General features: G+C 33.9%; 9 protein-coding genes across 10 annotated transcripts; 4 read left to right on the top strand and 5 right to left on the bottom strand.

Annotated features, from left to right (window-relative positions):
• Positions 1 to 12725: 12725 nt before the first annotated feature.
• LOC145958048 (F-box/kelch-repeat protein At3g23880-like) lies at positions 12726 to 13838 on the top strand. Its single transcript, XM_083074502.1, has one exon. The coding sequence runs from the start codon at positions 12726 to 12728 to the stop codon at positions 13836 to 13838; it is 1113 nt and encodes a 370-aa protein (XP_082930628.1).
• Positions 13839 to 15291: 1453 nt separating this feature from the next.
• Positions 15292 to 16419, top strand: LOC145958047 (F-box/kelch-repeat protein At3g06240-like). Its single transcript, XM_083074501.1, has one exon. It carries the CDS (start codon positions 15292 to 15294, stop codon positions 16417 to 16419), a length of 1128 nt encoding a protein of 375 aa, XP_082930627.1.
• A 31589-nt stretch (positions 16420 to 48008) lies between these two features.
• Positions 48009 to 48890, bottom strand: LOC145958046 (F-box/kelch-repeat protein At3g23880-like). The gene has a single exon (XM_083074500.1). It carries the CDS (start codon positions 48888 to 48890, stop codon positions 48009 to 48011), a length of 882 nt encoding a protein of 293 aa, XP_082930626.1.
• A 509-nt stretch (positions 48891 to 49399) lies between these two features.
• Positions 49400 to 58665, bottom strand: LOC145958340 (protein FAR1-RELATED SEQUENCE 5-like). Its single transcript, XM_083075309.1, has 2 exons — positions 53196 to 58665; positions 49400 to 53100 (listed from the first exon to the last, which is right to left on the bottom strand). The coding sequence occupies exon 1, from the start codon at positions 55969 to 55971 to the stop codon at positions 53617 to 53619; it is 2355 nt and encodes a 784-aa protein (XP_082931435.1). The 5' UTR covers positions 55972 to 58665; the 3' UTR covers positions 49400 to 53100; positions 53196 to 53616.
• A 116-nt stretch (positions 58666 to 58781) lies between these two features.
• LOC109788176 (protein RER1A) lies at positions 58782 to 61396 on the top strand. Of its 2 annotated transcripts, none has more exons than XM_020346843.3 (4): positions 58782 to 59267; positions 60552 to 60732; positions 60867 to 60897; positions 61011 to 61396. In XM_020346843.3, the coding sequence occupies exons 1-4, from the start codon at positions 58927 to 58929 to the stop codon at positions 61022 to 61024; spliced, it is 567 nt and encodes a 188-aa protein (XP_020202432.1). In that variant the 5' UTR covers positions 58782 to 58926; the 3' UTR covers positions 61025 to 61396. The 2 variants fall into 2 exon arrangements, with proteins under 2 accessions (XP_020202432.1, XP_020202431.1); XM_020346842.3 differs by having other exon boundaries at positions 60867 to 60929.
• Positions 61397 to 63246: 1850 nt separating this feature from the next.
• LOC109788177 (cysteine proteinase1) lies at positions 63247 to 66381 on the bottom strand. Its single transcript, XM_020346844.3, has 4 exons — positions 65772 to 66381; positions 64161 to 64396; positions 63908 to 64048; positions 63247 to 63735 (listed from the first exon to the last, which is right to left on the bottom strand). Exons 1-4 carry the CDS (start codon positions 66202 to 66204, stop codon positions 63457 to 63459), a joined length of 1089 nt encoding a protein of 362 aa, XP_020202433.1. The 5' UTR covers positions 66205 to 66381; the 3' UTR covers positions 63247 to 63456.
• Positions 66382 to 83098: 16717 nt separating this feature from the next.
• LOC109788174 (FMN-linked oxidoreductases superfamily protein) lies at positions 83099 to 85993 on the top strand. The gene is made up of 3 exons (XM_020346840.3): positions 83099 to 83628; positions 83699 to 83805; positions 84973 to 85993. Exons 1-3 carry the CDS (start codon positions 83275 to 83277, stop codon positions 85673 to 85675), a joined length of 1164 nt encoding a protein of 387 aa, XP_020202429.1. The 5' UTR covers positions 83099 to 83274; the 3' UTR covers positions 85676 to 85993.
• A 145-nt stretch (positions 85994 to 86138) lies between these two features.
• Positions 86139 to 90933, bottom strand: LOC109788175 (2-oxoglutarate (2OG) and Fe(II)-dependent oxygenase superfamily protein). Its single transcript, XM_020346841.3, has 12 exons — positions 90744 to 90933; positions 90362 to 90477; positions 89518 to 89636; positions 89344 to 89407; positions 88894 to 88961; positions 88482 to 88540; positions 88227 to 88392; positions 88087 to 88106; positions 87965 to 88011; positions 86659 to 86739; positions 86494 to 86583; positions 86139 to 86406 (listed from the first exon to the last, which is right to left on the bottom strand). Exons 1-12 carry the CDS (start codon positions 90775 to 90777, stop codon positions 86281 to 86283), a joined length of 990 nt encoding a protein of 329 aa, XP_020202430.1. The 5' UTR covers positions 90778 to 90933; the 3' UTR covers positions 86139 to 86280.
• A 26660-nt stretch (positions 90934 to 117593) lies between these two features.
• On the bottom strand, positions 117594 to 118917 carry LOC109788181 (protein IRX15-LIKE). The gene has a single exon (XM_020346850.3). It carries the CDS (start codon positions 118779 to 118781, stop codon positions 117831 to 117833), a length of 951 nt encoding a protein of 316 aa, XP_020202439.2. The 5' UTR covers positions 118782 to 118917; the 3' UTR covers positions 117594 to 117830.
• Positions 118918 to 144179: the final 25262 nt, after the last annotated feature.

Raw genomic sequence — 144179 nt, 5'->3', positions numbered from 1 at the left:
ATTATAATGTAGTATAACATTATTTGTGTACTTTATTTAATAGGATGTTGTTGTCCCACCAAGGGCTATGCTTAACCATTCTAGAAATCTAACTCCGATAAAAAAGCTACAGAGATTGGTTACAGATATGGAAGATGACAGTCGACCCAAATTGGTCCCTTGGGCTCCTGAAGTGTTTGGCTTCTGTAGTAATGTCCCCTTGTATATAAGCCAGAGCGACATATCAGAGATTACAAACGGGCACTGCATGCTGAACATATCAATTTTGCAATTGTGGTTATTGTAAGTATTTGAATTAATTTTAATTATTTTTTGTTTCTTTTTTCTAACTTAATTTCTAACCTTGTAGATTTATCCATAAATTGAGTGTGGATAAAGGGAATGATCACATTTATGGATTTTTGGAACCCGAATTAATCCGAAAAATTGGGAACAAGACAAAAGAAATTCAAGCTTACATCCAAAATTGGATGTGTGACTCAAATAAAAAAGTTTACTTAGTTCCTTACTTTTCTAAGTAAGTCTATTTGTATATAATTGATTATAAATTTTTAAAAAATGTATTGTCTATTACTGATAGTTTCTCAATGCAGTGCTCATTGGCAACTTTTGATTATTTGTCCTATGGACAATATATCAGTATGCATTTTTTCGATGCACAAACCTCCTGCTGTAGACTTTAAACAATTATTAGATAAGTAAGTTGTTTTAAAAAAAACTACTTTATTTTATTTATCATTACATTTTATTTTAAAATATAATAATGATGTCCTTTTATCATTATGGCTATGGAAGGATACCACATACTTAAAGGTTCAAAGTTGAAGAAAAAAATGTTTTGGGTCTCTCTTAAAGTAAGTTTTTTATTTTAGTAATGATATTTTTTCTAAGGTATTTTCTTTTGAATTACCATTACTACTAAAATTGGTTTTTATATTCTTTTTGTAGTCTCATAAGCAAAAAGGAAACTATGAGTGTGGATACTATGTAATGAAGGCAATGCATACTATTGTTGAATCACAAATAGTATCTGGGTGGACTGAAGTACGTTTTAGAATTTTGAAAATTTTTATTTTAAGTTTGCATTTTATCATGTTTTAAGAGTTACTTCAATTGTTCTAAATTTTCTTAATAGATATTTATAAATCGATTACCATTGTCACTAGAAGATATAAACACCATTAGGGCAATGGGCTACATTTTTCATTGAAGCATTGGTTAGCTACGAGTTATGTTTATAGTTTTACTCATTTTGTAGTTTAGGATGCATAATAATTTGTAAGTTACTTTGATTACATATATGGTTGACATTTACCAACTCTTGTCATTTGTATGTAATTTGGTCCATTAAAAACATATGAATTGTCTGGTATTTTATTAATTTGCAGGTTTTGTTCAGGGATCCTCCTAAAACAAGTCAAATATTTAAAAAAAAAATTAACCACTTTTAACATCGGTCATGCCATAACCGATGTTAAAAGTTAGACTTTTAACATCGGTCATGCATGACCGATTTTAAAAGTTAGACTTTTAACATCGGTCAATGAACGATTTTAAAAGTCTCACTTTTTAAAATCGGCTCTTTTAAAATTGGTCAAAGAACCGATTTTAAAAGTAAAAAATGACCGATTTTAAAAGTATTTTTTCCACTAATGATACTAAGGAGTTCCCATGATGAATCTGACTATACTTCAATCGAGAAAAATGAAACTTAAACTTGATCTCATCACCTAGCATGTATTGATGATTATGATCAATCAAAGTGAAATTTCAATGGAAAATAAAACTGTCAATGTACCTTTCCAATTTTTGTATCCACCACAGTTGAAATTTGCAGGCGTGGGAGAGCTACAGCCCGGAGATAATCACATTCCTGTTAAGATAAAATAATTATATTCAGCAGATGATTTTTTTTAAAAAATACTGTTAATTACCTAGGTGTAGTATTTGATTATTGATCCACTTTCATTGGATAAGAAGATCTTATATGTTGCTAACAAGCATATCACACTTTACAGCAGACAACCTAGCACCTCACATGTAAATTATTGAAGACTTTTGGATACAGCCTCTACTTCTCAATATAAATTATTCTAAACTCAATCCAAAAATTACTTTTATATTTAGAAGATGAGCCATTATTTGAAGATGAAGGACCTCATATTGGTCAAGGTAAAACAGAATACAATAAAATAAAAAAAGGAGTTGTTATTAATGCCCTATGAAATGTCAATTGTCAATGAAATTGTAGTGCATCAAAGCATAATGGATCACCATAATTTAATCTAGTTAATAGCAAGTGACAATATAGCTAAACTCTGATGTGTAAGTATTATATTGAATGGTCAACAATGTTGTCACATAAATGGGCTAACATATATTCAATAATCAATAGGAATTAGGAAGGAAGAATTTCCATAACAAGTTTAGTAAAACAGCTAATTCTATGACATTTCAAATTTTCTAGCTAATGGAAGAAGTATAAATAAATGTAGATTCAGATCCACAAACAGAAGAAACTTTGTAAAAAAAATTGTCATGGATCTCATAACAAACTATGTTCATATTAAATTATGCAAATATCTCTAATTATTTTATGTTTCATAGTTCTTTATGTATAATATCACATCTCACAGAATCAGAAAACTTGATCAATCAGTTAGAAAATAACTCCAAAACATGGTACGACATTAATAACAAGGTAAAACTTGGAAGAAAGTCTCAAATACAAATTCAGTATTGTTTAACAATAGAAAATGAAATGGCTGCCCTATGGATCAACTATGTTTACACATTGGTGTAAATACTATCCCATCAAAGCAATCAACACAAATGTTCAAAGGAAAACGGTTCATGAACTTTTCAAATGTTTTTAGATAACATTTTATGAAAAAGATATCATTCATGGTAGTGAAGGAAAGCAACACAAGCAAAAAGAATCAACAACAACAAGAAGCTTACGATCCTTGCAAGTCTTTTGGCCAAAAGTGCAGTCAATTGGTCAAGAAGCAGCGTGCCAAATTCTACATTTTAAAAACTGGTTTTAAAACTTATTTTTAACCCAAAATATGATTGTATGCATAGTTAATCTTTAATATCATTGCTACTAAATAATAACTTAACTATGCCAAATAATAACTTAATTATGCTAAAATATCATAAAGGATTCCAAAACTATAATAAAATTATCTGCTTGTAAGCTTGGTAGGGACTAATTTTGCCAAAGCACTCAACTTTTTCACTAGCCTATTCAGATGCAAAAGTGGCATCCAAATACCAAATATAAGAATTCCATATAATAATTATTAATCAATTATCCTACTTCCTCTAACTTTAACAAATTAAAATCAGTGGCTTAATTGAAAATTCATTGTAAAATTATAGAGTTGAGCAACTTATATAGCTCCATAAAATCAGCTTATATACCTCTGTCTTATAGCTTGTATCAGTTGTTGGAATCTTTCTTGTTGTTATCCAATCTGTTGCAACAAACACAACAACGGTAAACAAAAAATTAAACAATAAAGTTCAAAGGCATCAAAATTCAACCAATTGCCACTAGGAAAAATAATAACATCACAACATATATAAGGTTTCAACAATCCGGTTCAGCAAAAATGCTTACCTTAATGCTTATCTTAATTCCTCGGGACTTGGCAATCAATGTTATTCCTAATATCAAACCACGCACCACCTGTAGTTTACGGAGGAAAGAATATGAGAATAAATGAACTCAAGACGTGATAGATGAATATTAGGGCTTACGCGATTAGGGGGAAAAATGAACACAACATTAGGGCTTTTCAATGAGCAGGTTGAGAGATTAGGGGAAAAATGAATGCAACATTCAGAGCACAACGTTCAGAGCTTCCGTCGTCAAGGGCTTCCGGTGACACTTCACGAGGGCTGTCGTTGAGGGCTGTCGGTGGGAGAGTGAAAGGCGCACACATGAACTAAGAAAGAACACAAGGGCTACCGATGGTAGGGCTGTGGGTAGGAGAGAACAAAGCAGCAGGGTTGTGGGTGACAAAGTGAAGGGCGCGCATGTTGAGAGAGAACCCGCGCAGGCTGGATAAATTTGGGTTTCATATCTAAGTCGGTTTTAGAGAAAAAAACGTCATAAATCACAAGGGTTATCCAATTCTACTACGTTTATAATGTGAACCGTCGTAGATTACGTTACCTTTATTTACAAAATTGCCCCCGGGTCTTATTCTACATTGTTTTTTAGAAAACCGACTTAGATTGAGCGACTTAGATAGATCAGTTTGTAGTAGTGGTATGTCCATGACCTTTCACATATCCTTGAATTGGACAATATTAAGATGAAGGATAACCTTACTTATAAAACAATTTCTTTGAGGATTGAAGATAGGTGAGTGAAATAGCCAAGAGAAAAATATATCCCTTTAGTTAAGATAATTTGGGAAGGGAACATAAAAGAAAGTTTCATTTGGAAGCTAAAAGGTCAAATGCGTGAATCGTATCCAAATCACTTTACTTCAAATAATTTTGGGGATGATTTTTTTTTAAAAAAAATAGGGAAGAGGGAATTGTAACATCCCATTTTTATTGAAAATTATTAATAAAAATTTTCTAATTAATTAAATAATTGAGGAATAAAATATTCTGAATGATTTAATAAGATAGTAATTATTAATTATCCTTATAAAATTCAAATTAGTGAAGATAATTAAGTTAGACTTTTTTGATGGGCTACACGTGAAAGTGAGGATAAGGTTCCTTTTAAATACATTAGTAATATTAGGTTTTCCTCACTTTTAACCAGGTTGTACATTGTGATTTGAAAAGGGAGGCGAATCAAAGGCAGCGAGAGAGAATCTTGAAGATTAGAACCTTAAAGCTAGTGTCAATCAAGGTAAGGGAAGAGTGAGAATCTCGCTCTAGAGTGCAGGACAACTGTTGTGTAGCAGGATTGACCCAAATCTCTAAGTTGTTTGTATGCATGAAGGTGAGGGATTAAACCTGAACCTAAAGTGAATTTGCCATGAAAAAGTGATGTTTTAAATGACATCTACATGTGGTGGTGTATTGGTTCTATGAATTATACATGATTATTAATTTATGAGCGCATGTGGATTCTCTAGAGAACCCTAAGATGTACCTAAATCATTGAGTAGGAGGTTATTTGAAATATTTATAATTCTATGTTTAAAAGTGAGAATTAATTAGACCTTAGAAGCCTTTGTAATTGATTAATTCGTGCGAGTTATGGAAAATTACATTGAGAGAAGTCGTAAATTATGCAGGTTTCTGAGTGTACTCGCTTAAAGCAAGGACTTACTCTTTCCAAGCAAGTGCTGCAACAAAGTCTGGAGTGTTTTCAAATGTTATACTCTTTACCTTTGTTTGAAGTTATTCAAGTACAATATTTATTTTTATAAATATTATATTTATTTAGTTGTGCATGTAGAGTAGATGATCTCACAAAAAGGCTCCTAGCTCTCACCATTCCATTTGAGGGACAAGGTAGAAGAAGTGATCATACTCATGATGGTGCTAACGAGATTTTGAGAAAAACCAAACTTTCTAAAGGTCAACTCAAGGAAGTCCCATTTGATGTTATCATAGGCCTTCTCAAAATCAATTTTGAAGGCTAGATAATCAGACCGCCCTCTCTTCTTGTGCATTCGCTGTACAATATCTTGGGCTATAAGTGCATTATCCTTCATTCCACGACTAAGGATAAAAATTCTTTGAAGAGGCCCAATGATACTATCCAAAAGTGGCTTGATGGGTTGACCAAAACTTTGGAGATAATTTTTAGTGCCACGTTGCATAGGTTGATTGGCCCGAAATCTTGTAAGGTCATTAGAGACTCTACTTTGAGAATAAGGATAATAAGAGTATCTATGAGATTGGGGGCAAATATACCTTGTATATATAGCATTGGTCACCAACTCCCACACATCTTGGCCTATAGTTCCTAGTAAGTCCTAAAAAATATGGCTTGAAAATCATTCGGCCTTGGAGCCTTGTAAAGGTTCATTGAAAAATTTGCATGCTACACCTCCTCAAACGTAACGTTCCTCAAGAGAGAATTCTAATTTTTCTCATCAATCTATGGAATATGTCGAATAACCAAGCTAGAAGGGGAACAATTGTTAGAACGTTTAGAGGTTTTAAAGAAAAAGTGAGCTACTCCTTTAAGGATGTCCTCATCTTCCATCTAAGAGAAGTCTTGAGATCTTATTGTGATGCCTTTTTTATAATAATTTAGATGTGAAAAAACCTTGTATTTATTTCCAAGCTTTACCCAATTCTTGTGTGACTTTTGGTACCATAAAACTTTTTCTTGATGTAAAACTTAGTTGTAAAGACATTGAAAATGCTTCTCCAAGCTAATGAGAGGTAAAAAGCAGTAGATATCGAGTTCTTGATGAGCCCCCTTTCATGCAAACCTCTTAGTGATGTTTTCTTTTAAAGATATTATCAAAGACTTGATTATTATAAACAATAGATTCCTCTTTCATTCTATTCAACTTCATAAGAGAACTCCCATGCATAACAACCCAAGTATTACTAACCAAGGAGCCACAAACCCCATGATGGATTTAGGCAACTTGGAAATGAAAGTTCTTGTCTAATTTTCAAATAGCTTAATAGTGTTTGGATGGAGAATTTAAATGGAGTAATTCATTTATTTGAAGAATTTCAAATTCTTTGAGGTGAAATACCTTGTTTGGATGAGGAATTTATAAGGAATTTGAAATTCAAGCATTTGTGAAATTCCTTGAAATAGTAGAATTTCAAATTCTCCCAAAAGAGAAAGAATTTGAAATTCCTCATATTTTTTTCTTCTTATTTCACTTATATATTTTATCTTATCTCTTATCTCTTCATGTTTTTAATTATTGAATATTCAAAAATATTTTTAAAATTATTAAATATTATCTAATATTAATTTTTAAAATTATTAAATATTTAAAAATTAGCAAATATTTGTTTTTATAAAATTTAATTTAAAAATCTCAACATATAAATATATTTTTAAAATCAATTTTATCATGATAGAATCAAATTATCATATCCAACCTAACAATTTAAAATTTGAGAAATTTGAATTGACTTATCCAAACAAAATATTTTAAGAATGATAGAATTTGAAATCAAAATAATTCAAATACCAAGAATTTAAAATTTCTTGAATTTGTAAAATTCCTCATCCAAACTAAGGGAGTGTAATCGAAATGATGTGTTGGAAGCAACTCAACTAGCGCGTGAGGAAAGAAGCCTTCCAAAGTGGATTAGTCATGCATCGATCAAGACATTTACGGGCATGCATGCTTCTTTTACATTTTTCCTCCAAGTGAATAGGCCCCCAACAGTTTGGGCTATTGCTCCGGTGCCCTTTTATTTGAAGGGGTTTTGGTGCCCCTTGTTTGTAAACCAATGACACATTGACATGTGGCTTTAATGAGGTGAGTCACTTTCTGAGCTGGAAAGGTAGGACTTCAAAGTTGAACAATGAGTAAAGGGCAATAAGGTAATATCATCGAAGGATATTAACGTAAAATTCCATTCTCCGCTGAAGGGTTTTTGTAGTGCGAATTTTACTGCCCCTTTATTGAACCCTAAAAGTCCCGATTGCCGTCGAGGTTAAATTCTCCGTCTCCGCTTAGGGCTGTGCATTGTCGTTTTCCGACGACCTCGTTTCGACTGTGTATTTTGAAAGCGAACTTATAGGCGTTGTGGTTTAGGGTTTCCGTTGTTCTTGTCCGGCGAAGGAGGCCTGTTTGAGAGCTCAGCCGTAAAGCCTCATCATGTCGGACGAAAGAATTTTACGACGACGCATTTGACCGGATTGGTTATCTGTCGGTGTCGGTGGTAAATGTAAGTGTTATGTTAGAGTTACGTTTTCCGTTGTGGTGTTGGCGGAAACAATATTGTTCATATGGTTGGGTTTGTTTTTTGGGTAATTTGAAAATGTCATTTAGGATTTAGTAATTTTTTGTGTTTCATTTTTGACATGGCATACGGATGTTAAATTTGAATGATGAATCAGGTTTAATTTAAGTAATTTATTGTGTGAATATTGATTTTACTGTTTAATGAAATGAATAGATGAGTAATGTTTGTGAAAGCATAAAGTTGGAGTTGTCGGAGGAGTTGATTGGCAATATGTTGTTTGAAAGGCGTTTTTGAAATCTAAAATTCCCCTTCTTGGCTGAGGTTATCGTAGTGTGGTTTTTCAGGTGAGTTTTTGAACCGTTAAATTGTCATTTTCCGGCGAGGTGGTTCCGAATTCATTTATGATTCGGTTTTGTTAAAGTTAAAAATGTGTTTGTGGTAGGATGTGGTATGTGTTGGAAAAGTGAGTTTTGTTTGTAATCGGTGGTATTTTGTAACAAAGCAAGTGACGAGAGTTGTGTGTTATGTGTGTAGTGTGGATTTTGGTAAGTTGTTGTTTTGCGGTTTTTGTTTGTTTTAGAAGGATTGAAGTTCAATAATGGTTTTGAATTTTTTATAAGGAAATATTAACATTGATTGATTGTGAATGAAAAAAAAAATATATTTTGAACCATATTAGAAGATATGTTGTGTAATTGTGGTAGAACGTGTTGGTAGAATAAGGTTTACATTATTGTGTTACAGAATTAAGTATTGTAATAATGTTATATTACATTGAAAAAATATTATTGTTGAGTACTGCAGAAGAAATTTTTATTTAGTGTTTTTTGATTATATATCAACGTTGTTAGATTTGTTAGTGGCATATTATTTGTTAAACGAGGCATAATGATGTGGAATAATGTGGATTGAGAGGCTAAAGTAATTTGTTTTGTTTGTAATGGTTGAAGGATGGAGGTACTGTGCGTGTGTTTGTGTGTGTTTGGTTTGAATTTGTTATGTTTAATATATTACGTGGTGTAGTCGCAGTGGATGAAATATAGAATAACAGTAACAGTCATGTTTTATTAAGATATTTGAGTTGCTAAGGTTGCAGAAAATAATAAAATTTTTGGATTGAAAAGCATATTGGTATGTCGATTGAAATAACGTTGATAAATTGATTGTGAATGATGTAAAATAACGTTAGATTGTTAAATAAGTGATGAAAAATAATAGTTACAATTTATTGTAGTGTGAGGGTTAGCAGTTAGTACACAAAATATGAAAACACGACAAAAAGCATAATAAACATGTGTTTTTATAATTTCATTCGTTAAAGAGTAATCCAATTTCGGTGCGTTAAAGAGTAATCCAATTTCGGTGTTTGACTACAGCGTTAATGAGTAATAAATGGTTACGAGTTAAGGTTATAAGATGAATAAGAATATGAATAGTAAAGTTGAATTGGAAGGTTAAATTGTATGTTTAGGAAAATGGTTTGCAATACCAAAGACTTTAGGCATTTTGGTTTCCTTAATATGCGGTTTACAATTGCAATTGAAAGACAATTAGTATAAATGTAACTTAAAACTCTAATAATGATATAAGTGATGTTTATAAGACAATATAAATGATAGTTAAATAGGCGTCAATATTGAACTTCAATAGTCATATTGATATATGTTTAGTTGATGAGATAATATTATAACCTGTTTGGTTTTACGTTTGAAAACTTGAACGTCATTTTGAAAAGCAACTATTAATTGCTTTCAGTGCGTTATAACGTGAAAATATTAGAAAACATGGATCACAAAAGTATTATCAAACACACACTTAATGTAAGTTTTTGAGACAAGTTAAATAAATAAATAACATAACCTTAATTGTTTATCTTTTGAACTTGAATAACTAAATTATCATCTGGGGTGAGAAGCTTCTGTAAAATCAACTTGTCTCCCGGTAGAAACCCTTGTTGTTTGAAGAACCTTGAGCATGTTGATGTTAAGTAGTACTCAAATGTAGATGCCATTTTCCTCTGTCTCTTTAGAATATGACAATTTTGATGGATATTGGTACAGTGAATCTTTAACAAACAACTTGTATAATTGTTAATTTCCCATGCCCGAACAAAAGTAAGAGGGATGTACTGAAATAATGTCAATGAAGAAAACATAAGTTATATTTTGTATCATTGTCTGTTTAATTAATTATAAATAATAATATAAGAAATTTAAATAAAAGTATTACTATTTGTTGGTTTCCCTTGGCTGCACTTGTTGTGAATTTGAAGGTCCATTCTTGTTCATGTGTTGGGAAATTTTGAATTGGTTCCAATGAGGCATCGTTGTCCAATCTGTATAACAGAATATTTTTACAAGTATAAGAAAAAAGAAATAAAATGGGAAAAATTGATAACATATATAATAGTGCAGGAATATGAAGATAACCTTTGTGGTTCTTGCTGTTCATTAACTCTGTTTGGTATATAAGGAATTTCATCCAATCTGTATAACAGAATATTTTTACAAGTATAAGAAATAAGAAATAAAATGGGAATAATTGATAACATATACAATAGTGCAGGAATATGAAGATAACCTTTGTGGTTCTTGCTGTTCATTAACTCTGTTTGGTATATAAGGAATTTCATCCAATCTGTATAGTAGAATATTTTTACAAGTATAAGAAATAAGAAATAAAATGGGAATAATTGATAACATATATAATAGTGCAGGAATATGAAGATAACCTTTGTGGTTCTTGCTGTTCATTAACTCTGTTTGGTATATAAGGAATTTCATCGTCCATGGATGTGAAGATTCTAATGGCGAACCATTGTCTCCCTTTGTATTTGAACAGAATAGAATGCAAGTTTTGTAGTCCATAAAAATCATTCATTTTTCGGAATCCGGTTGTGAATATTCCAACCTGTCCTTTTCTAGTAATGTTGATGGGAAAACAGTTTCCACCCGGATCTGTGATGTAGTATTTGTTATACTTCAGGGTTTCCTTCCAGTGATGGTAAAAACGTCTGGGAATAATCAGTTGTCCCTAAATACCAAAAACAATTGTTAACATGCAAACATAATATAAGTAATTTTGTAAAGTTGAAACGTTTTATGGTTTAGGGTTTAGGGTTTATGGTTTACCTTTTTTGGCCAAAGTTCTGCTTTAAACTCAGAAATGTCGCATTCCTGGTTGAAGAGAAATATTTGTTGTCTTGTTTGTGCTGTGATAAAGAAAGAGATGAGTCATGGTTGAACGACATACAATAATGTTAACATAAAAGAATTTAGTAGAAGGAGAAAGTTGGAGGTACTATTACCGACGACAGCAACAGTGGAAGCCATGGTCAGAAGAGGATGGAGGAAGATTATAGTGGTGCAACAATGTCAATGAAAGGAATGGAGTATTGAAGAAAATGAGACATAGGTATGGGAACGAACAGGTTGCGTATGGAGTTGTATTTGTACGATAGATTGGGATTTGTGAAAACCTTAGGGAAGTTCAACGGTGTCATTGACTCATTATTGTTTTATTTGTTTATGTTATAAATTGAAATTTCTGGTTAAATTCAAATTAACATGATTGTTTTTTTTATATTTTATAATAATTGTAAATATGAAGGAAAATTGAAATTTACAAGATGATAATAAGTAGTAATAATTAGTATGTTTAGGGATAAAATATTAAGTGCTAATCAGTAATTATTAATTAGTAATTAGCATAGTTTTCAAAATCACAATGGTCATTAAATTGGTTAAAGTACTAAATCAGTACCGGTAAGTTCGTAGTTGAATGGATGACTGAATTTTTAATTTGTCATTAAAAAATATTGATATAAAATATATTTTTAGTAATTAGTAATTAGTGATTAGTAATTAGTAATTAGTAATTAGTGATTAGTAATTAATAATTAGTGATTAGTAATTAGAAATTAGTAATTAGTGATTAGTAATTAGAAATTAGTAATTAGTAATTAGTGATTAGTGATTAGTAATTAGTAATTAGTAATTTAGTACTAAATATAAAATTAAGAAATATTAATAAAATAAATATTAAAAAGGGAAATGCTACTGTACCCATGAAAATTGAAGGGTTTTGGTACCTACAACTATGTGAACAAATAAATTTTAAAAATAAATTCTAAACAACATAAATTTTAAATTAAAAATTGTATAAGATGAATGAATAAAAAGATGAATTTAAAAAAAAGTGTTAAAAGATGAATTTTCATAACAAAATTTGTTTATGTGACAGAATTAAAAAATTAAAAACAAAAAGTTATAATAATACTAAAAAAATATTAAAATAATAAATAATAAATAATACAACTGAAAATTTTAATTTATATTATAAAATCAAAAAATTAACACAAAAAAAAACTAAAACATATTAACAAAATATTAATATTAAACTATTTAATTATAATACATACTACATTAATATAAAAGTTAAAAAATTATAAAAAAAATATAAAAATAAAAAAAAATAAAAAAATAAATGATTAAAAATATGAAATAAAAATAAAAACAAAAACAAGTAATTTATAATAAATAACTTTAAAAAGAAAAAAAAAAATAAAAAGACGACTGTTCCGGTACCCTTACATTCACAGTGGGTACAAGAGGTACAACTCCCCAGAAACCAAATGGCCCACAAAGCAAACGGCCCACAAACGAAACGGCGCGACTGATAGGTGATGGGAACCGTTGCAGCATACGAAATAAGTAGTCATGTACAAGTCAAGTCCCCATTGATGACTGTTAGTATCCAATGAGTTTATATATATATGTAGAAACCGAAAGCCATAAAATCAGAACATTTGTAGCATCAGGATACAACAATATACATACATATTTGAGAGTGAGATGGACTTATCTTCATTGCCATGTGAGTTAATATTGGAAATTATTGTTCGTTTGCCTGCCAAGTGTATTGCAAAATATAGATGCGTTTGTAAGAGTTGGCAGAGGTTATTGTCTGATCGGAACTTTTTGGAAGCAAATTATGCAGCAGTCGGTGCAGTAAGGAAGCCTTTATTCATTAATGAAATACTTCAACAGATATGTTTGGTTGATATCAGCAAACATCTAAATGATACTGGCATCGTGCGAACATTCAGAACAGATTTGCTTTGTCAGGAATTCAGATCCCATATCAAACCTGTTGGTGCATGCAAGGGTGTGGTGTTGGTTGAAGTTCTTTTTGGAGGTGAGTATAAGTTTTATGCTTGGAATCCCACAACAGGTTATTTGAGGAAATACAACAAGAGGCCACCGATTCAGTCAACTCCATTTGTGGATGAATATATTGTTAAGTTTTATGGTTTGGGGTATGCTCCAAATATAGGGCAGTATATTTACATTCAGATATCTAAAAACAAATATGATGGGATTGGCATAGTGGAAGGATATTCTTTGACAAATGATGAGTGGTTTACTATTCATACGAACATGGAATTATCATATACGGATACTGATGATACCATCAGGAATGGGTCCTTCGGTTTGTATTTTGGTGAACGTCTGCACTGGCTTGTGTTGTCCTATAATATTAACTCATATCAAGTTTTAGCATACAAATTGTGTGATGGTCAATTTGAGACTGTTGGCCTACCTGGTGATGTTGATTTGTCAAGAGTTGAACTATGTTCGTTAGTTATACTTGATGAATCTCTAACATTTTGTGGGATTTTTGAGAATGCTGAAATACCGTTTTATGTTGTAAAAATATGGGCAATGAAGCAATATGGTGGTCAACGGAGTTGGAGTCATAATGTAACATTGCATATGTGTGATTGGGCTTCGGGATACATCTTACCAGTATGTTCTACAGATTACGGTATTGTTTACATAAACAACACCAGTGGAATGATACTTAGGTGGAACAACATTTATCGGGTTGTTGAGCATCAGATGATTGAAGTTATAGAGATTTATCACCGCATGGCTATTTATGAGGAAAGCCTTCTTTGGGTTTAAGTTGTTTTTATCATTAATTATGTATAATGTGTTTGTATCAGTAATTATGTATAAGATGTTTGTATTAGTTTTTATTTTTAGGGTATTTGTATTAAGGATTATGTATAGGTTGTTACTTATATTTGTAATTTTATAGTAACTTTTGGATTTAGTATTGTTTTGTGATTTTTATAGAAAAAATGTTATTTATATTGTTATTCTCTAATGTTTTGTGATTATTATAGAAAAAATATGGATTTAGGTGTATCATGGCCGAAATTAGACTTCAATTCAACCTGAAATACAATTTGTGGTCTGTACTTTATGGTATGCTTTGCCGCCTCACCTACTGTGTCTTTGTTGTCGTCTACTCCATTTCCAAACAAGTGAAATTTGACGCATCATTTTCATCCTTATAATTAATGTTATACATTCGAGGCTGGTCTAAACACATGACACGTGGCTCGTGAAGCACATATTACTTTCTGTATTGTACACAGCACAGTAAAGCAACGTTGGAAAAAAATGACATTGATGAAAAATTAGCATAAGACGAGCAGTACAAAAAACAAAAGCATGCATGTCTAAAATTTAAAAATACTCATTCGATAAACAAAAAATATAAATTCAAACACAGACAATTGTTTGACATTTAGTGTAACAATGGATAAAGATCTGTCATAACATGTATGAATGGAGGCTTAAAAATTGTCATACAACTTGACTTAGTAACAAAAAAACAGGTAAAAAGGTTGTGTGGAGTGGTGAATGAAATTACAGTAATGGTTACCTTGTTTGTGGGAAGTAAGTAATCGGAAAATAAATACAAAAAAATCAAAAAACTTGACGAGTTGGACTAATATAGTATATATATTTACATTAAAGTATTTTAATTGATATTTAACTTTTTTGAAAAAAAGAGTTGGTTTTTTTACAAATTAAATGATTTACGAATGTTAAATTAAAATGTTTTGGCAATATATTATTTAAGAAAATGAGTTAATTCGAAGCGCGGCGTCTCGTGGTTATTGAAACCAAAAGACGGACAAACCAAAAGACGGAGAGGCACTAGTTAGAAACGAAAAGACGGAGACAGTTACAATGAGAAGTTATTCGATTTAAAAGTAATAGTAAAAATTACTTTTAAAAGATTTAAAATTTACAAAGACATAAATAAATGTAAGTATATTTGGAGGACATCCTTTGAATTGAATTCATATCAAGTTTAGTCAATAGAAAATTTAAATTTATTTTTCTTTCATATTATGTTTAATCAATTTTTTAAATGTCCATATTTAAAATATGTTTGTTTCTTATTTTGATTTTTATTTTGTAAGTTATAGATTTAAAATTTTAAAATTTTAAATATATATATAAGCAACCAGTGTTGGTGTTTTCCATTTTTGTTTCAGATTTGATGCTCGGCAGACGAAACCCCTGCTTCTGTTAGCCTTATCTATTCAAAATTCCCAGCATGGACCTTTCATCTTTCCCTTTTGACTTGGTTCTGGAAATCATTGTCCGGTTACCCTCCAAGTCAGTTGCTAAATTTAGATGTGTTAGTCGGCAGTGGTGTAGGCTTTTGTCTGATCCTATGTTCTTGCAAGCAAACTACATTTCTGGCGGTGTAATCAGGAAACCCATTTTCATAAATTCGCTTTATCGATTTCACAATTTGGGTGTATGTTCGATGGACATCACGAAACGTTTTGATGATATCGGCATTCAGCGGCGTATAAGGACAGACATGGTTGGAGAAGGTCTCATTTACGACCTGCAAGTATATGGAGTATGCAGGGGTCTGCTACTGGTGAAAGGGTTATTTCAAGGTAATATTTCTACCTATGTTTGGAACCCCACAACTGGAAATTTCCTCGGGGTTAACGAGAGGGCACTGACTGATTCAAGCCCAGTAGTAGACGGATATATTCGTAAGTTCTATGGTTTAGGGTTTGTTCCTATTGTAAAAGAGTATTTTTACATGGAGGTATATGATAACATATATGATGGCACAGGTATCATTGAGCGTTACTGTTTCATAAATGCTGAGTGGTCCAGCATTCATACGAATATATTGTGTAGGTATGTTGATCCTGATTTTACTGTATCAAATGGGTGGTTGGGTTTGTATTTTGGTGAAGCTTTATATTGGGTTGTTTTGTCTTATATTAGTCACTCGTTTGTTATTTTAGCATACCAATGTAGTAGTGGTGAAGCTGAAGAGATTGTTCTCCCCAGCGATTGTGATTTGGAAAGTATTGAAGTTTGTTCATTGGTTATACTACATGAACTTATGAGCTTTTGTGCAATATTTGACAATGTTGAAAGATCATCCTATTATGTTGTCAAAATATGGACAATGAAGGAAAATGGTGGTCTAGGTTACTGGAGTCAGTACGTAACATTGCACACGTCGCACTACGGTTCCGGATACATGTTACCGGTGTGTTCTACAGATTTTGGTGATGTTTACGTAAACAACACCAATGGAATGATGATTAGGAAGAATAACATTGATCGGATTCTTGAGCATAAGAATTTTGAAATTATTGAAGTTCCGCACTACATGTATATTTATGAAGAAACCCTTATGTGGTTATAGTTTCCTTATAATACATAGGTTATGTTTAAGGATGCATTAAGTTATGTTGTAATGTTTTAATTAATGGGTGTATTACTTTGTTTTGTATATTATTAAACATTAGTTGTCATTTGTTATGAGTTGAAGGTTTTGTATTGTAGTTATACCTTATAATTGCAGTCATTCAATGGCATAAATTAACCAACACTTTTGAACAAATGTATAGTTAAAGAATGAATGGTAAGTGGTAACAATGAAAAGCAACATACACAATTTCAATAATAAGTTATATGAAGATATGTAACACAATTTACAGAAAAATTAATTAAGACGGAATAAGTAAAATTATCAAATAAGTAATTAATACGTGGTATAAAATTAACCATTTATAAATATTGAAATGCGCATTGAAGGATACTTATGATGAAAATATTAACTATTTATATAAATTTAATAATTGAGAAAAAAAATTTATACGACTGAAATTACGTACATGCGTCCCATCAAAAATTGAAACATTTCAGAGGGTTTAAGTAATAAGTACCTATTCCGTAGTAGATCCACTGCCATGCGATTTTGTTGTAATCATAATAGTTGATAAGTGACACGCTCGACGCTCGAGGTTCATTGGTGATCATGACGCCTGCCAAACACTTAGCAAATACTACCTTACTTCTGTTACAACCATATGTATTGTTATAATATTAAATTAAAAAAATTTATATGCAAAAAAGTTTATGTTGGAAAATATTCATGATAGTATGTTTTTGATAATAATTTGTGATGAATGTTGTATTTATAAAATTGTTAATAATTTATATGATAATGTAAGAACAATTATAAAACCTTTAATTAGTATATACAATTCATATTACCTATTAGGGTTTGATGTTCAGGTGATAAGTAATGTGTAAAATATAAATGAACCGGGTGCCATGTCAAAGTTAACAAAGTTCAGTCCAAAAAGCAAAGGGTTAACATTGAAACACACATACACAAAATAAAAAAATAAAAAAAAAAAGATTAATAAAGTTAACACCAACAGTCCTTGTTACAAAGAGGAAATGGTGAATTCATGATGGACGACCTGAAATGTTAAAAAAATGTTAGATATTAGGGTCGCTTTTGAAATTGGTTGACATGAATAATTTATAAATCATATTGAATTGAAAATGGTTTGAAAAGAGGATTAGTAAAAGCTTACCGTAGGAATTCATAATTTGTGGTCAACGTACAGGTAAATCTTGTTTTCTCCAACAACTTTATCAAAGAACAGATAGTCACCTGTACCCAACTCCTCCTTCTTTACAAATTGATACCAACCAGGACCGAAAAAAATTTGATTTTTGTAACACAACAATGTCCACTTCATTTTTGTACCACTTGGAAGTACAACAATTTCAACAGTTTTAGGTCGATATTTGGCTCCAACAAACTCTTCCTTACGAATATTAGCGGGAATCGGCTAAAATATGATAACATAATAAAGTTATTAAATACAAATTTTTGTAAAAAATATTTAATTTATAAACGGTCATTTACAACTTACCAGAGCTCCTTTTATATGACTTCTTTTTATGAAGGTTTCCCAACCTACAGTTTTGTTGTTGTCCCAGAGTGTTTGATACAGTTCAACTTCCTCAGGTGGCATTGGAGCAGAAGGGATATAAGTAAAAAAAAAATGTTTTTGACCAATATAACGGAAATGCGCCTTACAAGTTCCATGGGGACAAAATTTGTCTATACGATCTGCGATTCCATTAACCATAAACATTCTTTGGTTTCCATTATACATCATTTCCTCAATGTCTGTATCTATTATTTCGTTATCCCTATCATGCACAAAGACTTTCCGATTGTTTTCATCGCGAAAAAGTTCGTTGAAATAGGTGGGGAGTATAATCCGCCTCTTCAAAATGCATATACATAATTAATTAAAAAATATTTGAAAACAATAATATAAATGTAACAACAGATAACAATAGTGATAATAATATTTACAAATACAAACCTGGACCTTCAGAAGTGTGAGACTAAATGATATATCATGCAAGTCCATTTTTGCCATGACTGGAGAAACATACAACACTGAAAGCCCAAAATATAGAAATTAATGTGGAAATGAAGGAAACAGTGTATATACAACTTTTTCCATAGTATAAATAGTATGTCTTTTATGATGAAAGTGTTTATGCAGATGAGTTGGTCTCCACAAATTGTACAGAACTGGGATCACATTTTCATAACATTGGAATGTGTGTTTACACTGCCCAATGCATGTGCTGTGATTGTATCAAAGATATGTCACAATATATTTAAAAATATTAATTGTTTGTCTAAATTTTACTAAATGTAATATGTATATATATATATTATATCAATATATAATATGTTAATTAATTAATTATTTATATTAACATTATGACTTACTACACTTTAACTTTATTAAATTGCAAAATAAAGTTAGTTAACTTTAAAGAGTTTGGTTTAAAAAATGTGGACAAAAATGTATACCAAATCAAAAATACTGGTGACGATTTAGTTAGATGGAAACCGAATGTTGAGAATAATTAGTACATGGTTGTAGTTACTTAAATATATTCACTCTGGACTCATTTTTGTAATTATTTATTTACAATATTAAATTGTTGAAAAAAATGATCAAAACATGAAGGGATATCTTTTTTTATTAGAGTTGTGGTACACCCTTCGAAAAGTATCTGAAACATCGGCCGAACTTTAAAAAAACAATATTTTTTTTTATAATTTAATTGTTAATTAAATATTGAATATAATAAATTATAATTAAAATTAATTTATTTAGGTATAGGCACGTAATTCCGAATACGTTTTCGGAGGTTGTCGAATTTTTCATAAAAAATGGAGGTCGATTCATGGTATATTATGTTATAAAATTAAATTTTTAATTTTATTATAAAATCATCATTTATTTAAATATTTGAAATTTTAAATTAATATTGTTATTTTCAGAGTCGTTCGAATTGTATGTTATAAATTTTTAACAAAATTTGTATATAAATTAATTATTTAATTTAATATATGTAATTTTAAAATAATATTGTAATTTTTGAATTCTTCGGAGGTTGCTTTTCGGAGGATCAAGAATTTTCGAAATAATGATCGACCGAATATAATTTAAATATTATCAATTTTAATAAATTCATTACAAAATAATTATTTTATAAAATATGTTATAATATATATTTTTTTTATATAATTCTGAACACCATTCGGTGGATTCAGTGGGAACCTGGACCATTTTTGTTTTTTTGTATTCAGACTGATGATGATGGCCAAGATATGACAATCGTCATGATGATACTCAGAATATCTCTGCGTCTGTATTGAGCCGTGTGTATGTCGTGTCACAGTTGCATCTACTGCCAAGTCGTACCCAATTTAAAATTTAAAATTTAAAATTTAAATTTAAATAAATTAGGTATAAATAAAAAACTTAAATAAATTACAATAATTAATAAGAATTCCATAATTTAGGTGGAAGTCGAACAGATAAATAAAGATAACAAAGACGAACACATTAATATGACTTTTATACCGTCAACGAGACAATTTGGCAATTTGTTCTTTTAACATGACAACCTCCATTTGCAATTCAAGTTTATCATCAATAACTTTTTGTAGATCCTTCTGAACTTGTAACATGGTATAGTAGTTAAAGTCCTTAATTTTTTTTCCTTTGACCGCTAACAATTCTTGTATCAACGACAACGCCACATCTTCCTTTGCCTCTTCATCATTTAAAGCAAATTTGCCTAAACACCCAATTGCCTTGTCAGGGACTGTAACAACCAACGATCCATAGAACCTTCGATATTCAACATGTTCAACATATTTAACCTCAGCTTTGGTGTACACAGGAAAACGAATATTAAGTATGCGACATATGTCGGTTAACATTTTCGTCATACTTTGCTGAATTACAAAATCATCCGGCGAAGTCTGTTCAAGAATGTCAGTTGATGTGGTTCCTGAAACTAACAAAGTGTATAAAATCATTACCAAGACACTCCAAATATAAACACATAAGTTGAACTATTAAAAACGTCACCTTCCGGTTTTCTAAAATTGTCACATTCAACGTTTGTTTGTGTTGGTATAGGCATAGAAGATGACTTCCTTTCAGAATGGCCACCACTGTTGCAGTATTCAATCCATGCTGATTCAGCCTCTTCGTATGTTGAATAAGACTTGTGCTTATTTCCTTTATAACCATTAACTTGTTGCTCGCATTCAACCCACGACAAATAAATTCCTGGTTGCCTACCTACAAAAACAACATATGCTTTGCGGGATGAATGTCGTTGGCTCATTGGTTGTTGTTTTTATGTTGAATATAGAAAATTCGATGAGGTTTTGTATTCCCGTGTAACTTCATCAGCCATTGTGAGCAAATTTATAATGTTTAGAATATATATATATATATATATATATATATGCTAATAGAGAATAAAATTAATAAGAGAGAGAAAATATTTTATTTTCATTTAAAATTAAATTAAATTATTATAATATGATGTTTTACTATCATAAAATTTTCTTAATAGGAAGACCAAATCAAAATTCTACTTCAGGACAATTTTTAAGTTCCTTGCAATTTATGATAGAAATTAAATGTCATTCTGATACAATGTCATGTATGAATATGAGATATTTAAAATTACATGTAATTTATTTTATTTTGTGAAAGAAATAACCATAACTAAAAAAATATACATATTTTATTTTCCATGAAAGTTGTCAATATAACAGGTATTACTCAATGTTGCATTTTCAAGTGTCTTAATATTGACAAAAATATGATTTAGAATTCATTTAAATGAATAAATGTTAAAATTATATTTTTATATCTATTAAATTGACAAATTAAAACTATTTTCAAAACCATATTATTACATGTCATTTTTTTGTAACTAATAGCATTGATGCGATGTCATCACTGAGAAAATAAAAACAAAATTACTTTTTGTTTGATGGACTAGTGAGTCTTAAGTCATTTGTTAATCCTCATGTAAGTCATAATCATGAACGGTGTACTAATCGTCATAATCACAGTCATGCTTCTTAATGCTGCCCTTATCGGGTTCGTTCAATTATTCTTCTACACGATGTGTCACTATACCCAACATTAAAGAAGATGACTTAAAATATAATACAACTTGCTTGCAAATGTGATTCATACTAGCTAGAATAGAGTGGGGATGAGTTTGGAATAAAGTGGAAGTTGAGAATTGATTGGGATGAGAAAAATGTAGATAGGGAGAATGGAAAAAAGATTGTACAAAGGAGGTAGAGATAATTTCTAAGAGGGAGAAGATAAAAATGGATAAAATTATGGATATATTGTCTAGTTATTATTTTATAAGAAAGTAATTATCAATAAGGGTAAAATCTGAAGTTATAGAACTTATAAGAAAATACTAACCTGGAAACTATGAATGGGAAAGCATAACATCAAAGGTACTAATGGCCTTCATCGATCAAAACACAATATGGAACCCAGTTAGAAGAATCATGTGCAACCCAGTTAGATACAATAATTGTGTGATTTGGTGATAGCGTTGAATGAAAATTTTGGTGAGATAAATAAAATACTATCTTACAAATCGTTGGATTGGGACTCATAATAGAGTAATAATGGATTTGGTTTATAATTTTTTAAAAAATTAAATACTTAACGACGGCTATTTGTGTGATTATTATTTTGAAAAAAAGTAACCACCGTAAAGAAAGTTACCACCAACATCAATAATAACTAGAGGGGTAGAGGCACGAAGTGCCTCTAATAATTATTCACTAATAAAATATTAGAAAATTGTGTATAAATATTTAAAAAAAATTAAAGATTTTTTTTACATCTAAGAGTATAATGGTCTATTAAAAAATGGAAACCAAAAAGCAGTTACATCTCCTGTATCCCTTTTATAATAGTTATAGGGGTATAATGGTCCAGTAAAAAGTGGAAACCAAAAAGCGGTTACAAATTTAAGATATCTCTATTTTCGAAATTCATTTTTTTCCTTTTAAATTATAAAAATTAATTTTTAAACTTATTATCTTCATACATTTAAAATTTTTAAATTTATAATCATATTTGATTAAAATTTTGAATTTAAAATATGCATAATTTTGAATTTTGAATTTTATTTAATTTTTAATAGTTTTAAAATTACAAAAAATAATTTTTTAAAACTTATAAATATTTGGTCTCCACTTTCTTTTATCCAATTTTACCCCTTATTATTATTGATGTTGATGGTTACTTTCTTTCAAAATAATAACCGTAAGGTGGTTACTTTCTTTCAAAATAATAACCATACGGTGGTTACTTTCTATCAAAATAATAATCACACAAATAGTCGTCGTTAAGTATGTTATTTTTAAAAAAATTATAAACCAAATCCATTATGACTCTATTATAATTCCCAATCCAACGTTTTGTAACATAGTGTTTTTTTTCTCTCACCAAAATTTTCATTCAACGCTATCACCAAATCACAGAATTATCGTATCTAACTGGGTTGCACATGATTCTTCTGACAACATCACTCCCTATACTTTCAAGCAAGAAATAAAACATATTTCTTGTCCTAAAAAAAGTCAAAACACATTGTTGAAATTGACTTACCCGCTTGAATCCTGGTTCCATGACTCATTGCCAATGATATACATCAATGTCTTCCATATTGTGTTTTGATCGATGAAGGCCATTAGTACCTTTGATCTTATGCTTTCCCATTCATAGTTTCTAGGTTAGTATTCTCTTATAACTTCTATCTATAACTTATATAACTTAAGATTTGACCCTTATTGATGATTACTTTCTTTTAAAATAATAGCTACACAATATTCCTATAATTTTATCGATTTTTATCTTCTCGCTCTTAGAAATTTTCTCTACCTCCTTTGTACAATTTTTTTCGATTCTCCCTCTCTACATTTTTGTCATCCCAATGAATTCTCATGTTCCGCTTTATTCCAAACTCATCCCCATTCTGTCCTGGTATGAATGACATTTGCAAGCAAGTTGTATTATATTTTAAGTCATCTTCTTTAATGTTGGATATAGTGACACATGGTGTAAAAGAATAATACTCTGACCCCAATAAAGACACCATTAAGAACAATGATTGTGGTTATGACAATTAGTACACCCTTGATGATCATGACTTACATGAGGATGAAGAAATGACTTAAGACTCACAAGTCCATCAAACAAAAATATGTTTTATTTTTTTTTACATCATCTACAATTACATATGGTAAAAATTAGAATAAAAGGAGTGTAATTTTATTTTTCTTTTCTCAATGATGACATCGCATCAATGCTATTAGTTACACAAAAATGACATGTAACATGTCTACAAGTTATTCGATTTCAAACTTTTAAAATTTACAAAGAATTAAATAAATTTAACTATATTTGGAGGACATCCTTTGCATTGAATTCATTTCAAGTTTAGTCAATAGTAAATTTAAATGTATTTTTCTTTCATTTTATGTTTAATCAATTTTTTAAATGTCCATATTTAAAATATGTTTGTTTCTTATTTTGATTTTTATTTTATAAGTTATAGATTTAATATTATAAAATTTTATTTGAAAACTTATTATTTTAATATATTTAAAAACTTAAATATATTTATAAATATCTAATATAATTTTAGTAGATATTATATATTAAAAAATGTTACAATTCAACCATGAAACATAAAATTTGATTTATGTTACCCAAATAATATATCACTATGTTTGATTGAACTTAAATGTGTATCTTAAATTTATTCTATTTTTTTCAATCAAATTGGGTTTACCTATTATATTGACAACTTTCATGCAAAATAAAATATCTGTATTTTTTAGGTTATGGTTATTTCTTTCATAAAATAAGATAAATTACATGAAATTTTAAATATCTCATATTGATACATGACATTGTATTATTTATTTTTGTATCTTTTTAAAGTCAAATAAATTATGGATGATGGGGTAAAATTGGATAAAAGAAAGTGGAGACCAAATATTTATAAGTTTTAATTTTTTTTAATTTAAAAACTATTAAGAATTAAATAATATTCAAAATTCTAAATTAGGCATATTTTAAATTTTAATTTTTAATAAAATATGATTATATATTTAAAATTTTAAATCTATTAAGATAATATGTTTTTCCGTGTATTCATTATGTTATTTAATGCAAAGGTTGTTGTGTTTTCCCATGTTTAAAGCGTATGTCTTACAATTACCCTTCTGTTTAACATTTAGTTTTAGTTGGTACTTGCTACGAACTCCGACTTAAAACATGGTTCAGGCTGTACCTCCAAGTTTTCAGATTCACCTTCATAATGGACAGGCAACGATGATACTGATTCTATTTTGCTTCAATTTGGTTGGTGAATATAATACATGATTATATTAATGGTTATAACTAATTGTGTTTATGTGCAGCATAAAGTGAAGATTCCAACATTTTTCTGCAAAAATTGGGGAAGTTTTTTGAAACAACAAGTCATGTTGGAGACAAATGGACGAAACGTGTTTGCTGTTGATATTCAGATTCAACACAGAAATGGCATGACCGATATGTATTTTGCAGATGGAATACACAATGTCATTAATTCTCTGCAAATGTGTGTGTCTAAATTGGCAAAGTTTGCATTTGACGGTTATGTCAAGTTTAACGTTGAAATCACTGATCCAACGACTATTACAAGTTGTATGCCATCAACTATGACTCAAAAATTAATTGTTTCTTGGGAAGTAAAGTTAACGAAAAGTATGGCACGGGGACGACGACCTTTGGTCTGTATATGTAATTCATTTTTGTTTCTTTACAGTTCGACTTTGTCCATGTTTAATTAAAATTAATGTTTTTGAATTAAGGGTATTCCAAAACACATTTGTGCCACGCAATTTGTTGGACCAAACCAGGACGTTGCAGTCTTCTATCCAGACGGAACACAACGTAGCTGGAAAATTTTATGGTACCCTAATGAACTCAAGTTCGGGAGTGGATGGTATCAGTTTTGCCGACATTTTCAGTTAGGTGGAAACGATGTTGTTAGATTTCACAAGGTCATCGATAAACAAGTTATTTACGTGTGTCTGAAAAAAGTTTAAGTCAGGTAATTGTTAATATATTTTTAATAATTTGCTATCCATTACATAATTAAAATTAAAATTTATAATTACTTATACAAATATTTAATTATTACTTGCAGATTAGACGGTGTTAAAGAAATGGGTCAACGAAATGGATGAAAAGTTTTGGTCTCCTGCCAAATGCTCCACTTTGAGTTCATCCTCAACATTATAAGTAGGGTTTTTTTTGTCAACAATACTGTTGTTCGACGACTTATGTAATGTTTTGTATTTTCCAAGTTGACCACTCACATTGCCTTATTTAATTATTTATATGTTCAACATTTACTAATATGTTAATTATAAATATTCATTATTTGACGTTACAAAAATATTTTGTAAAAAAATTTATGGTCAAAATTTTTTGTTAATGAAATTCTAATGTAAAATAACTTAAATATAACAAAATTTATAATTATAAACCTTTCCGTTTGGTTTTTCAATTACTACATCACACTTTATGGTTAGCCTTAATTTAACAAATTACTGCCATAAAATACTGATTTTGATATTAATGATTGAATATTATAATACTATATTCATCATACAAGCTGAACTATTTAAAATTTTGCTCATCACACATCCTGCTAAACACACTCCGAATCATATAAATTCATATTAAAATCCTTAATTTGTGTTAAGTAACATATTGTCACTATGTTATAAAAACAAATTAAAATTGTGAATCCTCCGAAATCCATTGGAAATGTTTAAAAGCAATATTTAAGTATAAATTAATATATGTCTAATGTCTATGACAATCGTCATTATTACAAGTCGGCTTAACAGTACTATACACACCGGAAATTGGAAACTTGGATTTCGAACAATGATGACAACTACTGTAAACCCTGCAAGCTACAAACCCTAAACCACCTACTGACAACTAAGAACAACCATCAACTTACGTCCAATCAACACCAGTATTAAATACATCTACCTGTTTACATAACATTTTTTTTTTCTCTTAATAAAATGTAATAAAAAACCCTACAAAACCTATACAGCAAACTACCATTGTTTAACAAATATCAATTCATCCCTTACCTTGCGTTGCACCACCATGGTCCTCCAAAAATTTTGACAGTTGACATTTTAGTACATTTCATTGTATGAATAACAAATAACAAATATCAACATCGTTACAAATTTTGTACAACATTTTTTTCAATATTTTCATGAATTAAAAATAAATCAAAAAAATGTTATTTAAGTCCGTCATATTTGGACAGTATCCGTTTTTTCCGTTTTGGGTCAAAAAAATATCCAACATTTTCACCAAGATGGTATCTCATGGAAAGAAAAGGAAAGCGCCGGCCAAGACTTCACCGCCACCGACGAGGAGGACATACACTCGGAACAAGAAGGCAGCCAAGGTGAAACAAGTGATCGAGATATCTTCTAGGTTTGATATGTTACAATTCATTATTTTGTTGTTTTATAATAGGTAACTTTATTTTTGTTCAAACTATTTGTGCATTCAGATAATGACTTAATGTTTGTTATCATATTACATCAGCTACATGGAGAGTATTCCTCATCCTTCTATCAACGATGAAAACATGGATAGAAAGCATGGCTTGGTATCATTAATAAAGCTTCACATGAAACTCAATGACCGTAATGTATGTTTCGGAATTTCAGTTTTAATGCTTGCTATATTCCATTTCATTTCTTATAGGATGCTTTGGAGGACAAAGTGGCCCGTTTAGAGTCATCAATCGAAATGATTATTAAAGGTTTGGAGAACTTAACTAATTTGGTTAGTAGTCAAACTTCACTGATGACTCCTTCAAATTCACCATGTACTCTTTCAACAATAAACAAACACACAAATAGTGAGGAACGTGTGGCACAGTTTGTTTCGCCTGATCATGTTTCCGACTGTCGCCACCGGTCCGAAACGGGCTTTCGGCATTCGCGAAGGATGGTTGGACTCTTTTGTTTGTTTAAAAATATGGATTGCTAGAATGACTTATTCTCAAACTGAGACCTCGTCAAACGAGCAATTTTATTAAAAGGCTCACCAATCCATGTTAATCCCAAGCGGGACCCTCCATGGATTAGCGGTTTTCATAAAAAGGAAGGGTTCATGGAGTCGCCACCAATGTTTTACTCAAAACATTGAAAAAAGAAGTTTAAGGCAATCGATTCAAAAATCGACTTCGGCCATTACAACCAGAGTCGGGTAAGGGAGTCGGTTACGCGTGGGGAAGGTGTTAGCACCCCACAGCGCCCCTTTCGGGTTCCCTATGACAGATTATTTAAAAATAATAGTGCGAAATTACTAAATTACCCCTATTTATTCTAAGCAATTATAAATTAACTATCTACATGATGACAGTTTAAATATGTACACACAGAAAGCGGTAAAAGAAGGGACTTTAAAGAGATAAACCTTTGAAGCGTGCTTTCTTATATATCTTGACAGAAATTGGGAAGCGTTTTGGCGTTCCCTCCCTCTACAAGACCGCTCGCTCCCTCCTATAAAATTTTAACTATGGAAATCCGGAGGATTTCCCTTCGACTAGGTTCGAATCTCCAAGCTAAATGCTCGGAATTCCAGAACTTCGTCGGATCGACTCCCAGAGAGATTTCTAGGGCAGAACACTGCTCAAAAACCCCAGAATACTCAAGGAGGGAGTCAAAACTGTGTGGAAAAGTGTAGAATGACGTCCAATTGACGTCATATTTATAGGGATGAGGCTCAATACGGCCTCTGGGGGTCAATACGGTCTGTATTGAAGTTTTGAACTACAATACGGCCGTATTGAATTCAATACGGCCGTATTGAAGTTCAAAAAACCTCAATACGGCCGTATTGAAGTTCAGTGCGGCCGTATTGAAGTTCAGTGCAGCCGTATTGAATTCAATGCAGCCGTATTGAAGTTCAGAAACTTCAATACGGCCGTATTGAGTTCAGTGCGGCCGTATTGAAGTTCAAAATGTTCAATACGGCCGTACTGAACCTCTGGGAGGCCGTATTGGGCTTCATTCCTCCCACTTTTCTTATTTTAGCTATCCTAAGACCTCTAGACCTATAGAGAACCCTCCTTGGGCCTTCTGGAAGTCCTTCTGGCTGATCTTCCTTCAGTCTTCGAGAGTCTTCAAGCTTTATTTTCGACCCGGACAATTTTAGGGGTCTACAGCTGCCCCCCCTTTACTTAGTCGGACGGCCTTTTGGTGTACCGGCTGACAAGTAAAGGAGTTGACCCAATTGTCCGGGTGATGTGCCAACCTTCTGACTTGTAGCGTCTTCCGGTGGAAAATTGTTGAGTAGCCTCTCCAGGTTGTTTGCATACCTCGGCGCTTCTGACAACCTCGGTAGCTAAGTTTACCCTCTCCAGGGTCAACTTCACTCGACGCCCGAGCCGGAAGTTGAACACCAACGTGCCTCTGACGACGCTGATGGTTGAGTACTGTCTCTCCAGACCTTGAGTACCGTCTCTCCAGACTTTGAGTACTGTCTCTCCAGACTTTGTTTGAGTACCGTCTCTCCAGACTTTGTTTGAGTACCGTCTCTCCAGACTTTGTTTGAGTACCGTCTCTCCAGACTTTCTTTGAGTACCGTCTCTCCAGACTTTGTTTGAGTACCGTCTCTCCAGACTTTGAGTACCGTCTCTCCAGACTTTGTTTGAGTACCGTCTCTCCAGACTTTCTTTGAGTACCGTCTCTCCAGACTTTGCTTTGTCTCTGACGACCTAGGCAACTGAGTTTGCCCTCTCCAGGGTCTGCGTCCGTGTCTTCTGATCACTTCGGCAATGCGAGTTTACCCTCTCTAGGGATCTGAGATGATTTTTTGTCTCCACAGTCCACTATGCTGCTTCGACGTTTTTCTGATTTTGTGCCACTGAGGGCTGGATAACGCAGGGATCCGTCTAGGGGATGTGCAGTCATTCATAGGTTTTTTGTGCCCCAACTTGCATTGCTTAGTTGGTACCCATGGGAGATTTCTGACTCCTTGGGGTGTAGACACAGATGCTCTTCTTGAATTGAGCGATGCCTTATGTTTGGCTGACGTCCTTTGACGTTGGTGGAGTATCCCGGTTATCTTTATTCGGGTATTGTCGCCACCGGCCCAAACGGGCCTCGGCGGTCGCGAAGACGGTCGAGCTCGCTTTTATTTTAGTTTTGAAAATGTATTGGATTATTAGAACGACTTGTTCTCAAACTGAGACCTTGTCGATCTTATCCAATTTATTTATTAAAAGTCTCACCAATCCATATTAATCCCAAGCGGGACCCTCCATGGATTAGTGGTTTTCGCAAAAGGAGGGTTCGTGGAGTCGCCACCAATGTTTTACTCAAAACATTGGAAAAAGGGATAAGGCAATTGATTTTATAAATCAACTTTGGCCATTACAACCAGAGTCGGGTAAGGGAGTCGGTTACGCGTGGGGAAGGTGTTAGCACCCCACAGCGCCCCTTTCGGGTTCCCTATGACAGATTATTTCTAAAATAATAGCGTAAAATTACTAAATTACCCCTATTTATTATAAGCGATTATAAATTAACTATCTACATGATGACAGTTTAAATATGCACACAGAAAGCAGTAAAAGGAAGGATTTAAGAAGAAACCTCTTGAAGCGTGCTTTTATATATTTCGTAAAACTGGGAAGCTTTTTGGCGTTCCCTCGCTCTACAAGCTCGCTCGCTCCTTCCTAAAAACTTTTAACTACGGAAATCCGGAGGATTTCCCTTCGACTAGGTTCGAATCTCCAAGCTAAGTGCTCGGAATTCCAGAACTTCGTCGGATCGACTCCCAGAGAGATTTCTAGGGCAGAACACTGCTCAAAAACCCCAGAATACTCAAGGAGGGAGTCAAAACTCAGTGTGAAAGTGTGGAATGACGTCCAATTGACGTCATATTTATAGGGAACAGGCCCAATACGGGCTACAGAATCAATACGGCTGTATTGAAGCTTCAATACGGCCGTATTGATTTCAGTACGGCCGTATTGAAGTTTCAGAAACTTCAATACGCCGTATTGAGTTCACTGCGGCCGTATTGAAGCTTCAATACGGCCGTATTAAGTTCAGTACGGCCGTATTGGGCTTCATTCCCTCCACTTCCTTATTTTGAGCTATTCTAAGACCTCTAGACCTACAGAGAACCCTCCTAGGGCCTTCCAGGAGTCCTTCTGGCTGATCTTCCTTCAGTCTTCGAGAGTCTTCAAGCTTTATTTCCGACCCGGACAATTTTAGGGGTCTACAGCTGCCCCCCCTTTACTTAGTCAAACGGTCTTTTTGGTGTATCGATTGACAAGTAAAGGAGTTGACCCAATTGTCCGGGTAATACGCCAACCTTCTGACTTGTAGTGTCTTCCGGTGGAAAATTGTTGAGTAGCCTCTCCAGGTTGAGTATTAGTCGTCGCCTCTCCAGGCTCATGCATACCTCGGTGCTCTCGACAACTGGGTAGCTGAGTACTGCCTCTCCAGGCCTGTGCATACCTCGGTGCTCTCGACAACTGGGCAGCTGAGTATTGCCTCTCAGGCTTGTGTATACCTCGGTGCTCTCGACAACTGGGTATCTGAGTATTGCCTCTCAGGCTTGTGCATACCTCGGTGCTCTCGACAACTGGGTAGCTGGGTATTGCCTCTCAGGCTTATGCATACCTCGGTGCTCTCGACAACTGGGCAGCTGAGTATTTCCTCTCCAGGCTTGTGCATACCTCGGTGCTCTCGACAACTGGGTAGCTGAGTATTGCCTCTCCAGGCTTGTGCATACCTCGGTGCTCTCGACAACTGGGCAGCTGAGTATTGCCTCTCCAGGCTTGTGCATACCTCGGTGCTCTCGACAACTGGGCAGCTGAGTATTGCCTCTCCAGGCTTGTGCATACCTCGGTGCTCTCGACAACTGGGTAGCTGAGTATTGCCTCTCCAGGCTTGTGCATACCTCGGTGCTCTCGACAACTGGGTAGCTGAGTATTGCCTTTTAGGCTTTGAGATGATTTTGTCTCCACAGTCCACGATGCTGCTTCGACGGTTTTTCTGATTTTGTGCCGCTGAGGGCTGGATAACGCAGGGATCCGTCTAGGGGATGTGCAGTCATTCATAGGTTCCTGTGCCCCAACTTGCATTGCATTGTTGGTACCCATTGAGGAATTTCTGTTTCCTTGGGGTGTAGACACAGATGCTCTTCTTGAATTGAGCGATGCCTTATGTTTGGCTGACGTCCTTTGACGTTGGTGGAGTATCCCGGTTATCTTTATTCGGATATCTCTTTTGGGTTTTCTGATTTTTGTCGCCTCTGTGTAGGCTGTTATCCGCTGGGGATTCTGTCGTTGATTTTGATTAGCCTCTTCTGTTAGGCGTATCAGCTTGACGTTCAATGATTGGCTAAGAAGCCAAATTCCGCTTGGGGAATTGTTATTGATTTTTTTCTTTCTTTTTTTTGGGTTTTCCTTTTTGAAGGAGTGCCTCTTGTGCAGGCAACTGGGGATTTGAAGTTCAGTGTTCGGCTGAGTGCCAGATTCCGCTTGGGGAATACTTATTGATATTTTTGATTTTTCTCTTTTTGTAGGGATGCCTCTGAGTAGGCGATTGGGGAATGAGGGATCTTATGTATCCCAGAGTATTATTTAGGAAGCCTCTGCAGGCTTAGCCTCACTCAACACTTGAGTTGGAGAGTTATCTTCACTGAGGAAGTTTAAGTCCTTTGACTTGGATATTCTGCTTGGGAGATCGTACTTCCATTGGGGATTTTGTCGATCTTGCTTTGATAGCTCTCGCTGGGGATTCGTTCCGTGAGCTTGAGTTGAGGTTTCTCTGGGGAGTATTATTTCTGCGAGCCTCTCCAGGCTCAAGTTATTCTGAGGAAGTATTATTTCTGCAAGCCTCTCCAGGCTCAATTATTCTGAGAGTATTATTTCGGCGAGCCTCTCCAGGCTCAGTTATTCTGAAAGATGTGAAATCTTTGTCTTTTTTGTCGACTTTTGACTTTTTCTGTATTTTTGCCTTTTTTGTCATTTTTTGGCTTTTTCTGTATTTTTGCCTTTTTTGTTGTTTTTCGGCTTTTTCTGTACAGAAATGTCTCAGTTATTCTGAGAGAGTATTATTTCGGCGAGCCTCTCCAGGCTCAGTTATTTTGAGAGTATTATTTCGGCGAGCCTCTCCAGGCTCAGTTATTCTGAAAGAGTATTATTTCGGCAAGCCTCTCCAGGCTTAGTTATTTTGAGAGAGTATTATTTCGACAAGCCTCTCCAGGCTCAGTTATTCTGTGGGAGTATTGTTTCGGCAAGCCTCTCCAGGCTCAGTTATTCTGAGAGTATTCTTTCGGCAAGCCTCTCCAGGCTCAGTTATTCTGTATGACGCTGTTGATTTTCTGAATCTTTGCATTTTGTTTGCTGCCGTCATACACAAGCAATTTTTCTATTTTTTCTATTTTATGCAATTGCCTCATGATAAGGTCTTTAAATGTGCAATTAATATGTGTGATGCATGCAATACAATTTTTTATTTTTGTTCATTTATTTAGAAAAGTGAGTGGCTCTCCCTATCCTATTCTTCTTGGAGGACTTTCTGTCATTGACGCGAGGGAGTATTTTTATGAGCCTTTATGCAGGAGATTTATGGATTTTATAGGAACCCCTCCAATTTTCTTTATTTGACCGATTATTAAAAGAGTTTCGTACAATTTTTGAAACATCAATTTAGAGGCATAATCACATGGTCAAGAGAGAAAAGAAACAAATGGATATTTTATTTGATATTCACAAGTGTTTTTTTACAGAAAGATATACAGAAGGAAATTTCTGAAGAATGGCTGGCCAGGGTAGGCTATATACATTGGGCTTAACAATTATATCTGTAATTGTTGCTCTTTACGTTCCCCTAATTGCTTCGGCCTGAGCCAGGAGTGTAGATGCTGCAAGACGCTTGCTTCTAGAAGATAATCACTTGAACCGCCTTTCGGTTTTCGATTCAAGCGATCGTTGCTTGCTTTGTTTTTACATCTTATTCTTTTGCCCCTAACTTTTGCCTAGGACGTATCCTAGCGGGGATAATTTTTGCCTTTGTTTTGCCTAGTACCCTTGTACTGGCGGGCTTTTTATTTTGCCCTAACTTTTGCCTAGGACGCCCTTTTTGGGTTTTCGTCCTAGCGGGCCTATGCAAGCAACGTCTTCAAGCATAGTACTTCTTTACCACGTCAGTGTTGACTAGGTATCGAAGTTCTTCTCCATCCATGTTTGTGAGGATCAATGCTCCTCCTGAGAAAGCTCGCTTTACCACGTACGGTCCTTCGTGATTTGGGGCCCACTTTCCGATTTTGTCCTTTTGAGCTGATGGCAATTTCTTTATTACCAACTCTCCCTCATGGTAGACTTGAGGGTGGACTTTTTTTGTCAAAAGCCTTTTTGATCTTCCTCTGATAGGCTTGACCATGGCATATGGCGTTCAGCCGTTTCTCTTTGATAAGGTTCAACTGGTCGTATCGGCTTTGAACCCATTCTGCCTTGGAAAGTTTTGTTTTCACGATTACCCTTAGAGAAGGTATCTCGACTTCGACGAGTAAAACTGCCTCCATCTCATAGATGAGGGAGAATGGAGTAGCTCCTGCAGACGTGCGTACTGAAGTCCTATAGCCATGAAGAGCGAAGGGTAACATCTCATGCCAGTCTTTAAATGAGACAACCATCTTTTGCACTATTTTCTTGATGCTCTTATTGGTTGCCTCGACTGCCCCGTTCATCTTTGGCCGATATGGGGAAGAGTTGTGTTGGATCTTTGAATTCTTGGCACAGTTCTTCCACCATTTGGTTGTTCAGATTAGATCCATTATCAGTGATGATTTATTTCTCCATGCTTCCACTAGATTATTCCAAAATCTTTTGGGACAAGAGAGAAAAGAAGGAAAGGATATATTTTCAAAAGTTTGTGTTTTAGAGGGGATTATTTTATTTTTGAAAAATGGATTTTGTAAGAATGTTTGGCCAAGGTGGGCTTATGTGTTTAGGCTTGTTTGATTAAACACTTATGAAGTTAAGAAAATCTTTGTTTATTGACGTTGTGATTTTGACAACTTGGATAGCTTCTCTTGAACCTTTCTTTTTGAATTCGGTTCATGGTACCATCATGGATTTCTTTTGTTTTTTGATTGTCCTTATTTTTGCCTAAAACACCCTTTTGTGGCGTTTTAGCGGACTTTTGTTTTTGTTTATTTTTGCAACCCTAACTTTTGCCTAGGTCACCCTTTCATGGGATTCCTAGCGGGTCTTTTGCTCTTATTTTTGCGCAGTCCCCTTTTTGGGTTTCCTGCCGAGCCTTTTTTATTTTAAAGGATTTCTTTTTATCCATGATGGCACTTGTCGAGGCCAAGGGAAGGTGCTCCAAGTTGTCACACACACTTCCACATAAAAATGATGTGGGTTTATTATTATTAAGATGATTTTAACCTCATTCATGTTTATTCAAACAGGGTTAAAAAAAATGTGGTTTAGAATTTTATTATAAGCAAGAAAAGAAGCAATGAGAAAGAATGATTTTATTATAATCATAGTGGAAACATGTGTCCTTATTTCATCACTGATATGGGTCCCAATATTGACCTCTTTTATCTCTCGGCCCTGCCCCAAATTCACGGTCTCCAATTTCTCTTGACACGGTTGGAGTAGACGAGTTTCTTGATCTAGCAGTCTTTGCAGATCTGGAGAGATGGTCTCCTCATCACTGTCCAACTCAACCCATTCATCCTCAACTTTTGGATCCCGGTCAGAGCGAACAATTACAGACATAATTATTTTATTGGTTCTGTTTAGGTTTAGAATTTATTAATGTTAATGAGAGAGAGAGAAAAGAACAAAATAAGAGAATAATGTGTGAAATATGCCTCTTTATTGATATTTTAAAAAAAACTGTAAAACCCTTATTTACATGAAAAGGTTCTCATGATCTCGGGTACTGATCATGAGTCCCTAAAAGAGAAATATGAAGGGGCCCTATTGTGGCTTGCCATTCTCTACTCCTGCTTTGGTAGAGGATTCTTGCTCACGTCGGGCGCTGTCGAATCGAAGGTGACCCACCCAGCATCAATAAGGTCTTGGACCTTATATTTGAGAACTTTACAGTCCTCCGTTGAATGCCCCGATGCCCCCGAATGGTATAGACAATTGTCTTGTGGTTTGTACCAATCGGGGTATGGTGGATCAAATTTCCTCGGTGGAACATAAGCTAGAAGTTGCGCCTCCACTAGCTTCGGCAGGAGGTTGCTATATGTGGTCGGAAGTTTATCAAAATTCCTCACAGGCTTGTATTGCGACTTTCCCGACTTCGAAGTGGAAGAAGATGGAGAAATGGTTACAGCGTTGACTCCTCCTTCTTTCTTCTTCCCGAAGGTCTTCTTGGCTTCAAATGATTGGGAAGGCTTAGCCAGCTTCCCACTTTTAAGTCCTTGTTCCACTCTCTCCCCAATAGTGATGATGTCCGAGAAGAGTGTCGTTGTGTTCCCTATCATTTTATCGTAATAGGGACCAGTCAACGAGTTGATGAATATGGACACCGTCTCCTTATCTGACAGCGGGGGCTCTATCTGTGCCGCCAACTCCCTCCAACGTTGGGCGTACGCCTTGAAAGATTCATCATTATTCTTGCTCAAGGCTTGAAGATCTGACCTATCGGGTGTTAGGTCGATGTTGTATTTGTAGCGCTTGAGAAAGGCGTCGGCCAACTGCCTCCATGTGTGTACTAGATTTCCATCTAGCTGCATATACCAGTTGAGTGCAGTTTCAGCCAAGCTCTCTTGAAAGCAATGAATTAAGAGCTTTTCATTGGTGGCATATGCAGCCATCTTGCGACAGTACATGGTGAGATGACTCTTGGGGCAAGTCGATCCCACATATTTCGGGAAATCTGGCACTTTAAATTTAGGAGGGAATTGAATGTCCCTCACTAAGCACATATCGGCGGCATCTTTGACATCAAAATCATGCCCCTCCATAGCCCTCAACCGATCCTCTAGGGCGTGGAATTGTTCTTTTGAAACCTCGGGCTCTTTGATCATAATTCCAGCCCCAAGAGGTATGGCATGTGGAGGATCTTCTTCATGCTCCTCCTCCTCTCCCTCATGATGGGACCCATGGTCACTGTGATGAGATCCATGAATGTTATGGTGACGCATGAGTTCCAACATTTGCGCCATCTGCTCTTTGAGCTGTGAAAGCTCGGTCGTGAGCTTCTTGTTTTGTTCCTCTAGCGCTTCCATTTTCTTGATTTTCTTTGCGCGTGTGAGGACAGAGAGATGACCAGCCACTTTCTAAAATGAATTTTTTAACCTAATTAGTTTATTCATGAATACGCTCTTGACATGAGCTTGATAACCTTTCATCTTTGAGGCGCTGCCTTTTTAAGATGAAAGTTTATCACCCTCCCTAGACTATTATCTCTCCACAACGGAGAATCTCAATAGTCACGGGTCTCTTTCACTCACATCGAGAGGGTATTAGTGAACCTATAAATGATGATGAGGATGCATGAGGTATTATTGATAATGATGCCTATGCTCCTTACTTTTATTATATTTTCACACATGGTTTTTCCTCTCATGTCATGGTATTTTCATGCATGGGGATTTATTCTTAGACCTTATTACGAGGTTATTTATTAATGCACAAACAATTGCACATAAGCATTTACACAAACAATTCACTCATCCACGAACAGTCACGAGCGAATCACGAGGTAGGGGTCTCCTGCAGAAAAGTGCATATTCAAGGAGGATCTAACTGTTCTCACTTGGTCAAAGGCCCCCAAGGTGCCCCCATTATAGGGACCCAATTCCTCTCGTCGTAAGTCGATGGAAAGCTCCAACGCACTGTCGGACTCAAGTTCATGGTTATCACCTTGAGTGATGTTTTTCCGACAACGGTCTCGTAGGCTCCTATAGACCCATTCAACCGGCCGTACTAACATCCACTCCCTATGGATTACCACTCATGCCCCCGGGTATAGAGGGAACTGTTGTGTGCAAAGGTTTGTGTGCAATTTTTATTTCAAACAATTGCGGAAATTTAAACACACAACAGTTATTTAAAGCCAAATATATAAAGCATGTTATCATACAAGCAAGGGGTAATGAAGTAATTTTAACTATTATTTGTTAAAAATAATCTGTCACTAAATGGGACTGACTCTCGAAGCTTCCCCAGTGAAGTCGCCATCTGTCGCCACCGGCCCAAACGGGCCTCGGCGGTCGCGAAGACGGTCGAGCTCGCTTTTATTTTAGTTTTGAAAATGTATTGGATTATTAGAACGACTTGTTCTCAAACTGAGACCTTGTCGATCTTATCCAATTTATTTATTAAAAGTCTCACCAATCCATATTAATCCCAAGCGGGACCCTCCATGGATTAGTGGTTTTCGCAAAAGGAGGGTTCGTGGAGTCGCCACCAATGTTTTACTCAAAACATTGGAAAAAGGGATAAGGCAATTGATTTTATAAATCAACTTTGGCCATTACAACCAGAGTCGGGTAAGGGAGTCGGTTACGCGTGGGGAAGGTGTTAGCACCCCACAGCGCCCCTTTCGGGTTCCCTATGACAGATTATTTCTAAAATAATAGCGTAAAATTACTAAATTACCCCTATTTATTATAAGCGATTATAAATTAACTATCTACATGATGACAGTTTAAATATGCACACAGAAAGCAGTAAAAGGAAGGATTTAAGAAGAAACCTCTTGAAGCGTGCTTTTATATATTTCGTAAAACTGGGAAGCTTTTTGGCGTTCCCTCGCTCTACAAGCTCGCTCGCTCCTTCCTAAAAACTTTTAACTACGGAAATCCGGAGGATTTCCCTTCGACTAGGTTCGAATCTCCAAGCTAAGTGCTCGGAATTCCAGAACTTCGTCGGATCGACTCCCAGAGAGATTTCTAGGGCAGAACACTGCTCAAAAACCCCAGAATACTCAAGGAGGGAGTCAAAACTCAGTGTGAAAGTGTGGAATGACGTCCAATTGACGTCATATTTATAGGGAACAGGCCCAATACGGGCTACAGAATCAATACGGCTGTATTGAAGCTTCAATACGGCCGTATTGATTTCAGTACGGCCGTATTGAAGTTTCAGAAACTTCAATACGCCGTATTGAGTTCACTGCGGCCGTATTGAAGCTTCAATACGGCCGTATTAAGTTCAGTACGGCCGTATTGGGCTTCATTCCCTCCACTTCCTTATTTTGAGCTATTCTAAGACCTCTAGACCTACAGAGAACCCTCCTAGGGCCTTCCAGGAGTCCTTCTGGCTGATCTTCTGGCTGATCTTCCACGATGCTGCTTTGACGATTGTTTTTGATTTTTGTGCCACTGAGGGCTGGATAACGCAGGGATCCGTCTAGGGGATGTGCAGTTACTCATAGGTTCTTGTGTCCCAACTTTCTTTTGCATAGTTGGTGCCCATTGAGGAATTTCTGTTTCCCTGGGGTGTAGACACGAAGATGCTCTTTCTGAGATGAGCGGTGCCTTATGATTGGCTGACGTCCTTTCGACGATAGTGGAGTATCCCGGTTATCCTTATTCGGGTGACTCTTTTTGTTTTTCTGGTTTTGTCGCCTCTGTGTAGGCTGTTATCCGCTGGGGGATTTTGTCATTGATTGTGATTAGCCTCTTCTGTTAGGCAGATCATCTTGACGCTTGATGTTTGGCCAAGAGCCGGATTCCACTTGGGGAATGATTATTGATCTTTTGATTTTTTTCCTTTTTGTAGGAATGCCTCTTGAGTAGGCGACTGGGGATTTGGGGATCTTATGTATCCCAGAGTATTATTTAGGAAGCCTCTACAGGCTTAGACTCACTCAACGCCTGAGTTGGAGAGCTATCTTCCACTGAGGAAGTTTTAAGTCCTTTGACTAGATGTACTGCTTGGGTGATCGTGCTTCCATTGGGAATTTTGTCGATCTTGCTTCGATAGCTCTCGCTGGGGATTTGTTCCGTGAGCTTGAGTTGGGGTTTCTCTGGGGAGTATTATTTCTGCGAGCCTCTCCAGGCTCAATTATTCTGATGAGAGTATTATTTCGGCAAGCCTCTCCAGGCTCAATTATTCTGAGAGAGTATTATTTCGGCGAGCCTCTCCAGGCTCAATTATTCTGAGAGTATTATTTCAGCAAGCCTCTCCAGGCTCAGTTATTCTGTGGGAGTATTATTTCGGCAAGCCTCTCCAGGCTCAGTTATTCTGAGAGAGTATTGTTTCGGCAAGCCTCTCCAGGCTCAATTATTCTGTATGATGAATTGGTTTTTTGTTCAGCCCAAGAATGCGCGCTGAGACGTCTTTTGGAGAGTATTATTTCGGCAAGCCTCTCCAGGCTTAATTATTTTGTGGGAGTATTATTTCAGCAAGCCTCTCCAGGCTCAGTTATTCTGTATAATTTGTTGGATTTTCTGTATTTTTCCTTTTTGTTGATTTTGGCTTTTTCTGTGTTTTTGCCTTTTTTGTTGATTTTGGCTTTTTCTGTGTTTTTGCCTTTTTTGTTGATTTCGGCTTTTTCTGTATTTTTTGTTGATTTTGGCTTTTTCTGTATTTTTGCCTTTTTTGTTGGTTTTGGATTTTTCTGTACAGAAATGTCTCTGAGGAGTATTATTTTGGCAAGCCAGGCTCAGTTATTCTGAGAGAGTATTATTTCGGCGAGCCTCTCCAGGCTCAATTATTCTGAGAGAGTATTATTTCGGCGAGCCTCTCCAGGCTCAGTTATTCTGTATGAGTATTATTTCGGCAAGCCTCTCCAGGCTCAGTTATTCTGAGAGAGTATTATTTCGGCAAGCCTCTCCAGGCTTAATTATTCTGAGGAAGTATTTTTTCAGCAAGCCTCTCCAGGCTCAATTATTCTGTACAGACTGAGGAGTATTGTTTGTATCCTTGCCTTTTTTCGTTTTCGGCTTTTGTTGACTGCTGTCATACACAAGCAATTTTCTATTTTTTCTATTTTATGCAACTGCCTCATGATGAGGTCTTTGAATGTGCAATTAATGTGCGTGATGCACAAAATGCAAGTTTAATTATTTAATATTTTTAGAAAAAATGAATGGCTCCCCCTATCCTCTTCTTCTTGGAGGAATTTTGTCATCGACGTGAGGGAGGATTTCTGTTATTGCCAATACGGCCGTTATTCATTTCAGTATGCCCGTATTGAATTGAAAAATTTGTTCATAACCCTAATTTTGGTACGGGCGTACTGAACATGATACGGGTGTATTGTTTTTCTGAAGTTTATATTTTTTGTTTTTTTCAATAAACAGAGAATAAGTGATCTTCCATTACACCTATCATCTGTATGCATGTATGCAGTATGATGCACCTAATTCTATTTGATTCACTTTTCAAAAGAATTAACCGATGCGTTTCTCTGTTTGGATTTTTGCCATTCCTCTAGACGGACTGTGCGCTGCCGACTTTTATGACCGAGGAATGATGCATATTTGTTTTTGTGTCATCAACCCAATGATCTTTCCCTTCCTTTAGAAGATGTGTCAACCCTCCTATTGACCACTATATCTCCATGTTTCCACTAGATTATTAAAAAATCGTTGGGACAAGAGAGAAAAGAAGGAAAGGATATATTTTCAAAAGTTTGTGTTTTAGAAGGGATTATTTATTTTTTGAAAAATGGATTTTGTAAGAATGGCTTGGCCAATGGTAGGCTTAAGTGTTTAGGCTTGTTTGATTAAACACTTATGAAGTTAAGCACGTCTTGGTTATTAACATTTGTGATTTGACAACTTGGATAGCTTTTCTTGAGCCCCTTTGTTGAATTCAGTTGGAGGTACCATCATGGATTTATTCTATTTTTCGATTGCCCTAACTTTTGCCTAAAACACCCATTTGTGGAATTTTAGCGGGCTTTTGTTTTTGTTCATTATTTTGTAACCCTAATTTTTGCCTAGGTCACCCTTTTGTGGGATTCCTAGCGGGTCTTTTGCTCTTATTTTTGCGCAGCCCCCTTTTTGGGTTTCTTGCCGAGCTTTTTGTTTTTTAGGATTTTTGTCCTGAATGGATTTCTTTTTATCCATGACGGCACTTATTGAGGCCAAGGAAAGGTGCTCCAAGTTGTCACACACACTTCCACATAAAAATGATGCGGGTTTATTTTTATTAAGACAATCTTAACCTCATTCATGCTTTTTCAAACAGGGTTAAAAATAATGTGGTTTAGAATTTTATTGTAAGCAAGAAGAGAAGCAATAAGAAAGAATGATTTTATTATAATCATAATGGAAAACATGTGCCCTATCGAGGCTCGGGGGTCGGGCTGTCCCCGAGGAGTAATCTCTAACAGTCATCGAGTTTATACATCCCTATCGGAAGAAGAAAAACACTTGATGACGACAGCCGGCCTTGATATTTGTGAACCAGCCTTCCTAAAGATCTGGCTTAAAGAACGTCGAGAAGGATCTTGATTCCTCTTCGTTCTTTGATCATTAACAGGGTTGTATCCTAACCCTTGTTTCCCCGGATTGTCCTTGATAATGGGTAGCTCCGGGATTCCTTGGGAGTCCTTGCCTAATCCTTGTCCTGGCAAGTATCCGTTCTTAGTGAGCATATGGGCTACTTTCTTCATTTCTCGGGGAAACGTCTCAACATTGGCAATTTCCAATGCTTGGAAGGCGGTTTCCAAAGCTTCCTCTGCTGCATCCACATAAGGTATGGTGGATGGCTTGCTGATGAGTATGTCATCTTCAGCTTGTACGGTCACCAGTTTGTCACCCACTATGAACTTGACTTTCTGGTGGAGCGTAGAGGGTACAGCTTTCGCATCATGAATCCAAGGTCGGCCAAGGAGACAGCTGTATGCCGGAGTAATGTCCATCACTTGAAATTCGACGTTGAAGATGATGGGCCCAATTTGGATTGGGAGATTGACTTCTCCCACCACTTCTCTTTTAGAACCGTCGAAAGCTCGGACGATCATGTTGCTCGGGCGCATTTGGACTCCCTTGATTGCCACTTGATCGAGCGTTCTTTTTGGCATTACGTTCAAGGAAGATCCATTATCTACCAAGACTTTAGCGATGTGATACTCCTTGCACTTTACAGAGATGTGCAAGGGCTTGTTATGATTTGGTCCCCCAGCGGGGATCTCTTCATCGGTGAAAGTGAGGTGATCATTAGCCGTGATGTGACTAACAATCCCCTCAAACTTGTCTTGGGAGATAGTGTGCGACACATATGCCTCGTTCAAGACTTTCAACAGAGCTTGTCGATGCGGTTCGGAGCATATGATCAACGACAACAGAGTAATCTTTGCTGGCGTCTTATGAAGTTGATCCACGATGGAGTACTCGCTCTGTCGGATAAACTTTAACAGCTCGTCTGTCTCCTCCTCGGATTCTTTATTTTCCTCGGTTTTTTCCTTTTTTCCTTTATTCTTGGGAGCTTTATCATGAAGATCTTCGGGAGTGTAGATCCTGCCACTCCTAGTCATGCCCCCAAGTCCAGCGATGTTGGAAATATCACTGTCGGCAGAAGAATGGATGTCGTATATCCATGGCACAGCCTTATTTGATTCGTAGGGAAAAGGCCTTGGAGTAGTGATCCTTAATGGTGTTGGACCTTCCCCTTTATTCGTCTTGATTACCAACAACGGAGTTGATGTGCGCTCGCTTGGCGCGGTTGTTGGCTTACACTTGATAACGAACGGCGTGCGATCCATTCTTTGAACATACGCATCGATTAATTTTTTCTTTTTATTAATGTTATTAATGGATTACTAGGAGGGATGTATGAAATGAATGACTCCTAGATCCCTCCATGATCTATATGCATGATATGAGATGATGATGTTGAATATGCATGCATTGTGTTTATTGAACTAAGCATTATCATGTTTTCGGGATGTCCCTAAGATGATGCATGATATTGCTTGGTTTTGGGTAAATATCATTTTTCTTTGTTTTTTGAATATATATATTTTTTTTGTATTTTTAGGGTGAAAAGGGAAACTACCTATATGAATGTGATGAAGGTAGATGTTAACACCATGTAATGGAAGATTCTTATTTCTATTTATTCTTATTTTAAAAGAATAGGAATGTTGTATGTTTAAAGAAATGCAATGTATGCTCATACAATGTCACATAATCAATGCACAAACAATTCACTCATCCACGAACAGTCACGAGCGAATCACGAGGTAGGGGTATCCTGTAGAAAAGTGCATATTCAAGGTGGATCTAACTGTTCTCACCGGTCTGAGGGCCCCAAGGTGCCCCCATTATAGGGACCCAATTCCTCTCGTCGTAAGCCGATGGAAAGCTCCAACGCACTGTCGGACTCGAGTTCATGGTTATCACCTTGAGTGATGCTTTCCGACAACGGTCTACGGGCACCTATAGACCCATTCAACAACCGGCCGTACTAACATCCACTCCCTATGGCTTACCACTCATGCCCCCGGGTATAGAGGGAACTGTTGTGTGCAAAGGTTTGTGTGCAATTTATATTTCAAACAATTGCAGAAAATTAAACAAACAACAGTTATTAAAGCCAAATAAATAAAACATATTATCATACAAACAAGGGGTAATGAAGTAATTTTAACTATTATTTGTTAAAAATAATCTGTCACTAAATGGGACTGACTCTCGAGGCTTCCCCAGCGGAGTCGCCATCTGTCGCCACCGGCCCGAAACGGGCTTTCGGCATTCGCGAAGGATGGTTGGACTCTTTTGTTTGTTTAAAAATATGGATTGCTAGAATGACTTATTCTCAAACTGAGACCTCGTCAAACGAGCAATTTTATTAAAAGGCTCACCAATCCATGTTAATCCCAAGCGGGACCCTCCATGGATTAGCGGTTTTCATAAAAAGGAAGGGTTCATGGAGTCGCCACCAATGTTTTACTCAAAACATTGGAAAAAGAAGTTTAAGGCAATCGATTCAAAAATCGACTTCGGCCATTACAACCAGAGTCGGGTAAGGGAGTCGGTTACGCGTGGGGAAGGTGTTAGCACCCCACAGCGCCCCTTTCGGGTTCCCTATGACAGATTATTTAAAAATAATAGTGCGAAATTACTAAATTACCCCTATTTATTCTAAGCAATTATAAATTAACTATCTACATGATGACAGTTTAAATATGTACACACAGAAAGCGGTAAAAGAAGGGACTTTAAAGAGATAAACCTTTGAAGCGTGCTTTCTTATATATCTTGACAGAAATTGGGAAGCGTTTTGGCGTTCCCTCCCTCTACAAGACCGCTCGCTCCCTCCTATAAAATTTTAACTATGGAAATCCGGAGGATTTCCCTTCGACTAGGTTCGAATCTCCAAGCTAAATGCTCGGAATTCCAGAACTTCGTCGGATCGACTCCCAGAGAGATTTCTAGGGCAGAACACTGCTCAAAAACCCCAGAATACTCAAGGAGGGAGTCAAAACTGTGTGGAAAAGTGTAGAATGACGTCCAATTGACGTCATATTTATAGGGATGAGGCTCAATACGACCTCTGGGGGTCAATACGGTCCGTATTGAAGTTTTGAACTACAATACGGCCGTATTAAATTCAATACGGCCGTATTGAAGTTCAAAAAACCTCAATACGGCCGTATTGAAGTTCAGTGCGGCCGTATTGAAGTTCAGTGCAGTCGTATTGAATTCAATGCAGCCGTATTGAAGTTCAGAAACTTCAATACGGCCGTATTGAGTTCAGTGCGGCCGTATTGAAGTTCAAAATGTTCAATACGGCCGTACTGAACCTCTGGGAGGCCCTATTGGGCTTCATTCCTCCCACTTTTCTTATTTTAGCTATCCTAAGACCTCTAGACCTATAGAGAACCCTCCTTGGGCCTTCTGGAAGTCCTTCTGGCTGATCTTCCTTCAGTCTTCGAGAGTCTTCAAGCTTTATTTCCGACCCGGACAATTTTAGGGGTCTACACCGACCAAGAAAAAAAAGAACACATTGTTGGTACTGCAAGAGTTGCTGTTAAAAATCCCGATTCTTTAAAAAAAAGGTTGTTTTCACATACAATAGCAGGAAACAAATGGGGATGCTTGGCAGACATGGAGCCACTACATAATGCTAAGTATGATGGGATGCAAACAAGTATCGAAATACCCACCGTAAGGCATCGTGTGTTGTGTCTTTATTATTTACAAAATTTACATATTAATAATACCTAACTATTTTCATTATCATTAAATGCAGTGGATACCAATGTTATTTAGGCCACCTATGACGATGATTTTGGACCAGGTTCATGCCATGGTTGCAGCGTATATATTTGGCTCAAATAAAGATGACTCCATCAATGCGTAACTAATCTTCTAGTATATTATTGTAACCCTAAACATGGGACCACCACAATCATTAACAATGAAGTATTTCCTATAATATTTTTCAGCAAAGAAGTCCTAATAACTACGTCGACTAACATGGTCGGGGATAGGAAGACTCTCAAATCATTGTTACCAAAAGGACTAGTGGATCAAGAGGTACGTTACATTAGATGTGTCATTGTGTCATTGTGATCTTAGTGATTTTAGCTGTGTTAACTAATATTTCTTAGTTTATTAATGTATACATAATTTTGTATACAAAATATATTTGCCATTAGGTCATTAATCTTGTTGCTTCCATGTTGACCCATGAAGAACGTTCCAATTCGAACAGAAATGGGTTTTGGTATTTTCCTACAACTGTCGCGGTAAAGTCAAATGTGAAGCGAAACTTTATTTATATACAAAGTCAAAACCCTAAACCCTAAACCCTAATTTATCAATATTTATGTTATAGCAATATGCGTTGGCTTGGAGTTCTCCACCTGAAACTATTATCGACTACTACCACGGAGATTACATGGGAAACATTGATGAATTAACAAAGGTTTTTATTCTAACTTTGCATAAAAGCATAATTATATTTTGTTAAAAGTGTTTTAGGTATTGAAATAATGAGTAACTAACATATGAATAGATTTATGTTCCTATTAATGATTTGAACTTGCATTGGTTTCTGCTTGTGGTGGATCTACGAGACAAAACACTAGTTCTGTTGGATTCGCTACCTCACCCTGCCAGGAACCCCATGAGAAAAATGTCTGTTAAGAAAATGGTATGTCATGTAATCTCTTATGCCACGAACAGTACTGAACATAAATAAAACAATATTCGTACTTATCAGATTAATATTTTAGGCATTATTTTTGGAAGAGATGTTTTTGCATGACTCGTTTAACCAATTCGAGGCATCAACCAAACCTAGAATTTCAGAATTTTCCATCAAGGTTCCACATGATATTGGGAAACAAAATCCTGATTCGTAAGCAAGTCTCCTATATCAAATATTCTACTTTGTACATATGCCTAATACTAAATACAATTTACTTATTTATTAACTTATAATTTGACATTCTTTGTGAAACTAACAGAAATGACTGTGGCGTATGGGTTTGTGACTGGATGATGACGAGTGGATCCATAAACGATTACAACATCAAGGTAACCAATTCGTTATCCTTAAAATCATTAATTATGTTATTATATGCATCTTTCACATAACCTTTTATGTAATATTATTTCAATATGATGTGTACACTCATTATAATTATAGGTTGACAATGCAACGAGGATGAAGATAGCCCTTCATTTGGTTCTGACTTCATATAACACCAAAAAAGATGAGGTCCTTAACTATGCTGCCAAAAACTGGAAGCATCTACAACAAAAGAACACACAACTTGTTGGTTAAGTTGGCAAAATATGCAACAACAAACAATGGTTAACTCTGTCTCAGTTTATATTATATGATTTTTGTTTGTAATTAATATATTTGGATGTTGCGTTGGGCTTTTGGCAAAATATGCAACAACAATGGTTAACTGTGTCCCATTAATATTTATCAATCATTGTTAGATAGTCTCTAAACTTTTTTTAGTTTTCAATAACTCATTTTTTTCATGAACTTCTTCGTTAAAATTGCATACCAAAATTAAATATTTTAAATTTTGTAATATATAATGTTAAAAAATTATATTAATATATCAAAATTATATGACTTTCAATAATTATTTTTCATTCGCAATTTAAAATGAAATATTGTATTATTTGTTTATTTATCAATAACTATTATTTCTATGACTACTGTAATTTATCATTTTTTCCATAATAATTTTTTTTTTAATATAATACAATTACAAAATGCCTTCTTCCCGCTACTTATAAACTTACAAATACCAATTGATAATATGTTTAGTACATCATGTTAAACATTAAAATACATATGTAATAATAAACCCTAAACATTAAATTACATTCAATTTAGGTTGACAGCAGTGTCTCTTCACACACTATCATCTAGTGCTCATATTGCACAACACGATCATAAGTCCTATATTGTAACGTCTCATCCCTTGCATTCCATGTGGCCATAACTCACGTTTCATTGTTGACAAAGATAATTGAATCATCTGAGGAACACGGCGGTAACATATATCCTGCAAAATTATTACTGACTTGTTAAATGATAACCCAAAATAACACCAACATTTGTTTGCCAGTTCAAACTAATCCAATGAAGACAATGCCAAAAATAGAGTCTCATAGATCCCTCATCAACACAAATAGAAGGCTGTGTAATTGTGTTTAGGGACTCATCTTGGAAATCCCTCCATGAACCAGCATTCAAAGAATACACAAATGCACGATGAGATGGATCATATTTACTAAGATAAATTTGAACCACAACATAATTCTGTTCAGATGGGACATAACCAAATCCATAAAAATCTAAACCAAAAAAATCACCCGATATTCTCATTATAGTAGATGGATTTGCACGAAAAGCACCAAAAAACCCGGTAGAGGGATTCCAAATGAACAAGGATGTAGGAACCCAAAAAAGTATCATGCCCCTGCACGTACCAATAATTTTCATGTACGCATTGGAGTAGGACATTGGTTTCTGAAGAATACAACTTGCGTCAACAAGAGCCTTGCTTGTGTCTACGCATAGTATTTCATTTACGAAACATGAAAACAAAATAATTTTTTTCACGATTTTGGATTCAGCGTAGTGCCTTTTTGCGAAGACAGAATCGGCAAACAAACAAAACCAAAGTTTACACACTACTTTGCCTCTGGAAATTGATTTGACGGGAGGCCGCAAAAAAGTCTCAATTATTAACTCCACTAGAAGTGCCATTCTATTTACGGTGGTGTATACTGTACACCATGACCGTATTTCTTGTGCAGTGAACGAATGATGACTAAAATGACATTTGCGGATATATATACCAAAAATGACGTATACGAAGAGATACTCCCATACGCAACCTCTGTTCACAATAACTGCACCCCCTGCCTCCCACGTCGCCTCGAGTACAACCATTTCGAAACGTGTACCCTACCAACTGTCTTTGAAAAATGTGAACTTGTAAATTGCATTATTCGGAGAGTAATCATTACTCATTACTTGTAACTTGTAACATATAAGACTGACGCTTTGTTTGCATCATAGACAGACAATTCTAACTTTCTTCCCTTTCATCTTCTTCTAAAAAAAAAATTTCTCTCATATTCTTCGCTCTAAACCGTTAACATGGCCGACGATACCGTCGTTTCTGCAAACAAAAATCCTCAGTAAGTTTCATTTATGTTGTTATTCCATATGTTTAGCGTTTTGCAGTAGATACTCATGTTTGTTATTTTATTCATTTTGACTGTCACTAATTTTTTTTTTCTTTTAACATGTTTAACCCAAATGCTAATGTTGGTTATCATTAGTGTGTCCAACTTCAATTTTTGTTCTTATTTTATTTTTTTTACTTTTTAATTCATTGCATGGATATACAATACATACGATTTGCTTTTCCTATTTATATTTGTTATTTGTCAACCTTATTTACGACTGATAAATGCCATTTTCTTTATTTTTAGGCCATTGGTAACACATTTCACTTCTTTTTTGGCACCAAAAAAGGTATTTATGTTATTTTTTTCTCAACTTTTTTTAAAAATTCATAAACAAAAAGTTAGCATTATATATGTCTTTTTTAATTTGTGTATGTAATTTTTTTGCAGCCAAAAATTTATTGGAACTATTTATTTTTTAAACAATGGCAAGGGAGGTTAAATGTATGCCAAACTATTGATCCAAAAGGAAACAATTTCACTCTTGGTTTAACAAAAAAATTTGGTCCGACAGTCGGATATTTTGAACAAGGAGTCAAGGAATTACTCCTATTTTATGGTATAAAAAATAGACATACTATTCAGTTTCGGTATAAAGGTAATAGTACATTTCATATGCGTATTTTTAATATGGCTAGTGAAGAAATTATTTATCCGGACAATCCAAACCCTCAAAATCTAAGGTAACATTTAATTTATAAAATTTCTTAACTTGTTTATTCTTATACTCCTACTTTATAAAATTCATTCAATGTTCGAAGTTGTTGTTATCAGCGACAATAACATAATACAAGAGCCCAATGAGGATAACCTGCCCGTTTATCCACCGTGGTATTTGACTCTAACAAAAGCAGCAGCTACAGGGAAACAACCATTAGTGAGTCAATTATTTACTTAAAATTTATTTTATTAATAAACTTTATAAATTTGCAGAAAATAATTAACAAAACTAAAATATGCTTAATATAATATACTTTACTAATTCTTTTTTTGTTTGGTGTCAGCATTTTCTTGTTGAATACGTGGTTGCTTGGAATATAAATGATTATGGATATTGTTTTTTATTTGATGTCAATCAAAAAAAACAATATGAATCATATATAAGCAGAAGATCGTCCCGCCATACTAAGGAGTGTTATTTGGGTTCTGGTTGGATGCAATTTTTGAAGACTGCAAAATTCAAAGCGGGTGACGTCTTGAAGTTGGAAAAAGTTTATAACTCGGAATATCTAGTCATAAATGTTTCCAAAATTTAGGCTGTTTCTTGTTTTGCTCAATCGTTTAATATATTTATGTTGTTAAACATTCGTAACTTTTATACTTTATTTTCCTGTCATTTACTCTCATATGCATTCTTTTAATTCCAATGACGACAAAAAAATACACAAATATATAATTCTGTTAACTAATTACATAATTACTTCAATTGTATTACATTTAATAAATTCTTTTATAATATGTCATTATTTATTATTCAATAAATTGTTAATAATTTATTTTTTATTATAAACAAATTAATTAATTATTCAATATAATTAAAAATATTATTATTATTATACTGTAATGCGTTTGTATGAAACATTGGGATAATCAAACTCAGCATGCTTCCGTACTGCACGCCTGTATGACAATTATGGCATCTGCATACTTCTGAAATCATCAATAGTTATCCAAATCATGTAATCGCAGTCATTAATAGATTACATATCCCTCTTCAAATCTCTATGTGCTTCGTAAATGTAAATGTAAATACGGTTTGTGTGTCATCACTTTTATATCAAAATTTATAGATTTGTTTATTACATAATTAATATCCACTTGTGTAAAACACGCGTTCCTTTTCGCGTTACGGATTTACAGTTTACACCCCCGCCCCTCAATGACTTATTTAAAGTCACCTACAATACACAGTTTTCACATTCCATAACTGACGACCATAACACCGTTGCCTTCATTTTCGGATTTATTCAACATTCACTCCATCCTTCTCTGATCCAGGTATGCCTGTATTGAGTCTAAAAATTTCGAAATCACATCTTCGTTTCGGTATTATTCACCATTCACTTCGTACTACTATTTTTTTTTTTCTTCAGATTTTAAACATGACATCTTCTTCGACATCGGTAAACAACGACAAGTTCAAATACTGGTTTCAAACTTCCGCTAGAAAATTAACTCCAGGAAAGGTATTTTCATTCTATTTTTCATGTTCAGTAATATTATTTATCAACTATTGTTGTTTGTAATGTAAGCTGCACTATTTGAATCATATGCAGGATTCAATGAAAATGTCTAAGAAATTTCTGAAATTTTGGGGTCATCGTTTACTTACGGATTTATGTTATGCCATGGATCCCAATGGCAATGTCAACACACTGGTAATTGGTAAAAGAAAAAACAAGCATTCCTTTACAAGTGGGTGCACTGATATGGCAAATTTTTATCAAATGAATACAGTTCATCTTATTTTCATGCACTTTATAGGAAATAATTATTTCCATGTACGTATAATCAATGAAAAATTTTATGAAATCGATTACCCAATTTCAAACGCATTCCTCAACCGGCGTACTATTCAGTTTTCGACCAACTTTTTTCAAACATTCAGAACCAACATAAATAATGAACAGGTATTAATTTTAAACCCTACTAATCAATACACAAAATGTGTCCACTTCTGTCTATGAATATCTTTTTGTTTAACATTTTCTTTAACTTATTTAACGCAGGATATATTGCAACTTGGAGGAACTTTTAACTTTTTTTGGCAAGATAAGATGAATGTTGGCGTTGCCGTCATTACTGATCCTGCAGGAAATGAGTTTTCTTTGCAATTACAATACGATAGTATTGATTTCGAGTTGACTGGTGCTTTGCAACTCGTACAAAGATATAATCTTGAAAACAATCATGTGGTTTGGATTCATTATTTGGAACATAATAAGTTCTTAATAAGGGTCTTCTCTGCAGCCAATATCGAAATTAATTACAATATTGGTAAAGATGAAGAAAATTTACAACAGTTCATGCTTCACAAAAGTTGGGTCAAAATAATTACTGATGAAGATTTTAATAAATTTCAAACACTGGTAACTTTTTTCCTAATTAACAACTTATATGGTAATTTGTTCAAAAATATTATATAATGTTATATTTCATCACTAATCATAACATGTTGCTTTTGTAGACGATTCCATCTCAAGTTGTTAGGGATTTTATGCCACTGGACCAGAAATTATTAGTCTTACAGGATGAACATGGAAATCAATATTTATGTGACTTGAAACAAACATGTCATGAAAGGTACATCGTTGAAGGATGGTATCAGTTTGTCTGCTCCAACAACTTTGTCGTGGATGATGTCCTTCAGTTTTATTTTACTCATAATCCTAACATACTATATGTACAAAAAGCCTAATGATGTATCCTTTTTATTTGTAACAATTTTATACATAACAGATATTGTATTACATTACTTTATCTACTTTTCATTTATAATTTGTAATCATATTCTTACCTTTTTATCATCAACATTAGTACATTAATTTATCACCAGTTATAGACACAATTTTTCTTATTTAACTAGTCGATTTCGAGATGCATAGTCACATCAAATATAAATCGTTTTCTCCAACAATATTCATAACTTTTTCAAATTTTCGCTAGTATCATTTCAAAATAACTCTACCACAATAATTTATACAAACACGTATGACAACGACTGTTTTGTGGGTTGTAATAATTCATCTATCATACAATTCATTTATGGCAAAACAAATTAAATCAAAAAATAACATTAACTTACATCATCCACCTTGATTTTTCATCATACTATGTAGGAATTCACACCAACCACTTCCAGAATTAAAATTCGAAAGAACACCATAATTCGAAGGAACACCATAATTCTGAAATGATTATTCCAATATACCAATTAATTTATTACAAAGACCAAAATAAAAATAAAAAACAACAAAATCATTTTCATTATATACAAACTAACCATATATGTGGGCATCAAATTTGGCATGGACATTACTCCACCTTCATCACATTTAATGTTAACACCACTTGAGCCAAACCATACTGCCGAAGGACTTATATGCTGTCTTGCCTGACACACTCAAATATTAACATTAAACCCTGCATACCATGTATACACTTAATCATAATATACTTCTTCAAATTTCTAAATCACACAAATTATGTCTAAAAAAAAATTAAACGAACCATGTACGTGCCCATTGGATTAGGCATTGACAAAATTACCTGTTCTGGGAATTCATTCAAACTATTAACCTCACAATTGTTATCATTCTTAACCTCACAAGCGTTCAACATTGGTTGTTTACCCTGAAACAAATTATAACAACTTCAATATAAATAAATATAGGGATTAACATCAATTTATCAATCAAAATATTTCAAATCCAACAAAATAACTTTACTTTATGTCGTGCACTTGTAATACGCCCACTTTGTGATCCACAAACACCATGAATTTCACTTGCATCATGCTGCTGAGAAACAACAGCAGGGCATGTTGTTATAAAGTGACCAGATTTCTTGCAGTTAGAACATTTTCTACTATTCTTTTTCTGCTTTTTTGTTACTGCAGCACCTTTTGTCTTAACCACATTTGGATCACAACTATCGTTTTTTTCAAAATTTTCATTTAATTGCAACTTCTTATCAACTTGTTCTTTTAACTTCAGGACTTCATTTCTAACAAAATTGAAACTATCAGATTTTTTTGCTGCAATACTGCACAGACTGTTAAAACATGCAGCCAATGATGCAAAACGAGCCATAACATTCATATCAGTATCTTCAACTTCTGACTCAAAAGATGACATATATGAACTTTTAGCATCCTTCAACCATCTCTTGCAAATCAAACTACTTGGAAAACACTCAATGTGTTCATATCGCATGACACATATTATGTGCGAGCATGGAATGCCACAAAACTCATACATCATGCAATCACAAAGATATTTACCTTCTTCTTTATCAAATCCAACATTATGTTCCCGGTGACGCTCACAAAATTTGTCCACCTTAAAACAAACCTTATCCTCACCTTCAAATTTGTTTGTCACATTCAAAGATCCAGCAGTTATAATTTGTGATGCCACTTGTTTAAAAATATTTCTTGTGAATAAATTAGCAGCCTGTCGCTCAATTTTTCGAAGAGAGGATGTCAGAACAGGCTCAGTATATAATGAATTATAATCAGAAACTAGTTCATTGTACCTAAAATCCCTTAAGGAGTGCTCAAAATTATACAACAACTCAACAATTGTATTTTTCCTCCTTATATAGGTTTTGATACAAGAATTAATCCCTTCACATAATGACGTTGTCCTTATTCCTGCAAAAAATTTATCACGAAGATATGCATGAGCCCACATGCCCCTCTTCCTATAAACTTCATTAACCCAATTGTTATCTTGAACCTCATGCTTAACAACTAACTCCTGCCAAAATTTTTCAAATTCAGTTGATGAAAAATTACCATACATTGCTCTTTTGAAATCAGCTAAGAAATTAGAATTCTTAACATTTTGACAGGCATTTTTTTGCAAATGCCAACCACAAAGTCTATGTGTAGCATTTGGAAACACCTGTTTTATTGCCTCCCTCATTGCTCCATCACCATCTGTCACAATGGACTTCGGTTCTTTGTTGCACATTGCATCCAAAAATGTTTCTAACACCCACTTGTATGTTTCAATTGTTTCGTCTGAAACAACACAACAACCAAAAATCACAGTTTGAGAATGATGATTTTTTCCAGAAAAAATGACTAAAGGTTTATTGTACTTATTTTTTTTGTAGGTGCTATCAAATGCAACAACATCTCCAAAACATTGGAAATCAGATCTGCTGGTACCATCAGACCAAAATAGGTGCTTCAGTTCACCTTCCTCACCAACAACATATCTTGAAAAAAACATTGCATCATTATCTGCCTTTCCTTGTAAATAACTTAAGGCAGCAAATACATCTCCCCCTTCAACTTTACATCGTCTTTGCTGTGAAATATGATTATAAACATCTTTCTTGTTGAACCCTAAACCAACACAGCCCCCTTTTTGCTCCATCATGAAACCCATTATGTGACATGTTCTTATGCCTTGAGCATGCAACGAATCAACCTGTGCTTTGTCCACAGTAGACAGCCCACGATATGTAGGGATTAATGAAACATATTTTTCTTCACATCTAACATGATTATGACTTGGCTCAAACGATACCACTTTCCATTTACCGATTTTTTCATCTAAACGAACACGTAATTTTGCTTTACAATTTGTTCGTGTCAAAGGTCTATGTTGTTTTTTCCTATCATCTCGAATAAAGTGTTTGTTATCCCTCAAACCAGCCTTGTTGCACAAAAATTGACGCATTACAATATTGTGCTTTTTGTCATAACCAACTTCATCTTTTCTAACACCAAAACCATGATACTTTGCATAATCAAAATAGAATTTATAAGCATCATGTTCACTACAGAACTCCATCTCCAAAATCTCCTCTGCTGTTAAATTAATATAACTTTTGTCATCAAATCCACTGAAACCTACATTTTCTACTTTATCCCTTTCACTTTCACTATCATTACAATCCCTTTCACTTTCACTATCATTACAATCCCTTTCACTTTCACTATCATTACAAAGATCTTCACTCTCTTCTTCAAAATTTTCAATCTCAAAACTACACTCTTCGTCATCACTTAAATTAACAAATGCTTCACCATTGAAATTTTCCATCTGTATAGTATGTGAAAAATTCAACACAAATATTACTAAACAACACAATCAAAGTCCCTAAACCCTAAATCACAATTTCAAATTACCAACAAAAACAAACCGAACCATATCTAAAATATTATTCTTCACAACAACACTATGCAAACCTGATTCATCATTGAAATTTGTCATTCGTATCGTATGTCAAAAATCAAACACAATAATTACTAAACAACACAATAAAAGCAACTAAACACTAAATGACATTTTCAAATTAACCACAAAACAAACCCAACCATATCAACAATACTGTTTCCGGCAAAACGACAACAGAAAACGTAACTCGAACATAACACTTACATGTATCGTCGACTACCGACAGCTAACCACTGCGGTCAAATGCGTCGTCAGAAATTTCTTTCGTCGGAGATGATGACGATTTACGCCTGACAAACCAGCTTCCTTCGCCGGAGAACAACAACAACAGGGATAACGACAATCAACAACCCTAAGCGGAGACGGAAAATGACATTCAAAAATCAGAGTCGCAACCACCTCAAAACTCTCAGTCGCAACGACCTCGACGGAAAACGGCAATTTTAGGGTTCAATAATGGGGAAACGACCTCAAAACTCACGGTCGGAACGAGCTCCACGGAAAACGGCAATTTTAGGGTTCAATAACGGGGTAAAATTCACAATACGAACCCCTGAATAGAGAAGGGCAATTTTACATTGATAGCCTTCGGTGAAATAACCTTATTGCCCTTTACGAATTATTTAACTTTAAAGTCATACCTTTCCAGCTCACAAGGTGACTCACCTCATTAAGACCACATGTCAACCTGTCATTGGTTTACAGACAAGGGGCACCAAAACCCCTTCAAATAAAAGGGCACCGGAGCAATAGCCAACAGTTTGCATGTCTACCATGTCGCAACTACACATAGATTTAGTTATTGTAAGAACTCGATTATAATGAAAACCCCCTGGACTTTAGAGGTCAACATAACCTTGTTCATGTCCCCAATTAACATCCAAGCATTATGCACCTGTAAAGACAAATTAGACAAATAATTCATAGTAGGGGTGTTCAAATTGTTAAACTAAACTAAATTAAAAGAAAACTAAACTAAACTATAATAAATAGTTCACTAAACTAAATTGAACTAATATAAATATTGACTAAACTAAACTAAACTATTATCTAGATTAGTGCACTATAGTTTTAGGAGTTTGAACTAAACTATAATATCAATTAAATTAAATTATTATTAATTATAAATTAAATTATTATTAATTATAACTAAATTGAACTACATTAAAAAAATAAATTTAAAATCAACATTTTTAAATTGAGCTACCAAATCATTGATATTAATTATAAATTAAATTTAAAATAATTTTTGTAAAACAATGTTAGAATCTACAGTACTATTCTGGCTTCTACTTTCTTGTTTATCTTAAACTAATTTGGTTTGTTCAGAAATAAATAAAATTAGAGGTAAATAAAATATGGTTAAAGATTGTTTTCATCAAGGATTTGTTTGAACCTAAGTTTAAAAGTACTTTTTGCTTGCATCCAAACATATATTAATTGTTTTTATATTACTTTTTTCTTCATTTTATCTTAAATTTTAACTACCTATATTTTAAAATTAATTCATATTAACTTTTAAAAAAAATGAGACAGATAAGTTATGTATGTAGAAAAAATTAGCTGTGCAAAAAGTAATTACCTTGCACCAAGCCTTTTCGTCGGTTTTCACCATAAATTGCATCAAATCTAGGCCCAAATTACCCAAAAAAAGAAAAAGGGAAAAAAATAGTAGCAAATTCTTACCCCTTTTTTATCCCAAATTAAAAAAAAAAAAAAGAGAAAATGACACTACGACTTTAATACCTCCGTGCTTCCGTGAATGTGCAGTGCTTAAGAGAAAATGATTCTACCACATACATTAATAGTTTTGAACGACGAACCGTAGCCTCCCGTGCTTCCGTAAATGTGCAGTGCTTGTATTTGGTTTTAGTAAACTGAACTATTAATTTTAATAGTTTAGTTTTATAAACTATACTAAAAGTAATAGTTTGGTTTAAACTATTAAAAAATAATTTAGTTTATTTTAGTTTAGTTTAGTTTAGTTATTTAAAAAGTTTAGTTTTAAATAGTTTTGTGAACACCCTTAATTCATAGTACCTGTTTGGTAGTCGGGATAGGCGAGGCATACACCATAAAGCAAAGTCAAGAAGCATACCTTTTCTATTTAATTTTTATTCTTTTTTCTCCACTTCTTCGTAAATTTATTTTTCAAGCATCTTACATCTTTTAACTAACTAGTCAAACTTATTCACATCTTATAATTGTTAATTACTTACACATATTTAATATAAATTATTTTTATTATTTATTTTATTTTTATTTTAAATAAAATATACATAAACACAAAATGTCTTTTTTACATTAATTAACATAATTTTTTTAGCTTAACTAATAATTTTAAATTTGAGTCTTATATATAACTTAAAAAAATTGTGTAAAAAAAAAGCATGACTCGTAATGATTAAACCCAAGTTAAAAGCCCATTTATTGTTGTTTTCATTTTCCACATTTGTTTTTAATATACAATAAAACGACCACCTTATTTTCAACCTCTTTATAAAAAAGTTGTAAAAAAACTTTTTATAAATTAAAAAAAACTAAAGAACCCTAATGAAATTGCCTTAAAAAAAACCTAATCTTTTTTACTAAAAAATAAAGAAAATAGAACTAAACTTTAGTCACATGAACTTTATAAGGTTTGGTTGAAGATAAGATCAATTGATAGTAAAAAATTGGTAGATTACCGAAATTGGGCAGAGAAGAGAAGAGAAGAGGGGTTTATTTAGTTTAATCGTAAGCAGTCCAGAGGGGAAAAAACCCGACAAGCCGTTGAACCAAAGAGAATAGAGAGATTCTGATTCCGATTCCGTCCCAGCGATGGATGCGGGCGGAGCGTCACCGAGAGCCGCCATATCGCGGTGGAAGTTCGCGGCGTGGCGGCAGTACCAGCACGTGCTGGACAAGATAACGCCGCACGTGGGACGGCGGTGGGCGGGGTTCGCGGGGGTGGCGCTGGTGTACGCGCTGCGCGTCTACTTTGTGGAAGGGTTCTACATCGTGTCGTACGGCCTCGGCATATACATCCTCAACCTTCTGATCGGGTTCCTCTCCCCTCAGGTGGACCCCGAGATCGTCGACGCCGAGGGCCCCACCCTCCCCACCACCGCTTCCGACGAGTTTCGCCCCTTCGTTCGCCGCCTCCCCGAGTTCAAGTTCTGGTATGCCTTCGGATTCTAATTACTATTTGCTCCAATTCAGATTCCAGATTCATTAATTCATCGATCCCCAAACAGCGCCCAGAGAACCCTAATTCCACCACGGCACAACAAACCATTATGTTATGTTATTTACATGGGTGTGTTCTGCAAGTTGTTTGTTTGTTTTTTTTTTTTTTGAAGTATTAAGGATTGTGATGAAATTGCTTCTTTGACTGATCGCAGTTTAAAATGTTGGTGTTTTGTATAATGATTGTTGGTGTTATGCTCTAGCTTTCACGTGGCACTGAGTGAGCCCGGAGTAGGCGTGAGAGACCGGTGCTGCTTCTTCCTTGAGGTTGGGTTAAGGCGTTAAGGGGTGGTGACCACATGAAGAAATTTTAACACTCAAGTCATTGGATCGAGAGAGTAACGACTAGTTAAGAGGAAGCAGAACCTGTCTCTCGCCCTTACTCCAGACTCTGTTAGGGCCACATGGAAGCTAGAGCTTAGCAATTGGGTTATCTGGGGAAGATTTTTATTATATGTCGAGGTTTTAAATTGCGCTCTCAGTTGCAGCCTTGTCATGGTCCTTGATATTGTGAGAAATTGTGGACAACTGCAGTCACAACCACAGTCGCGATTGTGCTGCAGGCCAGACACCCTCAACCTTGATATTGTGGCCAAATCACAATCTTGGGTTGTTTTTTAAAACCTTGTTATATGTGAAACTAAAAGAATAGGCATGTGGAAGGAGCAAATAGATTTTGAGCCTATTTAGACTCAAGCTTGGAAGCACTTTTGAAAACTTTTCTACCGTAAAATACTTATTATTTTTAATAGAAAAACTTTAAAAAAAATGTTTATAGTTTGTATTCAAATAGGCTCTTGTTTTGTCAGTTCTATTGACAAAAATCTGGATTTTCATTCCCACAAATAAGGAATTATTCAGAAATGCTCACATTACAAATCAGCATTGCTTATATGTGACAATTATGGGTTTATTTTGTTCATTGCTTATATGTGACAATTATGGATTAATTTTGTTAATTGTCAGTGTCTCTCCCTTTTTTACTTGCTTTGCTAGTTTCAACTTAAGAGGGTTTGACAGTGTTCTATTCCTTCATTGCATGAAGCTAATGTCATTTTTTAGTATAAGAATGTGCTATTTTGATGTTCTTCTCGTTGGGCATTGTGCTTCTAAGTTATACAAGTTCTTAGTTTACTTTTCTTTTCATGCTTTTCCCTTGGATTTTGACATGCAGGTGTTGCTTTTACTGAATCTGCTTGTTTGCTGTCTGTGAACAGGTATTCAATCACGAAGGCATTTTGCATTGCATTTGTGATGACTTTCTTTAGTGCGTTTGATGTTCCAGTGTTCTGGCCAATACTCCTCTTCTACTGGGTGGTCCTATTCACGCTCACAATGAGGAAACAGATATCTCACATGATTAAATACAAATATTTACCGTTCTCATCTGGAAAACAGGTAACATAACATTTTTATTCGGCAACTTTGTTGTCATAGGTGTTCTATGGTTTGAACCGTTATTCGGTGTTTTTAGCAGAATTACATCTTTGTTGCTAATGGTAAAGATTTGGTTTTGTTTATTTTACTTGTAGCGCTATGATGGGAAGAGAGCACCACCAGAAAGTACAAGCCTTTCGGATGGATGAAATTTTCTGGTTAATTGAACATTATTTGCTTCATTTAGGTCACAGACCAAATTTAGCTTGATATTTATTATTTGCCGTCTATTTTAACAGCTGGAGCAGTCTGAGGATGTGATGGAAGCTGAAGAAAGTTGATTTGAGGTCTTGTGTGGACAACGTGATTTCTGATTCCCATTTGAGCAATTGTTTAGACTTTGGGCGTCTTGGTTGTTTTTACGCCTAGTGAAAGATTCAATTTAGGGAGATATAATTGGATTCTGTGGGCTCTTTCTTTAGCTTAATTCCTTTCCCTTTATTTTCTATTCCTATATAGGCAAAGGCCACTTCCTGAATTAGTAGTCAAATAACGAGATTTTTAGATAGCTTGTGCAGAATGAAATCTTCAATTTGCAATGCGGTTATACTCATCTATCCTTTTGTATAATGTATGTATATATTTTAATTTTAATCAATGTGAATTTTAGGAACTATATTTTCGATTTTCCTTCTAAAGCTCATGCATGGCATGAGTCATTTTGGCTAATTTTTTCAACAAATAATTATAAGAGAATAAATTAGAATTTTCATATAAGTTGAAATTAACTAAATTATTTCAAAATATTTTAGAAGTTCTTGCAACGAATTTTTTGGTAGGTACCTACAAGTTTGCGAGGGTTTTTTGTTAAGCACCAATAGTAGGAACTGCCGAACTGCCTACGTAAGTTTAAGTTAGAAATTGAACACTTATAGTTCACTATAGGCTTGCGCGTCGGGTATTCCATTTATTAGGAACTGCCGAACTGCCTACGTAAGTTTAAGTTAGAAATTGAACACTTATAGTTCACTATAGGCTTGCGCGTCGGGTATTCCATTTATGAACCGTAATGCCGATTAACGGTTCCTATGTGGAAGGTAACTCGTTACTTAAGTAAAATACATCGTACCAAAGAGTAATAATCAAATTGGCCAAGAAGATTGCAAAAAAAAAAAATGTTATTCCTGCAATTGACATGACATTGTCTTTTCCTTTTCTTCAATTTGTTCTAGTCCCTTTAAGCTTGTAAATTGTTGGTCACTGTAGGTATGCAACGTGCTAATGTGCTTTTTGTGTCATACTATGATGAAACTTCCATTTAAGCATTGTGCTTTCGGTCACTTTTTTTCGTCCCCTGGGTGCACCAATGTGCATGAGAAATTCTATGGTACCCATCTTATTTGAGAGGGTACCGGTACAGTTTTTTATATTTTATATTTTTAGTAATTTATTTAAATAATATTTATGATATTTTATTCTTTTAATTTTTAAATTATTTAGTTATTTTATTTTTATTTTATATATTCTAATTTATTTGTAATAATATTATTATATATTTAAATAGTTTAATTTTAATAATTTTTTAAATATATTTTTATCTTTTCACTTAAAATTTTTGGATTTTTATATTTTAATTTTAATAATTTTTTAAGTATATTTTTTGTCTTTTTGTCTTAAAATTTTGAATTTTTATATTGTAATTTTAATAACTTTTTATTTCTACTATTTATTAATTTTTTTCTTTTTCTTTAATATTTTATAATATTATTGAAAACTTATAATTTTAATCTCTATAATTTTATTTTATTTTTATTTTATAAGTTAATTTGGATTATTCATTTTATAATTAAATTAATTTTTTTAAAATTTTTTATGAGTTTACATAGAAAAATGTATTGGAACCCCTCCATCTTTGAGGGTACCGTAGCAATTCCCGTGTGTCATTAACACGCACTCTTCACAGGTTTTTCTATTCGTGATTACATTAGCGAGACAGCTACGTGTACGGTTTGACTGAAAAAATACAAATCTTTGCCATTAGCATACGGCAGAAAGGTATTTTTATATTAGTATTGTTTCAAACTTATTGTCACATATTTTAATATTCTTTTATCAGTATAACAGTATTTCATCTTCCATGCTGATGAATATTATAGTCTTATCGGAATGAGATCATCTGCAGGAAATTTAAAAGTGATAGCAACATCAATAAACTAGATAGACCGCTGCAAGATTAATTATAGATCAGTGTCTCGTAAGTCTCAACATAAGACTCTTTAATTTTTAATTTTTATTTTTTATTTTTATCTTTTAATTTTAACTATTCAACTCAATATGAAATGTTCTTGTCAAGGCACAATGATATGCAATTAAAAAATGGAAAAATGATATTTTTCAATTCAAGTCCTCTTAGTAACAAGCATGGACAATAAGGTGCTGATTTAGATAATTTAAAACACTGCACCGAGCTTTTCATATCGAAGAACAGATGAACAGGGTCATAGCAAACATCAATATCTGTATCAGAATTATAACTAGCATAAGGATAATTCAAATTAAGCATTCAAATGGAATAACAATGAGTGAAAACCAGTACAAATTGATATTCAGGTTCAGTTTTCACCTGAAGAAATCTATGTACAAGAACAGCCTAACAGGCATAGTAAATAGCAACATTTAAGGTAACATAAGCATCACTTTCTTGCAACTTAAGCATTTGTCCCTCTTCCCAATTCCAAACGTATTTCAAGCACTGCTAATATACACTTGAGTGTTTTCATGAGCAGAATCAGAAACTGCATAGTTTTGGCCATTCTTGACCGGGTAAGAGGCCTCCAATGCAATTCCACACTTCCCCGTGGAAATGCCTCTCACGTTGCGCTGTAACTTGAAATAGCCATCTTCACCCCATCCAGTGCCCCATGAATTCCTCACCAGCCAATAATCCTGACCATTTTCAGAGCCATATCCAACAACGACCACACCATGATCTAACCTTGTCCCACATTTACCAGTAAACACACCCTGAAAAGAAAAAACAATCAGAAATTTGTAAGCATATATATGACACATATGTTGTTGCATGTTGTGCATAGTGCTTATCACATTCTTAAGTTGCACACATAACTTAGGAACATAGTCTCAAATCAAAATCAATGCAGTACTCATCGTGTAACTTTTTAAAGAGTAATCTTACTGATTGATAGAGTTGCAAAGCCCTGCCAGAGGCCTCAATAGCAACGCTTACGGGTTGGTGAGCCACAGCTTTCTTTAAAGCATTCTCATCATATGATGGAACATCCTCAAACCCATCAATTTGCACTACCTTAGCATTTTTCTGCAGCAGCATAAGCCACTCACAATCATTAGAAACAAATCAATTATTGAGTTTAAAATATCAGGCCAGAATAATTTTTTTTTTTCTTGATTCAAAGTATTGGTATAGTGACCTTAGTTGGATCACAAATGCCATCAATGCCCCGGTATGGATAATCTTTGTCTGTGTCTATGCCACCATTGTCAATGATGAATTGGAATGCGTAGTCCATGAGACCACCATTGCATCCATCATTGTAGGCTCTGTCACAGTCCACAAGCTCTTGTTCTGACAACGACATAAACTTTCCTGTCACTATTTTATTTATTGCTTCCACTGTGGCTATTGTTGAGAACGCCCAACAACTTCCTGCGTCAAGAACAAATAAAAAATCAAATAAATAAACAAAATCTAACAGTCCTCTTCCAACAAAGAGTCCAACTCTATCCGTCAAAGTTCAATCAAACATAACCTAATCTCCCATAATCTATCAATTTTTAATAAAAAAAATGTTTAAAAGTATAATTTCATTATTATCAATCAAATAACAAATTATCATTAAAATAATTATTATAAAAATTAATAAATTTAATATCAACTTTTAATTAGTTATTAGTAACAAATTTATTATAAAATCCAACGATTAGTAATCATTGTTAGTGTGACGGTTTGTAACCCTTTACACGTGCAAAAATTGTTTATTATAGCATAAATGACTTTAAATAATTTTAAAAAGTATAAATAGTAATTAATTTTTTTTGAGTATTCAGAAGAAAATCTCAGACTTGCCCAATAATATATCACGTCAACCGATATATATACACATAAAATTCTATTTTGCAGATTAAATTAAAATAAATTTATTGGATTGAGTTTAGTTTTAGTTTTTAAAAAAATAAAACATGCCACCTTAATTTGTTTTTTTGTTTTCAATTTAGATTTTTTTTTAAATCTAATCATACACATCCATTTTCAATTTCATATATACACACATAGGGATCAAATTATTTTGAGAGTAGCTTTTATTAAGGTTACTCTACTCAATAATTCATAATTTATGTTAAATTTTAATAATCTAATTGATAGATTAAACTTTTTTATTAATTAAATTAACAAAAAATCATAAACATATTTTATACTTTAATTTTATATTTTATACTTTAATTTGAATCTATATAAAGAAATCTCATATGATTTTCAAAATTTTAAAAAATTTATAAATTTAATCTATACATTAAAATTTTTAATTTAATGCTTAGATAATTTAAATTCAATATACATCATGAGTTTAGAGTAATTTTACTAAGAATTACTTTTAAAATAATTTAATTCTTCTTCATATATATATATATATATTCTTTTAATTTAGTTTATTTTGTCATATTATAGTTTTTTTTTTACCAATTGTCATATTGTAGCTAAATTTCAAAATTAAATCCATGCAATCAAGTCAGTTATTTATACTATTAAAAAATAATAAAATTTTAAAACTGAGTATATATATTATTCTCAAAGCAGTTCAAAAAGGATAGAATATCTCATTCTCACGACAAGTGATCTTTATCAGAGTTAGAGAAAGCTGTTAATAGTCAAATTTAAAACAACTCCTTATCTGATAAGTAACCTTAGCTAGCAAAAAAGCTGTTAAAGATAAATTTAATCAAGTCCATATCAGATAAGTAACGTTATCTTCACCAAAAGAAACGGCGAAATGATTGAAGAAAAAAAAAAAAAAGAAACTCACCACAACTTCCCTGATCTTTGATTGGAGCAACTGCACCCTTCAACCTCCAATCCACATGCACCGGCAACCGGTCACGGGCGTCGTAGGTATACCGGTGACCGGTTTTCTTAGCTTTGACGACTCTGCGGTTGGCATCACTCTTGGTGCCCAAATACATGGCACGGTATTCGTCGTTAGTGATATCAGCAAACTTGTTCAACCCGAGTTTGTACGTGTGGTTCTGAGCGTTGTGGTTTTGAATGAATCCTAGGTTGTCTTTGAAAACATGAAACCTCTTGTCCTTCTCTCCCAACGCGTTGTACACTTTTTGGTGCTTCACCAGCCACTCCTCGTACATGGCCATGACCTCGTTGTCGGTGGACATGTCCGAGGCCAATGACAAGGTGAAGGAAAGAAAGAGCAAGGTGGGTATGATGGACATTATTGTGGACATGGTTGGTGTTTGGAAGAGGAGAGTTTGTGAAGGAAGATGAAAGGGTTTTGTTGATGGGAAGAACGAGGGAGTGGCGAGTTTATATAGAGAAGTGGAGAGGGGAGAAAATTGTTTAATATTTGAAGGGTATTGAATATCGATGAATGAGTGGTGGTGGGAAAAGTAAATTTCTTAGGCAAGTGGTGATTGAATGAATGAGTACATTTGCGATCGCAATTAAAGAGAACTGCCACACCACGTGGATTCTCAGTTCATTCTGAATTATTGAAATCTAGGATTGGATTAGAGAAATATTGAACCTATTATTCCTTGCGCATTAATTTTCTTATCAAAAATATATAATTAATACGATATAATAATGAAAGGAATATTTGTGAATATAAATTCAAATTGTATATATATTTTTTTATCTATGAGAATTACAGTAAAATTTTGAATTTAAGACACTTATCTTAAAGAATTTTGTTAGTTAATTAAAAACCATAAAAGATACGTAAGGCATGGAATAACGTAATAATACACGTTATTATATTATTAATTTTGTTTTAAAATATCTTCCTTTAAAAATAGTATTTTTAAAATTTTCCGAAAACTAGTAAAATAATAATCTTTTTTTCTTTTTAATTTTAATTTTATCTATCTTAATATTATTAAATTTATGATAGACTCTAATTTTTTGTCTTATTTTTTTATAAGTATAATTATGTAATTATATATGTTAAATTTAAATATTTTCTATAAATTATAAAACATATTTATTAGCATAACTCTAAACTCTAAACTCTAAATGCATAAATAATCATAAAAATATTTTATACATTAATTTAAATCTACATAATGAAGTATCATATGTTTTTTTATTTTTTATTTTAAATTTATAAACTTGATTTATACATAAGAACTTTTATTTTAACAGTTGGATAATTAAAATTTAATATACAACATGAGTTATTAAGTGGAGTATCTTTTATTAACTATTACACATGTGAGACCCAAAACCTTCATTCCCTTTTCTATTCCTTCTATAACGTAGTAAGTTAATTCAGAAGGCCCAAAAGTCCAGTATGGGTGATTTAGTAGCCCAGAACGTGTCGTTCCCAAATTGGAACGGGCCGTTCCAAACTACTAAATTGACCTGTAAATCGTAGTTGAGAACGTGCCGTTCTAGATGGAGTACGGGGCGTTCTGGATGGAGTATGGGACGTTTTAGAGGGAGTACGAGCCGTTCTGGATGAGTTCCAAAACTGGCTGTTCTGGTTTCAGAACAGACCGTTCTGCATGTGATTTTTACACATGATGAAGGGGTGTAGAACGACCCATTTTGGATTCGAAACGGGCCGTTCTGGCCATTCTTGAACTTGTATAAATAGGGATTGTGGGCAGTTGAGGAGAATGAGAGGTTTTAGAGAGAAGTTCTAGAGAGAAGGACTCTGGGTCTGTGGGCTCCTTTCTCTCTCTAATTTCTCTATATGATTCTTCTTCTTCTCTAGACCACTAATGTCTTTTATCTTTTCTTGAATTTCAGACTAGAAAGCTTGTTTTTGGAGGATTGAAGTTCAAGAGTCAAGCTTGGAGGATATTTCTTCTTCTTTTTCTTCTTCTCAGATTCTTGGCTTTTTAAAGCCAATCTTCAGGTGAGGGAAGCTAGAATGTAGTATAAGTTGACATGATAGATGAATTTTAAATATGTTGTATATTGCTGAAATTGTTTATAAAGTTGTTAAGTTGCATTAAGTTGATGTTGTAATGACTATATAGTTGTTTAATTAAGTTGTTTGCATGTTGTTAAAATTATTAAAGTTGCATAGTTGTATAATTAAATAAGAAGTTATCAAGTTGGTATATAATGTCTATTGTTGCAAGATGTCTATTGCTGTAAAGTTGTTAAGATGCCTATTGCTGCAAAGTTGTTAAGCTGCCTATTGTTGTAAAGTTGGAAAGATGAGGACATATGATGAAGATATATGTCCTATGTTGAGATACATAGTACTAAGGTGATAAGTTGAAAGTTGTTTTAAAGTTGAATCCCTTAGTACTGTGTGGGCGACATGAAAATAGTTGATCCATGTCACGGTTGAATGACCAATTTGAGTAAGGTAACTAGTTAGAGATGTAGTCTTTGACTAGGTACTGGAGGGTGCGTGGTACTTGGAGGACAGTGGGTGGGCTAACTCCATATGTGGATTGGTGATGCTAGTCAAGGCCGTGGTAGGCTCATACCCAAACCCTTCTGTCCTGACAGTAGTACTGGACCCCCGAGTCTAAGTGACACACCTGAGCAATCACCTATTATTGTCTATACCTGGTTCTCTTCGAAGTTCATAACGCTGTTCTATACCTGACCTGATTGAGATAAGTCAAACGTTGGATTCGGTAGGGTTTATGCCACCTAGACTGCTCAACCTCAGTTGTTGGAGATCTTCCAGTTGTATATGCGTGACAACGCATTAAATATTAAGTTGTACATTGTTGTTGTTGTTGTTGTTGTATTAAAGTTGCTTCTAAGTTGTATGAATGAGTTGTGTTTTTATGTTGAACAATATGGTCGTTTGTGATGATGATTGAATGAATGAGTGGTATAGTATTTTCCCTATACTTATATGGTTGATTATTGAACTCTAGCTTACCCTTCTGTTTCCATGTGGATGGACGACTATGATCATATTGTGTATGGGAGCAGATCCGGTCTAGGTTGGAGCTGTTGGCTGAGTCCGCTGCTAGAAGTGGATTTTTTGGTTCCTAGTGTCAGAGATACCACCTTGGGTAACAATTTTGTGCTTGACTGACACTAGGAGATAGTAGTTTTGGATAACTGTATAAATACCTAATATTTAAAAACTTAATTATTTTTATATATTTTTCATGTTTTTGTATTTATAAGTTATCCAATTTTATTATTTATCTTAGTTCACTGTTTTTAGTGCAATTCCACTAAGTGTAGGGGCCACGGCGGGTCGTTACACTTTTACTCTTTCTTTCTCTTCCTATTTTTTTTCCTTCACTCACTTACCTTCACTCGTTGTGCTGGAAAACCATTGCATTCTTGATGTTTCTTTGTTGCTGAACTCATCCTCTCATTTTGATTCACTAAGGTACTGAGCAATAGGAGAAGTTGAGGACTTTGAGCATTAGAGTCGCACGGATTCTCCTTCTCCATTCTTCTTCTCCGCTCTTCTCTTCTTCCTCGTAGAGCTTGAGATTGAGGTAAGGGAAGCTGGAAAACTTGAGATTTTGATTTTCATGTTAGGTTGTTTGAATAAATCGAGACTTGATTCTGAAAATTGTAAATGGGGGGATGAATTCGAAGTGATTTTCATGTTGAACAATGGGGTTCCAATTTCTTGATGAAAGGTTGAACATTGATGATTTTCTTTGAATTTGGTTGCATGCATGTTGAATTTCTTGTATTTTCTGGGCTGTATGAACAAATTGGGTAGAGATTTTGAGTGTAAATCATGTTTAGAGGGAAGATTGGTGAAGAGATGGAGAGGATCAAAGGTGAAAACCATGGAATTTCATAAATTCTGAGACTCACAGCCATGGTTGTGGGGGAAAAATGAAGTGGCAGAAACTCACAGCCATAGCTATGGATTCACAGCCATGGCCGTGGGGAAAATGTGGTGGTAGAGACTTGCATCCATGGCCATGAGGGAAAATAGAGTGGCAGAAACTTGCAGCCATGGCCGTGGAAAGGAAACTGAGTTGATGGAAATCTAGTGCTAAAGCGCTGATTTAAGCGTTGCAGCGGTGAGGGTAGATAACCGAATTTGGTCTTGAGGTCTGCATGAAAGTTGTAGACTTGAATGTTATCTTTCCAATGGCTCTGGAATCACCCAAAAAGAAGGTCTAGAGATTTAGTTATGACCTTTTTAGTGAGCAAAGGTCAAGCTGTCAGCATTTAGGAAAATGGTTTCGGTTTTTACAATTTTTAACAAAGTATATGATGGAATTAGGACTTGGTGTCTTCATGAGAGTTGTAGAAAATCTTATTATATTTCATATGAGATAAGGATGACAATGATTGGAGTAGTATAATTCCCTATGGGTTGTTTTAGGTGAAGATTGTCAGCGTAGGAATAAGTGCTTTGGATAAATTGCATGTGTTACATGTTGTATGATAGGTGAAATTGGTGTGCATGAATAAAATGCTTGTATCTATTACATGTTGTGTGTTATAGGATGATGGTAATGAGCATTGATATGCTATCTTTGTGTACTTGAAATGGTGATGAGCATTGATATGCTTTATATGTTTGATATGTTATGTTGAATTTATTGTGAAGCATTTATATGTTATTATTGTATGAATTGTTAAACATTGATATACTATTCTTGATTGAGATGTTAAGCATTTGTTTGCTATACTTGATTTGATCTCTATTTGCATTGACTGGATGTAATGTATATAGTAGATGTATGGTGAGGTGTGAATACTAAAAATGCGGTGTGGCATTATAGCATGATGGCTAACTTAGGATTTGAGGAGAGAAAAATATTTTGAAAATTGAAGATCCCATATAGGGTATCTTGGAGTGGTGCTTGGGTAGGCCACAGTTTGGAAAACCCTCCTTGAGTAGGTGTGTCTCTTGGAGTAGCTTTTGAGGTGTGTTGAGTCTCCTCCAAATCCTTAGTTAGTGGTTGAGTATAATCAGTGGACGAATTTCATATGTGACTTGGTAATGCATGCCAAGGTCGTGGTAAACCCATACCCAGCTGTACTACTCCTGATGGTTGAACAAGACTTTCTTAGTATAAGTGATGAGACTCGAGAAACCAGAAGAGAGATTGGTATCCCATTTTGCTGTGATCGAGCTGGCGCTTCGGGCGTGAAAATGATTGGGTTGGTTCGGTAGGGTGAAAATTACTTAGACTACTCATGTTGTTAGGTAGGGATGGCAATGGGACAGGTCGGGTACGAGTTTCATGATACCCGTCCTTGTCCCCGCGACTTAAACCCATCCTCGTACTCGTACCCGTACCCGTCGAGTATATAATTTCCGTCATCATCCCTGTCCCTATCAAGTATCGGGTATACCCGTACCTGTACCCGTAAAAAATTATTATTATTATTTTTGCAAAAAATACACTATTTTTAAATTATTTTTTCATTATATTATAATTATAATTAAATTATTTCTCTATCTCATATTTTAATCAAGAGATTTCTTAATAATTAAACAACTATAAATATTTCACATTATAATAAATAATTACACATAATAAAATATTAGATATTTTTAACATAGTTCAATCAAGTATGGGTACGGGTACGTGGCGGGTATGTATATACCCATACTCGGTTTAACAGATTGAGTTTTACCTGTATCCATACTCGTACTCGGTCAAATCGGGTATTCCCTGTCAAAGTCGGGACGGGTTCGGGTATTACCCACGGGTACGAATTTATTTGCCATTCCTATTGTTAGGAGATCTCTGTAGGTGAATATGTGAAGATGCATTGGTCAATGTATTTGCATATGATGTCTGATGAGATGTGTTCATGTGCATTTGATGTCTTTTGGGACATGATAGGGTGAGGTACATGCTTGGTTGAGATGTGATTAGTTTTCATGCATGATATCTGGTGTGTTGTTGTATATTATAAACATGTTTATATATATATATATATATATATATATATATATATATGAGGAGGGTTCAAACGACATCGATATAACTTTTACTAAGTATTACACCGTTCAATAAATTTATATTAAATGTGAATTTTATAAATTTAACCGTTAGATTGAAAGTTCATATCACTTTATATGTGTATATCAAATTTTATTAAAATTAAATAACTACTTGAAGGTGATCAAAGTATTCATATTTTATTATATTTTGAAATTAATGTATATATTATGTCAATTTTGTTTTATAAGAACGAAGTATCAAATCATATTGAATTAATATAAAATTTTGCATATATGATTTAAGAGTAAAGAACTTTCAATCTAACGGTTGAATTTATAAAATTCATATTTAATATAAAGTTATTGAGCAGTATAATACTTAATAAAAATTACACCAATATCGTTTGAATCCTCCTATATATATATATATATACATATTATTTTATGTATAAGTATTTTTAGAAACTATTATTCAATAAGAATATTTTTAGAAATTTTTTAATTTTTTTAATTTAATTTAATTTTTATTTATTATATTTGATTTTAAAATAAAATTTAATATTTTTAAAATAAATCATCAATAATTAAAAATAATCTTATGTCATAGTATAAGTTATTTATCTAAATAAAAAATATAATAACTTATGTATTTAAAAATATTATTTTATACAAATTTTGACTATAATCAATTAACTCTTTATATATTAAAAACAAGCAATTGAAAATATTTTTAAGAATTATTCTTTAACAATAATTTTTTAATTTTTTTTTAACTTTTTATCTAATTTATTTTATTTATTTATTATATTAAATATGAATTAAAATTTAATATTTAAAATAAATTATCAATAATTAAAAATAATATTATTGCATATATAAATTATTTATATTAAATAAAAAATATAATTTATATATTTAAAATATCTATTTATATAAATTTTAAATATAATTTATATATTTAAATATAATACTTATTTAAATATATATTTATAAATTTTAGTTATATATAATTAATATTTAATCTATAAAATACACAGACAATAATACTAATTTTAAGTATTTTGTATTGAAAAAAATTCAGGGATTTAATATTATTGTGGAAATGTTACATATTTAGTACTGTAAAAGTAGCAAAAAACCTTTCTTCTGATGTTAGTAAAGAATTTATCATTTTCCCATTATTTAGAATGTGGAAGTTGGTGGCATGTATATAGTATAGCAGTGGCTAACATAATTTCTTCGAGAAGAAGGATTCCGTTTTCTTTCCAATTAATCTACCTCTAAGCTTTTAACCTTTTCAGTGGGTTTTTTCCTTTTTCTTTTTTAGTACGACGAGTACTCTGTGATTTCACGGCTTATAAAATTGTTAAACTATATTTATGATTAAGTTTCTGTTTTGTTAATTAAAGTATAATGCAAATATCATTTACGGAATTCCTTTTAACTTTTAACTGTAAACAGTCATGATTCTAAAAAGAGATTAATTATATTGGACACAAGGATTACCAATTGTTAATATTTATTAAATACTAGTTTCATAGTACATTTTTTAATTAGTTAAAATGTTAGTCAAATAATTAATAAATATCATACTTTTGAAAAAAATTTTGGAAATTTCAAATCCTCATACAATATCATCCTTTACATGAAAAAAGAAAACTGAATATATTTTATATTGTGAATTTTATATATATATATATATATATATATATATATATATATATATATATATATATATATATATATGAGGATGGATCTGTTTATTTTATGAATAAATTGATTTTGTTTAATAACTTATCTTCTACATTAAATTTTAATAATCTAATTGTTGAATATAAAATTCTTAATATATATTAAGTTTGTAAATTTTTAAAAAATTTAAAAATTATTTGATATTTTATTTCATAAATTTAAATTAATAAATAATTATAAAATTATTTTATATGTTAATTTAAATTAATGAAATAAAATATTTATATGTTTATAACGCTTGATGAAAATATTGGTATTTGGTATGTGCATTAGCAGGGTCCTAGCAGTGAAGGGGATGTAATATGAATCCCTTTTCTTCCATCTTCCAAAGCTTAATAAAATAAAAGCAAGTGAAAGCCTTTTTACCTTTTCTACTTTCGGCGAGGGAGACTAAGTGCTCTTTGGATAGATTAAAGAATAGGAAGATTCTTAGTGAGCTTATGGTCAAATGAATACTATTGCAGCATATTATAATTCTATCGATTCCCAAAACAAAAATCTACTCAGTTGGAGCAAAATTATCTTATTTATGATAACAGTATTCTCAAAAAAGAAAAGGATAAGTTCTAACACTCCAAGAAATAAAAATGGTTTTTTTAAATATAATATTGGTACAAAATATTTATCCTCAAAATAATAATTAATGTCTATTAAATGCAGAAAGAATTTGTATTGTTTCAACATAATGTGTTGATAAAATTCATACTCTACTTAATTTGATTATAGAAAGAAAATAAAAGTAGTGATTGAGACGCAATGGGCAAAGGGAAGGTGGTGGAGTCTGATTGCATGTGACAGCCGCAATTCACAAGGGTTGGCCATTGGCATGGATGATGGATGAGAGATATAACTGCCCAACTTGCTAACACTTGGGAACTCATTCAAGGGCATGGCTCCCCTGACTTTTCAAATCAAATCTCTCTTATCTTCAATACTTTTTATTTGGAATTATGTCCTTTAAATATTTGCAAGCTATCACAATTTGTATACATACATATTGGTTAGAGATAATTTTTCATGAGTTATTTGTCCACATCTCATTCATACAATTGGCCAATATTAAGTTTGTTCAGAATATATATGGTTCATTGGATGGATCTTGTTGAGTGTACGTATTCTTTTTAGAACACCTTCAATCTCAAATATCAATGAGAATAATGTTTAAATTATCAAAGCACAAAGGATGCATAGCCAATGCAAAAATGATTGATGATGGATAGTAAGATTGTATGAAGTTATTCGATGCTAAATAAGAAAATAAATAAATAAATATAATATGGAGTAAGTAATATGGTATGAGAAAAATTATGAATATTAATGAAATATTTGGAATGTTAAAATATCTACCTATAATAATGTAGTCATTTTTGAAAGATGCATTTGCAGAAGCCACCTAACTTCGTATATCCATTCTACAATTTCTTTGTAAACAGCGCCACCTAACGTTCAGTCCCAACAGCCATGGAACAATTTTCTTACTTCTTTATTTCATTATTATATAAATTTCATCTCTAGGTAATTAAATACTTACAAATGATTTTATCTTAAAAGATATTTTTAATTGTAGAATATACATAAAATAAAATATTCATAAACTTACTAACCATGGAGATCTTCTGCGATTAATTAATGAACTTTAAGAATCTTGATATTTAAGCTGTTATATGTTAATATTAAAATAATATATATTTTTTTCACTAAAAATATCTTCCACTCAAAGACTTATTTTTTCGAGATGTAAACTCATTGAAATGAATTATCTTAATATTTTTTTTTTTCATATACTAGTTAGAAAGTTTTTTGTTTATATGTTATTTTTAAGAAAAGTCAGATTTATTCATAGTAGATATAAGTTTAAAAATTTATATCAAACTATATATTTTTAATAACTTTTGATATAATATAAAATTTAATTAATTAAGAATTAAATTATGTGATATTATAAGTGAAATTAATTTATATATATTAATTTTCACATAATTTTAATTTTTTTTACACATTATTTAACGTTAAATATATATATATATATATATATATATATATATATATATATTAAAATACAGTAATATAATCAACTATTATATAATTCTAAAATTATGTGGTGAAATAAATTGTTGTCATCTCATTATAACTGTACCGGATGGATATCAATTTTGAACAACAAGGATCCAGCTACTGAACATTAATAAAATTTGGAACAGTATCATTCTAATTTAATTTTTATGCAAATTTTAATCTATCATTCAGTAAAAAAATTATTATTGGTAAAAGTTTTAAATTAATTATCATTAAATTTAACCATTTTTTAATATTATTTATGCTGATTATATTATACTTTTGGTCTTTTATTTTATTTTTAAAATATTTATTTTAGTCATTTATTTCTTAAATTTACATAGTAATTATTTTTAATTTTGAGAAATAATTTTAAATTTTTTTTAATAGATTCAAAATTCAAAATTTGTCTCATTAAATTTATTTATATAAACTATAAAATTCAATTAGTTCAAATACAAAAAAATATAAATATAATGAAAATCATGTAAAAAATATTTCTCACAAAAAATTAGAAAAATAATATAAAATTAATTTTTTAAAATTATTTTTGTTATTTTTTTAGACTTATTCATATACAATTTTCATCATATTTATAATACTTTTATATTTGCACTTTAGTTCCGATCAATAATTTTCATTTAGATAAATCTAATAAGATAAATTTTAAATCTTAAATTGATCAATAAAAGATTCAAAATTGTTTATCAAAATTAAAAATAATTATTAATTCAAAATGATCAAATAAAATTAAATTTAAAAAATAAGAGGCTAAAATAAATATTTTAAAAGATAAATCATCAAAATAAATATAAAAATAATCAATAAAAAACACCTTCAAGAGACATTTATTATGAAACCTAAGGAGTAATTCAATGTATCCATGAATACTTAATTCTTAAAATGGCGTGAAAATGCAAAATTGTAGCCAGGCAAGCATAGATGACCCTTGTGGAGTGTGCGTCTTATGCTAAACAAACTAGTCCCGAGGAAGATAGATTCTAGATTGGTTTGAATCTTCATGTCATGTGCTATGATGTTAAAATATTGTTTAATCTATGTCATGAATAAAAGTAAGTATAACTTTTGTCACAGCTTGATATATCGAATGATGATTTTATAAAATAATCATGGAATTAAAAATTAAATAGAATGACAATTTCTGTGTCACAGTTTAGTACATGGAATTAATGTGGAATGAAATATTTGATTTTGATGATAAAAACTTTCATCATGAGAAAAACAAAGATGATAAATTCTTTTCATTTAATAATTTTGGAATTCAAAATTTTTTAATTACTTGTGTTTAAAGGAGAAAACACCTTTTTTGATATGTAAACATATTTAAAATAATTTAGATTAAATATATTTAACAAATTTATTATGGAATTTTCTTTATGATGCTTTGAATAATAATTATGTTTCAAAATATGTATTTTTATAATTGTTTTACATATATAATTGTGATTTTTTTTGGTTACATAATATCATTTGTGATTATATTAAACAAATAAGTTTAAAAAATTAAATCTTATCATATTGAATGTAGAATCATTAATTAGACAGTGATTTCCAATTTTTAAGAAATGAGGCATGTAAAGCCTGTCATAGTTGCTACACTGTGTAACATAATTAAACATCTCAAAACATATACTAAAATAAGTATAATATAAATATATACATGAATATATACAACTATGTTACTCAATCAGTAACAATAAACATATATACAAAATCTATCACATCTAGTAGTTAACAAAACAAAACCAACTGCTCTACCATTGAATAGCCTCCTCCACAACTCTCCAGCTCTATCCCTGCGTTGCTCCCATAGAGAGCTCTAAAGCTCTCTCACACCCGACGTGGGAAAACCATGCTCGACGACTAAGACCCAAAAAGAGTACTGGGGTTCTCTCACACTCGACGTTTGTCTAGTAGAGACTCCCCAAGACAATTACGCCTGATGTGGTAAGTTTCACGCTTGGTGAATTTACCTGAGGGCACTAGGGCCCTCTCACGCCTAACGTAGGGTGTCTCGCTTCGACATTGAGGCTTGGTAGAGAGCACATAAGGTAAATCACGCCCAACGTGATTACCTTGCATCCGACTTCATATCAGTAGAGGCCCCAACACTCCCACTACTAATATCACGCTCAGCACTACGTCCTCTATGCCCGACGCCATTGAACTAGAGACCCGAATCCCACTTCACGCCCATTGCGACCATCTTCGACCCCAATCCCACAAAGGTGCGCCTGACACAAATGCAAAGATAAGCACTTCAAGTTCAAATATTTGAACCAACACCTGTAATATAAGAAAGATCCAGCACATGTAATCCACAAATACATCAACATTGACCACATACAATACAAAAACTCCAAGAAAAGCATCATGTAATGGCACAATTTTCACAAATCATCTCATTCCTCAACCAACCCAAAACCCCAACCTTCATCCCAACTCATTCACATTGATCCACACATTACTACTTGAAATCAATCCAACAACTCAACACCTCAATTTCAACTAAAAAATTCTAGCTTCCCTTACCACGGAATTGAAAGAAAATCCACACTCTGAGCTACCCGAGGAAGAAGAAGAAGAATGTCGACTAACTCCGTATGACTTCAACAACTGATTCAAACTTCTCGACTATCTGAATCACAAACAACACCACTTAGAATATAAGCAGGGAAGAAGAGAAGAAGATTAAGAAAAGAGAACTCACGGACCAGAGTCCTTCTCTCTAGAACCTCTTTCTAAAAAACTCAAACCTCACAAGGCATAAAATGAAATAATTATTTTTTACAAAAGAAGTTAACCATGATTTTCGTAAGTACTACTCTCTCCTATTTTATTACAAGACACATTTTTGAAGGAAATGATGACCTTTCTTAATAAGGTATTTACAATTTTTATAAATCATTAGTTTTATTTTTCAATTTTCATCTTTTTATTAAAAAATTGTTAGTGTATATATTTCTTGTTGAATAATGAAGAATAAAAAATAAGAATTAAATATTTTCTTGCACCTTTTGAACTCTTCAATTGATATTTATTAATTTTATTCGTATTGACTTTGATATGAAATAATATTTTTACCTTTCTCATTGTAACACCCTTAGATTTTGTAAATTATATTTTAGAAATTATTTTGATATTTAATGTATTTATTTAGAGTTTTGGATATAATTTAATTTGTTATATAAATTATATTTTTATGTTGAGACATGATTTCAAGATTTATAATTTTCATTAGTATTATATGAAAGTAATTTTATGAAATGCATTTTATCTTATGATGCTTATATTATTTGATTAAAAGTGAAAGTTGTATTTTAATTATATTAATTATTTTATAAGAGGGAAGGAAAGACATCTTAGACATTTATTAAATTATATTTTATTATTATTATTATTTTAATTTATTAATTGAGAAGGAGGGATTAGGAGAAGTTACATGGGAGTTAATTCATTTTTATGTAAGACATCTCTTAACTCTCATTTTGTTCTACGCTCTGAAGAATAAGGAGACCTTAGAGAAGAAGACCAACCAGATTTCGCTCGTGCTTTGTCCTCTACTCATCAAGGTAAGGGAGGAGTGAGAAATCTCACTTGGGGCGTGGAGATATATGTAGGGTAGTTAGATTGACCCCTAATCCCTTGACTGATGTATGCCTATGGGAATATGCATTTTATGAAAGTTTTCTATTTTGTTTTCTATTTGTTCTGTTGCGTTCCTTATATGATTCTGAGTGTGAATATGTGTTCAATTTCAATAACGGATATTTTTATGTTTTCGTGTTTGAGTTTTTTGTTGTGTTCCTTAATGATTGCTGAATGTGAATATATGATTAATTTCGAAAATAGATAAGTTTTGATATGAATTAGAGTGCTCAGTGAGTTCTTGTGAGAAACCTTATGAAGTGAAATTAGGGATATGATCTTTGGATGAATTTTGAGGTATTATATGTAGAATTGATGATGGATTCATGTTTTGGATAATATTTGGAGTGTTTTAACCGATTGAAATATTATATTAACTGACTGGTTGTAAAAAAATGCATGAAATCATGAAGTTGGGTTTATGACCTTTATGCTTTGTATGTTATGAATTGCAAATTGAATGTGTATGATGTTGGATAATTTTTTGGTATGGTTTATGTGTTATTGTGATGTATATGGCTATGAGAAGTTTCTTGTATAAGACTATGTAAATATGATGTGAAAATTTGAAAAGTGAGGATGTGACTTGTGACATGATAATATGAGATAACATGATATGAGATATGAGAATCTGTGATAAGTGAAATGTTGAGTCAATGAACAGTGAATGTGTGACATGCATCATGTGCATATCTGACTCCAGGTGTGTCGTTTAGGCTGCATGTCAGTGTAATGAGCTATGCTAGGTGTGTCACTAAGGCCACATACTAGTGTATGTATGTGAAATTCTAGGTGTGCCATAGGCCACCAGGGATATATGAAAATCTTAGTTTCCTTCTTTTGTAATTTCCCTTTTGGATTTATTGTTTATGAATTATGAATGTGAATCCTCTACTTGTGATAATTGAGATTCTGATTTTATTTATGAAAGATTTTAATTTCTATTTATTGTGTAATTATGTATGTGGGATAAAGAGTGTCACACTCATAACAATTTAATAATAAATAAGAATAATAAAATTGATATATTATGATTTTATTTTATAAAACTAAAGAAATTAATTAACATATCATGATTTTACATTTAGAACATCATTTATTTTTAGACATTTTATAAATTTTAAAATTATGATTATTGTGAAATGGAAGAAGTAACTACTATTGGGAGACAAACAAGGGAATCTTGGAAGAACCCATTGTTTGGTTGTTTGAAAAAGATAGTTATCTATCTGTATTGATTATTTTTTATTATTAAATATCAATGCACTTAAATGTGTATTTAGTTTTATGGTCATGATATTGTGAACCTTTGTTTAGGGTTTATCAACTACAATTTATAAAGTTGAATAAAGATTTATCTATTACTTACATTAGTTTTTATGATTTTGTTATAAGCAAGGACAAAATTAAAAATAATTTTATTTAAGTATTTACTGATTTTACACCTAAAATTAAAAATAATTTTATTTTTAATAATTAAAAGTAATATATTTTTGTACCAAAAAAAGAAATATATTTAACTGTGTCAAATAATATGTTGTTAAAATTTCTACATATTATAACTTCTCCAAATATTTGATTTTGCTAGAATGTTTTCAATGATCTATATTTTATAGAATTACAATGACTACAATGACTTTTAAAAATAAAAATAAAAGTGTTTGTTGAGTAATAATTACTCGTATATTAAATTTGAATATATTTTTAAACAACTATTAAATAATAATTTCAATCATTTTTTTTAATTTTGCAGCTATGATTATTGTAATTACTTTTATTTGATAAAATTGTATGATTTTGCATGTTTATATTTGACCAATTACAATCACATCATAACTAGTCATATTCTTTTAAAAGATTGAATAAAGAAAATTTCATTTGAATTTTTAATAATTTCAAAAGGGTCTAGTGTAAGTTTCTTCCTATGCATCTTTCATCTTGGGAGGTCTCCAAGTACTATCATTCTCAAGTAAGAAATTGAGTACTACAACTTATTCCTTCTATTTGTCTTTGCATATCGACATTCTTTTGCCTAATAATTAGTAGTTGATATTCATTTTGCGCATGTTGTTTATCATTTTGCTCTTGCATTTCTCAACACAATTCTAAGAGCATCTGATACTTTTTGACATGTCGTCGTCTTCTTGAGGAGACATTTGATTCTTCCATTATTCGTCATTCTCTTGAAAATCTTGTGACTAGGAAAAATGTCTACAACACCATAGCGAGCATCAAATGTACCTATTAAAAAATAAACACAATATTGTAATCTTTCAAGTTTAGAACACTTTCCCTTCTCTTTTATCTCACAGTCTGATACCTCATCGTCTGAGCGAATTACTTACAAATTACAATGATACTCTGATGCTCAGGTTACAGGTATCCAGGTGCATTTTAATTTGGAGAAAAACAAGAGTATCTAATGATTATATAAAGACCTTATTAAAGAATCTCCAACCATGAGTTGCTTAAATGATTATTTATTTTAAACTTGTGGGTCCTATAATGCTATATAAGGGCATCTCCAATGGAAGTAACTCATTTGAGTTGCTTCATACATTTTCAATGAAAAAAGTGGTCTTGAGTGTGACATGTCAGTATTAAGCAATTCAAATTTCAAACACAAATTTATTACTTTAATGGTAAGAAACTTTAAGAAATTCAATTTTTAGAATTTTTTTCTAATCATTTATGAACCAATTTTAAATTTTTATTAGAAAGGATAATTGCACTACAATGAAAGAAAATAAATTACGAGAAAAAAATACACAATAAGTAGATATTAAAAATAAAATAAAATAATAATAAATACATAGACATTATATGAAATTAATGTTCATCATTATTATTTCCGAAACATTCTCAAATATGTTCAATAAGATTTGCTTAAAATCTGGTAAGGAACGGTTGCTTGAGGAAGCAACTCTCTCTCTTCTTCAAGCAACTCATGTTACCACGTCAGAATCCTCCAATAATAAAAAATCGGGACTTGAGTTGCTTCATGGGACAAGCAATTCCCATTAGAGTTGCTCTAAGTTTAAAAAATTTTCATCAAATTTTACTCTAATGCAAATGAATTGTTAACTTCAATTTGTGGGCTTTACCATATAATTTTCTCTCTCACATATAACAATAATATTCTCTTTCTTATAGCACTTCTGTCATAATATATATATATATATATATATATATATATATATATATATAATTCTAAGAACTATTTAAGAACCATACTTCAATGAAAGTTTTTTTTAAGTAATGTATCTTATCAATAAAAACTCCATTAAGCACTTTCCATTGAAAATTATCTTATATAGTTAGATGATGCATTACTATTCATTCAATGGTATATTAATGGTGTTTTATTGGTCATTTAATGACAATGATGAAAAGTGATGACCGTTATTCCTTTATTCTTGTGGATAATCATATAATTGCTTAAATGAATACTTTGAATATAGATAATTAAGAGACTTCAATACTATTTAGCTTTACTCAAATAAACACCCTACAAATGTAAGGTTCTTAGTCCTTTTAAGAGGTATATGAATCATATCTGTTACATAGATAACAAAACATGCAAATGATTTATATTTCTATTTCTTCAAGGCATATGACAACATTGATTTCAAAATAAGAAAACATGCTTTTAAAATCTCAAAATATCTTTCAATCACATTATGTAATGAATAATGCATATAATTGAATAACTCTTTTGGACCTTGAGGTGTTTGTTGGCCTCTATAATCACACAAATGATAACATTCTTCTTGATATGGTGAAAGAAAATAAAACATATTGGTGTATCTAGAGTCCACTTAATAATATTTCTCCTTTTAATATTCCTCTTTCCGAAACGCAACGCAACGCAACGCCCACCACAGGCCATCGAGCATTAACGTAATTGGATTGCGGCGAAGGCGATGGGTTACTTCGCAAAACCCATCGTTCATAATCATTGATGAAACCTAAACCCTACTCCTACTCCTTTCTCTATCTCAACAGATATTCCTGCGCCCAATCTCGTCCCCTCATGGCCCAAACCCCACCTTGTGAACACCCCGACGACCACCGCCACTTGGGCTTTCCGGCCCGGACCCTAAGCGGAGAGTCTCGGGCGGAACGGGCGTGGGCTCATTGGGCCAAGTTGGGTCGACCCAGATTCATAGTGGCCCCCATGGTCGACAATTCGGAGTTACCGTTTCGAATGCTGTGCCGCAAGTACGGTGCCCAGGGCGCGTACACGCCCATGCTTCATTCCCGCATCTTCTCAGAGACCCAAAAATACAGGAACGAAGAATTCACCACTTGCGAGGTAAAGTAAATAACAATGACCCCTTTGTTGTTTTGTTATGTTATTGTTGTGACTTTGGGAGCAATTGCAGGAGGATCGACCCCTCTTTGTTCAATTCTGCGCCAACGATCCTGATGTGTTGTTGGAAGCTGCACGCAAGGTGGAGCCTTATTGCGATTATGTTGATATTAATCTTGGGTAATGTTTATTTACATTCTCTTTGCTATGAATCTGCTTCATTTCAATGCCTGATGTGATTGCCTTTTGAAATGAGGAGGAATCAATGAGTCGTCTAATTTTCAAAATTACACTTTCCCTTTAAGACCAATTTGTGTTTCTTTCTTTGTTCCACTTCAATGTAAACAAACCTCTTGAATTGGGACTTTTGAAGGTGAAATGAAGATTTTTGTGGTTGGTGTTTCAATTTTCATGTCATCTTCTAAAGTCCGAAAATCAATAATACTGGGTTCAAAATTAGCCACTGTTGACATTGAAAGTTATAGAGAAAGGAAAAATTTCGTTGGGAGGTTTATTCATAGTTTTTTATTTTTATTTTTTTATACCAATGTTAACTTGTTAAGAGATTCATTTGCATTTAAATGGATTTTAGTATGGTGCATTTCAGGTTTCAAGAGATGGAAGTGTAATTTTAAAAAAATTGAAGGAGAGGACAGTATAATTTAAACATTTTCCAAGGCAAGAGAGTAATTTACTCAAGCTTAAGATTTTAGTTACTGTACAATGAATTTGTATGTGTTTAGGAGTAAGAAAAAGTTCTTAAGTACCAAGTGATGTTTATGAACAGACGCATGATCAAAACTATCTATACTAATGGTCTGTGACTAACCAGGCCCAAATTGTGATGTGACTGAAGTTAGCTACAAATGGTTGGGAGGTTGTTGCATTTATTTGTACTGATAAGAGTGCAGTATAGAGATTTGTATTTGTACCACGTCAGTGAGTAAGGGGTCTGTTGGGGAAAGAGACAGAAGTATGGTTTAGGAGAGAAGCAGAGCCTCTCGACATGCTCGGACCAGTTCATACCCTTGTAGAATTCTGATTCAGCTTGTTCTTATACTAGGCACAAGCTTGAGTCCTTGATTCCTTCTGAATAAATCATCATTTTCTTCATTTCTGTTACCACTGTTAGTCCATTACCTCATTTTTGACATAAAGAATATTGTTAAGTGTGAGATAGGGATCATCTACATAGCAAGGGAGGTACACTAACACATTAAAAATCCAAGAACTTTTCTTATTTCGAAGAATGTATAACAATTTCTCAATACTATACTCAATTAAGCTCTTTTGGATTTTTACCTTTTTGATAAAATTTTGGTGGATTTACTTTATTTGGTTATGTAGGTGCCCTCAGCGCATTGCTAAGCGGGGAAACTATGGTGCCTTCTTGATGGATAACCTTCCTCTTGTGAAATCTCTTGTGGAAAAATTGGCTGCTAACCTCCAGGTTCCTGTTTCGTGCAAGATTAGGCTCTTTCCAAATTTAGAGGACACTTTGAAGTATGCTAAGATGCTTGAAGAGGCTGGTTGTATGCTTTTAGCTGTTCATGGCAGAACAAGAGATGAGAAGGATGGGAAGAAATTTAGAGCAGACTGGAAAGCTATCAGGGCTGTGAAGGATGCAGTCAGAATCCCTGTCCTTGCGAATGGGAACATAAGGCATATGGATGATGTTAGAGACTGCTTAGCAGAGACTGGCGTAGAAGGGGTGCTTTCTGCTGAGACCTTGCTTGAAAATCCAGCTGTATTTGCCGGATTTCGAACTGCTGAATGGGTGTCTGAAAGCGAAGGCACCAATGTGGATGGAAAACTGGACCAGGCAGATCTGCTAATTGAGTATTTGAAGCTGTGTGAAAAGTACCCTGTGCCATGGAGAATGATTCGTTCTCATGTTCATAAATTGTTGGGGGACTGGTTCAGCCTTCAGCCTCACATCAGGGAGGAACTTAACAAACAATCTAAACTGACTTTTGAATTTCTCTATGACATGGTAGATCGACTTAGGGATACAGGTACAAGAATTCCACTTTACAAAGTACCCGAGTAGAACTTACAGAAGACAGTTAGCCAGATTAACACAGCTGCATACCAACATTTGGAGTTCAAAGTCAAGCCAGAACCTCAATGAAATATCTTCTGTAATAGAGGTGGTGCGGCCAGGAAAAATTAGCATGATTGCACATTATTTAGACACAATTTTGTAGTGATTAGAAGTGAGAATAGTTCAAATTTCTAAACTCTGTGTTGTATTTGTCTTCATTCTTATGGCAATTGCCAAACGGCAGTGTTGTACTCTATTAAAACGCTGATGCTTGCTCAGAGCGGATAAATTTATGTTATTGTCTTGAACGTTTCATAGGCTGAATTTGTGTACTTTTTTAACCTCTTCAACAATCTGATAACAAATCCCCTGTTAGTTGTTTATTTGGTTTGTTTGAAATGGTAAGATTTATGGCTTCTGGGAGTATGTGGATACCTCCCAAGTCCTAATCCTGAACCTCTGTCATAAATTTTGAAAAGAAGGAAGACGTTGATATATAACAAATAGTTGATTTGTACTTAAACTATTATCAGCTTTAGACAAGCAAGCAAGGAGCCTGCTAGACGATAGGCTGACTTATTTACAAACCATAACAAGAAAAACAAAGTTACTCAAATAAAATTTGTGAGGACCTTGCTAATTAAATGCTCTCCATAAACTGGTCTTTCGAACTTCTTGTTGCCATTTGCCCTCGTTTTATGTGTGTCCAATGGCTCTACTGCAGTGTCGAAGTTCGTCTGTTCATGCAGTAGTGGCGTATGGGATAAGCAACGAAACAAACTAGAAAAAGATGACATACATGTAGATTGAAAAATGTAGCTAACCTCGTAAAAATATACTACGCTGACTCTATATTTTGAGTTCTTGTTTATCACCCGATGCAAAGTTGACTCATACAAACCATTGGAGTATATCTGCAGTTCCCTTCCACACTTATTAGATTATCTACCAAATCTCATTATATTAATGAGATGAAGAGATGAAGATACCTTTAACATGTCACCAATGTTGCACACAAATGACCCAGGAACCGGAGGTGCTGATATCCATTCGCCAGACAGGTTTCTCACCTTCAACAATTTCATAGCATCAACATGGTGGCATTAGTGAGTGTAAAACAGCGGTACTAAATAGGCAGGGAAATAAACACTAAAAAAGAAGACTAAAAAAAAATTCTGCCAAAATCTGACAAAAATAAGAGATGCATTGGATGCAGACAAGTTTTCTAGATTGTAATTGGTGCCTGTGAAAATTGTCTCAACTAGCCATAAGAGAAGAACAGAATTTGCTAGCCATGACAGGTTTTTCAATTTACAAAATAGAATTAATAAAACTTGCTCAGTGTCTACTGTGCACCGGGGGTTGTACATACAAAGATGTCTTTCACATTAGTAAGATATTATCCGCTTTGTATTTAAACCTTCATAATTTTGCTTTTGGAGATCATTCAAAAGTTTTTGAATTAATAAAACTTGCTCGGTGTTTGTTGTACACTGAGGGTTATATCATATAGACATGTTTTTCATATTAATAAGATATTATTTGTTTTGGACCTAAACCTTCATGGTTTTGCTTTTGGACATTACTCAAAAAGTCTCTCAACTAATAGAGACAATTGTGTGTATATAAGTCTATGTTCATCCTCTTGTTTGAATGATGTAGAACTTTGCTTGCATTTCAACAGTGTCAATGCAGATTGGTTAGCAGCAGCACCATTGATAGAAAGCTAAATAAAAGCTACTGTAAATCATCTAAAAGACTACCATTAGAGAGTTGTAAGAAGATAAACATTACTGCTATTGAATAGATCTCTTTTCAATGATTCCAGATAGTCTATGAGTACAAATTTATAATCTAATTACTGCTAAAGATGACCATAGTGGTAATCATTCTAGCTTAGAGAAATTAAAATAAAATAATATAACAATAAATAAAATAAAACTCTAAATATTTTAGCCATTTAGGTTTCAAGGCATTTTTGGGTCTTCCTTGGCCAATTCTAACAACCATGGACACATGCCATATATTAAGGCATGCGTTGAAAGAACCAGCCACATCTGAAAAACTTCATTTTATTTTAAAGATTTAGTCACTTATAGGAAATGGGGTTACAAGCAAATGGTCTCTGAAGCTACCGGCCTCAGATATTTAAAATTGCATGGGAGCTCCAGAATTTGAGTTTATAATAGCATGGTACAAGATTGATTGCAGTGAGAGAAAAAGTAAAATCAATAACTGCGTGCAATAAATGAAGAGCATGAGTATCTTAATTTCAATAAAGACATAAGAGCATACCTGAAGTGCGTTTATATCGTCATCTTGGTTAAGCAATGTCAATAAACCTGATAAACAGCATCTAAAATCAATGACAATGGCTAAACAGATTCTAGAGTTATAATGTAAAGGTTAAGATATACCATAATCAGTGTGAGCTCCGCTGGGTTTATTTTGATTAAAAGAATAAGTAACATAAAGGAAACGATATCAGTAATGTAAGGCTTAGTAATTAAAAAAAAAAAGGCAACATTTGGAAATTCTAGATACAGGATTTCATTACCAGCCAATGTCATTTTTAAGAGCATTGGTTCCATTTGCAGATGATACACCTGGGTAACCAATGAGCCGCATCACCCAAAATGGATTCCCAGCTCTTTGACCTTCAAATTCATCCGGTGATCCACCTAATGCTAAAGCAATTGCACGCATGATTTTCCTTGCAAGGTCTGCTCTAACCAACGAACTAGATAAGAAAACAAAAAATTAACTGCAGGAACTCGTATGACGGAAGAAAAGAGGAGGGGGAAAAGCATGCCTGTACAGAGACTAATATACTCCTCCATAAGAGCTTTGAAAGTTGGAGGATTTTGTGGCCTGCATGATGAGCCCCAAAACAAAAGAGGGTCAAAAGACACACATCAGTCCGGAATGATGCAGACATTATCTTGGTAAAGAAAGACCACTTTCTGAATGTTAATACTCCCAACTCCCAAGTGCAATAAATCAAATGATAAGAGTGAAGAGTCAGATCAGAGAGTTTCAATCATGCAAAAGTATCCATAGACATCAATCTAATTCAGTGTATTTTATAAGTTAATCAAGAATTCAGGATTAAAAACATATGTATAATTGTTCTCTTCAGCTAACATTTAGCTAAATATTGAAAAATAAAAGGAGTGGGGAAGGAATACAAGCAATATTAAACAGAAAATCCTATTTCCTTATACCACTGGTTGCTTCCTTCCATAACTTTGCCAAGATCTCCATACATGCCCTTGGTCACTTCCCTATAGCACTGTTAAAATGAAATTAAACGGATCGTTTATTGTTTGATAGAACCACAAGAAACAGAGTGAATTTTTGGGCCTGCTATGCTAGGCTCCAATCAGAGAAAGAAAATGAAAACTGAGGGAATCTAATCACAACAATGTTACGTACTTATTAGATTGATCCAATGAGCTACATTAGAAAAGTTACATGTGTAAGAAGCAGGTGGCCACTTTTCGGGAAATAATATTATACTCGATTTTAAAATACTCTAAGACGAACCTAATGTCAATAATAACAAACTCAAGTAGTCGTTTCTAGTATGTGCTCTGTAACATACCAATCAGAAATCAACAACACCCTAGAAACAAAGACATCTAATTGTATGTTAAGCAACAACCAAAACTTACATCAATGGCTTCATGCATGTCAGGTACACCTAGAGTAATATTTTCTCCAATCCTTTCATAACCTCTGCAGCAGACACAAGGCCGTTATCAGCAGAAATTGGATTCATAAACCTGATGTGGCAATTACTGAAAGTGAAGCTTATATATGAAGTACATCGATTTAACCAAGCAAACCTGAACCCAGCAGCCGGAGTCATTTTGATCTTTGCCTTTTCTTCATATGGAAGTTCAAAGAATCTGCGTGTTACATCTCTAACCTCTTTGAGGAGAATATCAGGAATACCATGTCCTGTCTGTGAATCAAGAACCATAGGAATTGAACATTAAACACTAAGTGTCCCAAGTGTTATGCATGATTTTAAATTGCAGTCAGCTTTTTGAGGTTTCTGTAGTAATTGCAATTATGAGTTGTGACAGCATCAACTGCTTTTGCCCACAATCAAGGATAAAAATATTGGAGATGAAAAATTCATGGATTAATTTTCTATTTAATTTTAGTAGTAAGTAGTAACGTAAACTGATTCATGAATTTTTCACCCCTCTAGTAAACAGATTCTAACGAATGAGAGAGTAATCAATTGATTTCCTGAAGTTGAATAGAAGAACTCTATTCAGTCAAAAGCGTGTTGGTGGTAACAGTTTTGCTTAAGCTGTGCCATAAACGTAACTTGTCAAATTAACTTGGTAAGCGAAAACAAAGGTATATTCATTTACAATGAGTCATCCATTTCTCCTTCTTCCTCTTCATCCAATTTATTATTTTATCATCTCAATCTTCCTACGTGCCATTCCCTAGCAACAAAACCATTATTCTATAGATAATTCGAATCTTAATGAAATTTAAAACATGAAATATGTCAGAAAAAGTTGTAGTGGACCAACTGTTTCTTAAAGATTAACCTCTTTATTATAGTACAGAATTTAGATTGTAATCAATTTGTCTCACCTCACACGATTCAAAAAATAATAACTCTTTTTGCATCGAAATGCCTAAAGCAACCAGGGAAAAAACAATTACCACGTAGAAGAACCCTGCCTCCGTACAAGCCTTATCCAATTGTCTAACAACCTCGAGTACACCAGGGTCCTCAGCCATTTTTGGATCATCTGCCTTAGCTAGAAGGGGACTAATATCTGCATCATCATCATCGTTAATAATGTTATTTTTACTATCTTAAAAGCAGCACACCAAAAAATCGTTCTAATATAAAGTGAAGAAAATTTGACACAACAATTCTCTACTACACGCACTAAATAAATACTTAACAATCGTAAAAACCATCCTACCCTAATCGAATTGTAACATGTTTTCATAATTTCCAATAAAGCAAGTTCTGAAAATCATGAAAAGTAACACTATGGGCGTGTACATATGGAAGTGGAAAGGAAGATTAGATTACCGATTAAGGGGATGGAGCTAAAGTCCGTGGCCATGGCGCGGTTGCGGTTATCTCAAACTCAAAGTACTGTGTTTGTATGAAGTGGCGTGGCGTGTGCTATTGAAGAGGCTAAGCTAATTAAAGGAACGAATTGTTTATTATCATCATAATTCATACGTAAAATAAAATCATAGTTTCAGTTTCAGGAGAGCGTGACTCACTCACGTTTGTGTATGATGACAATTTATAAGGTTGTCGTCTATAGGGGAAAAGCTTACAAAGCCTCGTTGTCATGGGACCAGCCTCCACAAAATCCAATGACCGTGTGTATAAATAAATAAATTAGATTAATCATATAATTTAGACTTTACACGTGCAAAGATTCTTAATATGATTCCCTATATTTGTTAAATGTTATCAATTTAGTCTTTAACATCATTAACTCAATTATACATTATTAATTTAATTTGCAGGGTACTTTTAATTTAGTTGTTATGCATCTAGTGCATTTTTAATTTTTTTTTTCATCAACATGATCCCGTCTCTCAAAAATAATAATCAAGGATTATTTTAACGCAGTTGAAAATCGCTCCTAGGTCAACCTCCGGACACATTCTTAGTTTAGCGATCAAATTAAGAATGTGTTAATCTTGTAGGGACTAAATTAATAATTTGTTACATGTATAAAGATCAAATTAAGGATATATAAGAAGACTAATGTTTTTAGAGATTAAATTAGTAATGTTTACATGTATTGGAATCGATTTAATAAATTTTTATATATAAGGACTAGATTGAGAATCCATACATGTGTAGGGACTAAATTATTTATTTAAACAAAAAATATTATACATAATATAGTTATAATTTATAATTTTTTTTTGTATATTTCTATTAGAATCTAATTAAAATCCATTATATTTTTTTAACGATGGTATTGGTTTAAATATTTTGGTCGCTTTATACACACGCGCCTCGACCTTGTCTAGACAAACATAGTATCAATAAAGTTCTGGATGAGAAACAATACAACATCCACTTCAATGGTCAACTTCTCAATAAATGTTTTCAATAAAATTTGAGCTCTCAGAGTACTTCAATACAATATCCACCCAATAAGATATGCAACTTTCATAAACATCTCTAGTTCTAAGTGGTCAACACAACTCAACAACACAACAATTCTTTATGGATTCAGCACAGAAACAAAGTCAACACACAACTTTGTATCCCACAACTCAACCATCACAACTCATTAAACTCTAAAATCAACAAACATCTCAACAATGTATTTTATATTCAACACAACTACAAAGACAACATGCAACTTGGTCAACATACAACTCACAACTCATGTCTACTTCTCAACTAACAACTCACAATAAAATCATCATGTTCTTCTTTAGCAACTAACGCCCAACACTACTCACTTGGTGCTTGACACCATCCAAATAGGGAGCTCTCTACCTCACCTATGCTTGGGGATACACAATTTGCACCCGACGTGGCTAAGGTAGAGGCCCCTAAGACCTCATGTCTGGCGTGGTAAAACACCACGTCCAGCCCCATCTTAGGTCGAGAGTCTCTACCTGACTCTCGCCTAATGTTGCCACCTCAATGCCTCGTAAAATCTAGATAGAGAGCTCTAGCTTGGCCACGCTGAGCGCAACACAACTTTGGACTTGACACCACCATGTTAGAGACCTCTCAAGGTTTCCACGTCTGGCATCATTAAACCATGGTTGACATAGTTCCAACCCAAGATGAGTCTCTCTTCTCACATTCGATGCCACCAACCCTATGCTCAACATGATCGAGACAGAGAGCCTCAAAATAGAACAACACTCAACACCTTGAAGGTGGACCTGATGCGGTATCAAAATTCTAAATATGCAAAACCTATTTTTTTTAGCAAAAACCTACAATGCAACGAAAATCCAACACATGCAACTTCAAATTACAACCATATACATCACAATACACATTTATGTACACTTAAACTCAATATGCTACCACAAAACATTTTCGATCACCATATTCTTCACCAAGAACCCAAACCCCAACTTTCAACACACAACACTCTCTTATTCGATCCACATTCAATCATGAATTGAAATGAATTCATGCAACATACCACCAACACAACCTTCAACACTCCACAAAAGCAAGAATCTAGCTTCCCCTACCTCAGGTAGCTTGAAACCAAGGTAGAAGAAGAAGAAAACGAAACTCCACACGAGATTAGTGACTTGATTCAAGGTTTTCACTACCTGAATCACAACAACACAACTTAGAAAAGAATTGGAAGAAGAAAAGAAGATTGAGAGAAAAAGAGATCATAGACTAGAGACTCTATCTCTAGAAAGTTGAGGAAAAGAGTTTGAGGCTCCATTTAAAACAAAAATCTTATATACTCCTTCCTCTAGGTCAATCTGGGTTTCTGCCAAAAAACTCTCTCTCAACACCATTGAAGCTCTAAAATGACCATCAGACCCCTGAACCTCTCAATATTAACAACTCAACTTAACAACATAAAATAACTAAAAATAATATAACACTATCACAACTCACAGTGTTACATATTTGGTAGAAAAAAAAGTAAATAGAAATAGAGCGAAGAGAAATAGATAAATAAAAATAAATGAAAAGTAGAGTGAAAATTTAACTCTTTAATTTAAAAGAAATAGAAAAAAAAAATATAAAAAATGATATTATATATATTTAATAGGATGAAAAGAAATAAGTGAGAAATAAGTATATGAAAATAGAAGAGAAAAAATAAATAAAGGAAATAACAAAATAAAAAAGAAATAAATTTAAAAATAAAAATAAAAATAAAATATATTTTTAATTAATTACTATTTTTATTTAATTGATATATCACAAAGTTTAATCGATTATAGAAAATCTTTGATTGATAAATTTTTTTTTTAAAGTTATGTTATCCTTGCTATACGTAATAGAATAAGGAAACAAAAGTTTAATTGATAAAATAAAAATTTAATCGACTAAACTTAGGAGTGAGCAACGGGTGGGTTTGGTCGGGTTCGGGTGAAAAATGTCCAACCCGTTGTAAACCGACTTTAGAAAAATGTGACTCATATCCAACCGACTGAGCTTTCGATTTGAGACGGTTCGGGTTGAAACGGATTCGAATTTGAGCAGGTGGGTACAATCGGGTTTGAATTTTTTTGTAGACCAAGTTATCTTAACGAAGATGAAGCTTAAAACGATAAAAAAATATTTTTAAAATAGTGTACAAAAATAGAATGAAGGTGACAATAGATGGTGTAAGTAGATTCGTAGATGAAACATTTACAAACTAAAGAAGCAAAAATAAAAGATAACAAAATTCATAGTTGTTACATGCAAAAGAAATCTAAAGTTAGATTACAAAATCTATATGAAACCACAGCCGCACAAGTTGTACTCAAAATGGAGATAAGAAAATGGAAAAGAAAGACAAAGAAAAACAAAAAGAAAACTCTAAAAATGGACTAGTGTGTTGAGAAGTTGAATGAGGAAGGAGAAAATAAAATAAATATCTAAGTTATGAGAAAAAGGAATAAAATAAGTTACAAATTGATGGCTATATTATATTTGAAATAAAGACTTTTAAGTTTGGACCATTGTTGTTTAGTTATACAAAAGTAATAAAAATCTAAACTTATCTCATTTTCGGTTGGGTTCGATTTTTAGCGAGTTTAAAAATTAAAAACCAAACCCGCCCAACATAACTCGTATAAAATCAAAATTTTAACCCAATTTACCCATAAGACCCGTCCGAACCCACCCAAAAATAATATTTTTTATCGAGTTTTTCAGGTTCGATTCAGGTCTCAGTTTAATGCTCACCCTTAACTAAACTCTTTGTAAAATGAACTTCGATGCCAAATTTTTTTCAGATTTTTTAAAAAAATACAAAGGTATAAAATCCTCACTTTTTTATTATTATTTTCATTTTTCTTATTTCAGCACAACCAAACAAATCACATTTTTTATTTCTCATCCATTTTCTATTTCTTCACTATGTCATCACAATCAAACAGACTCTAGGGATTTATTTTCTTCTTCGCACGGTCAACAACTATAATTGCAATTATAATTATGATCGTATTAGCGGCATTTTCATGTAACTATTCATTGTTTATTGTGACTTAGTAATGATGATTGCAACTATAAAATGTTTCTTTCCTAACATTATTTTCTTACGATATAAAATTCTATCATTAGAAAAGATTAGCCCATCAAGAAAGGTCGTATAACAGTAAGTGATTTGGATCATATGTAGGTTTTTAGAAAGTAACTCATTTGAAAAATGAAAGAAAAAGGTCAATATTTTTATTTTTTTTTTTAATTTTCTTTGAAAGCTGTGACTAATACCAAAGAGAATTTACGTTCAAAATGATGATAAGTAATTGTGTTAATATAAGTTTTTGCATTTTAATTTAAATGTCTAAATTTATTCAATTCAATAATTCATATTTTATATTAAATTTCAATAACTCATATTCTATATTAAATCTCAATAATTCAACCATTGAATTTAAAGTTCTTAATTAATACATAGATCAAGTCTGCAAATTTTTAAAAAAATAAAAAATTATTTGATATTTTATTTTATTAATTTAAATTAATAGATAATCATAAAAACATATTATTAATACACAAGTTTACGGATTGTTCCATTAAACTAATAAGTAGAATAATTTGAATTATCGTCAATTTGTAAATTTGTAATGTATTATAAAATAATAATAATAATAATAATAATAATATTTTACTCTTTTTTATTTACTTACATAGTTGTTACACCTTTAATAACCTCGTTACCCTTCATCTCTATTCTATCTATCGAAAAAGACAAAGACGCAGTTGTGACATCCTTCTACTCCAAATAAATAATAAATATAATATAAAATTTTTGGAAAATAAATTAAATAATAATAATAATAATTTTCTCATCAATACTTTGTAAAAGTGTCCGTAATACTTTATCCAACACTTTATTAAATGAAGAAAACATAAAATACTATTTGAATAAAAAAACAAGGATGACATCCTAATTTAATAAAGTTTTGATAATTAAGTAGAAACTTAACCATTCAACAACTACTAAAACTAAAATTTTGTCCCGATATCACACTATTAGAGCAAAATCCCTCTTTATGACTCTCTCTCATCAAACACATCTTCTTGTACTTTCTTTAGCCTTATAATTGGCGTTCAGCCCAACCACAAACATACAAACATAGGGAGTGAGAATACATATCATCCATAAACAACATATACGAGACATAAAGGTAGATATACACACATTTATACCTTAATAACATCTCATATACTCATAAACATTCTCACTTATATCAATAATGACAATCAATATACCTTTATCCATCATTCTTTATCATCTAGTCACATAGAACACAATCATAATGTAAGACTCGTGCAGTGCATGTTCCTAACTCTATATGTACATGATACTAATCTCCTCCTCATCATCGAGAACAAAGAATAGCCTAAGAGTAATATAATGGGACCACTTCATCAAATAGTGATCCTTTTGAACCACCTCAACTAGAGAATGTCTATCAAGGTCTTGTCAAAGTATTACAATTGACATGGTAGCCTCTAATTTTCGTTAGAGGTTTCCCCATCATAACACCCATCGGGACACAAATAGATGACCTATGATATCACACATGCATAAACTCACACTATCCCGTGAAACAAAGTATGAATGCATGGACTCAATACACTTAATACAACAAAACAATATGCATACCCAACTCCTCGAATATCAATCTGCAACACTAGACTTATTCATCATATCTCATCATCAATATTCTCACAATATACATCATCACATAATATCCATCATAATCATTCAATGGTATCTCAGCTTAATTCTTCATATATCACCATAGGTATCGCATAACTGGTTATATCAATTTTCACATTATTGTTCATTGATTCCTTCTATTAGTGTTCAATCTTAATCTCTCCTCACGATTCCTTGTTTATTAATTAATTCATAAGGTAAAACATTTTAATTAAAAGAAAAAAAGGCGTGGCAGTTGATAAGATTCGATTCACGCTCAATGTGGGGAGGTAATGGCCTCTCTACCAAACTCATGCCCAATGTGGGATCATCTGCGCCCGGTATGGCTATGTCTTAATCTCTCCCAACATAAAAATCAATGTCAAATGACATCAAGTGCAACACCTTACACCCAGTTTTGAGAGGCTTGGGGCCTCTTTGGCAGCCCCGTGCCCAACGCGATCATAGAATCTGCATTTCATAGACCTATGATCTGCATGATTCTCTTCCTAATTCAAACATAACCATTAAGCATTTCAATTTACAATCCATTTAGCCAATCATTCACTTTATATTCAAGCAAATATTTAACATAATCAAACCATCATATTTAAGTCCTAAGAACCCTTAATTTCATACACAACAACCTTAACCCTCAGAATGCATAAATTCAATATCAAATTAATCAATTCAAAACAACATAAAAATCTCAGCATAGAACAACAATACATTTGCAATAATCAATCTCATCCTCAATAATTTCCCATCAAACAAACAACCTATGAGGCTTAGGGATCGCCTCTATACCTTTTTACCATATATATGCCTTGGACTCAATAATCTCACTCCCCCGACCTAGAGTGACGATTCTTAGGAACGATGTTTCTCTGGTAGCTCCTATTGTTAATTTGTACCTCCTCGAACAATTTCCTTTAAGTCTCCTCCTATGAGTGCTCTAGGTTTTCAGAATGAGTGCAAAATGACATAACTCCCTTTCTATTTCCTCTTTTGAATTAGTCTTCGAGTTGGTCCCAAAGTCTAGCCCAAAATCTTTTGATTAGCTCTCCCTATTTTAATTGTATTAATAAAATGTTCCTTTTATATTTTCTAATTATTCTAATTCATTTTTTTTTTTTTAAATGGGATGTTACAATAGTCATGCTTGTATTTTTGTTTACAAAGTCACGATAAAAATAAGAGTAGAGGTTTTAATTTGAAGACCAAGACACTAAAAAAGCTAAGAAAACTAAGTCTAATACCTTTGAGGTATGAAATTATTATGAAAAGGTTGGTCTAGTTGAAAAGGGTGGATAAATGAAAAAGAAATTGTGAGAAATTTTATACATGTAAACTTATTAGGTGTTTCATGATAATATATAGTATTAATTAATCATGTTGTCAATTTCTTTTTCATTGTAAAAAATAGATTTAATTTTTAAAATGTATATTTTTAATTAGCCTAATTTGGCTCGACATGGACTAGGTTGGGCCAAAAAATGGCAACCTAAAAAAAATATAGGTTAGATCAGTCTAGCCTAAAATAACATTTGGTCTGTGTAGGTTAGGTTTGGTCAAGCCAGCCCAACCTATTTGACACCTCTAATCACTGATTACCAATTTCACACGACATTCATTGTTTCACATCACATTCTCAAAATAGTAGGAAGCATCTCCAAATACCCTTTTTCTATTTCTCTTCTTAATTCTTAAAACAATAGAAAGCATCTCCGACACCTCTTCCTTTTACTCTTCTTGATTTCTCAAAACTAAGTTTTTCAACGCTCCTTTTCTATTACTCTTATTGAATTCTCAAAATAATATGAAGCTTTTCCAACACTTGTAATAGCCTGGACACATTGGAATGAGAAGGACCTAGAGATTTGTACAAGTGTGAGATTGTACAATTGAGGATGACTTAAATGAATTAATTAATACTACTTATATCAACAAGATGCATCTACTTTTGATAGCTCATCACTTAAGAACTCTACAGCTAAGTGTGCTTGACTTTAAGTGGTTTTGGGATGAGTGACCTTCTGGAAATTTTTCCAAAAAACATTTGAGTGGGGACAAAGTAAGCTAAAAAATCTTATGTTAATTAATTTTTGGGGATAGTCATCGATCTTAAAGGCATTCATGCATATAAAAAAGAGCTACCTGCGAAGGATTATGACTAGTGAAAGGTTTTGACCAACGAAGAGTTATGTAAAATGGTAATGTGTGAAGTGTCATGGAATAAAGTTATCATCGAAAGGTTGTTACAACACTCACCATTGAATATCTTCATCTATCAAATTCTGCCTCCCCTACATCCACAATTGGATTATATAAATTGCAACAACCATACATCACCAAATTTAGGGGAGTAATATTTTCTTCCTTGTCGTTAAATTTGTTCTTCTAAATTTGGTGATGTGTGATTGCTATTGCGATTTGAAATAAAAATCAATGTACATTGATAGAAAAACAATATAGAAAGGTTTAGTTATATTAGTGAGATATGGACTTATTTCTTTTGTGACAAGGGAATAACTTAAATTAAGTTGTCAAACTACACCTCAATAAAATTCACTGAAAACATAGATATTTGTTATTTTTTCTATTCCAAAACTTTGATTCTTTTAACCTTTTACACACATGTTAAAATATGTTTAATTTATACTAATTTTGTCCTATATTATAAAAAAATAGAATTTTTTCTTATAGATAAGTAAAATTGAACTACTTTTGTCTCATTTAATGTACCACTTCTTTTGACATTTATAATAAAGATAATTTAAGAAGAATATTATAGAATCAATAAAATTTAACGTAGATAACTAATTTCCTTAGTATGCGTAAAATAATTTTTTTTGCTTATAATATAGTATACATTTAGATTAACAAGCGGTTGTGAGGCTGTCTTTCTTAATAGGTGGTTGAGTTAAGTTTCTTACCAAGTGACTGAGTGTTGCTGCTAACAGGAGGTGGTTGAGTAGCAATTATTTGTATTAGTAGGTTATTGAGTTATTGCAACAGTTGGTTGTGTTCTTAGTGAAAAATCCCACAATCTCCTTCTTGTTGTATGCGTTATATGAAAGGGAAAATCCCAAAACTGTGACTTGTGATGATTTGGTGTCTACCATATGAATTTTCAACTCTTTGATTGATGCTATTAACATAGATGTATAGCTAATTTTGTATATGGAAGTCATTTGTGGATCTTGAATTTCCCATGGGTTCCTGTGGGAACCTTAAGGGAATGCATTTGTGGTAAATTGTATGATAAGTTAGTATTAGAGTTCAATTATGTGTAATTTGTGTCTTTTGGATGTATAATATGACCTTTTGAAGTGTTTCAATCGAATGGAATTGCAAGTTGGAATCTTATACATGTATTGTAAAATTTTCATTTTTTTTATAGAATGTTGGCTTCTGATATGACATTGGGCACCAGTTGGGTCACGTTGGGTGCCATTGTGGCTAAGAGCAAAGGTTGCTCTCTCTGCCACTCACACTAGGCGTGAGTTGGTCTTTGTCGGGTGTATGAGCTTCAAGGGATCTTTATGGCTATCTTGTTGAGCATAAGATGGATCACGTAGAACGTGTGTCATCTCGAGAGTTATAAGTACTCTTTGGGAGTGCATTGCCAAGTGTGGGTTGGCTATTATCGAGTGCCATTTTTGCCTAGTACATTTCTCTTATTATAGCTAATGGTGAATGATATGATTATCTCATGTGCTCATTGGTGGACATGAATTGGGTGTGAATTGTAATTTTATGATTAATGAATGTTACAAATGGAATATAATTGACAAATCTTTGTAAATGACAAATTGTTGAGTATGCATATTGATAGCATGATATTATATTGAGTCTTGTGTGAACTTGCATTATATACATATTGGCAAATCATTGTGTGTGGGTACTATGAGGGTCATGCAAATCAACAAATCGACAAATTGACATATTGATAGACTATAGCCAAGGCCAAGGAATCCAAGAGGTGATATCCTAAAAGAACCAAGAGGAATGAAATGATCTTCAAGACCTTTTCATATATTTGTACATAGTTTCTTTGTATAGGTTCACTTTTTGCCTTTGTATTTGTGAGGCACTTTACTTACTTTTAACTAGTGTTTGTATATTTATTTTAACGTAGGTTACTTGGAGAGTTCAACTCCATTTAACCTCCCTAGTTGATACATTCATTTTGTATTTTTTCAGTAGGGAAAAAGGGGTGACATTTAGCAAAGCTAGGGAGTGTGCTTAGAAATTGGGCCTGAGTTGGGCCTAGGCAAAATTTTGCATATTGGACTCATTTTGTTCCTAATTTTTCATAGATTTGATTTAGCTAGGTCTTATCATCATATGATGAACCTAACTAAACCAAATCAAGGATTTTCAAATTAAATCATGGAGCATTTTGAACCAAAGGCCGCCTAACTCTTTCTTCCTCCTAGGCCAAAATTTCAAGCTACACTTCTTGAGTTTTGAAGCTTGCCTTGCAAGCTTCTAAACTCAAGTAAGGTAAGCTTACCTTACCATGGTTCTTAAGTGAACCATGGTCAAGGTTAGCTTCTCCTACAAGCTTGCTAAACCGTAGGGAGTTAAGTATACCTTACCATGGTTCCTAGTGAACCATGGTTAAGGTTAGCTTCTCCTAGAAGCTACCTTTGCCCTATATATTTGTAATTACCTCTCTTGTACTCACTTTTGACAAAATTGAGAAATAAACTTCAGATTTCTCTCATCGAGTCTCTCAAAACCGTGGAGAATTTCTTCTCTAAGGTTTCACCAAAGGTTTCAAACCTTGCCTAGGTTCCTTAAGCTTCTACAACAAGCTAAGGAGAACCGAATCTCTTCAAGGCTTCTACTCCATGAAGAACACTTCGTGGAGCTTCTAAGTGTCTTTGAAGGTGTCAACTCAAGAGCATTTTCGGTCCTAAGCATGGAATCATTGAAGGAACATCAATCTCCTTCAACTAGTTCCATCATTTTTGGTATCTAGAGCCTAGTGCTCTTGAGGTTTTATTTCCAAACATTTTCTACTTGAATCCGTGTTGTTCCTTCCTTATTTTTGTCTAAACTTGTGTTTGCTGAATGGATCTATGTCTTCTAAAATTTTTGATGGATCCTATATGTCTAATATGAAGTAATTGATTCATGTTTGCTTGTTCCTATTCTTGTGAATCAATTTCGGTTTTGGTGCTTTAGGTACTCTTGTGCTTGTGCTTTTGATTTTTGCTTGAGTTTTCTCCATTCATTCACATGTGTCCATGATTGGACAACATGAATTGAGTATAGATTTTTTTTCTTAATCAATTGTTTTGTCTTAGAAAGTCATGTGTAGTCCTTTGTATGTTGAATCTTCCTAGACTAGCTTGTTTGACCTAATTTTTTTGTTTTGTGTTGTTGTGTCCGAAAATTTTTGTGTCTTTGCTTATTAAATCTGTACCTTACTATATGTGCTTTTATTTTACATGATTGAGTTCCTAATTTGCTATTAGTTCTAGCAAATTTCCTAGAGTTAGGTTTCTATTATGTCTTATTAAAAGTTTTGTCAAAAAAAATTGTTAAACACTTCTCCTATTAGGTTTCTTTAAGTCTTGTTGTGTGGCTGAAACCTATTGCAATTTTTTGAGCCTTAAAACAGAGACAAAACAGAGGTGTGAGTGTCCTAAATGCATGAGAAAAACAAAAGAATGAGTGCTTAAAAATTTGACCTAAAAACAATACAAAATAGTGAAGCACTAGCTACAAAATGCATGTGAACACCTCTTGTTTTTGTGTAAAATTTTTGCTGTAGTTTTTCTACCTTAAAACCGAGACATATAAGTGTTTAAATGGCATTAAAACTCCTGAACATTAAAAGAAAAGAAGAGAAAAATATTTTGCTAAAAAGAAAAGAAAGAAAAAGCAAAAGAAAAAGCCAAAAAGGAGTAAAAATTTGTGGTGTATAGCTCTCGGTTTTGGTACTATTTTGGCATATAAATTTTGTGACCAGCCACATCATTTGAGTCTTGTTTTTATTTCTAATCTTAGCTTTTGATTTTGTAATCCATTCTAGTGCCTTTCCTAGGTTATTCTTTGTGTGCTAGCTTTCTAAAATTGCCTTATTTTTTGCTTGTCAATTTTGTGGAATTCTTTATAGTCTTGTCTCATTTTCTTCTACCAATTGGTGTAGCTATTCTAAATTGTTCCTTTTCAGTTTTACACTAATATTCCAGTCTTGAAGGTGGTTGAGTGCTTCTTAAAAGGTGTAGGATGCCAAGGCAAAGGAAATCCACTTGAAAGCTTTGGTGGTTGCTTAGGGAGTTTGTTCTCTTTTGGTGGCAAGGCTCTTGACAAACACCTAGGAGTGACCAAAGTCAAGGTTGCTTCTAAAAAGAGGAGTGAAACACCTTGTGAGGCTGCAACTTGGTGGCTGGATTGGAGCAAGAAGGAGCTAAATCATTTGTGAAATTTTTTGTGAAAATTTAGAGACTAATTTTAGTGACGGAAATTTTTATTTCTAAAACTTGTTTTTCCTTACAAAATCCGTTACTAAAATTTGTTTCTAATTAGTGGCTAATTTTTTTTCTTTGAAATTAAGTGCAGCCACTAATTTCATTTGAATGTGAATTTACATTTCATTTGGAGTGTGAATTTGCATTTCATTTGAAGAAAATTTGAATTTCAATTTTCTTGTAATTTTTGTTTTCCAAATTTTTGTACAAGGCCTTTATTAAGGAGTGTCTTGGAGTGCCTTTGGTGTATCTCCATCTCTCTTTAAGAGTTCTCATAGTAAAACTCATGTAGTACTTGTGAGAGGGTCCTTGAAGGTCTTTGGTGCCTTTCAAGCTCTCACCTAGGTTTAATTGCTTTCAAACGCCTAGTTTATGTTTTCTTGTTTTTAAGTTTTCAAGCAATTTATGTTTTAAGCAATTTATGTTTTCAATCATTTAAGTTTTCAAGCATCATATAATTGTACACATAGGCACTTGTTTGTTATTTTCTTTGAGAAAAGATCTTTGTGAAAATTGCTTTGTGCAAGACAAAAGTACAAGGGGGTTTAGAGATTTTTACTTGAAGAGGCTTGGTTATTAAGTGGCTCTTTAGTAGCTCACCTCCCTCCAAAGTTCAATTTGTACTCTTAGACCTCCAAGTGCCAAGTCTAAAGCATTTCAAAAAAAAATATTATTTTCATAAAAACTATTTTTGTGTGAAAATATATTCTTGAATTAAAATGTCTCAAGATTTCTCCCATAGTGAAAGTGATGGCTCTCCAAAAAGTCTTTCATATATCACTAAAGAGCTCAAATCACTTAAGCTATGGAAAAAGCAAGAGTCCATTCAAAGAGAGAATGAAAAGATTGAAAGAGAAGGACAACTTTCTTATTTAGAGGAAGAATTGAGAATTTTAAAACAAGAAGAAGAAAAATTGAAAGAAAATATGAGAAAACATAGAAAAAAGAGTAGGAGTTCACATTCACAATACACATCTCCTAATGAAAGCCTTAATGTAGGTAACCATTATCAACCTTCCCCAAAAAGAACTATTAAACCTAGGGAATCCAAGGTGGATCTCCCTCAATTTTTTGGGAAGGATGATGTGGAAGCCTACCTTGATTGGGAGATGAAGGTAGAACAACTCTTTGCTTGCCATAGGGTAAGTGAAGAAAGGAAAGTTCTTCTTGCAACCCTTAGCTTTCAAGGGCATGCAATGTATTGGTGGACCTCTTTGGAAAGAGAAAGACGTCTCCACAATGATCCTCCTATCCAATATTGGAATGATCTTAGGAGTGCATTGAGGAGGAGACACATTCCCTCTTACTATGGCAGGGAGCTTATGAATAAGCTCCAAAGGCTCCAACAAAAAGATATGACTGTTGAACAATATAGGCAACAAATGGAGCTATACATGATGAGGGCATGTATTAGAGAAGAGGAAGCCACTACAGTAGCCAGATTCATGAGTGGTCTTAACTTAGAGATTAGAGACCAAGTGGAGCTACTACCCTACAGGGACCTAAATGACTTGGTCCAACTTTGTGTAAGGGTAGAACAACAAATATTGAGAAAATCTTCTAAAAGAGAAAGCTCCCACTCTAAATCTCTTAAGAAAGACTACATGGAGGAAGAAAAACCTTTTGAAAAGAAAATTATTTCAGAACCCTCCAAAGAATTGGCTAAGAGGAAAGAGAAAAACAAAGATAAGGATAAAGATCTCATCACTCCACACACTAGCACAAAGACTAGTGATATTAAATGTTTCAAGTGTCTAGGGAGAGGCCATATTGCTTCTCAATGCCCTAAAAAGAAAGTCATGATCTTAAGGGGGCATGACACTTATAGTAGTCAAGAAGAGACTACTACCTTCTCTTCTAGTGAGAATGAGGTTGAAACAAAGCTTCAAAGGTCCAAAGTGGAGCCCATTTATCCTTATGAAGGAGAGCTCCTAATGCTTAGGAGAATCCTTCATAATCAACCTAGTGGTACCCTATCACAAAGAGAGAACCTCTTTCATACAAGATGTAATGTTTTAAATAATGCTTGTTCTCTCATTGTTGATAGTGGTTCATGGTACAACTGTTGTAGTACTAGGTTGGTTAAAAAGTTGAGTCTAATTACTATGCCACATCCTCAACCTTATCATTTGCAATGGCTTAATATGGATGGTGACATAGTAGTTGACCAACAAGTGAAGGTCAAGTTTTCCATTGGGAAGTATGAGGACCAAGCTTTATGTGATATAGTACCAATGGAAGCTTGTCATATTTTGTTAGGAAGACCATGACAATTTGAAAAGAAAATTGTACATGATGGTCTTACTAATGAAATTACCTTCACTCACAAGGAAAAGAAATTTGTACTTTATCCTCTCTCACCTCAACAAGTGGCTGAGGATCAAGCACAAATGAAAAACAAAAGAAAAAGAGAAAAGGTAGGGAAGAGTAAAGAGGAAGAAATATCCTCTAAGGGAATTATGTCTAAAGAGAATTGCTTTATCACTAAAGAAATTATGAAAACTATTCTCTTTATTCATAAAGACCTTAACTCTTACCCTCACGCTGCCACTAGTCTTGAAGAAGAGATTCACAAATCCATTATTTTTAAAGAAAAAGAATCTCAACTTCAAGATTTTGTGAAGGATAAGTGGACTTCATTTAGTTCTACTTCTCATGCTACTTCCTTGGTGGTGCCCAGGGTAGATAGTCTTCCTACCTTAGTTGTGTCAATAATGCACCCAATTTATGGAATATATTATTTGTTGGATATAACATCTGAACCTTCAAGGTTCCTTGTGACAAATTCTTTTCATAACTATCCAACAAATAATATCATCCAAAATTGTTTAGGAAATTTCTTGGTAGTATTTTCATTATTTTCTAGGAAATGTCTAGCTTACCACATAGGGTACTTTAGGCAAGATATTTTAGTTTTTAGGATTAAATCTTTAGTGTGCTATAGTTTTAGCTTAAGCACATTTTTAGGATTTAGAAATATACCTAGTCTATGTTTAGGAGAGGATCCTATTCATTATATTAGTAGGTCTAGTGTCATAAATTTCTTTAGGTTCCATGAAAGGATTCCTTCTAGGATTTTCCTTTCACATTTATTTGTTGAGAATATCACCTCTAATGAATTTTATTATATATTTGTAGGTGTGGCCAATAATCATGAAGACCCTCGAGATTTGAGGTCAAATCCTTTTCAAGAGGGAGGGGATGATAGACTATGGCCAAGGCCAAGAAATCCAAGAGGTGATATCCTAAAAGAACCAAGAGGAATGGGATGATCTTCAAGACCTTTTCATATATTTGTACATAGTTTCTTTGTATAGGTTCACTTTTTACCTTTGTATTTGTGAGGCACTTTACTTACTTTTAACTAGTGTTTGTATATTGATTTTAAGGTAGGTTACTTGGAGAGTTCAACTCCATTTAACCTCCCTAGTTGATACATTCATTTTGTATTTTTTCAGTAGGGAAAAGGGGTGACATTTAGCAAAGCTAGGGAGTGTGCTTAGAAATTGGGTCTGAGTTGGGCCTAGGCAAAATTTTGCATATTGGACTCATTTTGCTCCTAATTTTTCATAGATTTGATTTAGCTAGGTCTCATCATCATATGATGAACCTAACTAAACCAAATCAAGGATTTTCAAATTAAATCATGGAGCATTTTGAACCAAAGGCCGCCTAGCTCTTTCTTCCTCCTTGGCCGAAATTTCAAGCTACACTTCTTGAGTTTTGAAGCTTGCCTTGCAAGCTTCTAAACTCAAGTAAGGTAAGCTTACCTTACCATGGTTCTTAAGTGAACCGTGGTCAAGGTTAGCTTCTCCTACAAGCTTGCTAAACCGTAGGGAGTTAAGTATACCTTACCATGGTTCCTAGTGAACCATGGTTAAGGTTAGCTTCTCCTAGAAGCTACCTTTACCCTATATATTTGTAATTACCTCTCTTATACTCACTTTTGACAAAATTGAGAAATAAACTTCAGATTTCTCTCATCAAGAGTCTCTCAAAACCGTGGAGAATTTCTTCTCTAAGGTTTCATCAAAGGTTTCAAACCTTGCCTAGGTTCCTTAAGTTTCTACAACAAGCTAAGGAGAACCGAATCTCTTCAAGGCTTCTACTCCATGAAGAACACTTCGTGGAGCTTCTAAGTGTCTTTGAAGGTGTCAACTCGAGCATTTTCGGTCCTAATCATGGAATCATTGAAGGAACATCAATCTCCTTCAACTAGTTCCATCACATATATATGTTCATACATATATTTGATTAGAGCCACATGCATATGCAAATCGTAATCCATATTTATTGCATTATGCATGTGAATATGATTTGTGCGATGAATTATGTGATGAATGATATAGTTAATCATGAATGATTCACTTGTACCTTGTTGTTATTGATTTCACTATATGAATGTATGTATGTATATGTGTGTGTGTGTATATATATATATATATACACACACACACATATATATATGTATGTATGTATGTATATATATGATGTTATGTTGTTCTTTAGTATGTTTGGCTATCAAGCATTTATTCTATGTTGTGGGTTAGAGTGAGATGTTTCTCACTCCCCGTGTTTGTGTTAATTTTATGATGGTTGTTATTGTAAGTGAGACTCAACAAGGTATTGATGATGTTGGTGATGAGGCTTGGTCCTTGTATGAGAGTGCTTTGATAAGATATGTGACATCGGGACTTATATATGATTTATTATTTTGTTGTTTAATTGTTCTTTATGAGATGTTACACTATTTATTTATGTTTTTGTTTTGAAGTTTTATTGGAGTATTTGCATGAGGAGTTTGTTATGTGGTATACTATACTAGATTTGATATTATTCAGCTAATTTCTTATGTGTGAGATCAATTTTAAATTTAAGTGTTTTAAATTTGACATCTTAGAGACTCCACTCCATCATATTTTACACTGTGACACTTCACACTATTTTTCATTGGTCAAAATCCTTCACTGGTTAGAACCCTCCAGGGATAACCATTTCTAGGATGTTTGTCCGGTTTTAGGATCAATGACCCACAAACTAACACAAGAATTTTTAGCATGCTTTATCCTTACTCGTACACTTTTAGAGAAACCTCCCAAAAGGTCACTCATCCCTAAATTGCTCCAAGTAAAGTGTGCTTAACTATGAAGTTCTTATGTGATGAGCTACCAAAAAGTAGATGCATCTTATTGGTTTAGGTAGTACAAACTAATTTGTTTTAAGTTATCCTCAACTGTACAATATAACACATGTACAACCTTTGGATCCATCTCATTTTAGCATGTTCGGGTTGTTACAAGCCCACAAGCTTCTGCCTGATTCATCCCCGAACCACACCATATTGGAAGAGATGACTTTCTATGATACCATTTGTAACACCCTTCACATTTGACGTCTCAACGATTCTACTCCACCACTTTTAACACAATAACATTTCACACAACTCTTTATTGGTCAAAACCCTTTATCGATCAGAACCCTCTGTGGGTAGTCATTTTTAGATGTTTGTACGTCTTTAAGATCAATGACTTACCCCACAAACCAATAAAATACTTTTCAATGTGCTCTGTCCTCACTTGCACACATTTTGGGAAACTTTTCAAAAGGTCACCCATCCCTAAATTGCTCCAAATCAATAACATTTAACTATGAAGTTCTTATGTGATGAGCTACTGAAAAGTCGATGCATCTTGTTGGTATAGGTAGTATAAATTAATTCCTTTAAGTTATCCTCAACTGCACAATCTCACATGTGTACAACCTCTAAATCCCTTTCACTTTAATGTGTTTAAGTTGTTATAAGCCCACCAATTTTTGCTTGGTTCATCCTCAAACCACACCGTATTGGGAGAGAGGACCTATTCTGATACAATTTGTAACAACTCAAATTTGACATCTCAAAGGTTCCACTCCATCACACTTCCCACAATAACACTTCACACAAGTCCTTATTGGTCACAGCCCTCCATAGGTAACCCTTTTTGAGACATTCGTTCGCTTTTAGGATAAATAATTAACCCCACAAACTAATACAAAACTTTTCAACATGTTTTGTTCTCACTTGCACATTTTTTGGGAAACTTCCCAAAAGGTCGCTCATTCCTAAATCGCTCCAAGTCAAGCACATTTAACAGTTGAACTCTTATGTGATGAGCTTCCAAAAAGTAAATGCACCTTGTTGGCACATATAGTACAAATTAATTCCTTTAAGTCATTCTCAATTGCACAGTCTTACACGTGTACAATCTTTGAATCCCTTTGATTTTGGTGTGTTCGGGCTGTTACACTTTGTTATTTACTTAGCATGTCATCCAATTTTCAAGTTTGTCACGTATCATTGTCTCTCTTCTAATCATGCAAAATTTCTCTCTACTATATCTAGTGTACATGAGCCAACAAATTTGTATGAAGCAAATTTTAATGAAATTTGGCTAAAGGTTATGCTTGAAGAGCTTGAAGCTCTTGCTGAAAATAACACTTGGAGTATTGTCAAACTTTCTAGTGGAAAAAAAAACCTAGTTGAAGTTGATAGGTGTATAAAACAAAGTTTAACTTAGATGGCACGGATGAAAGGCATAAAGATGCTTTTGTACCCCAGCGATTCACTCAAACTTTTGGTAGAGGCTATAAGGAGACTTTTGATAGAAAAGAATGGCTCAATCCAAGAGGGGGGTGAATCGGATTTAATGGCACTTAAAAAATTTATTAGAGTTTAAGGATCTTAATTTCTTTAAAACTTTTCTAAAACTAATTTCTAATGAAGTCACTACAAGAAAAATCAGGATTATCTACAGAAGAAATCCGTAGATAAGCATGAAAATCTGTAGATAAGTCTTAATTATATACGGATTATCTACAGCCAAAAACCCGTAGGTAATAAGGTCGTAGATAACGTTACTTACGGAAAATTTTTCATAGATAACCCACGAAAGTTGTTATCTATGGATTTTTGCCGTAGATAACGTTATCTACGGAAAGTTTTCCCTAGATAAGCCACGAAAGTTGTTATTTACGGATTTTATCCATAGATAACCTTCAAAAAATTTGTTTAATTTTAATAAATTTATTAATGTAACAACCCTCATATTTGGCCTCTCAAGGATGCTATTTCACGACACTTCACTTTTTAATGTGTTTTGTCCTTACTGCACATTATCTAGGAAACTTTCCAGAAGGTCACCCATCCCTATATTACTCTAAGTCAAACACGTTTATCAGTATAAGTAGTATAAATTAATTCATTTAAGTCATCATCAACTATACAATCTCATACTTATACTATTTTTGAATCTCTCATTTTGGTGTGTCTAGACCGCTATAAAAATATATATAATAATTATATTACCAATAATAATAGTTATTTTATATTTAATTAATCTTTATTTATATATATATATATATATATATATATACTTACTTGTATAATTAACAATCTATTTATTTCTATTTAAAATTAATATTATGATACAATTTAAATTATTTATTATAAATTTAAAAGTTTAAATAATAATTTACATATTTTAAAATGATAAGGATTATAATAACACCGGTGTAACTTTTACTAAGTATTACACCGCTCAATAACTTTATATTAAATGTAAATTTTGTAAATTCAACCATTAGATTGAAAGTTCACATCACTTTATATGTTTATATCAAATTTTGTTAAAATTTAAAAACAACTTGAAGGTAATCAAATCATCTTGAATTAATATAAAATTTTGTATATATGAGCTAAGAGTAAAAAAATTTCAATCTAATGGTTGAATTTATAAAATTCACATTTAATATAAAATTATTGAGCGGTGTAATACTTAGTAAAAGTTACACCAATGTTATTATAACCCTTCTCTTTTAAAATATTATTTTTATAAATTAAATTTTAACATTTTAAATAAATTATTAATTAAATTAATATATTTATTCATCTTAAATCTAAGATATAAAATTCAAAAAAAATGTGTTTATTCTTGTTTTATTTTCTAGTTATCAACCATTAATAAAATACTAATTTAAAATCTTATCTAATTATATCATAATATTTTCATATCAAATTTAAAACTAGATATTAGTATGCCATTTTTTATTATCATTAATTTATAAAAATATAAATTTAAAAGGACAATTTTTAATAATATTTATTTTTTACCAAATATTCTTTACACCACTTAGAGCATAAAAAATTTTGCCCTGCATTCCGCCAAGGTTATTTAAGGAAAATCCGTAAATAATGTTATTTATGGAAAATTTATCCGTAGATAACGTTATCTACGAAAAGTTTTCCATAGATAACCCACGAAAGTTGTTATCTATGAATTTTATCCGTAGATAACATTATTTATAGAGAAGGTTTCGTAGGTAATATTCTGTAGATAACTAAAAATTATCTAAAGAAAAAATTTTGTAGGTAATATTCTGTAGATAATAACAATTTTCTTGTAGTGAGTATATTGAACCTCTTAGTATATGGGAATAACTCCTATATGATTTCTTTGATTAATCTTTATTGAATCGGCTTAAACAACAATTTATATGCAATGCTTATGTTCCATTTTAATCATACAAGCATATTAATCAATACCAGTCATTTTAACATTCAATTAAAGATTGTTCAATGTAAGAGATAAGGATGAGAGAATAGTGCAAAGTTTTTTATCCTAATTCAGTCACTCCAGTCCTCAATCATAACCTGATCAAGATTTGTTCCACTATCTTAATGAAGAAGTTTTACAAGCATACCACACATGCACACACTTCAACACACAAGATAGACCCTTTCTTGCACCCAAGAAAGCACTTCTTGTAGAAACCCACTACAAGAATTTCTTACCACTTGAGAAACCTACTCAAAATTTTTACCACAATACATAAAAAGATTTAAGGAACGAATTCACCTAGAAACTGAACAAATCAGACTGTGAATTCTTGACCAATCTTAATTCTTGTTTCCAAGAATGTAGTGATGATGATGATTCTTCTCAAAGCATTTCAAAAAGTATTTTACTTCTTGGTTTCATAAAGAAAACTCTGCAAAAAGATCACAAAGATTTCTCAATATCACTTGGTTTCTTCTCCATTAGTTTCTGAATGTGAGAACCATTTTTATAAAGTTTTCAAACCCAGATAATCGATTATTTTTAAGGATAATCAATTATTTTGTTCTTCATGAATTCTGGAAATCACTCAAGAATAGAATAATCGATTATTTTGCAGGATAATCGATTATTCCCGGGAGCACTTTCTGGAATAATCAATTATTTCACAGATAATCGATTATTTTGAGTTAGTTTTCAAAATTCGATTTCACACATTCAAAATTTTTCCAAGTTACTTTTAATCATCATCATACTCACTCTTAGACAATTAGAATTAAGATTTAACTCATACACAAAGCACAAACATGCATAGAAAATAAAATTGACCAATAAAGTAACTTAACACATAAAAACACATAAACTACTCCGATTACATTTGGTATTCATTCATGGTCTTCATGTCTTCTCTTTTGTTTATGTCCTTTGTTAGCTTATGTCCTTTGTTATCATAAAAACTCTCAGAACTTGATTCACCATCCATGAATCTCAACAACTTTTGCTCTTGTTGCTAAAATAAACATTGTACGTGCTTTGCTTTTGGTAGATGTAAATTTTGGATGGTTAGTGATCCAAATGGACATAAAAAAATGCTTTTTTACTGGAGATCTCAAAGAAGAAGTATACATGAAATTAACTCCAAGTTAACCACAAAGTTTAAATTTCTCTTTAGTATACCGACTACACAAATCAATCTATGGTTTGAAACACTCCATGTGTTTGGCATGTAGACTCTTCCGTATTTGTTCAAAATTCCTTGAATGAAACAATGGTCGTTCTTATTTATGTTGATTACCTTATTACTTTTGCAAATACTAATCATGTTATTTCTCATCTCAAGAGTGTTCTACAATCTCATTTTCCTATCAAAGATCTTGGGAACTTGAACTACTTTCATGGAATTGAAATGGCAACTTCTACCAAAGGTTTATTTCCTAACCAATGTAAATGCATTCAGACCTACTTAAAGACATTAAGATGATGAGCTATAAGTCAACTCTAACTCCATTGGACAGTAAGTTGAATATTGAAACAAGTACACCCTTAAAAGATATGAATGACTATCAAATATTGGTGGGTGAGCTCATTTATCTTACAATCACTCGATTGGGCATAACATATGGTGTTAGTCTTGTTAGCCAATTTATACATACACCTACACTTTTTCATTTCACTATTGTCAAGCATATCTTGCAATATCTTAAAGGGTCTATCAGACATAGGATTGTCCTAACCAAGAATATGGTCACACATAAATTACTGCGTACAATGATTCTAATTAGGCTAGAAATGTACTTGACCAAAAATCTACTACAGGTTATTGTATGTTTGTTGGTGGTAATCTTGTCTCTTGGCATAGCAAAAAAACTAGTTGTTACTCATTCTAGTGCCAAAGCTGAATATAGAGGCATGGCATCTGTTGCTTGTGAAATGATATGGCTCAAAGGTCTTCATGTTGATCTTTGTTTTCCATGTAGTCTACCTATGACACTATTTTGTGATAATCAGGCAACTATACATATCGCAATGGGTCTTATATTTCACAAATGAACAAAACATATCGAAGTTGATTATCATTTTATTTGACAACAAGTTCAAAATCAAGTTATTCAAATTGCTTATACTAGGAGCCATGATCAACTTACTAATGTGTTCACCAAGATGTTGCCAAGCACACAATTTCATTGTCCATTATCCAAGCTTGAGTCAATCAATTCCCTCAATCAAATTTGAGGGGGAGTATTGAAGGAATATATAAAATTAAGGCATAATATTTTGATGGGTTATTATGGTATGTGTCTGAGGGAATATTTTATGGGTGTTATTTTTATAAGGTTATTATACAAGCATATTTTATGGGTGTTATTTTGAAGTATGTTTGTATTATATAAGTTGTTATTTTTTGTCTTATTTTATCGATGTGGGACTTGTTTGTATCCCAACAATCCACCCCTCAAACAAAGGACCTAACCTTTCATGCATGACTTATGAGGGGTTATTGGTTGTCACCAAATCCAACTTGCGGCTCTAATACCACTGATAGGGTTATTTTATAGTACTTGTGTGAGGGGATTATTTTTATGAGGATGATTATTTTTATAAGGTTATTACACAAACATACTCCACAATGATGAGATATTTCCGCTTTGGGCCTTAGCCCTCACGGTTTTGCTTTTGGTTATCGACCAAAAGGTCTCTCTAACATTGAAGTATGTTTGTATTATATAAGTTGTTATTTTTTGTCTTATTTTATCGATGTGGGACTTGTTTGTATCCCAACAATCATCCCCTCAAACAAGGCACCTAACCTTTCATGCATGACTTATGAGGGGTTATGGGGTTAGTGGTTGTCACCAAATCCAGCGGCTCTGATACCACTGATGGGTTATTATATGGTATGTGTCTGATGGGATATTTTATGGGTGTTTTTTTATAAGGTTATTACACAAGCATACTCCACAATGATGAGATATTGTCCACTTTGAGCCTAAGCCCTCACGATTTTACTTTTGGTCATCACCCAAAAGGCTTCTCTAACATTAAAGTATGTTTGTATTATATAAATTGTTATTTTTTGTCTTATTTTATCGATGTGGGACTTGTTTGTATCCCAACATATTTATCAATTGTGCCCTATTAGTTTTCTGAAAACAAAATATTTTATTACTGTTTTATTAGTTACCCAAAAACTAAAACCTACGATTTATTCCTATGAATTAAGCAATTAGTTATTTTTTTATTGATATCTCAGTATAGCATGAATACTTCCTAAATACTAGACTCACATTTATTCTCTTTAATAGTTTCCACCATATAATAAAATTGTTATATGTATTGTATTCATAGAAAATAATAAAAATAAATAAAAAATTTCTTTGCTTTCTGTTTTTCTACTCCTTATGTTTTGAATGTTTTCTTATAAGCATTTCATTTTGTATTTCCAATAAATTGTGAAATTTTTAGTTTATTGAAAAAATGTTTATGTAAGTACTCTATTACATAACTGAGTCTCTTTCATATTTTAATTTAAATTATTTCATACATTTCGTTTATTAATTATGATTTTCATGTATTAATTAAACCGTGGATACTTTCATCATCAAATATTCGTTATTATTTTTATTGATGTTGTAACATAGTTTTAAAAACTGGACCGGTCATCGAACCGGTTAAGGTACTGGGTCAGTGGGTCAAAGGTTGAACCGGTGGGTCACTAGTTGAACCGCATGACTCGATTTTTATTTATTTTTATTAAAAAATATTCATATTAAATATATTTTATACTTATAAAATTTAATAAATTCATATCTTATTTTAAATTTAAATTTTTCTATCTTATTTAAAATTATTTTTATTTTTATTTTGTAAAAAATACATAAAAAATTACATGTTAAACGGTATATTAATACAAATTAAAAATATAAATAATATGTACATATATAATATGCTTGCAATTAATATCACAAAATAATATATGTAATATTTACATAGATATTGCATTATTAAATATATAATTTAAAATTAATAATATACTATAAAAGTTATTTAAGTTGTATATATTGCAAACAAATATATTAGAACAAGTAGTCATTGTTATATTTAATAAGACTCCTTGCTTTTTCATTAAGAGATTCAATTTTCATTATTATTTTTGTGATTTATGGTCCCTTAAAAAAATTTATAAAAAAAAAAAAAAAAGTGGTTGAACCGGTTTGACCCACCGGTTCACCGGTTGAACCGGAAAATTGACCGGTTCAATCCGATTTGAAACGGATCGACTGCATAACCGATCCAACTTCAGATTCGGACCGGCTGGACCACCGGTTCTCGGTCCGACCGGTCCGACCGGCCGGGTCGGTCCGGGTTTTAAAACACCGGCTGTAACGGTTTTTTTCAAACAACATTGTATAATCGACCATAACATGAAAGAAAACAAACCTTTAACCATAATAAATCTTTCATTATGGTTCTCCTTTATGACCAAGATACTAATTGATGTTTGAGACGTATTCTCTTTAATTACTTGCATTTAGGCTGAAACAATAAACATAAGCAACCATGGCCAGTGGCTATATCCAATACTCCCACTTGTATCTTATCCAATTGCAGGGCTCCAATTGCAGGGCCAGATGCAACTGGCAATTGTCCAAGAGGCCCATTACGAATATGAAGTTGACTTTTAAGCAAACCAAAGAGCTTGCATTGGTTCAATTTCATTTAACTAAGATGGCAAGTTCACTTGAAAAACAAAGCCGTATAGTTGTTGAAGCAACTTCCATCCAACTACAAAGCGACCTTAAACTTTAGAGTTAGGTGTATTGTCGTGGTGCCTATCACACAACTAATTGATGTACCTAATGCTATTTTTTAAAAAAAGTTGATAAGCCAACCTTCTATTTAATTAATATCTTATTAATTGTCTTTATGAAATAAGCATTGCAAACCCAAATCAGTCTGTGTTTCTTTGCATCAGAGTAGCCTTCATAAGACAAATTCTGGCGTATATATATAAGAGTATTGTACCAAGCCAATGAGACCACGACAATGCAGTGGCAATTGAATCTCTATCGTCAAATGCAACTAAACAAACCATTTTTATAATGGACTAGGCATATTTGTTATTATTCTTTAATTAAAATAATAAAAGTTGGTATAGATCATTATTAAGATAAAATTATAATTTTAATATCATAGAATAATTCCAAAATCATTAAAATTGTTGAATATTCGGAGTTCACACATACATCTTCACATTAGTACGATATTGTCCATTTTTTTGCATAAACTCTCATAGTTTTATTTTTAGTCTTCAAAAAGGTCACATATCAATGGAGACTATGTGTATTTTATAAATCTTTATTTTTTTCTCATAATTCAGCGATGTAGAACTTTGTTTGTACTCTAACAAACATCTCCTCAAACAAAGGATCATAGTTTTTAACCTCCCCTTCAATGAAAACCTTTTTTTTTTCACCTTCGAGTATTTAATGATGGTCTTTAGAGCTTTAGTCACACTTGTTGGCTTTAGATAACTGCCATTAGTTTATATCAATGGGACATACTACTTGACTTCCACACTATCAGGAAGACTTTCAACACAAAAAATATCACACTTGGATTTACTACTTCCTATTGTCAAATACTCGTCTGAAATTTTGAGTTATTAGTTACTTATTTGACCATTATCTCTGATATCATTATTGTGCTCCGAGGATTTTAATACACATATCTTTACATTAATATAATATTGTTCATTTTTTGAATTAAATTCTTATTATTTTACTTTTGATCATCTCCTAAAATATCTTATACAATAGGAATTATGTATTTTATAAATCTTTATTTTCTTCTCGTAATCTAATAATGTAGGAGATTGTTTGTATCCTTACAAAAATAAATCATTGAATATAAATTTTGTTCTTGTTATCTTTTTGTGAGTGACTCTTTGACAGTTGTTGCTAATGTATCCTCAATTGGAATCGGGAAACTTGACTTCATTAAAGAAATCACAATTTTGAGTGCCATAAAATGAAAAGGCAAGACCAAAAAAGAATTATTTTTTACAGGCTCCAGCCAGGAAGTGAACAAAAACAAAATGTTGCAATGGAAAGGATGATAAATACCCAGAAGGAAGACGAAACAATTGTGACTACATGATTGATTCTGAGTAGCTTATAGTAATCTGGTTGAGAGAACGAGCAACTACTTAAGTTGAAGAAGAAGCACCTGACCCAGAAGACGAGTGATTATTCTTACAATACTGCACACTACTCTCATCCATCCTTTCCAACACATAGTGCCCCAAATCCTCACTTGCCTCCAACAAATTCTCATTGCATAGAAATTCACTCCCACAAACCTTCTGCACTTCCCCGGAGAAGTCATGCAGAAACACATGAGTCTTAGGGTTTCCACCCTTCTTGCTCCTGGCGAGAACGCCAGCGGTGAAAATCGCTGACATTCTGCCAGGAGCGTCGGGCCAATCACCACGTGGCCCGTCCACCAATATGACATCCCAGTCAACCTCGTATACATGGTTGGGGAGGTCATTGAGCCCTAGTTTGCAGTCAGAAAACAAAAGATTCTGCACTGGCTTGCACTCGTTGGCAACCTGTTCTTTAGCTGAAGCTATGAGCTCCTTCATCTCGCTCCTTTTGGTGGTGTATTGCACGTCGTAAGCATCGATTTCTGGGTGCAATTCTTCGTAATACGCAGCGTAGTAACGGTTTTCGTCGATGAAAACGGTTCTTCCGTTGTGGTTGAGGGCTTTCCAGAGAAGGGTTTCGGGTGTGAGGCCAAAGATGAGGAAGTTGCATGGGGATGAGCACTTTCGAAGCACGTTAGAGATGGGTTTGAGGTCTGATTGTGGCATGCGGTAGGTGTCGTTGGATTTTGAGGCATAGTGGAGGAGAGTGTTGATCACTGTGGCTGGCAAAGGAGCACTTTCGAGACCAGAAACTGAGGCATTGGAAGATGCAATCACAGAAGAAGTTGCGTTGGTAATGAAGGTGGACTCCCTTATGTAAATGAGGGTGACAAGGAAAACAAGGGTGAGGATTGATACGAAGGCTAGAAGCCATAGTCGATTGGAGCTTCCTTGCTTTTGGATATAAGGGTGAAGGAGAATGAGTTTAGTGTTGGTGTTTGTGTTCTTCATTATGGTTTAGTTTAGAATCTCTCTCCTTTCTGTCTGTACCCTGAGAGAGAATTGAGAAATAAGGCTTGGTTTTAAAGAAGTTGGAATAGAAAAAGAGAGAGTTGAAGCAATGTGTGGGGAAAATTTTTTTGAGAGTGACCTTGCATTATACATTGACCCTCCTACAAGCCTCTAGAGTAGTAGAACTGAAAATAACGTTAATGAAAGAGAATTAGTTTTAATTTGTTTGAGCTGAATTTGGTCTTTCTTTCACTCTAATTAATTAATTCCTAATCGAGATTGTTTATTTTATGAAGCATATGGTTCATGCTAAACCAAAAGGGGTTATGTAGAAGGGTACTGCGTTGGAGTGGTTGGGGCTGTGGTGAGAACGAAGGTAGAGACAATAACCTTAGCGACCCAGTAACTAATTGCAAGCCAGAGGTCACTTTTCCTTGTTGATTTAAAATGTTATTCCTACGTAACCACCCTTTAGAATATTGGCAATTTCTTGGACAAATAGCTACCCCTGAAGGTGACAATGTACCTGCAATGACACATGTGATAATCGTGTTTGTAGTTAGTAGTAGTGGTGGTGGTGGATATACTAACACGTTGAGATGATTTCATAGTATAAATCACAGGGTTTCTTTCTATGCAGAAGCATATTTTTCAGCTTGGTACTTCAAGAGTCAAAATATGTCGATACCATTGTGAATAACTCTGCAATATCGTTAACGTGTTCTATCCGCCGATAATTATTTAGTAAAGTAGCTATTATTAATTCCTAATTTCATAGAACTGATTCTTTTATTGCTATGAATGCGATATTTTCTTTTATATTTATGGATATATATAAATACTATTATTAGCAATTCGGGAAGTCCTTTCGACTGTTTTCTTTTCTAGAATTTGAATGGTATTTTAAAAAATCAAAATCAAACCGTTTATCACCAATTTGAGAATGAATGACAACAAATAAAAATTTATATAATTAGTATAATATAGAGTTTTTGATTTAGTATCTCCTTTGTGGATTAGTATAGATAGAGATCTGTCGCTACCTGAAATAACTCTTCATAAGTGTAGAAATAAATTAAATAATGCCACAGGACATGAGTTTTAACGAAGAATAAAAGTTGGGCCAAAACATGAAATGGACAAATCTTTATGTAGCCCTAGGAAAAAGGCCCAAGATTTTGAAGGGCCTATTTTTCAGGGTGTTCTGAAGATCCAACAACTGAATAAGCATAAAAACCTCAATAAGCTCTATTTGACTTGTTCTATAATCCCTTCCCCTCCAAAAGAAAACTTGAGCCCTTGGGCATGGCGTGGGAAGATGCTTTTGTGTTATATATTATTCGAAAGAAACAGTTATCCCTTTTTGTCAACATTTAACAAAGTGATACACTGCTCAGTTAGCAAAAAAAGAAAAGAAAAAAGAAAGTGATCTCCTGACACTTGCTTAGACTGGATCACCCGTGCGACTTTAATCAAAGTGCTTAATTTTTTTTATTTTATTAAAAAAAAGAATTTTCTTTGCATGTTCATGGCATTTGTCAAAATGCCTTTGGCATAAGTGATCATTATTAACTATCCTTCATACTTTGGTGCACGAAATAAATAGTGACGTGATATTGATGGAGTGTGTGCCCCGTTTTGGGTCAAGTAGTTATCTGAAGTGGCCATTCAATTTTGTGGGAAAGAAGAAAGAAGAGAAAAAGAGAGCAACAAGCAGGGACCTCCACGTGATATAAAGGTTGGCACATATTTTAAGCATGTCTAATTATGGATTGCATTCATTGGCATTCTGAAACATGAAAAGAAGATTCTTTTCGGAATCGACAATTGCATACATCTAAGGGTCATCACTATATTCAATCATCTGCAAACAAACTCAATTTGGCCATTTGGGACTTCGGAGTCCCACATTCTCAAATGTTATGAATTAGTGTTATGCATGAAGTACATCATTGTTATGTAACATTACCATTGTGTGTCAGAATTTGTTTTTATAAATTAGGGGTGTTTTTCAGAACTTTTTATTAAAAAAAATCTAATATAGAAAAAACGTTTCTAATTTTGTATCTAATAAGTTTTTAATAGTCGTGAACATAAGCCTATGCCAAATAATCGCAAGTGACAAATAGGTTCGAACTCAGAACTGGAATCCTAAAGAAGGAGTAAATTAAGGAACAAGGATTCAGAAGAGGAAGAGTATTTGCTATCATCGGTGGAGGTTTATACGCTGCTGCAGAGAAATAAAATTTCTATATGGAAACATCATGAGAGTGGTCATCACAGCAAATTAAGTTTTAAAGAATATTCCATCATTATATTATATTATATTATATAAAAGAAAAAATTTATTTACGTTAAAAAGTAAATTATTTAGATTTACTTCACTTAATAATTCATATTTTACATTAAATTTTAACGATTCAATTATTAAATTAAAATATTTTAATTATAAATTTTTAAAAAATTTGAAAACTATTTGATACTTGGTTTTATTAATCTAAATTGACAAATAATCATAAAAATATTTGATACATTAATTTGAATTATGAAACGAAGTATCAAATAGTTTTTTTTAATTTATAAATTTAATCTATATATTAAGAACTTTTAATTCAATAGTTGAATCGTTAAAATTTGATATAAAAAATAAGTTATTAAGTGGAGTAAGTCTAAGTTGACTTACTCTTGGAATAATTAGATCTATTATATATATATATATATATATATATATATATATATATATGAGAATAAACCCGTTTACTCCAGGAGTACTATTTAATAATTCATATTCTACATCAAATTTTAACAATCTAATCATTAAAGTTAAAGTTTTTGATGTAAAGATCAAGTCTACAAATTTTTTAAAAATTTAAAAACTATTTGATACTTCATTTCATTAATTTATTAAATCATTTGATACTTCATTTCATTAAACCCTAAATCCTAACATTTGAAAATCATTTGATACTTCTTTTCATTAATGAAAAGAAGTATCAAATGATTTTCAAATTTTTTAAAAATTTGTAAACTTGATTTATGCATTAAAAATTTTAAATTCAATGGTTGAATCATTGAGATTTGATGTAGAGCATAAGTTATTGAACGAAATAAGTCCATACACTTACTTTTAAAATAAATGGATCTTTCTTTATATATATATATATATATATATATATATATATATATATATATATATATGAAGTGGAACACCTTAAAGATACATTGTGCAAATGAAAATTTTTTGGTTAAAACATTTTTCTTAGTTCTCATGATTATATTTACTTTATATTTTAGTCCCTATAATTTAAGATAAATCTTTTTAATTTTTATACTTGCAACTTTTTAATCCTTTTAACTTTTATCATTTATTTTTTTTATAATGTTGTGTCTTTTGTATTGATTTGATAGAGGTATTAATTCAATTTTATATGTCTTTTGTTAAATTTATTTTATTGAAATTACTTTAAATTAAGTCTCTTATTTTGTGTCTCGTTTGTTTCCTCACCTGTTATACCTATTATTGAGACTCTCTTTTTTTCATCCTTATAAAATTGAAGACATTCATCATGTGAATATAAAATAGACAATGTTAAAAAAAAATAACAATAAAAAATAAAAGGTTTAAAAAACTTTTAAGTATAAAAACTAAAAAAATCTATATTAAACTATATAAATTAAAAAAAAATTAAAATAATTTAAAAACTAAAAATGTACATAATATTATGAATTTAATTTTTATCGCTTTTAGTACTGAGCCTTTTTTTAACACAACATCTGATTAAAAAAATTTACCCTATCACCACATCATATAATTCATTAATATGTAACATAGTAGTATGGTGCATTCTTATTAAATATTTATGCATAAAAAATTTGTTGTCATTGTATATGATTTTTTTCATTTGTTCATTGTTTATAAAATAAACTCTAGTATTTTTAATATATTTTTACGGTGATTTTTAATAAAATTTTATGTTTATTAATTTCTTAATTATTTTCTATAAAAAATGTTAAAAATAAGAAAATGCTAATAAATATTCTTAATGAAAAATCGTTAGAAATGTATTCTTATTAAAAAATTTAAAACAATCTTTTATAATTTTAATTTATTAATTCTTTAAAAAAATCATCAACAAAAACCTTAAAAATATTAAATTTCCTAACCTTTAGTTTCAACTTTCAATGTAGACTAAGAACACACTCATGGAAGGTCAAACTATTCTCCTTACTTTTACGCTCTTCGTGAACCGATTGGTTAGATGAAATTGAGAAAATCAACAATGTTGAAATACTCCTCCGTTGACGACAACATAAAACGCAAAAGGAGTGGATAGACATTGAAACAGATGCAAAATATTCTAATTTTATATAAAATGCTCCATGTCAAGTCCACTAAATGTTTGAAACATAGTGCAACTTGGTCACATGTCTCACCCCTTCTATATATCTCACTTCTCCCATCAATGACAAGTGAATTAAAAATTGCATATGCATTTCACTTGACTTTTTAGCTTTTGATTTGATCTTCTATTCTTTTTGCTGGTTCCTCCTCTATTCGCCACCTCTCCCCCTTCTCCTTTGTCACCTTCACTGTGTGCTCCACTAACTTCTCACATATATAGCTCCCTCCAACACGAAAATTGCCAATGAAGGGAAGAGACATGATGATTGGGTCTAGTGAGAGAACAGAGTGGAAGGAAAGAGAGGGTCAAGTGTATTTAAAAAAAAAATCTCAAAATTATATTATTTCAATAATATTTATCTGAATAATCAATTTTAATTAATCAAAAATGAAATTTTGTTTGGATAAATTATGTGATAAGCGATTTTAAGATGTTTAATTTTTAGATTAAAAAAATAAATCTCTATGTAATAAATTAATTTAAAAGAAAAATAATATTTTAAAGATAATTATAAATTTCAAATTTTCAGCTTCATTAAAATAACTTATTTTTCGTAAAAAGAAGTTATTTATATATTTTATAATTTTTTTCACGAGCAGTTTCTTTTTTCTTATTATGAAACGGCTAAAAAGATAAAAATAATCTTTCTCAAAAACATTTAAATTAAAAGCAAAGGGAAGGAGGAAGTTATACATCTCGACAAATGATTACTTTTTTATTTTAGGCTTAATTACACTTTTGGACCTCTTAATTTAGTGTAAGAGTAATTTTGGTCCTCATAATTTGAATTGCTTAATTTTGGTCCATAAATTTAAATAATAGGCAATTTTAGTCCCACAAATAATTTACCATCCAAAATTTAACAGACGTTAATGATGTGAATTTATGCTAAATAAACATTAATTATATATCATTTAATTTCTTACGTGTCAAATTATTTAATATTCAAATTTTAAATAATATATAATTAATGTTTATTTAGCATAAAATTCATATCATTAACGTCTGTTAAATTTTGGATGGTAAATTGTTTGTGGGACTAAAATTGCCCATTATTTGAATTTATAAACTAAAATTAAGCAATTCAAATTATGAGAACCAAAATTACTCATACACTAAATTAGGAGGACCAAAAGTATAATTAAGCCTTTATTTTATATGTTAATAAATTTAAAATAACAATAAATACAAAAGTAATGTGATATTTCTACATATAATATTACTTATAAATTTAAACAGTTCACCGATCGACCACTTGTTTCGCTTTAAATCCATCGATAGACCACTCGTTTCACATGTCTACGGTAGAATCCCCTAGTTGTTATTTTCTTTGTTTACACGTCATGACTTGAGGTTAAAGTAGTTCTAGATTTTTATTCTAGCCTATTATTATTGATATAACAAACATAAGGTACTAATTAAATAAAACTAGTCATATAAAATTGTTTTTATATTTGTTTGTACAAACATGGTAATAAAAATTATTAAAGCACAATGGTGGAGCTCATGATTGAATGAACAAGGAGAGCATCGTATGATCTCTGATCGAGTCTGAGACTTAGCTTACACTTAAAGTTCAAATGCAATGAACTCAGAATCAGATAATTGCAATAAGTTATCTAGCTAGCACTCAATAACTTTACAACAACAATATCGTTTTCATTTCATTGCTGACCTATGCACACAAGGGAGAAAAACATATATAGGCCTTTTTTTTACTGTTTTAAAAATAATTTTGTTTTGTTGTAATATATGTATATATATATAGAGGAAGATCTAGCTCCAAGCGTGTAGTTCAGCAGTACCACGCTTAAGTAAGGTCAAGGGTTCAAATTCTGCTTTGTGTATGCAGCCGCGTTGAGGTGCCTCTAACGTAGCGAGGAGATTAGTCACTACTATCGTCCTTGGACGAACAAAAAAAAACAATATATAGGAAGATCTATTTACTTTGATAATAAGTGTCTTTAAACTTATTTTATTTAATAACTAAAATTTTACATTAAATTTCATTGATTTAACCGTTTAATTTAAAAATTTTAATACATACATTAAGTCTGCAAATTTTTAAAAAAATTTAAAAGTTATTTGATACTTCGTTTCATTAATTCAAATTAATATATAAAATAGTTTTATGATTATTCATGAATTTAAATTAATGAAACAAAATTATCAAAAGATGTTCAGATTTTTTAAAAATTTATAAATTTGATATATATATTATGAAATTTAATTTCAACGAATAAATCGTTAAAATTTAATATAAAATATGAATTATTAAACAAAATAAATTTAAATAAATTTATTTATGAAATAAATGAATCACACTCTATATATATATATATATAAGTTTATCGAGCTTATTTGTATATAAAAAGACATTACCCCTATCATAAAAAAAATAATAAATAAAAAAAAGACATTACCCGTTTGCTAAAGAACTCTATATAACATTTTTTAAAACAAATAATTTGGTTAAAAATATCATATTTTTTGAGTCATTAAAAAAACCATTTTTCAGAAGCATTAAAAAAGCTTTTAAAAATAACAAGTCACCGTCTATGTAAATAAGCTATTATTTTTTTAAATTCTGAATAAAGTCTTTTCTCATAATTACAATTTTTTTCATTAGTGGAGTCTAATGTCACTTGAATCAACCACATGTTATTAAAGAGAACATTCTAAAATCTAAAAATTGATATTAGTTCATATGACTTTTTTTAATTTAATGTTATAAATAACTTTAATATTAATTAAGAGAGGGATACGTATGTAATGAAAATAGAGAAGTTATTGTAAAAACACAAAAAAAATCAACATTTTTATCTAATTAATTTTTTATTTATCAAAATTATTTATGAATTAAATTTTAATATTTTTAAAATAAATTATCAATAAATAAAATAATATTATATTATAATATTAATTATTTACTATAAATTTAAAATATAATTTAAAATTTTAAAAACATTTATTTATATAAATTTTAAACATAATTTATATATTTAAATATAATATTTATTTATATATAGATTTTTTTATAAATTTTAATTATATAATAAATACATTATTTATGTATTTCACATGCTAAAATGCTGCGAATTTTTTTTTTAGTTAAAAGGATAATACTAAACAAAGCTGAGAAATATAAAAGCGAAGCGAGCAAACTGATTGATTATTGTACCCAAACACAGGAATTCCACATGGAAGGGAGCTCCATGCATCGCACTTTAGGCAGATGAACCAAAAGAAAAACTTTAGAATCATGAATTTAGAAAATCAAATTAAAAATAAAACACTGAAATAAATTTCTAAATAAGCATAAGACATTATATATATATATATATATATATATTGTAACGACCCGGCTGGTCACTACACACAACACAGTACACCTGAAAACCGGACAGAAAGGAATAAATGTATACATATAGTGTCTAGAATATACATATATACATGGTCCAAGTCTAACTAGATTCAAAATGTACAAAAATACAATCAAAGCTACTACACCAAGTAGCTGAAACAACAAAACATCAACAAAGATCAGCTCCGCCTGCTAGCTGTAGACTCGCCACTAGTCACCACCTATTCCTGCTCTGCTCCCATACATAGTATGATCATTGCAGTCCAAACCACATGGAAACAACAAAGGGTAAGCTAGTGAAAAGAATCAGCATATAAACGTATACATGAAAATGAACAACTACAACTTATCAGCACAACATCAATATACACTTCATCAACTATACAGCGTAAACAACAATAAGCACACAATGCGTCGTCACGCATATCATCTCAGAGATCTCTTACAACAACTCAGCCTTACGGCCTACAACAACTCAGCCTTACGGCCTACAACAACTCAGCTTTACGGCCTACAACAACTCAGCCTTACAGCCTACAACAGTTTATAGCACGACACAGCTCATCAATATACATCTGATACAGCTCAACTCAGTAATAAACATCTAGTACAGCTCAACATCACAATTCTACATCCTCAACTATAATCAACACAACATATCATCTTACGGCACATCTAAACATCTTACAGCAATATACTTCTAACACAGCTCAACATCATCAAACAACATTTTCTACTAATCATCACATCATATTCATCAACTTCGGCTTATACTCAACATAAAACAACTTCTAACAGCATTTAGTGGAATCTCATCTCCGCGCCCGGCGCACTAGTAGTTGTGCCCAGCGCGGTACAACCAGAGAACACCAGGGGCTAGCGCGCCCAGCGCAAGCATGCCCGCGCCCGGCGGGACCCAGCCAGAGAGCCCAAGGCTCACACGCGCCTGGCGCAATACAAATTGCGCCCAGCGCATGCCAGGCAGAGACTCCATGGAGTCTCACGCGCCCAGCGTGCCTAAAACTGCGCCCAGCGTGGGGAAGGCAGAGACCTCCCTTGGTCTCGCGCCCAGTGCAATTCAAATTGCGCCCAGCGCCCTCAAGGCAGAGACTCCCAAGGAGTCTCACGCCCAGCGCGACAAGGGTCGCGCTCAGCGCAAAAATCAAAAAGCTCAAAACAGGTTACAACTGGTATCGCGTCCAGCGCGGTCCAAGTCACGCCCAGCGCGGACTAGCTAGAGACCCACATTCTCAAGCGCGCCTGACGCACCCATCAGTGCGCCCAGCGGGCTTGCCTAAATGGAGTCCCCTAGTAGCCACGCGCCCGGCGCGAAGAACTGCGCTTAGCGCGAAGCTCAGCAGCAACTCCAACAAGTTCGAAAATTTCACCCAACCCTGCAAAACAACCCGAAATCCAACATGCAAACCAACCAAAAACACACATTTTCATCAAGCATTACAAAAAACACTTCATTTTCAACATGCAACCATCAAACAAGTAAAATCCCAAATTTCTCTCATAACCCCAACAACCCCAAAAACTCCATTTCAGCAATCTCAACCAAGAATCATTCAACAACAACCAACTAATGATTTCTAAGACTCATTCTCAACCAAACATGACAACCAAAACTAGCTTCCCTTACCTCGGTGGAGAATCCGAGCTCCGAGAAGAAACCAAAGAGAAAACGAGGTGAGCTTGAACAAACGAGAAAGAAGAAGGGAGAAATCCAACACCAGCTAGCAACCCAATTCACTCAGCTCCACCACCTTGTAGCAGCCAAAAGAAAGATCCAAGGGAAAAGAGTGAAAAATTTGAGAGTGAGACGAGAGTGGGTAAAGAGAAATGAGAGTTAGAGTGAATTAGTGGGTAAGGGTGAAAATGGGAAAAAGAAAGGTGGGGGTGTCACAACCTCCCCAACAACAAGAGTTTTCGTCCCCAAAAACAGACTTACTTGGGAAAAGAAAAGGGTACTGCTCCCTGCACTGCTGCTCCACCTCCCAAGTAGCCTCACCAGTAGCTGCATCCCACAACACTTTCACCAGAGCAATGGACTTGCCCCTCAGCTCCTTCAGCTTATGATCCACTACAGCTACCGGTAACTTCTCAAAAGTCAGGTTCTCCTTCACTTGCACATCATCCAGCTCCACCACATGACTCGGGTCAAGGACATACTTCCTCAGCTGGGATACATGAAATACATCGTGTAGGTTTGAAAGAGACAGTGGCAAGGCCAACCGATACGCAACCGGACCCACACGCTGTACGATCTGATGGGGACCCACAAACCTCGGTGTCAACTTCCTTGCCCTCAGTGCTCTACCCACACCAAAAGTCGGAGTCACCTTCAGAAACACATGCTCCCATTCGGCAAACTCCAAAGGCTTACGCCTTTTATCAGCATACGACTTTTGCCTACTCTGAGCAGTCTTCATCCTCTCCTGAATCATCTTCACCTTCTCAGTAATCTGTAGGATCAGCTCTGATCCCACAACTACTGACTCACCATCTTGATACCAGCACAAAGGAGTCCTACATCTTCTGCCATACAAGGCTTCAAACGGCGCCATCCCAATACTAGCATGAAAGCTATTATTGTAAGTGAACTCCACCAGCTATAGGACCTCCTCCCAGCTACCCAAGTAGTCCAACACACAAGCCCTCAGCAAATCCTCCAAGGACTGGATTGTCCTTTCTGACTGACCATCCGTCTGCGGATGATAAGCAGAACTCAGCTTTAGCTTCATGCCTAAGGCTTGGTGTAGACTCTGCCAAAATCTAGAAGTGAACCTCGGATCTCTGTCTGAAATAATATTGGAAGGCACCCCGTGCAACCGTACTATTTTCCTCACATACAACTACGTCAGCTTCTCCAAGGACCACTTGATGTTGACAGGCAAGAAATGCGCACACTTGGTCAACCGATCAACAACCACCCAGATAGCATCACTATTCCTAGCTGACCTAGGCAACCCCACAATGAAATCCATAGTGATACTATCTCACTTCCACTCCAGAATCTCCATCTGCTGCATCAACCCACTCGGCTTCTGATGCTCTACCTTCGCCTTCTGACAAGTCAGACAGGCCGCCACATACTCAGCTATCTCTCTCTTCATACCAGACCACCAGAAAGTCTTCTTGAGTTCTTGGTACATCTTAGTCATACCCAGATGTATGCTAAGTCTGCTCTTGTGGCCTTCCTCCAATACTACTCTCTTCAGCTCAGCATCCTGAGGTAGGCAAATCCTGCCCTTGAACCTCAAGATTCCATCTCTGCCCAGCTCAAAACCAATAGCCTTCTCGGTACCCAGCAAACCAAGAAGCTTCACCAGTTCAACGTCCTGCAACTGCTTGAGTCCAACCTGCCTCAAAAACTCACTAGTTATGGTAATTTCCCCACAACTAATGTGATCCTGAGCTAACTCCATACAGAGTTTCAAATCCCTAAACTCCTCAACCAGCTCCAGCTCCTTTACCATCATACTAGACATGTGGATGGATTTCCTACTCAGTGCATCCGCCACAACATTGGCCTTACCAGGATGATACATTAACTGGAAATCATAATCCTTCAGAAACTACATCCACCGTCTCTGCCTCATGTTCAGCTCCTTCTGATCGAACAAATACTTCAAACTCTTGTGATCACTGAAGACGCTGAATTGAGCACCATACAAATAATGTCGCCATATCTTCAAGGCAAAAACAACAGCTACCAACTCCAAATCATGAGTGGGATAATTCCTCTCATGGTTCTTCAGTTGCCTTGAAGCATATGCCACCACTTTCCTGTGTTGCATCAACACACACCCAAGACCCTGGTGAGAAGCATCACAATACACATCAAAGGGCTCACCAGAATCTGGCAACACCAATACAGGAGAAGTAGTCAACCTCCTCTTCAACTCCTCAAAGCTCCGCTCACAGGCTTCTGTCCAAATGAATGGTTGTTCCTTCCTCGTCAACTGGGTTAAAGGTGCCACTATCTTGGAGAATCCCTCAATGAACCGACGATACTAACCTGCCAAACCCATAAAGCTCCGAATGTCAGTGACAGTCCTCGGACGCTCCCACTGCAACACCGACTCCACCGTAGCCGGATCAACAACAATCCCCTCAGCTGAAATCACGTGGCCCAAGAACTTTACCTCTTCCAACCAGAACTCACATTTTGAAAGCTTAACATATAGCTGCTTCGCCTTCAAAATCTCTAGCACTGTCCTCAAGTGCTCTCCATGCTTCTCCCGGGGCCTTGAATAAACCAAAATGTCATCAATGAACACTACAACAAAATTATCCAAGAACGGCCGGAAGATCCTGTTCATGTAATCCATGAACACTGCAGGGGCGTTGGTCACACCGAAAGGCATCACAACATATTCATAGTGACCATACCTAGTCCTGAAAGCAGTCTTCAGTATGTCACCCTCCTTCATCCTAATTTGGTGATAGCCTGACCTCAAGTCAATCTTAGAAAACATCGATGCTCCCCTCAGTTGATCCATTCAGTCATCTATCCGGGGAAGTGGATATTTGTTCTTAATGGTCAACTTATTCAACTGCCGGTAATCAACACACAGTCGACTACCTCCATCCTTTTTCTTCACCAACAACACCGGAGCACCCCACGGCGAAACACTCGGTCGCACCAACTGTTTTTCCAACAAGTCCTCTAACTGACCCTTCAGCTCAACCAATTTAGCAGGAGCCATCCTATAGGGAGCCATCGACACTGGCCCCCGCACCTGGAACCAAGTCAATGCTGAACTTCATCTCCTTAACAAGAGGCAAACCAGGCACCTCATCAGGGAACACCTCAGCAAAATCCCGAACCACATCAATCTCCGCAATGACCCTTTCAGTCTCCACACTCATAGCAGCAAGCAGAAGACAGCACTCTGCTCCATCCCTCAACAGTGATTCAGCTTGGCCATCTAAAATCAAAAACTCATCCTCCTCCTGAGGGAAGATCAACCGTCTATTGGCACAATCTATAAGGATGCGATTGGTAGACAACCAATCCATCCCCAAGATTATGTCAATATCCACCAAAGGTAAACAAATCAAGTTCACCTTATACTTCTTCCTATTTACAATAATGGGGCAGCCAGCACACAGCTCAGAAGCAACTACTGAAGCAGAAGCGGGCGTCGACACTAGCAGTCTCAACCCCAAGTCACACACAAACACACCCAGTATAGCAGCACAAGTATAGGAAATAAATGAATGGGAAGCCCCAGAGTCAAACAAAAACATCACATCCTTACCAGTGGCCTTGCCCTTCCCTTCACAAGATCAGAAGAAGTCGAAGCCTCGACACCTGTCAAAGAAAATACCCTACTAGCTGTAGTGGGTCTGTCACCCCTCTGAGTATCTGCTCTCTACACATTACTCCTCTGAGTATCAGTTCTCTACACATCACTTCTCTAAGTACCCCTCTCTGGTTTGTTCCTGGTGGGGCAGTTGAAAGAGACATAGCCCATCTGCTGACACCTGAAACATTGGCTCTTAGTGTGCGGACAATCCCTGATTATATGGGGCCCACCACACCTGTAACATCTAAGGGCAACACCTCCACCCTGTCCCCCTCCTCTGGCAGCCTCAGCAGGTTGCCTAATGACAAGACCCCTTTGTTGTGGTTGGGGCCTATCATACGGTTTCCTCTGACTTCCACCTCCCTTCTTGGACCCAGCTGGTCCCTCAGTAGCTCTAATCACACGGTTAACTCCTTCTAATCTCTCCACAATCTTCGCCTTCTCCACTAAGGCCGGAAACTCGGTGATGGCCATAGGCACCACCACCCTCTTCAACTCATATTTCAGACCCTCAGCAAACTTCCGGCATTTCCAGGCCTCAGCTATACCTTGCGAATAGAAACGAGTCAGATGCTCGAATCTCATCGCATACTCAGAAACTGTCATCCCTCCTTGGTGTAATCGCATGAACTCAACTTCCTTGGCATGCCTCACACTCTCAGGAAAATACTTCTCCAAGAATACCCTCATGAAGCATTCCCAGTCAACAACCACTTCTCTCGCAGTAAGCATCTGATAAGTGCCCCTCCACCAATGTTCGGCCTCTCCAACAAGCATATACACAGCATATGCCAACCTCTTCTCTAGGGAACATCCAAGAACAGCAAAGATCTTGTCCAACTCACATATCCAGCGGTTAGCTGCCTCTGGATCTGCATCTCCTGCAAACTGTGGAGGATGGCACTTCCGGAAATCAGCAAGATCCCGGCTCTCCTGTGACCCCGTGGGCCTTGCTGCACCAGCGACAGCTCTATCAGCATCCATCCTAGCAAAATAGGCATTTCGTTGTTGCATAGCCATAGTCATCATCTCCATGGCTCGGGCTATCTGCTCGTTGGTCCTAGTTATTGTCTACAAAAGTAACAACATCTTCAGTATATAATAACTAAACCAGACAACAATTAACAGCACAACAAATCATCACAACAATCAACACAGCAAACAACACAACAAGACAGCACAACACAGAGCTGACACAACAAAAGCCTGAAGGAACCACCCCAAAGAGTGTCCACTAGACTCGACCTGCTCTGATACCACTAAAGTGTAACGACCCGGCTGGTCACTACACACAACACAGTACACCTGAAAACCGGAAAAAAAAGGAGCAAGTGTATACATATAGTATCTAGAATATACATATATACATGGTCCAAGTCTGACTAGATTCAAAATGTACAAAAATACAACCAAAGCTACTACACCAAGTAGCTGAAACAATAAAACATCAACAAAGATCAGCTTCGCCTGCTAGCTGTAGACTCGCCACTAGTCACCACCTATTCCTGCTCTGCTCCCATACATAGTATGATCATCACAGTTCAAACCACATGGAAACAACAAAGGGTAAGCTAGTGAAAAGAATCAGCATATAAACATATACATGAAAATGAACAACTATAACTTATCAGCACAACATCAATATACACTTCATCAACTATACAGCTTAAACAACAATAAGCACACAATGCGTCGTCACACATATCATCTCAGAGATCTCCTACAATAACTCAGCCTTACGGCCTACAACAACTCAGCCTTACAGCCTACAACAACTCAGTCTTATGGCCTACAACAGTTTATAGCACGACACAGCTCATCAATATACATCTGATACGGCTCAACTCAGCAATAAACATCTAGTACATCTCAACATCACAATTTTACATCCTCAACTATAATCAACACAACATATCATCTTACGACACATCTAAACGTCTTACAGCAATATACTTCTAACACAGCTCAACATCATCAAACAACATTTTCTACTAATCATCACATCATATTCATCAACTTTGGCTTATACTCAACATAAAACAACTTCTAACAGCATTTAGTGGAATCTCATCTCCGCGCCTGGCGCACTCGTGGTTGCGCCCAGCACGGTACAACCAGAGAGCACTAGGGGCTAGCGCGCCCAGCGCAAGCATGCCCGTGCCCGGCGGGACCCAGCCAGAGAGCCCAAGGCTCACACGCGCCTGGCACAATACCAATTGCGCCCAGCGCATGCCAAGCAAAGACTTCATGGAGTCTCACGCGCCCAGCGTGCCTAAACTCGCGCCCAGCGTGGGGAAGGCAGAGACCTACCTTGGTCTCGCGCCTAGCACAATTCAAATTGTGCCCAACGCCCTCAAGGCAGAGACTCTCAAGGAGTCTCACGCCCAGCGCGACAAGGGTCACGCTCAGCGCAAAAATCAAAAGGCTCAAAATAGGTTACAACTGGTATCGCGTCCAGCGCGGTCCAAGTCACGCCCAGCGCGGACTAGCCAGAGACCCACATTCTCAAGCGCGCCTGGCGCACCCATCATTGCGCCCGGCGGGCTTGCCTAAATGGAGTCTCCTGGTAGCCACGCTCTCGGCGCGAAGAACTGCGCTCAGGGCGAAGCTCAGCAGCAACTCCAGCAAGTTCGAAAATTTCACCCAATCCTGCAAAACAACCAGAAATCCAACATGCAAACCAACCAAAAACCCACATTTTCATTAAGCATTACGAAAAACATTTCATTTTCAACATGCAACCATCAAACAAGTAAAATCCCAAATTTCTCTCATAACCCCAAAAACTCCATTTCAGTAATCTCAACCAAGAATCATTCAACAACAACTAGCTAATGAGTTTCTGAGACTCATTCTCAACCAAACATGACAACCAAAACTAGCTTCCCTTACCTCGGTGGAGAATCCGGGCTCCGGGAAGAAACCAAAGAGAAAACGAGGTGAGCTTGAACGAACGAGAAAGAAGAAGGGAGAAATCCAACACCAACTAGCAACCCAATTCACTCAGCTCCACCACCATGTAGCAGCCAAAAGAAAGATCCAAGGGGGAATAGTGAAAAAATTTGAGAGTGAGACGAGAGTGGGTAAAGAGAAATGAGAGTTAGAGTGAATTAGTGGGTGAGGGTGAAAATGGGAAAAAGAAAGGTTGGGGTCTCACATGTGTAATTTTACTTAAGTTCACTTAGAAAGATGAAAAAATAGTTATCTCAATATCAATTTAATTTTATTTATTATAGAAATTGTAACATTGTGTGGTAAATTGTGGTTTATTTAATTTTTTAATTAAATAATGTTTGTTAATGTGCTGTTTTAATATTTTAAACTCTAAGAATTTAGAAATTTTTATAAATTTAATTTTTTGAAGTTGTATTATGTTGAGGTCAAAGTTAATCAAAATTTAAGGAAAGATATATAAGCTTTTCTTAAAATTTGAACTTCATAATTTCATTTCTTAAAAATTTAGAAAGGTTTTAAAGAGATGGGCTCTGAAGTAAAAGGAGATTGTTCTCCCTTTTGACATCATAGAAGTATTCTGATCCTTCCTAAGGCATCGATTGTGGTGGCAAAGTTAGAATTTGAGGTTTAGAAGCTGAGAATCGCAAGTTTGAAGTCGTCATATAACGAGAGTTTTGGGATCCTTGTTCTTCCTTCTTTTCCTCATTCTAAGAAAATCGAGGTAAAGGAAGCTTGTAAATCATTCTTTATTGAGTTGTACATGGTTATTCTTTTGTTGATTTGCCTATTGGTGGCTTTGATAGTTGAATTCGAAGAGGTAAAATCTTGGTGTTCTTAGGTGATCGAGGATCATGGACCAAGGGTTCAATTACTAGAGCTATGCTTAGGAGGATGGAGGAAGAGTGGGCTAACATAGAGAAGGTAAAGCCCAAGACACTGTTTAGTTGGGTTGTGCCTTGAAGTCCATGTAAATTAGGGTTTGGCCCATAAGGGCTTGTACTTGTTTGTAGGCCTTGTATTTTGGCCATGTAGCTTAAGGTTTATTTTTTGGGCCATGTATTTTTCGGCCACATAGAGTTAGGAGTTTCATGTACATGTGAGTTTACATTTCATGTGATTTAGATCACATTTAGAGTGAATTTGGCACCATGTGACCGGCCATGTGGGAGGCGCACATGACATGGCCAAAATTCACTTCAAATGTGAACCAAATCACATTAAAACGTAAACACCACATGTAGGCACATGGGGAAGTTTCGGATTTGGGGGCTTGGCACCAAATTTAAATTTTCAAATTCAAATTTAGTGCCTAAGGTTTAAACTAAACCATGGTATGGTTTAGTTTAAACCTTAGGCTAACCTTGTAACGTGGTTAAAAAAAATGTGGCTGATTTAGTAGCCCGGAACGGGCCGTTCCCAATCTGGAACGGGCCGTTCCAAGCTATTAAATTAAACTGAAATTTGTGGTTTGGAACGGGTCGTTCCAGAGGGAGAACGGGCCGTTCCAAATTCCAGAACGGGCTGTTCTGGTTGGAGAACGGGCCGTTCTGGAAGGAGAAAGGGTCGTTCCGGAGGGAGAAAGGGTCGTTCCGGATGAGTCCCGGAACGGGCCGTTCTATTTTCAGAACGGGCCGTTCTGGGCGTGGATTTTGTGCGTGAATTGGGAGTTCAGAACGGGTCGTTCCGAACTCGGTACGGGCCGTTCTTGGGCAATCCGAAAATCTATAAATAGGGGTTAGGGGCCTTCAGGAAAATGTGAGTTTTTAGAGAGAAGTTTTAGAGAGAAGGTCTCTAGGTCAGTGAGCTCCTTTCTCTCCCAAATTTCTCTGTTTGACTCCTTTTCTCCTCTAGACCACTAATGCCTTCTGACTTTTCTTGAAATTCAGATTAGAAAGCTTGCTTTGGGATGATTGAAGTTCCGGGTTGAGCTTTGGAAGGGGATTCTATTTCGTCACAGTTGTTGGCTATTCTAAGCCAACCTTCAGGTAAGGGAAGCTAGAATGTTTGTTGTGTAGGTTGCATGTGAGTTTAGAAACTCAATAGGTGCGTGAATGTTGAGAATCCATAGATGGATTGAAGAAAATCTCATCTTTTGGGGTTTTGAGAAAAAGGAGGATTTTGATGATTTTGATGTATAGGTTGGATGCATGTGAGATTTGAGTTATTTTGAGTTGTATGGAGCCTATGTATTGTGTTTTGTGTTTGCATGTGGCTGGATTTGTTGGTTTGGATGAGAGTTTCTGAACTCTCTGACTGGGATTAGGCTAGGCGCAGGTTGAGTGCGCCAGGCATGGAAGAGCTTAGGGCTCTCAGGTTGGATGTTGGGCCAGACGTGATTTGGTTGCGTCAAGCGTGGATACTCTTAAGAGTCTCTGTTTCAAGGACACCGAGCGTGAGTTGAACGCGCTGGGCGTGGATGAGTTTTAGAACTCTCAGGTTGGGATTAGGCTGGGCGAGCTCAGGCTACGCCGAGCGTAAATATGTTTAAAAATAATTATTTTAAATTGATGCTTATGCATGTTTAAAGTTAAAATGTTAGATCATATATGTGTGATATATGATGTATGGTACGGTGTGATTCATATGTATGCTTTGTGATGATACGTATGAATGTTTGAATATGAGTATGTTTATTGATCATAATGGTGGGTAGACCATGTATGATGTATGATGCATTATTGCATGTGATGTCTTATGACATGTGTATGACTGTTGATCATGATGGTGGGCAGACCATATATGATGTATGATGCATGATTGCATGTGATGCCTTATGGCATGAGTCTAGCCTAGGACTTGAGGAGAGGAAAAATATTTTCGAACTGGAAGAGCTCACATAGAGTCTCTTGAGAGTGGTGCTTGGATAGGCCACTGATATATGAAAGTGGTGCTCTGGGAGGCCACTGGATTTGGGAGAGTAGTGCTCAGATAGGCCACTGGGTTGGGTGAGTCTCTTCTAAGTCCTTAGCTAGTGTTGGAGCGGGGTATGAGGTCGACGGTTATTCCCTTAACCAAGTACTCGAGAAGGTGCGTGGATCCTTGCGGATAGTCGGTGGGCGAACTCCACTATTGACTTGGTTAATGCATGCCAAGGTCGTGGTAAGCCCGTACCCAGCTGTGCTATACCTGACGGTGGATCTGGACTTCCAAGTGTGTAAGTGACATCATCCGAGTAAACCCGAGGGAGGATTATATCCTGTTTAGCTGTGACCGAGCGGGCGCTTTGGGCGTGAAAACGGTTGGGGTGGTTTCGGTAGGATGGAATGTCACTTATACAGGTCTATTGTTATGGAGATCTCCTAGGTGTATGCATGACGACACATTAGATGATTGATATGCATTGATATCTGTCATGAGATGCATTTATTGCATGATTATTAATATGATGAAGTGTGGTGTTTGACTTCGTGATTGGTGCATTGTATGTTATGCATGAGTAGTATTGGATAGAGTGTATGGTGAGACTCTATGAATATGATTAATGGTGGGATGATTGTGTAGTATAGATTATAGTTCTATACTTGTATGATTGATTTGTGAATTCTAGCTTACCCTTCTGCTTCCATGTGGTGGAACTGCAATGATCATACTTGGTATGGGAGCAGGTCAGGGCTAGCTTGGAGTTGAGGTGTCCGCTGCGAGACGGGGAGTTTTGATCCTCGTGTTGGAGTTATCATTTTGGGTAACGGTTTTGTCTGTACTTGACTGGCACTAGGAAATATTATTTTTGGGATGACTGTACATATATGGAGTTTTATTTTATAACCAAAAATTTAGATAATTTATTTTTTTATTTGTACATGTATGTATGAGTTATCCAGCTTAATATTTCTCTTAGTTCACTAGCAGTAGTGCGATTCCACTAAGTGTAGAGACCATGGCGGGTCTTTACAAACCTAGCTTCCTTTGTACTCTTCTTAGGCCTATATATATCCTTTGGCCGTGTAGTTCACTCACTTTGAGCATTTATGAGAGATTTATTTCCAGATTTCTCTCCCTAACCAAAGTCACCTTGAGATTTTCTTCTCTAAATTACCTTGAGATTTCCTCTTTGTAGCTTTAGGTGTGAGCTACTTCTAATTGAGGAGATTGATTTATTTATTGGTCATTCTTTTTCTCTTGGTTGATTTGGATCAGCCTTGAAGAAGCTTCAAGGATCAAGAAAAGATTGGCGGAGTTTCAATCCGGAGTACAATTGGTACAACTTGGACTCTATCATTAGGATTTTAGTGTTCTTAGTAGAATAAAAAGAAATGGATAATTTTACTTCCTTTAGTGTTTGCATGTGGTTTATGATAAATTTGAGTTAGTTGTATTGTATAAATGTTGATTTGAAGATTTATATGTTGTGTTGGTAGCGATTGCAAGAAGATGAATTGTGTTAAGATAATGAACCTTGTTCTTGAGTTGGGTTTTTTTTTTTAATGTGTTCGTTCAAAGTGAGAACTTACTTACTCAAAGTATTTCAAATCCTTAAGTAAATTAAGAAAAGAAATCAAGAGGAACTATATTGCAAATCTATGAATTTAATTAATTTTTTACAATGTATCAATTTAGCTAATATTGAAAAATCTACTTACTTTGAGATTTTTTAATTTAGTTTTTTTTAAAAAAATTATTAGATATTCAATGACCTAAACTGAAACAACTCAATCAATATCAGATTAGTTTGGTTCAAGTTAAACAAAAAAAAATCATGAAATTCAAACCAATCCAAACCAATTAAATTTAATTGGTTTGAATTGGATTTTCATCCAAACTCGAACCAACCCGACCCATGTATACCCCCAATTGGTACAAACATTTAAAAGGTTTTCTCTAATTTGGCTCACTTAAAGCGCTCATTGATTGCTTTGAGCGAATCTTTGTCACTTAAAGTGAGAGCTTACTCACTTAAGTGAGCGGATCACATCTTTCATAGATGTTCTCTATCTAAGCTCACTTAGAGCGAGTTGTGAGCACTTTAAGTGAATTTTGAGAGCGCATTCTTCATAGCTTGAAGTGATTGTCCCTTGGAGATTTGTAGTTTCTAAGCTATGTTTTCTCTATATTGAGTGATGATATGCATCAGACATGTTGTGTTAAGTTGTGTGGTGATGTGCATGAGACATGTTATGTTGGACTGTGTTGTGAAGTGCGTGAGGCACATTGTGTTGAGTTGTGTTGTGCTATGCATGAGACACATTGTATTGAACTATGTTGTGAACTTAGGACTAGAGGAGAGGTGTTATTTTGAGTGTTGAAATATCTTATTATGTGGATATGTGTTATGGTGCTCTAAGAGTTTGTTTGTTGAAAAACCCTTCTTGAGTTTATTGTCTCTTGAAGTGAAGTGTTGAGTCTCCTCTAAGTTTTTAGTTAATATTGTATGGGGATAATGTCAAATCATACTAGTTTAGAAGCATCCAATTTAAGTAAGGTTTGAAGTTGAGGGGTAAAATCCTTAAGTGATTATTTGCACTTGGAGAGAAATCAGGGGATTAATTCCATGTAGCCTTAATTGATACATACTAATATCATGGTAGGCCCAAGCTATTATACTCCTAACACTAGTAATGAACTTTCATAATTTAAGTGTCAAAATTTGAGAAATCAATAGAGTTGTTTTAGCCATTGGTATGCCACCTATTGTATTAACTTGGCATTGGTATGTCAAACGTTGTTGACTTGATCTCCTTTTTAGGGATCAATCATTGTGATTTGGTAGAGTTAAGTCACTTAGAATGTTCACCTATGTTATAAAAGATCTCTTAGTTGAAATGTTTGACGATGCATTTAATTGTTGTGTTGTGATTGTCGCCACCCGCCGAAACGGACCTTGGCAATCGCGACGATGGTTGGACTCTTTTTAAAGTTTTGAAAAGTGGTGGATTGATAGAACGACTTATTCTCAAACTGAGACCTTGTCGAGCTACCAATTTTATTAAATGATTCACCAATCCATATTAATCCCAAGCGGGACCCTCTATGGATTAGTGGTTTTCGCAAAAATTAGGGTTCTTGGAGTCGCCACCAATATTTTACTCAAAACATTGGAAAAAGATTTAAGGCAATTGATTTTATAAATCAACTTTGGCCATTACAACCAGAGTTGGGTAAGGGAGTCGGTTACGTGTGGGGAAGGTGTTAGCACCCCCACAGCGCCCCATTAGGGTTCCCTATGACGGATTATTTATTAAATAATAGCGCAAAATTACTAAATTACCCCTATTTATTATAAGCGATTGTAAATTAAATATCTACATGATGATAAATTTAAATATGCAACAATCAGAAAGCGGTAAAAGAAGGGATTTTTAGAAAAGAAACCTCTTGAAGCGTGCTTTTTATATATCAATGAAGTCTAGGAGGCTTTTTGGCACTCCCTCCCTCTACAAGCTCGCTCGCTCCTTCCTAAAAAATAATTTTTGACTATGGAAATCCAAAAGATTTCCCTTCGACTAAGTTCGAATCTCCAAGCTAAATGCTCGGAATTCCAGAACTTCGTCGGATCGACTCCCAGAGAGATTTCTAGGGCAGAACACTGCTCAAAAACCCCAGAATACTCAAGGAGGGAGTCAAAACTGTGTGGAAAAGTGTGGAATGACGTCCAAATGACGTCCTATTTATAGGGATGAGGCGCAGTACGGCCCCTGGGTTCAATACGGCCCGTATTGAGTTTTTGTACTTCAATATGGCCGTATTGAATTCAGTACGGCCGTATTGAAATACAGAAACTTCAATACGGCCGTATTGGTTTCAGTACGGCCGTATTGTAGTACAAAATGTGCAGTACGGCCGTACTGAACTCCAAGGAGGCCGTATTGAGCTCCAAACCTCCCACTTTCTTATTTTTGGCTACTCTAAGACCTCTAAACCTACAGATAGTCATCCTATGGTCTTCTGGGAGTCCTTCTGGCTGACTTTCCTTTGATCTTTGAGAGTCTTCGAGTCTTATTTCCGACCCAGACAATTTTAGGGGTCTACAGCTGCCCCCCCTTTACTTAGTCAAACGGCCTTTTGGTGTACCGTTTGATAAGTAAAAGAGTTGACCCAATTGTCCGGGGAATAAGCCATCCTTCCGACTTGTAGTGTCTTCAGGTGGGAAAATTGTTGAGTAGCCTCTCCAGGTTGAGTTTGCCCTCTCCAGGGTGAGTATTAGTCGTCGCCTCTCCAGGCTCGTGCATACCTCCGCGCTTCTAGTTACTTTGGTAGCGTGAGTCTTGCCCTCTCCAGGGTGAGTTTGCCCTCTCCAGGGTGAGTTTGCCCTCTCCAGGGTGAGTATTAGTCGTCGCCTCTCCAGGCTCGTGCATACCTCCGCGCTTCTAGTCACTTTGGTAGCGTGAGTCTTGCCCTCTCCAGGGTTGCATACCTCTGTGCTTCTGATCACTTTGGTAGCGTGAGTCTTGCCCTCTCCAGGGTGAGTTTGCCCTCTCCAGGGTTTTGCCTCTCAACATGGGCAGCTGAGTTTGCCCTCTCCAGGGTTTTGCCTCTCAACATGGGCAGCTGAGTTTGCCCTCTCCAGGGTTTTGCCTCTCAACATGGGCAGCTGAGTTTGCCCTCTCCAGGGTTTTGAGATAAGTTTGTCTCCACAGTCCACAATGCTGCTTCGACGGTTTGTTTTTCTGATTTTGTGCCGCTGAGGGCTGGATAACGCAGGGATCCGTCTAGGGGATGTGCAGTCATTCATAGGTTTTTGTGCCCCAACTTGCATTGCTTAGTTGGTACCCATGGGGAATTTCTGACTCCTTGGGGTGTAGACACAGATGCTCTCTCTCTGAGTTGAGCGATGCCTTATGTTTGGCTGACGTCCTTTTGACGTAAGTGGAGTATCCCGGTTGTCCTTATTCGGGTGTCTCTTTTGATTTTCTGATTTTTGTAGCCTCTGTGTAGGCTGTTATCCGCTGGGGGATTCTGTCGTTCAATTCTTGACTGGCCTCTTCTGTTAGGCAAATCATCTTGATGTTCGGTGTTTGGCTGGATGCCGAGTTCTGCTTGGGGAATATTTATTGATATTTTTTATTTTCCTCCTTTTGTAGGGGTGCCTCTTGAGTAGGCGACTGGGGATTTGGGGATCTTATGTATCCCAGAGTATTATTTAGGAAGCCTCTGCAGGCTTAGCCTCACTCAGCGCTTGAGTCAGAGAGCTATCTTCCACTGAGGAAGTTTCAAGTCCTTTGACTGAATATTTTGCTTGGATGATCGCGCTTCCATTGGGGATTTTGACGATCTTGCTTTGATAGCTCTCGCTGGGGATTTGTTCCATGAGCTTAAGCTGAGGTTTCTCTGGGGAGTATTATTTCTGCGAGCCTCTCCAGGCTCAGTTATTCTGAGAGAGTATTATTTCGGCGAGCCTCTCCAGGCTCAGTTATTCTGAGAGAGTATTATTTCAGCAAGCCTCTCCAGGCTCAGTTATTCTGTGGGAGTATTATTTCGGTAAGCCTCTCCAGGCTCAGTTATTCTGAGAGAGTATTATTTCGGCAAGCCTCCCCAGGCTCAATTATTCTGAGAGAGTATTATTTCGGCGAGCCTCTCCAGGCTCAGTTATTCTGTGGGAGTATTATTTCGGCAAGCCTCTCCAGGCTCAGTTATTCTGAGAGAGTATTATTTCGGCAAGCCTCTCCAGGCTCAGTTATTCTGTACAATTTGTTGGGTTTTCTGTATTTTGCCTTTTTTGTTGATTTTTGGCTTTTTCTGTATTTTTGCCTTTTTTGTCGATTTTTTGGCTTTTTCTGTATTTTTGCCTTTTTGTCGTTTTTTTTGGCCTTTTCTGTTGACTGTTGTCATACACAAGCAATTTTTCTATTTTTCTATTTTATGCAATTGCCTCATGATAAGGTCTTTGAATGTGCAACTAATGTGTGTGTGATGCACAAATGCAAGTTTGATTATTTTATTAATGCCTTTGTTTTTTTTAAATGAATGGCTCTCCCTATCCTCCTTTTCTTGGAGGAATTTCTGTCGTCGACGTGAGGGAATATCTTTGTGAGCCTTTTTCACAGGAGATTACGGATTTTATAGGAACCCCTCCAATTTTCTTTATTGACTGATTATTAAAGGAATTTCGTACAATTTTTATGAAATACCAATTTTAGAGGCATAATCACATGGTCAAGAGAGAAGAGAAAATGAATAGATATTTTATTGATATTCACAAGTGTTTTTACAGAAAGATATACAGAAGGAATTTCTGAAGAATGGCTGGCCAGGGTAGGCTATATACATTGGGCTTAACAATTATATCTGTAAGTGTTGCTCTTTACATTCCCCTAGTTGCTTCGGGTGAGATGCCTGAGCCAGGAGTGTAGATGCTGCAAGACGCTTGCTTCTAGAAGATAATCACTTGATCCGCCTTTCGGTTTTCGATTCAAGTGATCGT

The sequence above is a fragment of the Cajanus cajan genome, chromosome 5 (assembly GCF_000230855.2).
Source record: "Cajanus cajan strain Asha chromosome 5, NIPB_CcT2T_4, whole genome shotgun sequence".
Taxonomy (NCBI): Eukaryota; Viridiplantae; Streptophyta; class Magnoliopsida; order Fabales; family Fabaceae; genus Cajanus; species Cajanus cajan.
Note: the sequence above shows the minus strand (reverse complement) of the source record. Positions and strands in the feature narration are given on the sequence as shown.

Bases quoted from the DNA above. Each gene is read 5' to 3' on its own strand.
- LOC145958048 (XM_083074502.1), top strand. From the start codon at position 12,726: ATGGACTTATCTTCATTGCCATGTGAGTTAATATTGGAAATTATTGTT.
- LOC145958047 (XM_083074501.1), top strand. From the start codon at position 15,292: ATGGACCTTTCATCTTTCCCTTTTGACTTGGTTCTGGAAATCATTGTC.
- LOC145958046 (XM_083074500.1), bottom strand. From the start codon at position 48,890: ATGGTTGTACTCGAGGCGACGTGGGAGGCAGGGGGTGCAGTTATTGTG.
- LOC145958340 (XM_083075309.1), bottom strand. From the start codon at position 55,971: ATGGAAAATTTCAATGGTGAAGCATTTGTTAATTTAAGTGATGACGAA.
- LOC109788176 (XM_020346842.3), top strand. From the start codon at position 58,927: ATGGATGCGGGCGGAGCGTCACCGAGAGCCGCCATATCGCGGTGGAAG. The intron at 59,268-60,551 runs GTATGCCTTCGG...GTCTGTGAACAG, and splicing joins CTCCCCGAGTTCAAGTTCTG to GTATTCAATCACGAAGGCAT. The intron at 60,733-60,866 runs GTAACATAACAT...TTTTACTTGTAG, and splicing joins CGTTCTCATCTGGAAAACAG to CGCTATGATGGGAAGAGAGC.
- LOC109788177 (XM_020346844.3), bottom strand. From the start codon at position 66,204: ATGTCCACAATAATGTCCATCATACCCACCTTGCTCTTTCTTTCCTTC. The intron at 64,397-65,771 runs GTGAGTTTCTTT...TTCTTGACGCAG, and splicing joins CAAAGATCAGGGAAGTTGTG to GAAGTTGTTGGGCGTTCTCA. The intron at 64,049-64,160 runs GTCACTATACCA...ATGCTGCTGCAG, and splicing joins GCATTTGTGATCCAACTAAG to AAAAATGCTAAGGTAGTGCA.
- LOC109788174 (XM_020346840.3), top strand. From the start codon at position 83,275: ATGAAACCTAAACCCTACTCCTACTCCTTTCTCTATCTCAACAGATAT. The intron at 83,629-83,698 runs GTAAAGTAAATA...GAGCAATTGCAG, and splicing joins AAGAATTCACCACTTGCGAG to GAGGATCGACCCCTCTTTGT. The intron at 83,806-84,972 runs GTAATGTTTATT...TTGGTTATGTAG, and splicing joins TATGTTGATATTAATCTTGG to GTGCCCTCAGCGCATTGCTA.
- LOC109788175 (XM_020346841.3), bottom strand. From the start codon at position 90,777: ATGGCCACGGACTTTAGCTCCATCCCCTTAATCG. The intron at 88,962-89,343 runs GTAAGTTTTGGT...TCATTTTAACAG, and splicing joins ACATGCATGAAGCCATTGAT to TGCTATAGGGAAGTGACCAA. The intron at 86,740-87,964 runs GTATGCTCTTAT...AAATTGTTGAAG, and splicing joins ACGATATAAACGCACTTCAG to GTGAGAAACCTGTCTGGCGA.
- LOC109788181 (XM_020346850.3), bottom strand. From the start codon at position 118,781: ATGAAGAACACAAACACCAACACTAAACTCATTCTCCTTCACCCTTAT.